The following is a 116,899-nucleotide window of genomic DNA, read 5'->3' on the forward strand; positions in this document are numbered from 1 at the left end:
GGTGTATCCTTACAATGGCCCAATCCATGTAGGCAGCATGCAGGTTTCATTGGTTTCACAAGTTTGCACAAGCACATTTCTGACACGTCACAATATAGAGCAATAGTATCTTTTTTTTTTTTTTCTTTCCCCATAGAAGCTTGACTTTTTATAATGGAAAAAAAACTGTCCTTGAACTCCAGTCCAATGACTTTGCCTAGGCTGAGATGATGTCATCAGTCTGCTGCAGAAAGAAGGAAGCATTTCCTCAGTCACCTCTTCCCCGGTGATCAAGTGACGGGCTAATCTGTGTCAGACATTTGTGGAAATGGCCAAGAACTCCACAGGCCCCAGGATTTACATGATTGTGCCATCTCCGAGCCAACATCTTGTCCGGGAAGTAAAAGGTGACCCTGGATAATACCTGAATAAAGATGGCTCTATCCTCCTGGAGGGGAAAGCAGAGGAAGATAGTGTCAGGGGGAGTCCCTGGAAGTGTTACATGCAATTAACATGAAAAAGAATATCTGATGCTCATATCTGGATCACAACAAAGTCCAAAAGATCTCCAGGTGGCCGTTCCTACAGAGTTTCCCGATAATGTATATAATTCCTCTCTGTGGTTACTAAAATGTTTTGCATCTTTTGGGGTAATACTTTAGTTTGATTTATATTATTTTCTCCCAGTGTTCTCCTGACAAGGTTTTGCTGGAGGCTGGGAGCTCACAACGTGTTAAAGCATAAAACACAGACTCCTTAGGCATGAACGATGGCGTGTCGTTGTTACCACCAGAGCAATCTGGTTATTGGATAAGACAGGGTGAGATGGGCAAATTCCCATGTGTAAAGCATGATGCAGATCCGGTGACCTCAGCGGTGACACTAGAAATGATACGTGTGAATTGGCTGACTGTAGGCTACCCAAACAATGGGCAATGTGCCTTGTCATTTCAAGGTTTCCATTATTTTTAAGCTGAAGATTAAAGTGCTAATAAAGGAAAAATTAAAAAGAAAAATAACAAACATGTTATACTGCCAACAGCTCTGTGACGGCACTATGTAAGTATGTATATCTGCTCTGTGTAATGGCTTTGCACAGAGCAGCTCTAATCCTTCTCTTCTTGGGTCCCCAACGGCTTTCCTGGCTTCTCCCTCCTGCTGAGTACAACCATAGCAAGCAACTTGGGAGCACTCGTGAGTGCTTGCTTCTAACCCCCTTGCTCTCGTGCACATTGCTGGATTGAGATTCGACTCTAGTAAGTATTAAGGGGGGCTGGAGCTGTAAACGGGAGGTTTTTTACCTTCATCCACAGCTTACCTCTGCATCCCTCAACCATAGCTCACCTCTGCACTGCTCATCCATAGCTAACCTCTATCGACAGCTTACCTCTGCAGCCTCCAGCTATAACTAACCCACAGCCACAGCTCACCTTTGCACCCCCTCCATAGCTAACCCCCATCCACCGCTCACCTGTTTACCCCCCCGCCATAGCTAAACCCCATCCATGGCTCACCTTTGCCCCCCTCGCTATAGCCAACCCCCATTTACAGCTCACCTCTGCACCCCCTCAACCATAGCTAACCCCCATCCACAGCTCACATCTGCACCCTCTGCCATAGCTAGCCCCAATCCACAGCTCACCTCTGCACCACTCATACATAGCTAACCTCTATTGACAGCTCACCTCTGCAGCCTCCAGCCATAGCTAAGCCACAGCTCACATTTGCACCCCTCTCCATAGCTAACCTCCATACACGACTCACCTGTTTACCCCCCGCCATAGCTAAACCGCATCCACGGCTCACCTTTGCACGCCTCGCTATAGCCAACCCCCATTTACAGGTCACCTCTGCACTGCTCATCCATAGCTAACCTCTGTCGACAGCTCACCTCTGCAGCCTCCAGCCATAACTGACCCACAGCTCACCTTTGCATCCCCCTCCATAGCTCGCTATAGCCAAGACCCATTCATGGCTCACCTCTGCACCCCCTGCCTTAGCCAACCCCCAATCATGACTCACCTCTGCACCCCTTAGTCATAACTAAACCCCATCCACAGCTCACCTCTGCACCCCCCACCAGCACTCCTGGCTTCTCCCCACTGTGGTGCTCCTGGCTTCTCCCCCCTGCTGAATGCACACATAGCAAGTGGCTTGGGGGCACTCGTGTGTTCTCGCTCCTGAGCCCCTGCTTACGTGCACATCTCTGGATTGAGTTTGGGCTCAGGTAAGTATTAAGGGGTGTTGGATCTGTACACAGATTTTTTACCTTCATCCGCAGCTCACCTCTGCATCCCTCAACCATAGCTAGCCCCCATCCACAGCTCACCTCGGCACCCCCTGCCATAGCTAGCCACCATCCACAGCTCACCTCTGCACTGCTCATCCATAGCTAACCTCTATCGACCGCTCACCTCTGCAGCCTCCAGCTATAACTAACCCACAGCCACAGCTCACCTTTGCACCCCCTCCATAGCTAACCCCCACCCACGGCTCACCTGTTTACCCCTGCCATAGCTAAACCCCATCCACGGCTCACCTTTGCACCCCTCGCTATAGCCAACCCCCATTTACTGATTTCTTCTTTACAGGGCTCGATAAGTTACTGTTAGATTGTGGATGTCTATAGATGCAGGGATTTTAGTTTCAGGGTGGACCTACACTTTAACATCCCTAGTCCCTAACTACAGGCTTGCGTCTGCCCCAGCATATCTGCCTAGGATTAAAGAGTGTACTTGGCAGATTCCATCAGAGGTTTCTTCAGGGAGAACTTCAAGTCCCAGCACTCTCCCCTAATAGAGTCCATTATGACACTGGTGATCCAGACTCCGGCGACAAGCAACACATCTCTCTCTAAGACCCCTTTCACATGGGCGGTGTGCCCGACGGACTCCGTTTTGCTCAGCGGGGATCGATCTGCCGATCCCCACTGAACAGGCGGATGACAGGTCCATCTCTGCTTACTTTGCACAGACAGAGCTGTTGGAGCCCCGCTCTCCTCTATGGGAGATCGGATGATAACGGACCCCCTGTCCTATCTGATCCGATCTGATCCTCCAGATGGATGGAAAATAGGGTTTCCATCTGTCCAGGTGTCACGGACAGGATCGGATCAGATAGCGGGTGTCAGCTGAGATGTCTCTGCTGACATCCGCTGCTCCCTAAGGCTGCATGGAGCAGCCGATCAGGTCTTCCTGAAAAACTGACAGGCAGACCGGATCGGAAAGCCTGTGTGAAAGGGACCCAACTCTGAGCTCCAGACCCTGGCTCTGGGATCTCTTTCTGGCAGCTGCAGTAGCTCTGTGTAGTGGCTTAAGATTACATGCTAGATCTTGTCTGTGTCTTCCCTTCCCATACACTGTGTGTCTGGGCAGAGCCCTCCCCCCTTTTATTTAGAGCACAGGCAGAGCGCGGCAGAGCTAAGCAAAAAGCGCGGGAAACAGGTTAACTGTTTCTCTCCTGGCTGGGCCATCATAATGCTCTATCTGCCTACAGGGAGTTTAAATACCCTCCTTAGGCCTGGCCACCACAGGTTGCAGAAAAGAGATTTGCACGATCGTTCCATCAACACAGTGCTGACAAGGGAATCAGCAATTGTCTTCTCCCAACGGGGGAAGCCGTCCCCGCCGGGAGAAGACAGTGATTAAGGCTAGCAGCTATAGCAGCCGCTTGTGTTATTCAGAAGCGGGCATGAAAACTTAATAGGCAGAGGTCAAAACAGGAAGGAATAGTCAGTTTCTAAGCAGCGATCGAGGCAGACAGCAGGCAAGAATAGTCAGTTTCAAGGAAGGCAGCAGGCAAGAATATTTAGTTTCCAGGGTGAGGTTAAGGCAGGCAACAGGCAAGAATAATCAATTTCCAGGGTGGGGTTGAGGCAGGCGACAAGCAAGAATAGTCAGTTTCAAGGCAGAGCTCAGGGCAGGCAGCAGGTGAGAATAATATTTTTCCAGGGTGAGGTTGAGGCAGGCGACAGGCAAAAATAATCAATTTCCAGGATGAGGTTGAGGCAGGCGACAGGCAAGAATAGTCAGTTTCAAGGCAGAGGTCAAGGCACAGCAGCAGGCAAGAATAGTCAGTTTCCAGGGTGGGGTTGAGGCAGGCGACAGGCAAGAATAGTCAATTTTGAGAATGCGTTTGAGGCGGGCGACAGACAAGAATAGTAAGTTTCAAGGCAAAGGCAGGCAGCAGGCAAGAATAGTTGGTTTCAAGGCAGAGGTCAAGGCAGGCAGCAGGCAAAAATAATCAGTTTCCAGGGTGTGGTTGAGGCAGGCGACAGGCAAGAATAGTCAGTTTCAAGGCAGAGGTCAAGGCACAGCAGCAGGCAAGAATAGTCAGTTTCCAGGGTGGGGTTGAGGCAGGCGACAGGCAAGAATAGTCAATTTTGAGAATGCGTTTGAGGCGGGCGACAGACAAGAATAGTCAGTTTCAAGGCAAAGGCAGGCAGCAGGCAAGAATAGTTGGTTTCAAGGCAGAGGTCAAGGCAGGCAGCAGGCAAAAATAATCAGTTTCCAGGGTGTGGTTGAGGCAGGCGACAGGCAAGAATAGTCAGTTTCAAGGCAGAGGTCAAGGCAGGCAGCAGGCAAGAATAATCAGTTTCCAGGGTGGGGTTGAGGCAGGCGACAGGCAAGAATAGTCAATTTTGAGAATGCGTTTGAGGCGGGTGACAGACAAGAATAGTCAGTTTCAAGGCAAAGGCAGGCAGCAGGCCAGAATAGTTGGTTTCAAGGCAGAGGTCAAGGCAGGCAGCAGGCAAAAATAATCAGTTTCCAGGGTGTGGTTGAGGCAGGTGACAGGCAAGATTAGTCAATTTTCAAAGTGTGGTTAAGGCAATCGGCAGGCAAGAATAGTCCGTTTCAAGACAGAGGTCAAGGCAGGCAGCAGGCAAGAATAATCAGTTTCCAGGGTACGGTAGAGGCAGGCGACAGGCAAGAATAATCAGTTTCCAGGGTGGCGTTGAGGCAGGCGAAGGGCAAGAATAGTCAATTTCCAGGGCGAGGTTGAGGCATGTGACAGGAAAAACTAGTCAGTTTCAAGGCAGAGGTCAAGGCAGGCGACAGGCAAGAATAGTCAGTTTCAAGGGTGAGGTTGAGGCAGGCGACAGGCAAGAGTAGTCAATTTTGAGAATGCGGTCGAGGCAGGCGGCAGGCAAGAATAGTAATTTTCCAGGGTAGGGTCGAGGAAGGCGGCAGACAATAGTAATTTTCAAGGCAGAGGTCAAGGGGGCGGGTGGGGGAAGCTGTCCCTGCCAGGAGAAGACAGTGATTATCGCTAGCGGCTATAGCAGCCACTTGTGATTATCAGAAGCAAATCCAGCAGGCTGGTTGTACCCAAGTTGATCAAACAACTTGGTACATGAAAAAAGGTGTCTGAAGATAAAACGACATACACCCGCCCGGCGCTGGTGGTCTTAAAATGTATAAATAATAAAAGTTATTTGGGATTAAAACTGTGTATAACACCTACGTGTACACTAGCAGCCACTGTAAAAAGGATAATCTGTAAACAAATGTAAAAAATGCAAAGTGCAATATTCGTAGTCGCAATAGGAGCATAAATCACATTAATCAGCGCTTAAATCAAACTATAAGATAGCATTACATTAGTCCATATATTGACGTACTGTCCATATATTATGAACCACTATTCAAAATGTCCAATGTGTAAACGGTGATAGTATGGAAACGCAGTGCCTCAGGCTAAAAGGTCACCAGTGTTCCTCAACAGATGCTCAATAGCCTTCACCACACCTTCTGTGCCTGTGTCTATCCAGAGGTTGTCTTTGGGAAATAGACGTATGAATGCTGCCAGCATTGCTGCAGAGGTTGAAGGGGTGGGGGTGGGGTCAGCCTGTCAGTGCTCAGACCATACGCCGCACACTGCATCAAATTGGTCTGCATGGCTGTCGTTCCAGAAGGAAGCCTCTTCTAAAGATGATACACAACAGAGGCGTAACTAGAACCTTCAGGGCCCCCCGGTGCAAGAAACCATGGAGGGCCCCCCGGTCCCCTGGCCAGGGCCCTTCCCTTCAAGCCTGGGGCTCTTCCCACTGATCCTGGGGCCCTTTACTCTCGTTGCGTGGCCCTTTATTACAGTCCTACAGTGGGACCCTTTCACAAGTTCTGCAGTGGGCCCCCTCCCTGCCATCTTGGGGCCTCCTCACGGTGGTGGAATGCCAGGGCCCGATTGCAAGTGTGACCTTTGTGATCCCGGAAGTTCACCCACTGGTGTCAGCAGTTTTTATCAAGGTGTACAGGGGAGCCGCACAGGCCCCCTGGAGCATGGGGCCTGGTTGCAATTGCAACCCCTGCAACCCCTGTAGTTACGCCCCTGATGCACAAGAAAGCCTGCAAACAGTTTTGCTGAAGACAAGCAGACTAAGGACATGGATTACTGGAACCATGTCCTGCGGTCTGATGAGACCAAGCTAAACCTATTTGGTTCTGATGGTGTCAAGCGTGTATGGCGGCAACCAGGTGAGGAGAGATAAGACAAGTGTGTCTTGCCTACAGTCAGCATGGTGGTGGGAGTGTCATGGTCTGGGGCCGCATGAGTGCTGCCGGCACTGGGGAGCTACAGTTCATTGAGGGAAACATGAACCAACATGTACAGTGACATACTGAAGCAGAGAATGATCCCCTCCCTTCGGAGAATGGGCCGCAGGGCAATATTCCAACATGATAACGACCCCAAACACACCTCCAAGACGACCACTGCCTTGCTAAAGAAGCTGAGGGTAAAGGTGATGGACTGGCCAAGCATGTCCCCAGACCTAAACCCTATTGAACATCCGAGGGGCATCCTCAAATGGAAGGTGGAGGAGTGCAAGGTCTCTAACATCCACCAGCTCTGTGATGTCATCATGGAGGAGTGGAAGAGGACACCAGTGGCAACCTGTGAAGCTCTGGTGAACTCCATGCCCAAGAGGGTTAAGGCAGTGCTGGAAAATAATGGTGGCCACATAAAATATTGACACGTTGGGCCCAATTTGGACATTTTCACTTAGGGGTGTACTCACTTTTGTTGCCAGCGGTTTAGACATTAATGGCTGTGTGTTGAGTTATTTTGAGGGGACAGCAAATTTACACTGTTATACAAGCTGTACACTCACTACTTTACATTGTAGCAAAGTGTCATTTCTTCAGTGTTGTCACATGAAAAGATAGAATAAAATATTTACAAAAATGTGAAGGGTGTACTCACTTTTGTGAGATACTGTATTTTTATATCTATGTAGCACACTTTAATAGTTTTCTGTATAGAACAAGCTTAGAAGGACAGACAGACAGACAGACAGAGAGAGGGGACTCTGGAGGGGTTTATCAGTGGTGGGGAGTCTGATTCTTCGATAACACAAGCGTTATGTGTGCTTGGCTGGGACGCACTCCACGTGTGATGTCTCAGGTGTTCCACCAAGCAGCCCATAATTGTAAATTAAAGCCACTTACTGAGAGCCAGTTGTGCCGTCATCAGAGATCTGATTTGTTTCCGTCTGTCACCCACAGGTAATTTTCTGTCTGTTCTGTTCCCTGCCAGCCGCCACACACAACCTGCCAGCTGGGCCGGCTGACTGGAGAACTGGAGACCAGCGCTTAGAAGTATCGGCACATGTTCCGGGCGAGCACCACGTGCGGAAGGGTAACAAAACAACAACCGCGTAAACCTGCTCGCCGTCCTTTATTAGTATGCGGCGAGTCTCTTTCTTGGCACTTTAAGGGCTTTAGTATCATTGCCACAGAAAATGTATTATTTTGGTGAATTAGAATTCGCAGAATCCTGATCATTCCTTTCATAATGAGAATTTGCATAAATCAGCTGAATACATTTAAGGTGCTAAATAAAAGGTGTTTGTTTTCCTCCCAGAAACAGCCACAGTCTGAGCAGAAAAGCCTTTCCCCTGCCAGCGTGCCACGGAGAAGGATTATGCAGTGGTGTATTTTGGTTTTGTGCTGCCCAAGGCAAGACTAAAATTGGGCGCCCCCCCCTCCTCCCTCTCCTATGTTAATTTGCCGCACTCCTTCCTTTTTAATGGATGTGACTCCCTCCAAAATTTAAGGACTACAAGTCCCAGCATGAACCCCTGAGATCTCACAAGAGGGGGGGGGGGGTGGGTGAGAGAGACGGGGGGGGGGGGGGGATGGGAGAGAGATAGAGAGAGGGGGGATGGGAGAGAGAGAGAGGGGGGAATGGGAGAGAGGGGGGATGAGAGAGAGGGGGGTGAGAGACAGAGAGGGGGTGAAAGAGAGAGGGGGATAGGAGAGAGCGAGAGAGGGGGGGATGAGAGAGAGGGGGGATGAGAGAGGGGGTGAGAGAGAGAGAGAGGGGGCTGAGAGGGAAAGAGAAAGAGAGGGATGAGAGAGAGAGAGAGGGGGGCTGAGAGAGAAAGAGAGAGAGAGAGAGAGAGGGGGGATGAGAGAGAGAGGGGGGTGAGAGAGGGGGGATGAGAGGGAGAGAGGGGGGGGGTGAGAGAGAGAGAGAGGGGGGGTTGAGAGAGAGAGGGGGAAATAGGAGAGGGAGAGGGGGGATGCGAGAGAGAGACTGGGTGAGAGAGAGAGAGGGGGGGTGAGAGAGGGGGGATGAGAGAGAGAGAGAGGGGGGGGTGAGAGAGAGAGAGAGAGGGGGGTTGAGAGAGAGAGGGGGAAATAGGAGAGGGAGAAGGGGGATGCGAGAGAGAGAGAGGGTGAGAGAGAAAGAGGGGGGATGAGAGAGAAAGGGGGAATAAATGGATGAGAGAGAGAGGGGTGAGAGAGAGGGAAGAGGGGGGGGTGAGAAAGAGAGGAGGGTGCAAGAAGCGGCTCTAGCAACTAGTGGCCAATAGAGTCTTAGGTGGAGGCGGGGCTTTTTTGCTGCCCCCCTGCAAAGTCCTGCCCTAGACCTGGGTCTTGTCGGCCTAGACCAAAATACAGCACTGGGATTATGACTCTGTGTGGAAGCAGTGGTCTCTCTGTGGAGGTCTTATGTGACCCTGCAGAGAACAGCCGTGTGCAGAGATAGGAATATTATCTGATCAGATAAGAATACAATCTGCAGATTATAATATTTTCTCTGCTTGATACTTTAGTAGAATTTTTTTTTAACCAGTTGTGCACTTTGGTTGTGGAACCTTTATTGAAGTACACAGGGTGTATGTAGTACATCCTGCCCTTCAGTACCACTGCTGCCAATCAGATTGTCAGACGGGTGCTGTTCAAATGCAGCAGATGTAGAAGCTGCACAAAAGAAGTCTATCCCTGACACTGTGCTTATAAAAGGTGATAGAGAGATACAAAGTAACATTGTTTATAAACATTGATCAGACAGGAGATAGAGAGATACAAAGTAACATTGTTTATAAACATTGATCAGACAGGAGATAGAGAGATACAAAGTAACATTGTTTATAAACATTGATCAGACAGGAGATAGAGAGATACAAAGTAACATTTTTATAAACATCGATCAGACGGGAGATAGAGAGATACAAAGTAACATTGTTTATAAACATTGATCAGACATGAGATGGAGAGATACAAAGTAACATTGTTTATAAACATTGATCAGATGGGAGATAGAGAGATACAAAGTAACATTGTGTATAAACATTGATCAGATGGGAGATAGAGAGATACAAAGTAACATTGTTTATAAACATTGATCAGACGGGAGATAGAGAGATACAAAGTAACATTGTTTATAAACATTGATCAGATGGGTGATAGAGAGATAAAAAGTAACATTGTTTATAAACATTGATCAGACTGGAGATAGAGAGACACAAAGTAACATTGTTTTAATTTTGTTACTTTTTTGTATAATCAAATTTTTTATTTTTACAAATAAAATATTACAAACGTGTCAGGGCGTAAAACATTGGTATAAAAAGAGAAGTTCTATACAAAGCAAACTCCTCTTACTGCAATTTACTTGGCAAAGACAAAAGGATTGACAAGTTGTCAGAATCGGTATAAATAGGTTGGACCACCTCAATGAGGCATCATCACTATTTCACATGAAAGAAATCTAGAAGACAATAAAACCTGCTAAGAGAGAAAATAAGGAGAGGAGCAAAGAGGAGAAGAAAAGATACCAAAAGAAATGTAAATGGAATGGAGATAAGATAATGGAATGCCAGGCGCAGTGCACATCAGTCAGACAATTGTTGGGGTTCGCAGGGAGCTGGTATGCATACCACTATCTCAGGATTATAAAAATTTCCTCTGACAATGAGAATGTCAAGGGAAACTTTATGGAAAAAGTCACATCCAATCACCCCTCGCTTTTATAGAAACAGCCAATGAGACGCCTCACACCGGAAACACTCAAGTACAGAAAGGTCCTCCCAGGTCACGCCCTTTTGATGCATTTCACCATGCCCACAGGACTTAGTCATAGATACTGTGGGCAGGGCAAAATGTGTCAGAGGGCACGGCCTGGAGGAGCTAGGCTGAAGCTTATGCCTAAACCCTGTGGGCGAGGAAGGGGTGGGGTGAAATGGGTCAAAGGGGTTATGGCCTGGGAGGAGCCAGGCTGAAGCATATGACTAAGCCCCGTGGGAAGGGTGAAAAACATTAGTAGAATGGGGCTTGGGAGGGGCCAGAATGAAGTCTATGTCCAAACCCTGTGGGTAGGTTGAAATGCATGAAAGGGGGCTTAGACTGGAAGGAGCCTGGCTGAAGGCTGTGACTAAGCCCTGTGAGCAGGGTGAAATGCATCAAAGGGGGCATAGACTGGAAGGGGCTCGGCTGAAGGCTGTGCCTAAACCCTGTGGGTGGGGTGAAATGGATCAAAGGGGGGTATGGCCTGGGAGGAGCCAGGGTAAAGCCTATGACTAATTCCCATGGGAAGGGTGAAACACGTTAGGGGAACCTGGCTTGGGAGGGGCCAGAATGAAGGCTGTGACTAAGCCTTGTGGGCAGGTTGAAACACATCAGTGGATTATGGCATGGGATGGGCCAGGCTGCAGCCTATGCCTAAACCCTGTGGGCGGGGTGAAATGGGTCAAAGGGGATATGACCTGGGAGGAGCCAGACTATAGGCAATGACTAAGCCCTGTGGGCAGGGTGAAACACATCAGTGGATTGTGGCATTGGAGGGGCCAGGCTAAAGCCTATGCCTAAACCCTGTGGGAGGGGTGAAATGCATAAAAGGGACATGTCCTGGGAGAAGATCGACGAAATGCTGTGACTAGGCCCCATGGGCAGGGTGAAACACATCAGTGGATCGTGGCCTGGGAGGTGCCAAAATGAAGCCTATGTCTAAACCCTGTGGGCAGGGTGAAATACATCAAAGTGTACGTGGCCTGAGTGGAGCCCAGCTAAAGGTTATGACAAAGCCCTGTGGGCAGCGAGAAACACATCAGTGGATCGTGACTTGGGATGAGCCAAGCTGAAGCCTATGACTAAGCCCTGTGGGTGGTGTGAAACACGTCAGTGGGACCTGGTCAGGGAGGAGCCAAGCTCAAGCCGCATCTCACCTTTCTGTCCTTGAACTGTGTTTCCAGGGTCTCATCCGGCACCAGTGGTGCATTGAGCTGCGCTCTAAGCTTTCTAGTACAGGGGGAGGTCTAAGATCGGTAAAAACAGGCTACACCTCCATAGACAGCTCTCCAGCTCATGAGGGATGCAGGCTGCTTTCCCGCATTCTGGGAGCCCCCAACAACCACACTGATGCCGGCATGACTATCCATAACTCAAGACCTACGCTACAAGAGGAGGCGGGACAGGTAAGGAAGGGACGGGGCTATGTACAACTTACCTGAACATACTTACTACCCCTTCCAGGTGCACCGGCATGGCCTCTCAGCTGTTCAGCACATTAAAAATCCATCCCTGAACTCCAGTCCAGTGACTTTACCTAGGCGGAGATGATGTATAATATAGTATATAGAATAGTTTTCGAATCAAATTCAAATTGTTTTCAAATTCAGATTGTTTTCCGATTCGAGTCGTTTTCGAATATAATTTGAATTTCTGAAGAGAATAAAATAGAATAGAAAATAAAGGAACAGAATAGAAAAGAATCTAACAGAATAGAAAGGAATATAATAGAAAATAAAATAATATAGTAGAGTAAAACAGAACCAAATACAAAATACAAAAATAGAAAAAAAATTTAATGATAAATAAAGGAATAGAATAGAAAATAAAAGAATAGAATAGAAAAGAATACAGTAAAACAGAACAAAATAGAGTAGAAAATAAAAGAACAGAATAAAATAGAATAGAAAATAAAGGAATAGAATAGAATAGAATAGAAAAAAATAGAAATAATCTAACCATCTTCTAAAATTTTAAATAGAAAAAATTTGAATCTGAATACAATAGAAAATAATAAAAAAGAAAATAAAAATAGAATAGAAAAGAATAGAATAAAATAGAAGGAATATAACCTTCTTCAGAAATGAAAATTTCGAATAGAATAAATTTGAATATAATAGAAAAGAATAGAATATAATAAACAACAGAAAAAAATAGAATAGAAAGAATATAACAATAAAAATATGTTCCAAAATTTGAATTTTGAATAGAATAAATGTGAATTCGAATAGTTTTCATTTGCTTTCGAATCAAATTCAAATTTCCAAAGAGAATGAAATCGAATACAAAATTAAGGAAAAGAATAGAAAAGAATATAATGAAATAGAAAAGAATAGAAAATAAAATAATAGATTAGAATATAATAGAGTAAAACAGAACAGAATAGAAAATAAAGAATAGAAAAAAATAGAATAACATATAAAGGGATAGAATAGAAAATAAAAGAATAGGATAGAATTGAGTAAAACAGAACAAAGTAGAGTAGAAAATAAAAGAACAGAATAAAATAGAATAGAAAATAAAGGAATATAATATAATATAATACATAATATAATATATAATATAACATAATATAAAAAAAAGAATTTAACCATCTGCTAAAATTAGAATTTCAAATAGATTAATTTTGAAATTGAATACAATAGAAAAATAATAGAATAGAAAAAAAAAGAATAGAATAGAAAGAAAAGAGTAGAATAAAATAGATGGAATATAAAATGTTTCAGAAATTTGAATTTCGAATAGAATAAATTTGAATAAAATAGAAAAGAATAGAAAATAATAGAAAATAATAGCAGAGAAAATAAAAGAATAGAATGTAATAGAAAAGAATAGCACAGAAAATAAAAGAATAGAATATAAAATAAAAGAATAAATATAATGGACTAGAAAGAATATAATAATATAAATGGTTTTACTGAAATTCAAATTTTGAATAGAATAAATTTGAATATAATAGAAAAGAATAGAAACAAATAGCACAGAAAATAAAAGAATATAATATATAAGAATAGTACAGAAAATAAAAGAAAATAATATAATATAAAAGAATATCACAGAAAATAAAAGAATAGAATATAATATAAAAGAATAGCACAGAAAATTAAAGACTAGAACAGAAAAAAACAATAGAATAGAGTGGAATAGAAAGAATATAACCGTGTTCCAAAATTCGAATGGATTTCGATAGGAATGCAATTTTGAATTAATTCAAACGTGCCGAATTCGGAAAATTCTAATCAATTTGAATAAAAGAAACGAATTTCGAACACAAATTAAACAAATTGAACAAATTTAGGTAAACAAATTGATTTAAATACGGAATGGAAACCAAACAAATGTTTTTGTTCTGTGCGTATCTAGCGCTGATTTGTAAACACATCCAGGAACAGCGCCACCACCAGGATATACATGATTGTGTCCTCTCTGAGCCGGCATTTTCAGCTCAGATGTAGATGGCGACCCTGGGTGATGCCTGAGCATAGGTGGCGCCGTCCTTCTGGATAGAAAAGCAGATGAAGACACTGCCAGGGGGGAGTATTGGGATCCGTGGAAGGTAATAAATACCTGACACATGACTTTGCTGACCGGCCTGCCTAACCAATCCTAACATGAATTGTGCAATCAGATTGTATCATGTGTGGCCGGTTTTGGTCTGGCACTTGCAATTCATGAATTTTATGTTTTTACGGAGACCTGGAAAAATCTGGATCGCTTTATTTATTGTTCTACTGCCTCCCCTGAGCTGCCAGTCCAATGGCTCATCATCATGAGGATGCAGGGGATGCCGATTATTTGATCTCAAGCTCTGTCTGGCAGGAACAATGGTTAAGCTACAGGAGCAGGGGGTGGAGCTATATAAAGGATAATAGGAGTATATGGCCGTGGTGGGGGGGCGGCCGGCTGGCGACAGCTTCTATCAGAGGCTTTTCGCACAGGTTTTCTATTGTTTCCTGGAAAACACAGCACAGTGAAAGTTCTGCAGAGTATTGCACCCAGCGGCGGCGGCGCGCTCTGTGTCTGCCTCTATCTATAGCTGGCGGTGATGTAAGCGCGGTAAGGTCGCAGGAAGGTGTCTGTCACTCACCGGCGCCCCCAGCCACCTCTATACGACCTTTAATTTGGGGAATGAATGAAAGTGCCGGGTCATGTGACCACCCATCCCAGCAGACCTTCATTACTACAAACCACCAACTGCCAGACCCAACCACATCACACGGGGCGCTAATGTCCGGAGACAGGCACACATCCATCTCCCACCACCAATTATCCCATTACAGCGGGCACCGCTCCTATCAATGCCAATTACTGCCAATTCCACGCCGTGACCGCTACCGCGCTCTGTCAATGTCACCGCCGCTACAGCGTGAAATCCTCCACAATCTACCGATATTATTATTATACATTTTTATAGCTCTGACATATACCGCAGTGCTGTACAGAGAACACTGAGTAAGTCACATCAGTCTCTGTACCAGAGGAGCTTACACTCTAATGTCCCCCCCCCCACAGTCACACACTATTATTATACATTTATATAGCTCTGACATATACCGCAGTGCTGTACAGAGAACACTGAGTAAGTCACATCAGTCTCTGTACCAGAGGAGCTTACACTCTAATGTCCCCCCACAGTCACACACTATTATTATACATTTATATAGCTCTGACATATACCACAGTGCTGTACAGAGAACACTGAGCCAGTTACATCAGTCTCTGTACCAGAGGAGCTTACACTCTAATGTTCCCCACAGTCACACACTATTATTATACATTTATATAGCTCTGACATATACCACAGTGCTGTACAGAGAACACTGAGCCAGTTACATCAGTCTCTGTACCAGAGGAGCTTACACTCTAATGTCCCCCCACAGTCACACATTAATATTATACATTTATATAGCTCTGACATATACCGCAGTGCTGTACAGAGAACACTGAGCCAGTCACATCAGTCTCTGTACCAGAGGAGCTTACACTCTAATGTCCCCCCACAGTCACATCAGTCTCTGCACCAGAGGAGCTTACACTCTAATGTCCCCCCACAGTCACACATTAATATTATACATTTATATAGCTCTGACATATACCGCAGTGCTGTACAGAGAACACTGAGCCAGTTACATCAGTCTCTGTACAAGAGGAGCTTACACTCTAATGTCCCCCCACAGTCACACACTATTATTATACATTTATATAGCTCTGACACATACCGCAGTGCTGTACAGAGATCACTGAGCCAATCACATCAGTCTCTGTACCAGAGGAGCTTACACTCTAATGTCCCCCCACAGTCACATCAGTCTCTGCACCAGAGGAGCTTACACTCTAATGTCCCCCCACAGTCACATCAGTCTCTGCACCAGAGGAGCTTACACTCTAATGTCCCCCCACAGTCACACACTATTATTATTATACATTTATATAGCTCTGACATATACCGCAGTGCTGTACAGAGAACACTGAGCCAGTCACATCAGTCTCTGTACCAGAGGAGCTTACACTCTAATGTCCCCCCACAGTCACACACTATTATTATTATACATTTATATAGCTCTGACATATACCGCAGTGCTGTACAGAGAACACTGAGCCAGTCACATCAGTCTCTGTACCAGAGGAGCTTACACTCTAATGTCCCCCCACAGTCACATCAGTCTCTGCACCAGAGGAGCTTACACTCTAATGTCCCCCCACAGTCACACATTAATATTATACATTTATATAGCTCTGATATATACCGCAGTGCTGTACAGAGAACACTGAGCCAGTTACATCAGTCTCTGTACAAGAGGAGCTTACACTCTAATGTCCCCCCACAGTCACACACTATTATTATACATTTATATAGCTCTGACACATACCGCAGTGCTGTACAGAGATCACTGAGCCAATCACATCAGTCTCTGTACCAGAGGAGCTTACACTCTAATGTCCCCCCACAGTCACATCAGTCTCTGCACCAGAGGAGCTTACACTCTAATGTCCCCCCACAGTCACATCAGTCTCTGCACCAGAGGAGCTTACACTCTAATGTCCCCCCACAGTCACACACTATTATTATTATACATTTATATAGCTCTGACATATACCGCAGTGCTGTACAGAGAACACTGAGCCAGTCACATCAGTCTCTGTACCAGGGGAGCTTACACTCTAATGTCCCCCCACAGTCACACACTATTATTATTATACATTTATATAGCTCTGACATATACCGCAGTGCTGTACAGAGATCACTGAGCCAGTCACATCAGTCTCTGTACCAGAGGAGCTTACACTCTAATGTCCCCCCACAGTCACACACTATTATTATACATTTATATAGCTCTGACATATACTGCAGTGCTGTACAGAGAACACTGAGCCAGTCACATCAGTCTCTGTACCAGAGGAGCTTACACTCTAATGTACCCCCACAGTCACACACTATTATTATACATTTATATAGCTCTGACATATACTGCAGTGCTGTACAGAGAACACTGAGCCAGTCACATCAGTCCCTGCACCAGAGGAGCTTACACTCTAATGTCCCCCTGCAGTTGTTTTTTTTATATTGGGGAAGGAACAAAATCCAGTTGTGTTACAGATGACACTTTTATGTAGTGTGGAAGAAGTTTATCCTCCTGTCTGTCCATGTTTGGGAAATGTGCATTTATTTCCTGTCCCGGTGAGCACACAGGAAGCGAGGAAGGTCCCCCTTTGCGGGGATGGAGAAATGAAGGAAATCCTGACAGAGGGTCTAACCCTCCCGACTCTACAGGTAACATAAGATGGCATAGGTTGGCATTGTGGATATGTGGCCAGCATGGCTGGGCACAGTCGCAGTGCAGTGTTAGCATTCTGGAGAGCTGGCAGTGAAGGGGTTACATGCAGAGTGACTGTCATCAGGAATTATGTAGGGGTCTGTAGAGCCCCCGGGCCCCGGGCCCCTGAGGATGCAATACACCATCACACATCAGGTGGTGGCTGTCTGCATGAGGTCACACGTTTCCCGCTGCTCATCCATGTAGGATGACATGAGAAGGGGATCCTGTCCAATCTCTGCACCCCATCACCCTACAAGATGCCATTATCCTGACTGCAGAGAGCGCACTGGCGGCATGATAGAGAGATACGTCTCTGCCCAGAGACATCGCTATGTCCGAACTCTGGGGGGGGGGGGACATCGCTATGTCTGGACTCTGTGGGGGACAGACATCGCTTTGTCTGGACTCTGGGGGGGGGGGGGGATCGCTATGTCCGAACTCTGGGGGGGGGGAGACATTGCTGTGTCTGAACTCTGGGGGGGGGGGGGAGACATTGCTGTGTCCGAAATCTGGGGTTGGGGGGAGACATCGCTATGTCCAGATACCGGGGGTGAGACATTGCTATGACCAGACATGGGGGGGATATCACTATGTCCGGACATGGGGGGGGGGAGGGATGATATCCGGACACCGGGGGGGGGGGGAGATATTGCTATGTCTGGACACTGGGGGGGGGGGGGGGAGACATCGCTATGTCCGAACACTAGGGGGAGGGGGGAGACATCGCTATGTCCGGACACTAGGGGGAGGGGGGAGACATCGCTATGTCCGGACACTAGGGGGAGGGGGGAGACATCGCTATGTCCGGAAACCGGGGGGGGGGGGGATGTCTATCTATGTGTCTACCCTTATCAATGTATACAAGGTATGAGCAGTAAATCCTGTTCTTCTGACCTTCTGATGCTCTCCACCCTCACATTTGCCAGCAATTCCTGACTGTTTATTTATAGGAGATAAAGAGATATTGCTGTGAAAAAATAGGCTGAAACATTGTTTATAAACATTGATCAGACAGGCGATAGAGAGATACAAAGTAACATTGTTTATAAACATTGATCAGACAGGCGATAGAGAGATACAAAGTAACATTGTTTATAAACATTGATCAGATGGGAGATAGAGAAATACAAAGTAACATTGTTTATAAACATTGATCCGACGGGAGATAGAGAGATACAAAGTAACATTGTTTATGAACATTGATCAGACAGGAGATAGAGATACAAAGTAACATTGTTTATAAACATTGATCAGACGGGAGATAGAGAGATACAAAGTAACATTGTTTATAAATGTAGGGGGAAAGTTTCCGCGCTTTTGGAGAATATTAAATAAATAAATGACTGCAGCCTACCTCAAAAATATAGATAACTATATTTGGTAAATGTGAGGAAAGGGGAGGTAATGTGGCGCTGTCAGGCTAATAAATAAGAAAAATTAATAAATATGTCTTAAAGTGCACTAGTGATAGGAGAATAAGAACCAAAATATATAAAGCTTCATATAGTGAATCCTTAAAAAGTGTAAATAAATTGAATAAGTTGATTATAAAATGTGTATCTATATAGTGATAAATAAATAGAAAAAATTAAGATATAGGTGATACAAAATCAATGTGTAATCTTAAAAGTATATGTATAACTATATAAAAGATTTGAAGTGATGTTATAAAAATCTTACATGTATAATTAAAGTGCTAATTAATCATTCAGATATATATTGTGCTAATGAGCCAAACAGTAAATAACTTTGTATAAATCTGTGCACATAAAAAATCATAAATAGTGTCCAACAAATTAAATAGCATAAATAAATAAATAAATATAAAACGAATATATAGGAAAATTGTCCATATAAATAGCCAAATATAGCAAATATAATCGAGTCCCAGAAAAAGGGGGATGATGAAGTAGGGATTTGACAGGATAAATGGATTACAGGTCTTCCAGAATGACGGGGGTGCTCAATACAGGAATCAGTGCTCCCCTCCTATTATTCCCGCACTCACCAGATGGTGGTACCCCCACAGGGGTAATAAGCGTTTGGGGTGACTCTTGGAGGTCCCTCCGAAGGTTGGCTAGTACTCCACTTAAACCCGACTTCGTATCCTATTCCAGGGGGATTTGATGGAAGATGGTTACGTCAGTTCCGCTTCCTGTTGACTGAGACGCACATCCGGCCGGTGGAACGCACCGCGTCCCGGAACTACCGCTACACGAGGGTGTTGCGGTCCCTAGGACATACATGCACTGTGTTTTTTATTTAATGTGAGTATTGTCATTTTATATTAATAAAGCAAAAAATTCTTTACAATACTTCACTATTGGAGCCCTTCTTTCTTTCCTCATCCGGATCTCTCAAACTTTTTTGGAGTACTCTAAGAGGAGGGATCTTCCATCAAATCCCCCTGGAATAGGATACGAAGTCGGGTTTAAGTGGAGTACTAGCCAACCTTCGGAGGGACCTCCAAGAGTCACCCCAAACGCTTATTACCCCTGTGGGGGTACCACCATCTGGTGAGTGCGGGAATAATAGGAGGGGAGCACTGATTCCTGTATTGAGCACCCCCGTCATTCTGGAAGACCTGTAATCCATTTATCCTGTCAAATCCCTACTTCATCATCCCCCTTTTTCTGGGACTCGATTATATTTGCTATATTTGGCTATTTATATGGACAATTTTCCTATATATTCGTTTTATATTTATTTATTTATTTATGCTATTTAATTTGTTGGACACTATTTATGATTTTTTATGTGCACAGATTTATACAAAGTTATTTACTGTTTGGCTCATTAGCACAATATATATCTGAATGATTAATTAGCACTTTAATTATACATGTAAGATTTTTATAACATCACTTCAAATCTTTTATATAGTTATACATATACTTTTAAGATTACACATTGATTTTGTATCACCTATATCTTAATTTTTTCTATTTATTTATCACTATATAGATACACATTTTATAATCAACTTATTCAATTTATTTACACTTTTTAAGGATTCACTATATGAAGCTTTATATATTTTGGTTCTTATTCTCCTATCACTAGTGCACTTTAAGACATATTTATTAATTTTTCTTATTTATTAGCCTGACAGCGCCACATTACCTCCCCTTTCCTAACATTGTTTATAAACATTGATCAGACGGGAGATAGAGAGATACAAAGTAACATTGTTTATGAACATTGATCAGACAGGAGATAGAGATACAAAGTAACATTGTTTATAAACATTGATCAGACGGGAGATAGAGAGATACAAAGTAACATTGTTTATAAACATTGATCAGACGGGAGATAGAGAGATACAAAGTAACATTGTTTATGAACATTGATCAGACAGGAGATAGAGATACAAAGTAACATTGTTTATAAACATTGATCAGACAGGAGATAGAGCGATGGACACATATGTGACATCATATATTTGTAAATAAGTCCAAATGGGAAAACCACTTGTGGACCCCGATACGTATATATATATATACGTTGTGGTTTGCACATGGTTTACCGGTGTTATGGCGATATCAAGCAATATTGTTTTTTTACAGCTGGCTCTCTCATGTAAGCATTCTGAGCAGCTCATGAGCCGCTGGAGTGATTTCCAAAGGGGCGGGAGGGGACTGCCCTCTCCCGCTGTTTGCCAGGGTTTCTCGCGCTTACCGTTTCCACCGGTTTGCCCGCCAAACGCCGGCTGGTTACATAGGCGATCAAAGATTAGATCCTCTATGATCACCTCTAGGACCAGAGCGACGCCATGATGTGACTTCCGATACAGGCTGGAAGTAAACAAGTTTTTTTTTTTTTTAAGCAATAGATAAAAAAAAAAAATGTTTGTTTTTTTTTTTTGATCTTTTGCTTTCAAAGGTAAAGGAGAGATCTTGGGTCTTTTTGACCCCAGATCCCGTCATAAAGAGGACCTGTCATCCTTATTTCTATTACAAGGGATGTTTACATACTTTGTAATAGGTAACAAAAGTAAAACAAAAAAAACGAAAAAAAAAAAAATGAAAAAAAAAATGGAAAATGGAAAAATTTAACAAAAAATAATTAAATGCAAAAAAAATTAAAAAATTAAAAATGAAAAAATTGAAAAGAAATGAAAAATGAAAAACGAAAAAATAAAATGAAAAATCGAAAATGGCAAAAAAAATTAAAAATGAAATTAAAAATTAAAAATGAAAAAAATGAAACAAACAAAAATATAAAATGAAACAAAAATGAAATAAAAGTTAAACAAAAATGAAAGGACAGTGTAAAAATAGTAAAACCAAGAGTAGACTAATGGAACTTTAACCACTTGCTGACCCCCCCACGCAGGTTTACTGCGGCAGGGGGGCTCGGCTGTGCATAATCACGTAGATTTACAGGAGCCGCTCTCCTGCTGTGATTAGACACAGTGGGAGCCAAACCGTGGGAGGAGCGGGCACAATTGCCGCCGGCCTCCCGCAATCTTTAGGGAAATTGACAGGAGAGCCGCCTGCCTATGTAAACAAAGCAGGCGGCTCTCCTGTCACACAGGCAGGAAGAGAGCTAAGCTCAGCTAAGCTGAATCACAGATCCCTCTGTGCCTGTCACAGAGCCCCCCCCCACACAGTTAGTAAGCACATTTTAGGCTCACACTTAACCCTTTGATCACCCCCCAGTATTAACCCCTTCCCTGCCAGTGTCATTTATACAGTGACAGTGCATATTATTTAGCACTGATCACTGTATTGGTGTCACTGGTCCCCGAAAAGTGTCACTTAGTGCCAGATTTTATCAGAGATGTCGCAGTCCCGCCACCATTACTAATAAAAAAACAACAAAAAATAAATAAAAAGTCCAAAAATCTATCCCATAGTTTGTAGACGCAATAACTTTTGCGCAAACCAATTAAAACACGCTTTTTGGGATTTTTTTTTTTTACAAAATGGCCTAAACTGATAAAAAAATTGATTTTTATTTTTTTTATTGGGAATGTTATATAGCAAAAAGTAAAAATATATATATATATTTTTTTTTTCAAAATTGTAGCTCTTTTTTTGTTTATAGCGCAAAATCTAAAAACCGCAGAGGTGATCAAATACCACCAAAAGAAAGCTCTGTTTGTGGGGGGAAAAAATCAATTGTATTTGGGTACAGCGTTGCACGGCCGCGCAATTGTCAGTTAAAGCAACGCAGTGCCGAAAAAAAAAAAATAGCCTGGTCATTAAAGGGGTAAAACCTTCCGGTCCAAAAGTGGTTAAAAGTGTTGAGCCTCCTTTCAGTATAATTATTGATACGAAACCATTAGAAAAAAAAAAGAAAAAGCTTTATTTGTACAAAAACATTCTTTGTTAAACGTTGGGGGGTTAGCAATTCCCCCCCAAAAAACAGAGAATAAGATCACATATTGTCCTTATAATGTTGGGTTACAATGATAATATGTGATGTTATTCTGGGGGGAATTGCTAAACCCCCCCCCCCCCCCCCCCGATGTGTGCAACTTTTTTTTCCAAAGAATGTCCCTTCTTAGATTGATCATATTGGGACCAGCATGCAGTATGTGGTAACAAAGGAGCATAGCAGCGAATTTTTATACTCATAGTAGGACCAATTTAGGGCAGGGGCAATTACCCCCCCCCCCCCCCCCCAGCATATCTTTGGAGAATGGGAGGAAACCCATACAAGCACAGGGAGAACATGCAGACAGTGTGCTGACTGGGATCTGAACTGAGGATCCCAGTGCTGCAAGGCATAAGTGCAAACCCCCAAGCGTCTCTTATGGAGTAATAGGCATATGTAATAAAGAATAATAAGCAATTAAAACAAAAAAAAAAACATATATATGAATTTTGTAAAAAAAATTGTAAGCTCCCCGTCATATCCTACCACAGTGTTAGAAAGTTGGAGACATGCAAAACCTGTCCTTTTCTTCCTAAAGGAGTCCATATATTGATAAAGGAGACCATATATTGATAAAGGAGACCATATATTGATAAAGGAGTCCATATGTTAATAAAGGAGACCATACATTGATAAAGGAGTCCATATATTGATAAAGGAGACCATATATTGATAAAGGAGTCCATATATTGATAAAGGAGTCCATATGTTAATAAAGGAGACCATATATTGATAAAGGAGACCATATATTGATAAAGGAGACTATATATTGATAAAGGAGTCCATATGTTAATAAAGGAGACCATATATTGATAAAGGAGTCCATATATTGATAAAGGAGTCCATATGTTAATAAAGGAGTCCATATGTTAATAAAGGAGACCCTATGTTAATAAAGGAGACCATATATTGATAAAGGAGACCATATATTGATAAAGAAGTCCATATGTTAATAAAGGAGTCCATATATTGATAAAGGAGTCCGTATGTTAATAAAGGAGTCCATATGTTAATAAAGGAGACCCTATGTTAATAAAGGAGACCATATATTGATAAAGGAGACCATATATTGATAAAGGAGACCATATATTGATAAAGGAGTCCATATATTGATAAAGGAGACCATATATTGATAAAGTAGTCCATATGTTAATAAAGGAGACCATATATTGATAAAGGAGTCCATATATTGATAAAGGAGTCCATATGTTAATAAAGGAGTCCATATGGTAATAAAGGAGTCCATATATTGATAAAGGAGTCCATATATTGATAAAGGAGTCCATATGTTAATAAAGGAGTCCATATATTGATAAAGGAGTCCATATGTTAATAAAGGAGTCCTTATGTTAATAAAGGAGACCATATATTGATAAAGGAGTCCATATATTGATAAAGGAGACCATATATTGATAAAGGAGTCCATATATTGATAAAGGAGACCATATATTGATAAAGGAGTCCATATGTTAATAAAGGAGACCATATATTGATAAAGGAGTCCATATATTGATAAAGGAGTCCATATGTTAATAAAGGAGTCCATATGGTAATAAAGGAGTCCATATATTGATAAAGGAGTCCATATATTGATAAAGGAGTCCATATGTTAATAAAGGAGTCCATATATTGATAAAGGAGTCCATATGTTAATAAAGGAGTCCATATGTTAATAAAGGAGACCATACATTGATAAAGGAGTCCATATGTTAATGAAGGAGTCCATACATTGATAAAGGAGTCAAGGAGACCATATATTGATAAAGGAGTCCATATGTTAATAAAGGAGACCATATATTGATAAAGGAGTCCATATGTTAATAAAGGAGACCATATATTGATAAAGGAGACCATATATTGATAAAGGAGACCATATATTGATAAAGGAGACCATATATTGATAAAGGAGTCCATATGTTAATAAAGGAGACCATATATTGATAAAGGAGTCCATATGTTAATAAAGGAGTCCATATGGTAATAAAGGAGTCCATATATTGATAAAGGAGTCCATATATTGATAAAGGAGTCCATATGTTAATAAAGGAGTCCATATATTGATAAAGGAGTCCATATGTTAATAAAGGAGTCCTTATGTTAATAAAGGAGACCATATATTGATAAAGGAGTCCATATATTGATAAAGGAGTCCATATATTGATAAAGGAGACCATATATTGATAAAGGAGTCCATATATTGATAAAGGAGACCATATATTGATAAAGGAGTCCATATGTTAATAAAGGAGACCATATATTGATAAAGGAGTCCATATATTGATAAAGGAGTCCATATGTTAATAAAGGAGTCCATATGGTAATAAAGGAGTCCATATATTGATAAAGGAGTCCATATATTGATAAAGGAGTCCATATGGTAATAAAGGAGTCCATATATTGATAAAGGAGTCCATATGTTAATAAAGGAGTCCATATGTTAATAAAGGAGACCATACATTGATAAAGGAGTCCATATGTTAATGAAGGAGTCCATACATTGATAAAGGAGTCCATATGTTAATAAAGGAGACCATATATTGATAAAGGAGTCCATATGTTAATAAAGGAGACCACATATTGATAAAGGAGACCATATATTGATAAAGGAGACCATATATTGATAAAGGAGTCCATATGTTAATAAAGGAGACCATATATGTATAAAGGAGACCATATATGTATAAAGGAGACCATATATGTATAAAGGAGACCATATATTGATAAAGGAGTCCATATGTTAATAAAGGAGACCATATATTGATAAAGGAGACCATATATTAATAAAGGAGTCCATATGTTAAGAAAGGAGTCCATATGTTAATAAAGGAGACCATATATTGATAAAGGAGTCCATATATTGATAAAGGAGACCATATATTGATAAAGGAGACCATATATTGATAAAGGAGTCCATATATTGATAAAGGAGTCCATATGTTAATAAAGGAGTCCATATGTTAATAAAGGAGACCATATATTGATAAAGGAGACCATATGTTAATAAAGGAGACCATATATTGATAAAGGAGACCATATATTGATAAAGGAGTCCATATATTGATAAAGGAGACCATATGTTAATAAAGGAGTCCCTATGTTAATAAAGGAGACCATATGTTAATAAAGGAGTCCATATATTGATAAAGGAGTCCATATGTTAATAAAGGAGACCACATATTGATAAAGGAGACCATATATTGATAAAGGAGACCATATATTGATAAAGGAGTCCATATGTTAATAAAGGAGACCATATATGTATAAAGGAGACCATATATGTATAAAGGAGACCATATATTGATAAAGGAGTCCATATGTTAATAAAGGAGACCATATATTGATAAAGGAGACCATATATTAATAAAGGAGTCCATATGTTAAGAAAGGAGTCCATATGTTAATAAAGGAGACCATATATTGATAAAGGAGTCCATATATTGATAAAGGAGACCATATGTTAACAAAGGAGACCATATATTGATAAAGGAGTCCATATGTTAATTAAGGAGTCCATATGTTAATAAAGGAGACCATATATTGATAAAGGAGACCATATGTTAATAAAGGAGACCATATATTGATAAAGGAGACCATATATTGATAAAGGAGTCCATATATTGATAAAGGAGACCATATGTTAATAAAGGAGTCCCTATGTTAATAAAGGAGACCATATGTTAATAAAGGAGTCCATATATTGATAAAGGAGTCCATATGTTAATAAAGGAGACCATATGTTAATAAAGGAGACCATATATTGATAAAGAAGTCCATATGTTAATAAAGGAGACCATATATTGATAAAGGAGTCCATATGTTAACAAAGGAGACCATATATTGATAAAGGAGTCCATATGTTAATAAAGGAGTCCATATGTTAATAAAGGAGACCATATTTTGATAAAGGAGACCATATGTTAATAAAGGAGTCCAATTGTTAATAAAGGAGACCATATATTGATAAAGGAGACCATATATTGATAAAGGAGTCCATATGTTAATAAAGGAGTCCATATATTGATAAAGGAGTCCATATGTTAATAAAGGAGTCCATATATTGATAAAGGAGTCCATATGTTAATAAAGGAGTCCATATGTTAATAAAGGAGACCATATATTGATAAAGGAGTCCATATGTTAATAAAGGAGACCATATATTGATAAAGGAGTCCATATGTTAATAAAGGAGTCCATATGTTAATAAAGGAGTCCATATATTGATAAAGGAGTCCATATGTTAATAAAGGAGACCATATATTGATAAAGAAGTCCATATGTTAATAAAGGAGACCATATATTTATAAAGGAGTCCATATGTTAATAAAGGAGTCCATATGTTAATAAAGGAGACCATATATTGATAAAGGAGTCCATATATTGATAAAGGAGTCCATATATTGATAAAGGAGACCATATATTGATAAAGGAGTCCATATATTGATAAAGGAGACCATATATTGATAAAGGAGTCCATATGTTAATAAAGGAGTCCATATGGTAATAAAGGAGTCCATATAGTGATAAAGGAGTCCATACATTGATAAAGGAGTCCATATGTTAATAAAGGAGTCCATATATTGATAAAGGAGTCCATATGTTAATAAAGGAGTCCTTATGTTAATAAAGGAGACCATATATTGATAAAGGAGTCCATATATTGATAAAGGAGTCCATATATTGATAAAGGAGACCATATATTGATAAAGGAGTCCATATATTGATAAAGGAGACCATATATTGATAAAGGAGTCCATATGTTAATAAAGGAGACCATATATTGATAAAGGAGTCCATATATTGATAAAGGAGTCCATATGTTAATAAAGGAGTCCATATGGTAATAAAGGAGTCCATATATTGATAAAGGAGTCCATATATTGATAAAGGAGTCCATATGTTAATAAAGGAGTCCATATATTGATAAAGGAGTCCATATGTTAATAAAGGAGTCCATATGTTAATAAAGGAGACCATACATTGATAAAGGAGTCCATATGTTAATGAAGGAGTCCATACATTGATAAAGGAGTCCATATGTTAATAAAGGAGACCACATATTGATAAAGGAGACCATATATTGATAAAGGAGACCATATATTGATAAAGGAGTCCATATGTTAATAAAGGAGACCATATATGTATAAAGGAGACCATATATGTATAAAGGAGACCATATATTGATAAAGGAGTCCATATGTTAATAAAGGAGACCATATATTGATAAAGGAGACCATATATTAATAAAGGAGTCCATATGTTAAGAAAGGAGTCCATATGTTAATAAAGGAGACCATATATTGATAAAGGAGTCCATATATTGATAAAGGAGACCATATGTTAACAAAGGAGACCATATATTGATAAAGGAGTCCATATGTTAATAAAGGAGTCCATATGTTAATAAAGGAGACCATATATTGATAAAGGAGACCATATGTTAATAAAGGAGACCATATATTGATAAAGGAGACCATATATTGATAAAGGAGTCCATATATTGATAAAGGAGACCATATGTTAATAAAGGAGTCCCTATGTTAATAAAGGAGACCATATGTTAATAAAGGAGTCCATATATTGATAAAGGAGTCCATCTGTTAATAAAGGAGACCACATATTGATAAAGGAGACCATATATTGATAAAGGAGTCCATATGTTAATAAAGGAGACCATATATGTATAAAGGAGACCATATATGTATAAAGGAGACCATATAATGATAAAGGAGTCCATATGTTAATAAAGGAGACCATATATTGATAAAGGAGACCATATATTGATAAAGGAGACCATATATTAATAAAGGAGACCATATATTAATAAAGGAGTCCATATGTTAAGAAAGGAGTCCATATGTTAATAAAGGAGACCATATATTGATAAAGGAGTCCATATATTGATAAAGGAGACCATATGTTAACAAAGGAGACCATATATTGATAAAGGAGTCCATATGTTAATAAAGGAGTCCATATGTTAATAAAGGAGACCATATATTGATAAAGGAGACCATATGTTAATAAAGGAGACCATATATTGATAAAGGAGACCATATATTGATAAAGGAGTCCATATATTGATAAAGGAGACCATATGTTAATAAAGGAGTCCCTATGTTAATAAAGGAGTCCATATATTGATAAAGGAGTCCATATGTTAATAAAGGAGACCATATGTTAATAAAGGAGACCATATATTGATAAAGGAGTCCATATGTTAATAAAGGAGACCATATATTGATAAAGGAGTCCATATGTTAACAAAGGAGACCATATATTGATAAAGGAGTCCATATGTTAATAAAGGAGTCCATATGTTAATAAAGGAGACCATATTTTGATAAAGGAGACCATATGTTAATAAAGGAGTCCAATTTTTAATAAAGGAGACCATATATTGATAAAGGAGACCATATATTGATAAAGGAGACCATATATTGATAAAGGAGTCCATATGTTAATAAAGGAGTCCATATATTGATAAAGGAGTCCATATGTTAATAAAGGAGTCCATATATTGATAAAGGAGTCCATATGTTAATAAAGGAGTCCATATCTTAATAAAGGAGACCATATATTGATAAAGGAGTCCATATGTTAATAAAGGAGACCATATATTGATAAAGGAGTCCATATGTAAATAAAGGAGTCCATATGTTAATAAAGGAGTCCATATATTGATAAAGGAGTCCATATGTTAATAAAGGAGACCATATATTGATAAAGAAGTCCATATGTTAATAAAGGAGACCATATATTTATAAAGGAGTCCATATGTTAATAAAGGAGACCATATATTGATAAAGGAGTCCATATATTGATAAAGGAGTCCATATATTGATAAAGGAGACCACATATTAATCAAGGAGGCCATGTATTATTCAATGGGGCTATAAATTGATAAAGGAGACTATATATTAATGAAGTAGGCCATATAAAAATAAATGAGCCTGTATAATCATAAGAGAGGTCATACATTAAAAAAGGAGTCCATATATTGATAAAGGAGACCATATATTGATAAAGGAGGTCATGTATTAATAAAGGAGACCCTATGTTAATAAAGGAGACCATATATTGATAAAGGAGTCCATATGTTAATAAAGGAGACCATACATTGATAAAGGAGTCCATATATTGATAAAGAAGTCCATATGTTAATAAAGGAGACCATATATTGATAAAGGAGTCCATATGTTAATAAAGGAATCCATATGTTAATAAAGGAGACCATATATTGATAAAGGAGTCCATATATTGATAAAGGAGACCATATATTAATGAAGTAGGCCATATAAAATAAATGAGCCTGTATAATCATAAGAGAGGTCATACATTAAAAAAGGAGTCCATATATTGATAACGGAGACCATATATTGATAAAGGAGAGCATATATTGATAAAGGAGGTCATGTATTAATCAAGGAGGCCATGTATTATTCAATGGGGCTATAAATTGATAAAGGAGACTATATATTAATATAGGAGGCCATATATGATTAAAAGAGAATATATAATAATACATGAGACAATATAATCATAAGAGAGTTCATACAATAAAAAAGGAGTCCATATGTTGATAAAGGAGAGGTAATATATTAATAATGGAGGCAATATATTAAAAAAGGAAACCATATACTAATAAAGGAAGCCATCTATTAATAAGAGAGGTAATATACTGTATAAATAAAGGGGACCATAAAGGAGCCCATGCATTCATCAGAGAGGTTACATACTAATAAAGGCGGTCAGATATTAGTAAAGGAAACTACATATTGATAAGGTATGTCATACATTATTAAAGGAGTCAGTATATAATATTAAGGGAGGCCATATAATAATAATAATAATAATAATAAGGTAGGTAATAAATTATTGAAGGAGGCCACATATAGGGGAAATCACATTATTATTACAGGCCATATATTAAAAAAACTAACAAAGAAGTCAAATATGTTTGTATTTATATTTATATTTTATTTTCTGCATTTATATTGTCAGTATATGTCATCGGATCTACTTTTTCATGTTAGATAAGCATGCTCAGGAATGTGTCACTGTACTTCCCCCAACAATGCCTTCATCTGCTTTTATCCCCAGACGGACGGCACCATCTTTGTTCAGAAATTATTCAGGATCACCATCTACTTCCTGGACTGAGTTGCCAGCTCACAGATGACACAGTCATGTAAATCCAGGTGTCTGTACAGTTCTTGGCTGTCTTTACAAATGTCTGACACAGATCAGCCCCTGGTACAGCCTCTCACATTGTGACTTGCCACGTCTTCTCCTGCTACATTGTTCATAATACAACATTTTTAAAACTCAGCACAGGGATGGTGGGAACCCCTCATAATGGGCACAGCAGGTGTACAGACCTAGGAACTCAGCACAGGGATGGTGAGAACCCCTCATAATGGGCACAGCAGGTGTATAGACCTAGGAAATCAGGTTAGGGATAGTGGGAACCGCTCACAATGGACACAGCGGGTGTACAGACCCAGGAGCTCAGCACAGGGATGGTGGGAACCCCACATAATGGGCATAGCAGGTGTACAGATCTGAGAACTTAGCATAGGGATGGTGGGAACCCCTCATAATGAGCACAGCAAGTGTACAGACCCAGCAATTCAAAACAGGGTTGGTAGAAAACCCCTCATAATGGGCACAGTGGGTGTACAGACCCAGGAACTCAGCACAGGGATGGTGGGACCTCCTCATAATAGACACAGCAGGGGTACAGACCCAGGAACTCAGCACAGGGATGGTGGGAACCCCTCATAATAGACACAATAGACATAATTGGCACAACGGGTGTTTAGATCTGGGAATTAAGCACAGGGATGGTGTGAACCCCTCATAATGGGAACAGAAGGTGTTCAGACCCGGGAACTCAGCACAGGGATGGTGGGAACCCTTCATAATGGGCACAGCAGGTGTACAGACCCGGGAACTCAGCACAGGGATGGTGGGAACTCCTCATAATGGGCACAGTGGGTGTACAGACCCATGAACTCAGTACAGGGATGGTGGGAAACTGCCATTCTACTCTTTGACAGTGAGGTGTGAGGTTACTGGTTCCTTAGCTTGTGTGATTCCAGAAACCAGGGGCTAGAGTTGTTTTTCTGCCCTAGGAGGGATGCTTGATGCTGGGGAGGTCCTCAGTGGAGGCCCCCTGGATAGGCCTGTGACTAGGCCTCAGTCTGGAAGATACTGGGCCTGGTCCAAGGAGAGATGAGTCCCTGTCTGCCTTTAGACAGAGGATTGTTGATAAGCTGATGCGGATTGATAAAGAGGAAAAGGAAGAGAAATGGGCAGCTTTGAAGGCTGAATTTAAAAAGAAAAAGCTGATTTGTGCCAAGGTGTACAACAAGAAGAGACCGGCTCTGAGTCCTAAGTTGAAGGTCTTGGAGGCTTTGAAGAAGCAGAAAGAACTGGTGAGCTCTCTGAAGGAGAACAGCTGAGCATTTAAGGAGAAATACAAGAACGAGGAACGTTTCAGCCGAATGAGGAGAGGAGCCGCTTCCAGCATGGAGAGTGACCCAGTCAGTGAGGTGATGCAGGTACCAACAGAGTCAGCAGAGAGTGAGAAAGTGGGCCCGCAGGATGAGCCCAGCTCTTCAACACCTCAGACATCTGCTGAGCCTCCAATGGTGGAGGCCTCTGTCTCCATCCCTCTGCAGCAGCAATATGGAACATCTGAGCAGGAGGTTGAGGGGGGGGGGGGTACTGGCATGCTGGAGTTCATCACTGAGCTGGAATCCCCTCTGGATGGAAGAAAGTTCAATTTCTCTACAGATTCCTCAGATGACGATGAGGAGATTGGTACCGTTCCTCGCCCTGTGAAAGAGAGACCTGTGGAGGGAGGAAGATTCACCATTAAGTCTGCAACAACCAGGAGGAAGCTTGATCCCACCGTCAGCCATGACATTGCAGAGGTAACAACGCAGCAAGCAGGTACAGTGTGTGTGTGCAAGGTGCTTATGTGAACTTTAATAGTGACAATGGGCTTGCTCAGTGGCGGCTGGTGAAGTTTTAAGATGGTGGGGCGCAAGACCCCACCCTTCCATTTTGACCCCTCCCATTTCTAAGAAGCCCCACCCCTTATAGACTCCACCCATTTTGTCCCCTGTATTTTGCTTGCGTGAACAAATTCTCCCAATATATCACATATTAAGGGGTCCATCAGTACTAGTATATCCCATAATAGGGAGCAGGGGCCCTATTATGGGATATACTGTGAGAGACACAGTATTATGGAATACACTGACTGAGAGTGGCACAAACCCCACAGTACAGACCCCCCCAGCACAAATCCTTCAAGCACAAACCCCCTAGCACAAACCCCACAGTACAGGCCCCCTAGCACAAACCCCACAGTACAGACCCCCTAGCACAAACCCCACAGTACAGGCCCCCTAGCACAAACCCCACAGTACAGGCCCCCTTTCAATGCAGTGACCAGCGTTCATGCCCCCTTCAATGTAGTGACCAGTATACATGCCCCCTTCAATGTAGTGACCAGCATACATGCCCTCTTCAATGTATTGACCAACATACATGCCCCCTTCAATGTAGTGACCAGTATACACGCCCCCTTCAATGTAGTGACCAGCATACATGCCCCCTTCAATGCAGTGACCAGTATACATTCCCATTTCAATGCACAGTGACCAGCATACATGCCCCCTTCAATGCACAGTAACCAGTACACATGCCCCCTTTAATGCACAGTGACCAGTATACATGCCCCCTTCAATGCACAGTGACCAGTATACATGCCCCCTTCAATGCAGTGACCAGTATATATGCCCCTTCAATGCACAGTGACCAGTATATATGCCCCCTTCAATGCACAGTGACCAGTATATAAGCCCCCTTCAATGCACAGTGACCAGTTTATATGCCCCTTCAATGCACAGTGACCAGTATATATGCCCCCTTCAATGCACAGTGACCAGTATATATGCCCCCTTCAATGCACAGTGACCGGTATACATGCCCCCTTCAATGCACAGTGACCAGTATATATGCCCCCTTCAATGTACAGTGACCAGTATACATGCCCCCTTCAATGCACAGTGACCAGTATATATGCCCCCTTCAATGCAGCAGAGACCAGTATACATGCCCCCTTTAATGCACAGTGACCAGTATATATGCCCCTTTCAATGCACAGTGACCAGTATATATGCCCCCTTCAATGCACAGTGACCAGTATACATGCCCCCTTCAATGCACAGTGACCAATATATATGCCCCCTTCAATGCAGCAGAGACCAGTATATATGCCCCCTTCAATTCACAGTGACCAGTATATATGCCCCCTTCAATGCACAGTGACCAGTATATATGCCCCTTCAATGCACAGAGACCAGTATATATGCCCCCTTCAATGCAGCAGAGACCAGTATATATGCCCACTTCAATGCAGCAGAGACCAGTATATATGCCCACTTCAATGCAGCAGAGACCAGTATATATGCCCCCTTCAATGCAGCAGAGACCAGCGTGCGTGCCCCCCCCCGAGACTTCACTTACCTCTGGTGCTGTCTTCTTCCTCCGAGTCCTCCATGCACGCCGGCCGTCACCGTCCCGACTCCCTGGCGTGCTGCCCGGGAGTCGACTTCTTCCTCCATGCGCTCCGCCAGACCGGACGTCCTCTTCGGTTCTTCCTCCGCCACCCGCTGCCCTCTTCTCTGACGTCAGAACGGTGCATGACTAACGCACGCACCGCCCCCCACGCGACGTCACCAAGGATGTCCTCTATGATTGGTCCAGGCTGGAGACTGGACCAATCGCAGGCAGGACATCCGGAAAGTGGGGAGTGTCGGGGCGCATTGCTCTGCGCCCTGATGACCCCCAGGAGGCCGCCAATCGGCGGCTCTGTTTCAAGCACATGGGGTGCAAAACCCCACCCCCCCATAGCCAATAGTTAGTCCGGCGCCCCTAGTGGGCTAAAAATTTTATTTTTTTTCTTCCTTTTTTTTTTCTTGGCCCACGGAGATTGGGGGGGCGGCGCCCCTGCGCCCCCTATAGACCGGCCGCCACTGGGCTTGCTGAGGGTTGTAGTGTTATGGGCAGTGAGCCCAGACCCATAGACAATGTACAGCATGCAGTGCAACCTGATGCACCTGCTGAAAAAACTTCACATTTACACACAATTGGCCGGAAAGCTGGAACTAACTGTGAGCTTCTGGGGGAAGAGTCTGCAGAGAGGCACACCATGGACATTGTGGAGGCTTTGCCTGGACCAGATAAAGTTGATGTTCCTAAGAATGGTGGAGGAGGTGCTGCGAGCGGTGGTACTACAACTGTCTGGGAGTCTGCAGTATACAGGACTGTGTTTGAACCCAGGAAAGCAGCTGAGTGGACAGAGCAAGGGGAAGGGTTAGGTCTTGTCTTTGCTGCTCCAATGACTGCTATGGTTGATTCAGACTCCTTGTCAGCAATTTTGGTTATGCCTAAGGACAATGTTGTAATTGCTGGTGGTGTGTCTGTGAGGAAAACATATGCTAGTGATGCTACAGGATCTGGGAGGGGGGAGCGAGCAGTGAAGTGGAAATGTTTTATCTTCCTCATTATTTAAAAGGAGGAATGTTGTGCAGCTTTGATGGGAGGGTTGTGCAGCTTCGATGGGAGGGTGGGGGTATTCCTCCACATAGGAGGGCAGTGGTGGATAGGATTCTGCAGATGGGGTTCAGGCCTACAGATATTTTAGCTCTGATCAGTTCGGCCGGTTCCTATGAGTACGATTTGTCCTTTATCCGAGTCTTTGCACATATTTTGGGAGAGATATGACCATGTGTGTAGGGGCCTGCCGGACTGGAAAGGGCTCACCCCCAAGCTTGTATTACGCCAGCCACTTATTAAAATGGTGACAATTCTTGTCCGCAATGAGTCCATACCACCAGTGGATTTATCTGTATTTCTGAAAATGTCGCTATGTTCACTCTCCTGCGCTGTGCTTGCTGCGAATGTGGTGTCAAACTCCTATCTTAACATCTTACTACATGTGGATAATATGCTCCTCGCTGTCCCCAAAAGACTGGGGACGTCCGATATGGCTGTAAGTATAGGAAACAAAGAAGGAGCGTAGGCCTAGCGCATTATCCTCAAAACATGTTTTATTAAATAGTATAAAATGGAGGTAAATGTACTCACAAATCAAGGCTTGCATCATAGCAAGGACAGTACGGGTTCTCTGACAAAGTCTAGGTCTGGGATCATGGAGGTCGTCAGGTCATACTATGCCGATCTCTTGGGAGGAAGGGACTTTGATTGGGCAAGGATGTTAAGTTTTTTATACTCTACACCAGGTCTGGAAAGTAATGTTCCTTTGATGAAATTGACAGATGAAATCACTGCAGATGAGGTGATCCAGGCTATTGATAAACTAGCCATCAGGAAAACACCAGGGCCAGATGGTTTGACAGCCAAATTTTATAAATGATTTAGGACGATCCTGGCTTCCTATCTTGCGGAGGTTTTTAATGGCTGTTTGCATGAGGGTTCTCTCCCTCCTTCCATGAGGGAATCTGCAGTGATTCTTCTGTCAAAGGGCAAAGATCCTTCGATGATTGGGAATTGGCCCCCCATTAGTCTTCTTAATGTCGATAAAAAGATAATGGCAAAGATTTTTTTCTGACGATTATTATCAGTGGCAGGGGGTTTGTTATCACATCACCAGCACTGCTCAATCCAGGGTAGAAGCACTTTCTCAGCTGTGTTGACTGTCCGGGAGGCCTTGGAGTTTTGTAGGGCTGCTGGTTGGGGTAAATTTCTGCTGATATTGGAGTATTGTAGGGCAGCTGGTTGGGGTAAATTTCTGCTGACATTGGATCAGGCTAAGGCCTTTGATAGGGTTAATTATGAGTACCTATGGCTTCTTCTTGGCAAGTATGGCCTGGAAGGGGGTTTCATTGATTGGCTCAAGATTTTGTACAAAGGGGCTGAAAGCTTTCCTCTGGTTAATGGTTGGGTTGGACAGCCCTTTGTGGTTTGCTCAGGTGTGCATCAGGGGTGTCCTTTGTGTTCTCTGCTATATGTGTTTGCAATCAACTCCTTCATTAGAAGGCTAGAGAGTGGACCATTGTGTGGGGTACCTTTTGGGCATTGCTGGTGAGCCTCCTTTGAAGGTTGTGGCCTATGCTGATGACATTTCTGCTTTTATCTCTGGGACTGGGGAGGCGCAGGAGGTGGTCAAGTGATAAGGCAGTATACAGAAGCATCAGGTTCAAAGATTAACCAGGACAAGTGTGAAGCTTTCTGGATGGGCGTGGAAGTTGAGAGCTTTGTTCTCCCGGATGACTTCCCGGAGCCCCAACAAAAAATTTGAGTTCTAGGCATTGAATTTGGCCCAGGTGACTATGGTCATGCAGATTGGGTGAACAGGCTGGAGAATGCAGATTCCAAGGTGGCAAGCTAGAAAGATTGGCGGTTTTCCTTGAGGGAAAAGGTTGATCTGATCAAGGCTTACCTGATTCCGATTTTTCTGTATGTCAGTTTTGTTTGCATTTTGCCAGTGTCTCTCTATACCAGGATCTATAGTTATTTATTCCAGCTATCATGGGGGAACAGAATAAACCTTGTCAAAAGGAGTGTGACTTATCTTCCTAGGTGGGAGGGTGGTCTAGGAATGATAAACCATGTAGTCATTTTCTCTCTGAGGTTTGTAAAGTACAACCTGGGTAACATGTTGGCAGAGAGACCGCCTGGGTGGGTACGCCTGGGTGGGTGGGTATTTTCCAGTCCTGGTTTAGGCTCTTTCTGCGAAACTGGGAAAATGGTGGGCCAGTGAAAAGCCTGAGGGTCAAGCATGATAAGCTCCTGGCTTATGTTGCCAGGAGCAACACTTCGGCAGTGACAAGTAACGGCAGGGGAAGTCAGATCTCTTCCAAGGAAACTTCTTGAGAAGCAGATCATAAGTGCTGCTTTTTGCAAAACACTGGCCTTAAGGGATTGCCCAAGCCTGGTTTTGGGGGAGAGTTTATGATTGATTAATTTGGAGAGAATCCCAATGAAGTTTAGGGATCAGGCTTGGCTCGCTTTCCATGGAAAACTATATGTGAAGGGTAACTTGAAGTTTCTTTCTCTGAGTGATCGGGGCTGCCCGAGAGTAGAGTGTGCAGGAGTGGAGGAGTCCATGGATCATTTTCTACTTTAGTGCCCTTTTAATATAGAGGTGTACAAGAGGGTAGGGAGGGCTCTGAGTGTACCCTTCCTCCCCCATATGAGTTATGCAGAGTGGGTGTATGGGGCATTCCAGACTTGCCGGGATTATGATTTGACTTTCTTTAGTTAGTCTAGTAGCCCCTATTTCACATAGTGCGCACGGTGTGGAGTGCATGGTGCCAGGTATCCTTACGGAGTTAAATCCTCCCTGTCAAGGTGGTGGTGCAGGACATTCTGGGTGATGTTGGGAAGATTCGGGGTCTTGAGAAAGACAGGTGGTAGCAGGAGGCCTGGATAAAGGCGTGGAGGAATATCAGGACTGTTGATCTTGGGGTGTGCGGCTTTTCTTTCTGTCCTTGCTTCACTCCCCTAGATTTTCAGATCAAATATATTTTTGATAAAAGGCTACATGCATGTGAAGGTGATGTTCCTTAGTCTGGCTCTCTCGTAGTGATTATGTTGTGCGCAATTCGGTTTACACCATTTATTATGTTCTTGTTTATTTATTTTTTTGTTTTTATAGTTGTATTCAATTATTTTGTAAATATGTTTTATTTATCCATTTATTTATTTATGGTTTTATTGTATATAAGTTGTTGTTTGTAAGATTTTTCAATAAACAAAATGAACCCCTCATAATGGGTACAGCAGGTGTACAATCCCAGGAACCCGGCACTGGGATGGTGGGAACCCCTAATAATGGACACAGCAGGGGTACAGACCCAGGAACTCAGCACAGGCATAGTGAACCCTTCATAATGGGCACCCCTAGTAATGAGCACAGCAGGTGTACACACCTGAAACCGTATGATCTCTTCAGCAGAGCCATAGAAAAGACCATCAGGGATTTTAACTCTACAGCATTCAACAAACACAGAAATGTCAGTTCTGGGTGGAGTGAACCTTGAAATGAGAATATATGACTCCTGCTCACATACTGCTGGCACTCACCTTGCTGGACGATCTAACAATGACAATTATGGTATTTATGGTTTATTTCTGGCGTCACTCAGCGATCCACGTGGAGGATGTGATGGATCAGTGAGAGGGATGGTAGCCAATGTCACATCTCTTCCCAGCACTCTGCTGTAATCAGTGCAGACATTCTCCCATGTTGCATGGGCAAGTCCTCCTTCATGTGGCTGCCAGCGTACAAATCCAACTTATCATTCACAATTCATAGCAAACCTCCTTCAGCTTCGTCATACACGTTCAGCAATTCTCTAAAAGTACATTCATCATCTGCCATCAAAAACCACTTGATATCTGTCTATAATGACCTACAATACTGTGCACAATGGAAACCAGAATGACAGGGAAAAGCTCTGCACTGGCTTCGGATTCTAACATGTTTCAGGCACTGGGGGCTAAAGACATTTGGGTAACTTTAAGCAGGGTAGAACTGTGTGAACAATGGTCTCCCCCTCCAGTGACACTGTCCACGGTGGGGGGTGCAGCTGAACAGAGTTAAAAGTATTTTGGCAGGTAATTCAATCCAGTAGTCTTTAATTCAACTGTGTTTGGTCAATTGCCTGGAGTTCATTGTTAAATAAAGCTTCATTTTTTTTGTTTTAGTTTTAATATGATGATTATTATAAATATTATTACACATTTTAGTATTATTATTATATTGCTAGTAGTAGTAGTCATCTTATACATTTATTAGTATTACAATTATTATTATGACTACTAATATTAATACTACTACAACTACATATTATTATTATTATTATTATTATTATTATTACACATACTGTATATTATTATTCTGTTGTTATTATTATTATTATTGTTGTCGTTTTTGCTTTTTTTTTATTAGTATTACCATTATTATTAATATAGTTATTACTACAATAGTAATAATTAATAATTGTACTATTACTACTAGCAGTATCAATATTGCATATTTATTAGTATTACCATTATTATTATTAATAATACTATAATAATAATAATACTACTATTATTATTATTATTATTATTACTATTATTACTATTATTACACATACTGTACAGTGTATTATTATTCTATTATTAATATTATAATTATTATTATGATTGTTGTTGTTTTTGTTTTTTCTTTTGTTATTTACTAGTATTAACATTATTATTATTATTATCATCATTACTATTACAATAATGATAATAATAATAATTATTATTATTGTTATTATTATCAACATTTCACTTATTATTTTTATTATTGTTATTATCAACATGTCACTTATTATTTTTATTATTGTTATTATCAACATGTCACTTATTATTTTTATTATTGTTATTATCAACATGTCACTTATTATTTTATATTAGTAGTATTATTATTATTATACATGTATTTTTATTCTCATATATATACATTTTTTCTATTATTATTATTTTATTAGTATTAGCATTAAATATTATTTTCTTTGGTCCTGTACTACTTCGGGGCGACCTTGGAGCGACTTGCATAGACATTCATTATATGAAGTCCGCGCAAGTCGTGCCGAAGTCGCGGTGCACGGGACTTCACAGGTCACCCCCGAAGTAGTGCACAAGTCGTGCCGCCTCAGTGTGAATGGGCTCTTATTATTACAATAATAATATTATTATTAATAATAATAATAATACATTTTACTATTATTAGTAGTAGTATCACTATTGCACATTTATTAGTATTAACATTATTATTATTATTATTATTATTATTATTATTAATAATAATAATAATACTACTATTAATATTATTATTACACATACTGTACAGTATATTATTAGTCTATTATTATTATTATTATTGTATTTGTTTTTGATTTTGTTATTTACTAGTATTAACATTATAATTATTATCATCATCATTACTAATACAATAATGATATTAATAATAAGAATAATAATATTAATAATAATAATAATTATTATTATTATTATTATTATTATTATTATTATTTTTAATATTCTTATTATTTTTTCTCTTATTATTTTAAATCGGTATTATTATTATACATGTATTTTTATTCTTGTATATATTATTTTTTTTTTCTATTATTATTACTACAATGTTGTATTTTTTATGAGTTTCTATAATGCAAAGTACTGTAACCCAGTGAATGAAAGGGGTGGGCAAGGTTCAGTTAGGCTGGGGAGAAAAGAGCTAGATGATGCTGAATGAAAGGCTTTGCTAGTTCACCTCATTCAGTATAACCCTCAAAGCCCCCACAAGGAAAGAGCCTAAGGTTTGGCTTGGGGCCTCTTGGCACTACCCAGGGTGGCCCATGCGTTAAGACAGCCCTGTCTCAGTCTCTGGGCCCCTGTGTCTGTCCTCTCCTCTAGGGGTCTTGGCCTCCAGGGCCCCTGTGTCCTCTCCTTTGGGGGTCCAGTCTTCTTGGCTCCCATGCCTCCTCCTCTTGGGGGTCTCATTCAGTCCCTGGGGCCCATGTATGTTCTCCTCTGAGGAGTCTCCATCTCCATGGATCCTTCTCCTCCCCCCAGGAAGTCTAGGTTTCTGGGGTCACTGTGTCCCCTCCTCTGGGAATCTGTGTCTCTGGGGCCCCAGTCTTCTCTCCTCTGTGGGGGTTTCAGTCTCTGGGGCTCCTGTCTCCTCTCCTTTGGTGGTCCCAGTCTGTGGGGTCCCTGTCTCCTCTCCTCTGGGGGGTCTCCATCTCTGGGGTCCCAGTCTAATCTCCTCTGGGGGTTCTCAGTCTCTGGGGTCTCTTTCTTTCTTCCTCTGGGAGGGGGGTCTCAGTGTCTAGGATCCCAGTCTTCTTTCCTCTAGAGGCTCCCAGTCTCTGGGGACCCTGTCTCCTCTCCTCTGTGGGGGTCTCAGTCTCTGGGGCCCCTGTCTCCTCTCCTCTCCTCTGGGGGGGTCTCGGTTTTAGGGTTCCTGTCTCCTCTCTTCTGGGGGGTCTCAGTCCCTGTCTCCCCACCTCTGGGGGGTCACACTCTCCTCTCCTCTGGGGATCTCAGTCATTGAGGTCCTTGTCTCCTCTCCTCCTTGGGGGTCTCAGTCTCTAGGGTTCCTCTCTCTTCTGCTCTGGAGGGTTTCAGACTCTGGTGCCACTGTCTCTTCTCCTCTGGGGGGGTTTCAGTCTCTGGGGTCCAGTCTCCTCTCCTCTGGGGGGTCTCAGTCTCTGGGGTCCAAGTCTCCTCTCCTCTGGGGGGTCTCAGTCTCTGGGGTCCCAGTCTCCTCTCCTCTGGGGGGTCTCAGTCCCTGGGGTCTCTGTCTCCCCTCCTCTGGGGGGGATCTCAGTCTCTGGGATCCTCTCTCTTCTGCTCTGGATGGTTTCAAACTCTGGTGCCCCTGTCTTTTCTCTTTTGGCGGTCCCAGTCTGTGGGGTCCCTGTCTCCTCTCCTCTGGGGGTCTCCATCTCTGGGGTCCCAGTCTAATCTCCTCTGGGGGTTCTCAGTCTCTGGGGTCTGTCTTTCTTCCTCTGGGAGGGGGGTCTCAGTGTCTGGGGTCCCAGTCTTATCTCCTCTAGGGGGTTCCAGTCTCGGGGGACCCTGTCTCCTCTCCTCTGGGGGTCTCAGTTTTAGGTTTCCTGTCTCCTCTCCTCTGGGGGGTCCCAGGCTCTGGGGTCCCAGCCTCCTCTCCTCTGGGGGTCTCAGTCCCTGGGGTCCCTGTCTCCCCTCCTCTGGGGGGTCTCACTCTCCTCTCCTCTCCTCTGGGGGGTCTCAGTCATTGAGGTCCTTCTCTCCTATCCTCTCCTTTGGGGGGGTCTCAGTCTCTAGGGTTCCTGTCTCTTCTGCTCTGGAGGGTTTCGGACTCTGGTGCCACTGTCTCTTCTCCTCTGGGGGGTCTCAAGTCTCTGTTGTCCCAGTCTCCTCTCCTCTGAGGGGTCTCAGTCCCTGGGGTCCCTGTCTCTCCCCCTTTGGGGGGGGGGTCTCAGTCTCTGGGATCCTGTCTCTTCTTCTCTGGAGGGTTTCAAACTCTGGTGCCCCTGTCTTTTCTCCCTTGGTGGTCCCAGTCTGTGAGGTCCCTGTCTCCTCTCCTCTGGGGGTCTCCATCTCTGGGGTCACAGTCTGCTCTCCTCTGGGGGTTCTCAGTCTCTGGGGTCTCTGTCTTTCTTCCTCTGGGAGGGGGGTCTCAGTGTCTGGGGGCCCAGTCTTCTCTCCTCTCTCCTCTGGGGGTCTCAGTTTTAGGGTTCCTATCTCCTCTCCTCTGGGGGGTCTCAGTTCCTGGGGTCCCTGTTTCTCCTCCTCTGGGGGAGTCTCACTCTCCTCTCGTCTGGGGTGTCTCAGTCGTTGAGGTCCTTGTCCCTTGTCTCCTCTCCTCCGGGGGTGGGCGTCTCAGTCTCTAGGGTCCCTGTCTCTTCTGCTCTGGAGGGTTTAAGACTCTGGGATCCTGTCTGCTCTGGAGGGTTTCAAATTCTGGTGCCCCTGTATCTTCTCCTCTGGGGGGTCTCGGTTTCTGGGGTTCCAGTCTCCTGTTCTCTGGGGGGTCTCAGTCATTAAGGTCCTTGTCTCCTGTCCTCCGGGGGGTCTCAGTCCCTGTCTCCTCTCCTCTGGGGGGGTCTCACTTTTCTCTCCCCTGGGGGGTCTCAGTTGTTGAGGTCCTTGTCTCCTCTCCTCCCTGTCCCTTCTGCTCTGGAGGGTTTCAGACTCTGGTGCCCTTGTCTCTTCTCCTCTGGGGGGGTCTCAGTCTCTGGGGTCCCAGTCTCCTCTCCTCTGGGGGGGTCTCAGCCCCTTGGGTCCCTGTCTCCCCTCCTCTGGGGGTATCTCACTTTTCTCTCCCCTGGGGGGTCAGTGTCGTTGAGGTCCTTGTCTCCTCTCCTCTTCTCCGGGGGGGTCTCAGTCTCTGGGGTCCCTGCCTCTTCTGCTCTGGAGGGTATCAGACTCTGGTGCCCCTGTCTCTTCTCCTCTGGGGGGTCTCGGACTCTGGGCCCCCTCTCCTCTGTCCCCTGGCAGACTTTGTGATGAGATATGTAGAGTTGACTCTGATTAGATGTATAGAGGGGGGGTATGATGCGGTGACTCCCCAGTGTGCAGTCAGTCGGTGAGGTGATGAAGGATGATGCTCAGAGCTGTGACGTCAGTGTTGGAGAATTCTAATATATAAGTGGGGAGGAGAGAGCAGAGCTCACTACCTGTCTATCCTGATCTTATCTTCATCTGGATCACAACTTTCTCACTGACTGGCTGCACATTGACCTCATCTCTCCTGCACCTGTCTGCCTGCCTGCACCTGTTTACCTGCCTGCACATATCTACCTGCCTGCTTCTCCTACACCTGTCTACCTCTCTGCTTCTCCTGTACCTGGGGACCATCCTGCCTTCCAGCTGTGCTCTGCACCTCCACGCCCAGGTAAGATAGGAGTGATGGGAGCCAAGAGGGAAGAGGAGTCTAGGGTGCGGTAGGAGGGGAAAGAGGGGGTGTATAGGGGTGTGGGGTTCTTAGCCAAGACTCTCGATGAAAGAAGAAGAAGAAAGGGTGGGAGGTGTATGGGGGTGTGGGGTACTTATCTATGACTCTGTGGAGCAGAAGGAGGAGGAACAGGGGGTGTATGGGTGCTTGAGGTACTTAGAACACTCAGATAGGCAGAAGGAACAGAAAGAAGAGGTATAAGGGGATTTGGGGTACTTATCTGGGGCTGTAGAAAGAGGAGGAAGAAGGGGTGTATGGGGGTGTGGGGTTCTTATCCAAGACTCTCTATGGCAGAAGAAGAAAAGGTGTGGGGGGGGGTGTATGGGGGTGTTGGGTACTTATCTATGACTCTGTGGAGCAGGAGGAGGAGGAATGGGGAGTGTATGGGTGCTTGAGGTACTTAGAACACTCAGATAGGCATAAGGAAGAGATAGAAGAGGTATAAGGGGATTTGGGGTATTTATCTGGGGCTGTAGAAAGAGGAGAAAGAAAGGACATATGAGAGTGTTGGGTTCTTATCCAAGACTCTCTATGGCAGAAGAAGAAAAGGTGGGGGGTGGGTGTATGGGGGTGTTGGGTACTTATCTATGACTTTGCGGAGCAGGAGGAGGAGGAACGGGGGGTGTATGGGTGCTTGAGGTACTTAGAACACTCAGATAGGCAGAAGGAAGAGATAGAAGAGGTATAAGGGGATTTGGGGTACTTTTCTGGGGCTGTAGAACGAGGAGAAAGAAGGGGTGTATGGGGGTATGGGGTTCTTATCCAAGACTCTCTATGGTAGAAGAAGAAACGGTGGGGGTTGGGGGGTTGGGTACTTATCTATGACTCTGTGGAGCAGAAGAAGGAGGAACGGGGGGTGTATGGATGCTTGAGGCACTTAGAACACTCAGATAGGCAGAATGTAGAGATATAAGGGGTATAAGGGGATTTGGGGTACTTATCAGGGGCTGTAGAAAGAGGAGAAAGAAAGGATGTATGAGGGTGTGGTGTTCTTATCCAAGACTCTCTATGGCAGAAGAAGAAGAAAGGGTGGGAGGTGTATGGGGGTGTGGGGTACTTTATCTATGAATCTGTGGAGCAGAAGCAGGAGGAACGGGGGTGTATGGGTGCTCGGGGTGCTTAGAACACTCAGATAGGCAGAATGAAGAGATAGAAGGGGTATAAGGGGATTTGGGGTACTTATCTGGGGCTGTAGAAAGAGGAGGATGAAAGGGTGTATGGGGGTGTGGGGTACTTATTAAGGGCTGTAAATGAAGGGTGGGAGTGGGGTACTCATCTATGGTTGTAAATGGAGGGGATGTATAGAGGTGTGGGGTATTTATCTGGGGCTGTAGAAGCAAACTAAAGAGGGTGTATATGGGGGTGTAAGGGACTCATCTTGGGCTGTAAGAGAGGAGACAGAAAGGGTAAAAAGGGGTGAGGGGTACTTATTTAGGGCTGTAGAAGAAGCCTGAAGAGGGGTTGTATAGGGTGAGGGGTACTTATTTAGCACTGTAAAAAGAGATAGAAGAGCGATTGTATGGCGGTGTGTGATACTTATCTAGGGCTGTGGAAGAAGCCTGAAGATAGGTTGTATGGGGTGTGGGGTACTTATCGAGGGCTGTACAAATAGAAGGAAGAGAGAGTGCATGGGGTACTTATCTAGGTCTGTAGAAAGAGGAGGCAGAATGGTTTTAAAGGGTACCTCTCTAGGGCTGTGCAGGGATAAGGAAAACGGGGTGCATTGGGGTGTTGGGTATTTATCAATGACTGTAGAAAGAAGGGGAAAAATGATGTACAGGAATGTGGGATACTTATCTGGGGCTGTAAAAGGAGGAGGGAGAGGAGGTATGTGAGGTACTTATCTATGGCTGTAAAAGGAGGAGGGAGAAGAGGTGTACAGGGTACTTATCTAGGGCTGTAAAAGGAGGAGGGAGAGGAGGTATATGGGGTCCTTTTCTAGGGCTGTAAAAGGAGGAGGGAGAGGAGGTATATGGGGTACTTATCTAGGGCTGTAAAATGAGGAGGGTGAGGAGGTGTATGGGGTACTTATCTATTGCTGTAAAAGGAGGAGGGAGAGGAGGTGTATGGGGTACTTATCTAGGGTTGTAAAAGGAGGAGGGAGAGGAGGTATATGGGGTCCTTTTCTAGGGCTGTAAAAGGAGGAGGGAGAGGAGGTATATGGGGTACTTATCTAGGGCTGTAAAAGGAGGAGAGAGAGCAGGTATATGGGGTACTTATCTATGGCTGTAAAAGGAGGAGGTGTATGGGGTACTTATCTATGGCTGTAAAAGGAGGAGGTGTATGGGGTACCTATCTATGGCTGTAAAAGGAGGAGGTGTATGGGGTATTTATCTAGGGCTGTAAAAGGAGGAGGGGGAGGAGGTATATGGGGTACTTATCTAGGGCTGTAAAAGGAGGTGGGAGAGGAGATATATGGGGTTCTTATCTATGGCTGTAAAAGGAGGAGGTGTATGGGGTACTTATCTATGGCTGTAAAAGGAGGAGGGAGAGGAGGTATATGGGGTACTTATCTAGGGCTGTAAAAGGAGGTGGGAGAGGAGATATATGGGGTACTTATCTATGGCTGTAAAAGGAGGAGGTGTATGGGGTATTTATCTAGGGCTGTAAAAGGAGGAGGGGGAGGAGGTATATGGGGTTCTTATCTATGGCTGTAAAAGGAGGAGGTGTATGGGGTACTTATCTAGGGCTGTAAAAGGAGGTGGGAGAGGAGATATATGGGGTACTTATCTATGGCTGTAAAAGGAGGAGGTGTATGGGGTACTTATCTAGGGCTGTAAAAGGAGGTGGGAGAGGAGATATATGGGGTACTTATCTAGGGCTGTAAAAGTAGGAGAGAGAGGAGGTACAGTGGTGATCGAAAGTTTGGGCACCCCAGGTAAACATTTGTATTAATGTGCATAAAGAAGCCAAGGAAAGATGGAAAAATCTCCAAAAGGCATCAAATTACAGATTAGACATTCTTATAATATGTCAACAAAAGTTGGATGTTATTTCCATCATTGACACTTTCAAAATAACAGAAAACAAAAAAATGGCATCTGCAAAAGTTTGGGCACCCTGCAGAGTTAATATCTTGTACTGCCCCCTTTGGCAAGTATCACAGCTTTTAAACGCTTTTTGTAGCCAGCCAAGAGTCTTTCAATTCTTGTTTGAGGTATCTTTGCCCATTCTTCCTTACAAAAGTCTTCCAATTCTTTGAGATATCATGGCTGTCTGTCACGCACTGCTCTTTTAAGGTCTATCCATAGATTTTCAATTATGTTGCGGTCAGGAGATGGTGAAGGCCATGGCAAAACCTTCAGTTTACGCCTCTTGATGTAATCCCCTGTGGATTTCGAGGTGTGTTTAGGATCATTATCCATTTGTAGAAGCCATCCTCTCTTTAACTTCAGCTTTTTCACAGATGGCATCAAGTTACCATCCAAAATGTGCTGAAATTTTATTGAATCCATTTTTCCATCTACTCGTGAGATGTTCCCTGTGCCACTAGCTGCAATACAACCCCAAAGCATGATTGATCCACCCCCATGCTTAACAGTTGGACAGAGGTTCTTTTCATTAAATTCTGTGCCCCTTCTTCTCCAAACGTACCTTTGCTCATTCCAGCCAAAAAGTTCAATTTTAACCTTATCGGTCCACAGAACTTGTTTCCAAAATGCATCAGGCTTGTCTATATGTTCATTTGCAAAGTTCAAACGCTGATTTTTGTGGTGAGGACGTAGAAGAGGTTTTCTTCTGATCACTCTTCCATGAAGACCATATTTGTACAAGTATCTATTTATAGTGGAATAGTGTACCACAACTCCAGTGTCTGCCAGATCTTTCTGGAGGGATTGTGCAGTCAAACGTGGGTTTTGAATTGTTTTTATCACAATCCTGCGAGCCGTTCTGTCTGATATTTTTCTTGGTCTTCCAGATCTTGCTTTAACTTCCACTGTTCCTGATGAGTGCCATTTCTTAATTACATTCCGAACAGAGGATATTGACATCTGAAAAAGCTTTGCTATCTTCTTATAGCCTTCTCCAGCTTTGTGAGCATCAACTATTTTCAGTTTCAGTTTTCTAGACAACTGCTTAGAAGATACCATGGTGCTGATTGTTGGGGCAAGGTCAGATGAGTCTGGGCATTTAAAACCTTTGAGATTGACATCACCTGGTCTTCCCACATGATGATTGAGAACAATCCATGACACTAACAGGTCTCAGCCTTGCAAAGGGGGCAGTGCATGCTATAAATTCTGCAGGGTGCCCAAACTTTTGCAGACGCCATTTATTTTTATTTCTGTAATTTTGAAAGTGTCAGTGATGGAAATAAAACCTAACTTTTGTTGACATATTGTAAGAATGTCTAATCTGTAATTTGATGCCTTTTGGAGATTTTTCCATCTTTCCTTGGCTTCTTTATGCACTTTAATACAAATTTTTACCTGGGGTGCCCAAACTTTCGATCACCACTGTATATGGGGTACTTATCTAGGGCTGTAAAAGGGAGGAGGGAGAGGAGGTATATGGGGTCCTTTTCTAGGGCTGTAAAAGGAGGAGGGAGAGGAGGTATATGGATACTTTTCATGACTGTATAAGGAGGAGGGAGAGGAGGTGTATGGGGTACTTATCTAGGGCTGTAAAATGAGGAGGGAGAGGAGGTATATGGGATACTTTCCATGACTGTATAAGGAGGAGGGAGAGGAGGTGTATGGGGTACTTATCTAGGGCTGTGAAAGGAGGAGGGAGAGGAGGTATATGGGGTACTTTTCTAGGGCTGTGAAAGGAGGAGGGAGAGGAGGTACCTATCTAGGGCTGTATAGTGAGTGGGAAGAGGAGGTGAATGAGGATGTGGGGTTCTAATCTTTACGATTGAAGGAATAGTAAGAGTGGTTGTATGGGGGTGTGTGGTACTTATCTTGGGCTGTAGAAGAAGGAGATAGAGGAGGTGTTTGTGGGTGTAGGGTGCTTATCTAGGGCCATATAATGAGCAAGAAGAGAAGGAATATGGAGGTGTGGGGATCTTTATGGCTGTAGAAAAATGAGGGTAGAGTAGGTATATGAGGTAATTATTTATAGGGATGTAGAAGGAGAAGATGTAGGAAGGAAGGTGTGAGGTACTTACCTATAGGGCTGTAGAAGGAGGAGGTAAAGGAGGTGTTTGGGGGTATGGAGTGCTAATCTATAGGGCTGTAGAAGAAGGTGGTAGGGGAGATGTATAGGGTACTTATATAGGGTTGTAAAAGGAGGAGGTAGAGGAGACATATAGGATACATATCCCGCATTGTAGGAGAAGGGGTAGAGGAGATATATGGGGTTCCTCTCTATAGGGCTGTTAAAGGAGAGGGTATATGGAGTACTTATCTAAGGCTGTAGAAGGAGAGGTAGAGGAGGTATATATATGTTACTTATCTAGGGCTGTAGAAGGAGAGGTAGAGGAGGTATATAGGGGACCTATCCAGGGCTGTAGAAGGAAGGGTAAAGGAGGTGTATAGGGTACTTACCTATAGGGATTTACTGTAGAAGGAGTGGTAGAGGGGGTATATAGGTACTTAGCTAGGGCTGTAGAAGGAGGGGTAGAGGAGGTATATGCGGTACTTATCTATAAGGCTGTAGAAGGAGGGGTAGAGGAGGTAAATATAGTACTTATCTAGGGCTGTAGAAGGAGAAAGAAGAGGGTAGGTAGTACAGAAGGTACCTGGGTTACTGTATTAGACATTGCTTAATGTTATAAGAAGGACCTCTACCTGTTAACTTCTGTCTGCTCTGTAAGACTATGTGTGCTGTGATCAAGGCTTTTCGCCGAAACGCGTTAGCCACTGTTTTTTATTTGCTAATATGCAAAAATAAAGAATATAGGGATTTACAGAGTTGCTGGTTGTTCCCTTCGTTTGACTAATTTGTCTATTGGCGTTGAGAGGACGGCTCAGCCTGAGCACCCGGAAGATGGCTTCAACTAACTCTTGATACCGTGTGGTTTCACTGTTCAGAGCGATGCACCTGCTTTCTTGTTCTCTGCTGGATTATATTAAGGGAATCCCTGATTGTAACACACAATAAATAGTCATTACCCGTATGTCTGTGATCCCTCCGTGTAGAAATGGGGTCCATGTACAATCTTTATAGTCCAATACTAGGTATAGCACAACATGAGTACATATGTATTGTATCAATCCCAGAGCGGAGCTTTCCCTAGTAATGATACTATTTGGAATGGAGTCCCCACCACACATCCCTCTTGGCTTTTATACCATCGTTCTTTCTCCATTTGCCCTACTGCTACATGTTCCAATGACTCAGAGTCTAGGTCAGTGGTCTCCAAACTGCGGCCTGGGGGCCAGATGCGGCCCTTTACTTCCTTGGGGCACTATTTCATCCACTGACACTAATGAAGAGGCACAATTCCTCCCAATGACACCAACGATGGGGTACAATTCCTCCCACAGAGACCGATGATGGGGTACAATTCCTCCCAATGACACCAACGATGGGGTACAATTCCTCCCACTGACACCGATGATGGGGTACAATTCCTCCCAATGACACCAACGATGGGGTACAATTCCTCCCACAGAGACCGATGATGGGGTACAATTCCTCCCAATGACACCAACGATGGGGTACAATTCCTCCCACTGACACCGATGATGGGGTACAATTCCTCCCAATGACACCAACGATGGGGTACAATTCATCCCCCTAACACCAATAATGGGGCACAATTACTCCCACTGAAACAAACGATGGAGCATTCTTTTTTCCCACTGACTTTGGGACCTTTTCTGCTTCCAGTGGCCACAGCCCTCCTCCTCCTAAAGTCTGAAGACAGTAAATTGGCCCTTTGTTTAGAAAGTTTTGTTTAGGTGGAAAGTTGTACTAGGATCACCTCTGTGCACTTTACAAACCTCATTGGAAAGAGGGGAATCTTACAATCCCATTTTAAGGTGTATGGATGCTATAAGGTCTCCACCCTTTTCCTGCTTCTCTGGAACCTCTCCTTGCCACTAATCACTGTCCCTGATTGACAGACAGGTGACCTGTCCTTACACTACCCACACGGGAAATGCACGCTGAACCAGGGCCTTAAATAGGCTTTGCCTGACCCATGATGGCTGCCAAAATCACATGAGGTGGCAGCATCCAATCAGATAGTTTCCCCAGTAAATCTGGAAACCATAGAGGAGCCAAGTTCCTCTTGACTTCCCCTCCAAATGCAATGCTGCTGTGGTCAAGTGCCACCTACTGTGGAGAAAATAGACTGCACCTGTCTACAAAGTTCTCAGGCAGTTCCATAATGGGCCGTGTAGTATGAAATTACTTTTTCAAACCATGTACTGAACAACCTGGATAGACTAAGGATAAGCAACCAATTTTGAAGAAAAAATTACCGATTATACATTTGCATACCTGCTGTGCCCACTACGAGGGGTTTCCCACCATCCTTGTGCTGATATGCACACCTTCTGTGCCCATTATGAGGGGTTTGCATCCTTCTTGTGCTGGGCTCCCAGGTCTGAATGCCAGCTGTACCTATTATGAGGGGTTCCCACCATCCCTGTGCTGGGTTCCCAGGTCTGCACACCTGCTGTGCCCATTATAGGGGTTCTCACCATCCCAACACAGAGTTCCTGGATCTGCATGCATACCTGCAAACCTGAGGCGTTTCCACCATTCCTGTGCCGATATTATGGGTCTGCAGACCTGCTATGCCCACTATGGGGGATTTCCACCATCCCTGTACTGAGTTCCTCGGTCTACACACCGGCTGTGCCCATTGTGAGGGGCTTTCACCATCCCTTTGTTGATTTCCCCAGCTCTGCACATCTGTTGTGCCTATTTTGAGGGGTTCCCGCCATCCTTGTATTGAGTTTTCAGATCTGCACCTGATGTGTCCATTATGAGGGGTTCCCACCATCCCTGCGTTGAGTCCCTAGATCTGCACACCTGCAAACCTTAGGGGTTTTGGTACCATCCCCATGCAGATTTTCTGGGTCTGCACATCTGGTGCACCAATTTTGAGGGCTTCCCACCATTTCCTTGCTGAGTTCCCCAGCTATGCACATCTCCTGTGCCCACTTTAAGAGGCTCCTATCATCCTTGCTCTGAATTTCCATTATAGGAGGGGTTCCCACAACCCTTGTGTTGAGTTACACCTGCTGTGCCTATTATAAGGGGTTTCTGCCGTCCCTGTGCTGATTTTCTGGGTCTGTACATCTGTTGTGCCCATTATGAGGGGTTCCCATTATACATTGGCTGAGTTCCCTGGCTGTGCACAACTGCTGTGCCCTTTATGAATGGCTCCCATTATGAGGGGTTCCCACAACCCCTGTGTTGAGTTACAACTGCTGTGACCATATCGAGGGCTCCCACCATCCCTGATTCTTTTTTATTCTATAAAGAATTTAAACGTTACAGTCAAGAATACCCCAAGGTGAAAAAGAACATCTAAATCTTTGGGAATGGCAACAAAATTGGGAATGGGAAGGAATAGCAAGGAAAATTGGGAATGGGTGGGAATGGCGAGGAATTTGGGAATAGGTGGGAATGGCAAGGGAAATTGGGACCACCAAGAACTAATCAGAGTCATTGGGTGACTCAACCTACCACCTTGACATCTAATTTGGTTAAACTGACCCCTCAAGACCTTACATCTCTTCTTAATGTCTTTTCTCTTTCCTTTACCTCCTAGGTTCCGGAGGCCACTCTACCATGAAGGCAGCTCCGTTCATGCTTCTTGCCTGCTACCTGATTGTGACGGCTCAGGTCAAAGCCCGGCCCATGGACAGGGGTTTGTTTGAAGGGCCGAGGTTAAGTCTGGATGGGTTAATAAACAATGAGGGTGCTCAGGCTCTTCTCTACTTTTTGAAGGAGAGAGAGTTGAATGGAGGTGATTCTCGTGTACAACTGAGGCTCAGTAAGGGTTCCCTGTCTACTGACCACCCAATGACTGTCCAGGACCTGGCACCCATCCTTGATGTTCTGCAGTCCCTCTACCAGGAGAACCGACCAGAGGAATCTGGTAGGACCTTCCTGGAAGTTTTCTCTGACCGTCTGAAGAGAGAAGACCCTCCGATCTCCATTGACTTGACGTTTCACATCCTCCGACAGATGATCGAGATTGCAAAGAACCAGAACCAGAAGCAGCAGGCCGAACAGAACCGCATCATTTTCGATTCAGTAGGGAAGTGACCATCAATGGTGCAGGGCCTCGACTCCAAAAAATAAGCCAAAAACTCACTTTTCATCCAAATCTGGGATGTGCATTACCCTACACAACAAAGACTTCAGCCCGCCTGGTGGTAGGGGTGGGCTTGTGCCAAATCCAGGAACTTGCAGGAACAGAGGGAGGGTCTGTTCCTATGTGTCCTTCACTGATGAGTCTCCAAATGTGGACATCTCCTTCCATTCATTACACCTCTTGTTTCCATCTCTGAGTCCATGTCTTACATATACTGCAGGATTAGTTTATTTATAAAATTCATCTTCGAATTAGCTTTGTGTGATTCCAGTTTTGGTTATAGATCTGATTCAAGTCCCCCCCAAAAAAAAAAACCTTTGGTCAGCCCTCATTGGTCAGAGCAGTTTTTGAAGCATGAAATAAAAACAGGGTGGGACTTTATATGAGGTGTGGCCAGCTATAAAGTAAATTATGAATACATGATCAGAGAAACCAGATAGGTAATAATGTAATCAACTGTTTATTAAAAGTCTATAGACCAAATATTGGTAAAGCCAACGTTTTCACTAAAAACATGTAACCCATGGTAATGGGGTAAACATAAATGATACACATATGGGTATAAATGATCTAAAGACACTAGTACAAAGTAAAACAGTGTTATCCTGGTACATTCTGGTATATAATAAACATGTAATAAGGTCATAAAACAAAGATACATAGTAAACACTTGTAATTGATGGATTTGCCTGTATTTAACTCAACGCGTTTCGTGAAAAACATTCACTTCATCAGGAGTAGGCACAATTCAAGGATCTAAAAGAGATATACATACATGAGTAACAGTATATGTCCAGTCGGCACATGGGCCTGAACAACCTATCAGAGGTGTAACTTACAATAAGGTATCAATTGTTTTTGGGGTAACCAGATTATCCGGGGGTACGTCTATTCCTTTGGTTCACCCATCTTCTATGAGGTTGCTACATGTATTGTTATAATTACTATTTGTTTCACTCTTTCGGGGCTCTGGCTCTCTCGGGGTATCAATTAAACCCGACTCCTATAAAAAATTTGTATCATACCTATTATACCTGCTCATAAGCTTCTACTATCCTTACAGATTTACCCCAATGGTGAGGGGAGTTTTTGAGATTCCCTATTTGAGAGCCGTCTTGTACACTTTTAACTCTACATACCTGCCTGATGCACGCGGGCTTCGCTCCCTCAGTTCCCAGGCTGGACATACCCCCGGATAATCTGGTTACCCCAAAAACAATTGATACCTTATTGTAAGTTACACCTCTGCTCTGATAGACTGTTCAGGCCCATGTGCCGACTGGACATATACTGTTACTCATGTATGTATATCTCTTTTAGATTCTTGAATTGTGCCTACTCCTGATGAAGTGAATGTTTTTCACGAAACGCGTTGAGTTAAATACAGGCAAATCCATCAATTACAAGTGTTACAGGCAAATCCATCAATTGCTCTATTATTAATAGGGGTGGTAATGGCATCCTGGCAGAGACGTTCTGTCATTCCTTTACGGGATGATACCAGCGGTCGATACGGTACATCAGGCTGTTTCTGAGCAGAAGGCCGGTGATTGAAATGTAACGGGTGTTGTTTTTTGGGTTTCCTGTCCAGGGCACGATGGGAGCCCCATAGCAAAATTATTGAGGGGCCTTTCTTGTCTATAATCTCCATCCTTAGTGATACAAAGGAAGAGAGGCTCTCAGACTCATTTTATCCAAATGTATTAGCCATATGCTGTTTCTTCCGGTATGACTCCCTTTGTATGTGAAAGAAAGTGGCTTCACACCGAAATGCTGAAAGTCCTTTCATTGCATAATCCCAATAAAATGCATGACGCAGATCACAAGAGCAACAGCCGGTACAGGGGTTGACGCGTTTCACACAGTTACATTGTGCTTACTCATAACCATGAAGTATTCCGCTAACAATCCATAAATAGCCCCCCCCCCCCCCACTTGAACACACAGGTGTGAGTGGTGTCATTGAAAGCACTCCCTATCCGCACTGTGTAAAACATTATATTTAAAAGCATAAGCGTCAGGGATAGCGCAAAAAAAGCCTTTACATATCCTATAACTTAAATGAATACCAAATATAAAGGCTGGTATATACACTGATCAAAAAAAATGAAAGGAACACTGAAAACACATCAGATCTCAATGAGGAAAAATATCATGCTGGATATCTATACTGATATGGACTGGGTAATGTGTTAGGATCTATACTGGTATGGACTGGGTAATGTGTTAGGATCTATACTGGTATGGACTGGGTAATGTGTTAGGATCTATACTGGTATGGACTGGGTAATGTGTTAGGATCTATACTGGTATGGACTGGGTAATGTGTTAGGATCTATACTGGTATGGACTGGGTAATGTGTTAGGATCTATACTGATATGGACTGGGTAATGTGTTAGGATCTATACTGGTATGGACTGGGTAATGTGTTAGGACCTATACTGATATGGACTGGGTAATGTGTTAGGATTTATACTGGTATGGACTGGGTAATGTGTTAGGATCTATACTGGTATGGACTGGGTAATGTGTTAGGATCTATACTGGTATGGACTGGGTAATGTGTTAGGATTTATACTGGTATGGACTGGGTAATGTGTTAGGATCTATACTGGTATGTACTGGGTAATGTGTTACGATCTATACTGGTATGGACTGGGTAATACGTTAGGATCCATACTGGTATGGACTGGGTGGTGTGTTAGGATCTATACTGGTATGATATGGACTGGGCAATGTGTTAGGATCTATACTGGTATGGACTGGGTAATGTGTTACGATCCATACTGGTATGGACTGGGTAATGTGTTAGGATCTATACTGGTATGATATGGACTGGGCAATGTGTTAGGAATGAAAAGATGCCACAAAGTTTGATGGAAATGAAAATTCTCACCCTACGGAGGGCTGAATTCAAAGACCCCCCGAAACTCAAAGGGAAAAAATGATGCAGCAGGCGAGTCCATTATGCTGAAATTTCATTGTAGCAACTCAGAATGGTCTTCAGTAGTTTGTATGGCCCCCACGCGCTGGTATGCATGCCTGACAACGTCGGGACATGCTCCTAATGAGAAGACGGATTGTCAATTCATAATGAAGCAGATGCTTTTGTCTCAGAACACCCCATTCTCCCTACCTTCTATAATTTTCCCAAAACACATAAGGGGTTAGACTCCCTCCATGGGAGACCTAATATATCGGGCATTGGGTCCCTAAATGAGAAATTTGGGCAATGGCTAGATACAGTTACAGTTACAGCCTTTGGTGGTACAATTACCAGGTTATCTTAAGGATACCAACCACCTGCTGCATATAGTCAATAATCTGGACTGGGAAGACAGATTCTCCTGGTTGACATGCAATGTCTGTAGTCTATAGTCTTCGATACCCCATCATTTCGTCATTGAGGTGGTCTCATTCTATCTGGAACATATGACCGATTTACCTGTTGAACATCATATGTATATCTTGGAGACTCTCTAGTTCCTTTTGACTCATAACTATTTTACTTTTAAAGGGTGGGGGTTCTACCTCCAAAAATGCGGGGCCGCGATGGGGGTGACATTTTCACCCTCTCTCGCCAACCTTTACATGGCTTGGTGGAAACGGTCCTGTATCTTCTGATTGGTGAACCCCTTTAGGCCTTTGACTTAATTATATCTTAGATACATTGACGACCTCCTGATTGTTATGGAAGATGGAGTGATACATCTTGATTCTTTTCTTGCTTTTTTTAATTTAAATAGCAAAAATCTATCCTTCACAGGCCAGGGAGACAACAGGAGCATTTGTTATCTAGATGTCGAACTGGCCGTCAAGAATTCCGGAATTGCAACCTCCAACCTCACTCTATAGAAAGCCCTTATTATGCAATACCCTTCTTCTTGTCCAATCAGGTCACCCAAGACACACAATTAATGATATCCCTGTAAGGCTAATTTTTGAGAGTGAGACGAATTTGCAGCAGTGATGCTACTTTTGAACAGGAAACCTCCTCTCTATACAGGCATTTTCTAGACCATTCTATCTCGAACTTATGACCGATTTACCTGTTGAACATCATATGTATATCTTGGAGACTCTTGAGTTTCTTTTGACTATTTTACTTTTAAAGGGGGTTCTACCTCCAATAAAGCGGGGCCGCAATGGGGGTGAAGTTTTCACCCTCTCTCGCCAACCTTTACATGGCTTGGTGGAAACGGTCCTGAATCTTCTGATTGGTGAACCCCTTTAGGCCTTTGACTTAGTTATATTAGATACATTGACGACCTCCTGATTGTTATGGAAGATGGAGTGATACATCTTGATTCTTTTCTTGCTTTTTTTAAATTAAATGGCAAAAATCTATCCTTCACAGGCCAGGGAGACAACAGGAGCATTTGTTATCTAGATGTCGAACTGGCCGTCAAGAATTCCGGAATTGCAACCTCACTCTATAGAAAGCCCTTATTATGCAATACCCTTCTTCTTGCCCAACCAGGTCACCCAAGACACACAATTAATGGTATCCCTGTAAGGCCAATTTTTGAGAGTGAGACGAACTTGCAGCAGTGATACTCCTTTTGAACAGGAAACCTCCTCTTTATACAGGCATTTTCTAGACCCTAGGTTTCCTCCTGAGCTTGTTAGGGTTTCCTTGAGCAATGGGCAATTTCTGCCTCTCAGATAAGTTTCCAATAGCACCATTGTTCATTTTAGCTATCTGTAAGGGGGTAATTCTTCCCAATGATGACAAGAGTAAGGAGCATTCTTCCCAATGACTGTTGCACTAATGTGTCATGAGTTGTAGATTTTTAATTTTTAACAGGGGTTCCCTGAGACCAGAAATTTATTTCAAGGGTTCCTCCGTGTTGAAAAGGTTGAGAAAGGCTGTACTAGATCATCGGGTTCACCCCAGGTGGATGATTGACAGGGCGTTGTCAAGTGCCGGAGGGAACAATAGAGATGATTTTCTACTAATAATCGCAAAGATAGGCACAAAAATAGGAACAGAGAGCGAGATAATAGACTTACCATCATCATCCCCTTTAGTGCAGAGTATAACTCCATAAACAATATTATCTAGAAGTATTTACCTATTTTATGTATGGAGGAAACCTGTGCCGAGATTTTAAAGGGGGACGGGGGGATTAATGTGGTATCCCGCCGCTAGACCCTGGGACGTTATCTATCCCCAAGCTTCTTCCATAGGAAACCCTTACATTGTTACGTTACAAAGGAAACTATGAGTGTGAAGTTGCAGAATGTCCCTGTTGCACACACATTCTGGGAGGTAACACATTTTGGGAACCTCTCATAATGGACACAGCAAGTCTACTGACCCAGAAAGGCAGCACAGGGATGGTGGGAACCCCTCATAATGGGCACATCAGGTGTACAGACCTAGGAACTCAGCACAGGGATGGTGGGAATCCCTCATAATGGGCACAGCAGATGTACAGAGCCAGGAACTCAGCACAGGGATGGTGGGAACCCCTCATAATGGGCACAGCAGGTATACAGACCCAGGAACTAAGCACAGGGATGGTGGGAACCCCTCATAATGGGCACAACAGGTGTAGAGACCCGGGAACTCAGCACAGGGATGGTGGGAACCCCTCATAATGGGTACAGCAGGTGTACAGACCTGGGAACTCAGAAAAAGGATGGTGGGAACCCCTCATAATGGGAACAGCAGGTGTACAGACCCAGGAACTCAGCACAGGGATGGTGGGAACCCCTCATAATGGGCACAGCAGGTGTACAGACCCAGGCACTCAGCACAGGGATGGTGGAAGCCCCTCATAATGGGCACAGCAGGTGTACAAACCTGGGAACTCAGAACAGGGATGGTGGGAACCCCTCATAAGGGGCACAGCAGATGTACAGACCCAGGACTCAGCACAGGGATGATGGGAACCCCTCATAATGGGTACAGCAGGTTTACAGACCCAGGAACTCAGCACAGGGATGGTGGGAACCCCATGTAATGAGTACAGCACATTGGATATATGAGATGATTGAGTTGGTGAGATGATTTCTATGGGAAATATGAAGAACCTCCATACCTGTGCCTAGAATTTAAGGGACCTGTAATGGTGGTGGGGGAGGGGCTCACCTGTAATCTCCTATGATCCCTCATCCTGGAGGAGGGCAGGAAGAGATTATAGGATTATTTATCGTTAGTGGGATCTCAGATATGGCGGACACAGTAGACGTGGCAATGCAGTGAAGAGTTGTTTAACGTTAAAGAAGCCCCCTTACCCCTCACTCCCGGCACCATGTTTGTCTGGGTTTCTATGATTACAATTCTCCGAGAACAGCGGGCGGGAATAACAAGACCAACAAATCTATTTTATGATGAATATTATTATAATATGTATGATGAATATTTTATATGATTGTGATTGGGGGAGACAGACAGAAAAATGGAACCCCCCCCCCCCTTCGTCAGAGAATTGAAATCTCCGCACTGTCTGAAGACGATCGCCCCCATTATTGGCTCTGCCGAGAAGAAAGCCAACCGACCGCCATGACGGGAGCAGACCACCCCCCCCCCCCCCCCACTGGGAGAATCCAATTCTATTATTAACATATAAAAATCATAATAAAAAATGTTTAAAAAAAATATATATAAATAGTTACATGAGCTACTTAGTAACATGATATATATAAAAGTGTCCGCCTAGTTTATTCTGCCTTTATATCGTCTTCCCTCCCCCCCCTCATCAGCATGCGCACGGGGTCTCTGTGCTTCTCTATGCAATGCAGGCAGATGATGGCTGGTGGGCGGGGCTGGATGTGTGGCATCTCCAGCTTAGGTTTACTGCACTGGGAGTCACACACCTGTGGGGGGTTTAGAGACGCTTTTCCATATTGCAAGACAAGGAGAATGAGATGATTATAAGCAGACTCCTCCCACTGAAAGGTTTCGGTGGGTGCACCAGATGGGTGCAGCCTCTGATGTCAGTGTAACCTCCAATGTCTGTGTAGCCTCCAATGTCAGTGCATCCACCACTATCAGTGCAACCTCTGATGTCAGTGTAACCTCCAATGTCAGTACATCCTCCACTATCAGTGCAGCCTCTGATGTCAGTGTAACCTCCAATGTCAGTGCATCCACCACTATCAGTGCAGCCTCTGATGTCAGTGCATCCTCCACTACCAGTGCAGCCTCTGATGTCAGTGGAACCTCCAATGTCAGTGCATCCTCCACCATCAGTGCAGCCTCTGATGTCAGCGTAACCTCCAATGTCAGTGCATCCACCACTATCAGTGCAGCCTATGATGTCAGTGTAACCTCCAATGTCAGTGCATCCACCACTATCAGTGCAGCCTCTGATGTCAGTTTAACCTCCAATGTCAGTGCATCCTCCACTATCAGTGCAGCCTATGATGTCAGTGTAACCTCCAATGTCAGTGCATCCACCACTATCAGTGCAGCCTCTGATGTCAGTTTAACCTCCAATGTCAGTGCATCCTCCACTATCAGTGTAGCCTCTGATGTCAGAATAACCTCCAATATCAGTGCTGCCTCTGGTGTCAGTGTAACCTCCAGTGTCAGTGCATCCTCCACTATCAGTGCAGCCTCTGATGTCAGTGTAACCTCCAGTATCAGTGCAGTCTCTAGTATCAGTGTGGCTTCCAGTGTCATTGTAGCCTCTGGTGTCAAAGTAACCTCCTCCTATCAGTGCATCACTTGGTGTCAGTGCAATCTCCAATGTCAGTGCAATCTACAATGTCAGTGAAGTTTCCAATGTCAGTGCAACCTCTAGTGTCAATGCAACCTTTGGTGTCAGTGCAGCTTTCAATATCAGTGCAGTCTCCAGTGTCAGTGCAACCTCTAGTGTCAGTGTAACCTTTGCTGTCAGTGCAGCCTCCAATGTCAGTGCAGTCTTTAGTGTCAATGCAACCTCCAATGTCAGTGCAGTCTTCAGTGTCAGTGCAACCTCTAGTGTCAGTGCAATCTTTGGTGTCAGTGCCGCCTCCAATGTCAGTGCAACCTCCAATGTCAGTGCCGCCTCCAATGTCAGTGCAGCCTCTAGTTTCAGAGTAGCCTCCAGTGTCAGTGCAGCCTCCAGTGTCAGTGCTTTAGTACCGGTTAGTCCCCCCACCCAATCAGAGATGAAGAAAACACTCAGAAAAAGTCCAGCTGAGCAGGACTAAAGTTCTTCTAGGCACTGACTAACAACACAATTCCACTAACTGTCATCAGTGGTAAAGAAAAGAAGACACAGGATGGGAGGTCACAGAATGAAATCACCCCTCCCCCTCCCAGTTCTCCTGCACAGACTGTGGTCCTTGCAATCTCTTTAGAAAGCTTATATGTGAGCGCCATCTTGTGGCTGACAATGTGAGGTACAGCTCTGCTGTACACTGTCTTTCTATACAGCATATTTATTACAAGTTTAAAAGCACAGGGAGAATATGCAAACTCCATGCAGGTAGTGATATGGTTGGGATTTGAACTGACGCCACTAGTGCTGCCAGGCAGAAGTGCTGATCACTTAGACAATGTGCAGCCCTTCCATTTATGGGCGTGGGGGCAGGGCAGGTGGGAAGCTGCCCAAGGCAGGACCGGGATAAGGGGTGAGCAGGAGGGTTGGGGGGATTTGTGCTAGTAGGTATGGTTAGGGGGTGCTTGTGCTAGGAGGGGGTATCGGGGGAAATTTGTGCTAGGAGGGGGTATGGGGGGAAGTTTGTGCTGGGAGGGGGGATTTGGAATAGGGGTGGAGAATTTATACTCGGAGGGGAAATTTGGGGGGTGGAGGAAGTGTGCTAGAAGGGGTCATTTTTTAAAAGGGGGGGGGAGCAATTGTGCTAGTAGGGATGATTGGGGGGTGTTTGCGCTAGGAGGGGAGATGGGGGGGATATTTGTGCTAAGAAGGGGATATAGAGTAGGGAAGGAGAATTTATACTCGGAGGGGAAAATTAAGGGGTGGAGGATGCGTGCAAGGAGGGGTGATTTTTTTTGGGGGGGGGGGGGGCTGGGGGGATTTGGGGGATGGAGGGGTCAGAGATTTGTGCTAGGAAGAGGATTTCAGCGTGGGGGGGATTTTTACTGGAAAGAGAGAGAATTTATGCTTAGGGGTTATCATGCAGATTAATGTCCAATTGTTTTTTGGGGAGGGGGGGGGGGGGGTTTGCTGACACATAATGCTCATTAATCTTGGGGGGGCTGGCACATTTTGACATATTCACCCTGGGTTCTAGGTGACCTTGTCCTGGCATTGGGTGGAGGTTAGTATCCTGGGTTTTTATTGCTGTCTGTGTCCCCGCTGGGGAGACCCACCCTCTATATCTGTCCTGGTGTCACCATTGTGACATTTTGGGAAATTCCACATTTTTTGGATTGTCATGGGAACAGAAGGTGAGGGGAAATCTAACCAGTTCTGAGGGAAGATGTCCAAACAGGGATGGCCCCTCACTTTGAGGAGATCTCCTCTTAGTCCTCCTAAGAAGAGGTCTTCTCAAAGTGAGGGGACATCCCTAGACATCTTCCACCAGAACTGGTTAGAATTCCCCTCAACATTAATATGTTGTTCACTTCTTGGGATTGCAGAGGCTCTCTTTAACTGATTGAGGGTTTTGAACCAGTGACCACCCTTTGCCTTCAAACCAACATCACTTCTTCTAGGTCAGGGCTTGACAAATTTGCCTGAAATCTAGGAGCCAGCTAAAAAAGTTAGGAGCCAGTTTTTTTTTTGTTTTTTTTTTAAACTAACAACCAAGCTTTATTTAATAAAACGGATACTAAATTTACACATAAATAGGACTAGAACCCCACTCTCCTCTATAGCGCAATTGGATGGAAACAGACTGTCTGTCTCTTTCCATCCGATGCCATCTGATCCGATCCACGGGATGGATAGAAAATAGAACCACCATCCGTCTGTTTTTGGCGGGCAGGGTCAGATGGCGGCAGATTACTGCTCCATAGAGGAGACAGAACGGTCCGATCAGGTCTGCCTGAAAAACTGACAGGCGGACCTGATCAGACAGTCCGTGTGAAAGGGGCCTTTGGCTGTGGCACGGCGATGAGGGAAAAAAAAAAAAAAGATATATTATTTTTTTTTAATAAGAATTGAAAAAAAAAAAAAAAAGAAAACATTTTTTTATTTTTTTTTTAATAATTAAAAAAAAAAGAAAAAATTATTATTTATTTTTTTTACATTTAAAAAATAAATTAATAATAATAACCACACTCCCTGTCCACTTACCTTTAAGCAAAGGTAACTGGACAGAGAGATGAAGCCTTAAAAAATTCCCTCTCTTCTCCTCTTTGGCATTGAGAACATGCATTACTCCCGGCCACCACAAGAGGGCGCCAGTTCCCCTAGCTTCTCATCTCACAGAAGAAGGCCGAAAAGCCGGGGACTAAATTTTTGGACGCCGCGGAAGTCCGTGAACTCGAAGAGGAGGTGGGGGGCGCAAAAGGGACAGGACACATCCTGCAGGGCACCCCAGGCGCCAGGTCGCTAATTCTAGTCGCAAATGCGACCTGGCGCCCGGGATTTGTCGAGGCCTGTTCTAGGTAGACCTACTTCTTCTTCTTCTAGGTAGACCTACTTTTTCTTCTTCTAGGGAGACCTCCTTCTTCTAGGTAGACCTACTTCTTCTTCTTCTAGGTAGACCTACTTTTTCTTCTTCTAGGTAGACCTACTTTTTCTTCTTCTAGGTAGACCTCCTTCTTCTAGGTAGACCTCCTTCTTCTAGGTAGACCTACTTCTTCTTCTTCTAGGTAGACCTCCTTCTTCTAGGTAGACCTACTTCTTCTTCTAGGTAGACCTACTTCTTCTTCTTCTAGGTAGACCTACTTTTTCTTCTTCTAGCTAGACCTCCTTCTTCTAGGTAGACCTCCTTCTTCTTCTTCTAGGTAGACCTCCTTCTTCTAGGTAGACCTCCTTCTTCTTCTTCTTCTAGGTAGACCTACTTCTTCTTCTTCTAGGTAGACCTCCTTCTTCTTCTTCTAGGTAGACCTCCTTCTTCTTCTTCTAGGTAGACCTCCTTCTTCTAGGTAGACCTACTTCTTCTTCTAGGTAGACCTACTTCTTCTTCTTCTAGGTAGACCTACTTCTTCTTCTTCTAGGTAGACCTCCTTCTTCTAGGTAGACCTTCTTCTTCTTCTAGGTAGACCTACTTCTTCTTCTTCTAGGTAGACCTACTTCTTCTTCTTCTAGGTAGACCTACTTCTTCTTCTTCTAGGTAGACCTACTTCTTCTTCTTCTAGGTAGACCTCCACACAGTTTATGAAGGAACTCGGCAGGTAGGTTGTTCCAAACATCTCGGAGAACTAAACACAGATCTTCTGTGGATGTCGATGTCAGCTGCTTATTGTTGCTGGATGGAGGGTGGGGGGTGGTGGCTGTCTATTGTTGCTGGATGAGGGGAGCAGTCTCTTGTTGATGGTTTGGGGGGGGGCCTGTTTATTGTTTCTGGATTGGGGGGGAACTGTTTATTGTTGTTGGAGATTGGGCGGGAGCTTTCTATTCTTGCTGGACGAAGGGGGGGGGGGCTGTTGATTATTGCAGAATTGGGGGATCTGTTTATTTTTCCTGAATTTGGGGGGAGCAGTCTATTTTTGCTGGATAAGGGGGCTGTTTATTGCTGCTGGATGGGGGGGAAACTCTTTTTTTTGTTGCTGAGGAGCAGTCTATTCCTACTGGATGGGGGGGGGGGGGTGTATTATTGCTGGATTGGGGGGGGGGGGGAAGGGAGCAGTCTATTGTTGCTAGATTGGGGGGGGGGGCTGTTTATTGTTGCTGGGTGAGGGGGGGAGCTGTTTATTGTTGCTGGGTGGGAAGGGGGCATTTCTATTGTTGTTCGATGGGGAGAGGGGCTGTTTATTGATGCTGGATGGGGAGAGGGGGCTGTTGATTGTTGCAGAATTAGGGAGGGGGGGTCTGTTTATTTTTCCTGGATTGGGGGGGGAGCAGTCTATTGTTGCTGGATGGGGGGGGGGGGCAGTCCATTGTTGCTGGATGGGGGGGACTGTTTATTGCTGCTGGATGGGGAGGAACTCTTTTTTGTTGTTGCTGGATTGAGGGGAAGCAGTCTATTGTTACTGGATGGGGGGGGGGGGGGCAGGGGGTTATTATTGCTGGATTGGGGGGGCAGTCTATTGTTGCTGGATTGGGAGGAACTGTTTATTGTTGCTGGATTGGGGGTGGGAGCTGTTTATTGTTGCTGGGCATTTCTGTTTTTGCTGGATGGGGAGGAGAGCTGTTTATTGTTGCTCGATGAGGAGGGGACTGTTTATTGATACTGGATTGGGGGGGGGGGCAGGGGGTTATTATTGCTGGATTGGGGGGGGGGTAGTCTATTGTTGCTGGATTGGGGGGAACTGTTTATTGTTGCTGGATTGGGGGGGGGCTATTTATTGTTACTGGATGGGAGGGGGGCATTTCTATTGTTGCTGGATGGGGAGGAGAGCTGTTTATTGTTGGTGGATGGGGAGGAGAGCTGTTTATTGTTGCTGGATGGAGAGGGGGGGTTGTCTATTATTGCTTCTGCTGCAGTGATGAACTCTAAGGGCTCATGCACATGGGCGCAAAGAGCTGTACAGTGCGGATGAGCGTATGCGTGTTCAGATTCAAGTCCAGTCCCAGGAAGCTGTAGGGACTGGCAGTCAATCAGAGGCAGCCGAGGCATTCTGCACAGCAGCATTTTTACAAGAGGTGTGAGTATACATGCAGCTTCAGGGCAGGGAATGCCTCTGCCGCCTATGATTGGCAGTCTGCAGTGACAGCTTCCATGTGGTACAGCTCAGACGGGTTCAGCATGTGTCTAAACAGGCGTGAGCTCATCTACGATGCCCATGCACTCTGCAGTGTGGTTGAGCATCATAGGAAATGTAGTTCCAAAACATCTGGGGTGGCAAGGTTCACCCTCACTGCCCTAAGGTATTTGCTGAGTGGCATGTTGAGTGCATTGAAGATTTTATTTTTTGCCACAAGTTTTTATGACAAAAACATTTTTGTTTCTTTTTTTATTCAGAGTTGTCACTTTAATCATATATTGCTCACACATGCCACTTTAATAAGATATTTCTCTTACTTGCAGTGGGTATATGTGGAATGACACCCCAAAATACATTCTGCCGCTTCTCCCGAGTATGGGGATACCACACGTGTGAGACTTTCTGGGAGCCTAGCCGCGTACAGCACCCTGAAAGTCAATAAGCACCTCCTCATTACACTTACCCACTACCTATCACAGGTTTGGAGGCCCCCAAAATGCCAGGATAGTACAAAACACCCCCAAATGACCCCTTTTTGCAAAGTGGACACTCCAAGGTATGTGCTAAGATGCATGGTGAGTATTTTGCAGATCTCATTTGTTGCTACAATGTTTAGGAATATGAAGAAAAAAAAAAAACTATTTTTTTTTCAAATCCTTGTGAGAATAAATGTGTACTTATCATGCCTCTTATTAAATTCCTTGGGTGTCTACTTTCCAAAAAAGGGTTGTTTGGGGGGGGGGGGGATTGCTATCTTGGCATTTCAGGGCCTCCAAAACTTTGATAGGTAGTGAGGAAGTTTAATGAGGAAATAACGCCCTTTGAAAGACTGAAGGTGGTCATTGGATTTTGTGTCCTGTACGTGGCTAGGCTGCCAAAAAGTTCCTGACATGGGGTATCCCTGTACTCAGGAGAAGCAGCAGAATGTATTTTGGGGTGTTATTCCACATATACCTATGGCATGTGTGAGCAATATATCATTTAGTGATACCTTTGTGTAAAAAAAAGAAAAAGAAAATGTAATTTTCTAGAAACTTGTGCCAAAACATAAAATATTCCATAGACTCAACATGCCTCTCAGCAAATAGCTTGGGATGTCTGCTTTCCAAAAAGAGGTCATTTGGGGGGGGGGGGGGTTGTCCTATCTTGGCATTTCAGGGCCTCCAAAACGGTGATAGGTAGTGATGAAGTTTGATGAGGAAATAAAGCCCTTTGAAAGATTGAAGGTGTTCATTGGATTTTGGGTCCTGTACGTGGCTAGGCTGCCAAAAAGTTCCTCACATGTGGAATCCCTGTACTCAGGAGGAATGGCAGAATGTATTTTGGGGTGTAATTCCACATTTACCCATGGCATGTGTGAGTAATATATCATTTAGTGATACCTTTGTGTAAAAAAAAGAAAAAAACATGTAATATTCTAGAAACTTGTGGCAAAACATAAAATATTCCATAGACTCAACATGCCTCTCAGCAAATAGCTTGGGGTGTCTACTTTCCAAAAAGGGGTCATATGGGGGGGAGGGGGTTGTGCTATCTTGGCATTCCAGGGCCTCCCAAACTGTGATCGGTAGTGATGAGTTTTCATGAGAAAATGACGCCCTTTGAAAGACTGGAGGTGGTCATTGGATTTGGCTAGGCTGCCAAAAAGTCTCTCACATTTGGTATCCCTGTACTCAGGAGAAGTAGTAGAATGTATTTTGTGGTATAATTCCACATATACCCATGGCATGTGAAAGCAATAAATCATTTAACTGACAACAAAAAATTATGGCAAAAAATAAAATCTTTTATAGTCTAAACATGCCTCTCAGCAAATAGCTTGGGGTGTCTACTTTAGGAAAAGGGGACATTGGGGGGTTGTGCTATCTTGGCATTTCAGGGCATCTAAAACTGTAAAAGGTAGTGAGGAAGTGAAATGAGGAAATTACACACCTTCAGACTTTCAAAAGAGGTCATTGGATTTTGGGCTCCTGCGGCTAGGTGGTGATGAGGTTTAATGAGGAAATTACGCCCTTTGAAAGACTGAAGGTGGTCATTGGATTTGGCTAGGCTCCCACAAAGTCTCTCACATGTGGTATCTCCATACTCAGGAGAAGCATCAGAATGTATTTTGGGGTGTTATTCCACATATACCCACTGCAAGTGTGAGCAATATCTTATTAAGGTGACAACTTTGTGTAAAAAAAGAAAACAGTTTTTCTGCCTTTTTTTAAAAACTTGTGCCAAAAGTAAAAAATCTTCCATGGGCTCAACATGCTTCTCAGCAAATTCCTTGGGGTGTCTACTTTCCAAAAAGGGGGGGTGAGGAACCTCAAGAAATGTGCTAGGCAGTCAGAAAGTAAAAGCTACGTAAATTCCAGTATACCGTATATCCCATATTTTGTAGGCGCTATAACGTTCACATAAAACGATTAATATACAGTAAACCCCCGCTCCATCGCGGTTCAGTTTTTGCGGTCCCGGAATATTGCGTTTTTTTTTTGTAATGTTATTTTACTATATAAATAATTAAAAATGAAATATTTTGGTGTTTTCCATAGCTCTGTCTCTGTCTCTCAGTATCTTTTATGTGTTTAAATGAGTTTCTAATGTTTTAAAAGTGTGTTTAAAGACCTTAAAATGCTTTTACACGTACAGTGACAGTAAAAAAAACACATGCCTATAATGCATTTTAATAGGGTTTTTCTATTTCGCGGATTTTCACTTTTCGCGGCTGGGTCCGGAACGTAACCCCCGCAATGGAGGGGGGTTTACTGTACACTTATTAGGATTTTTTTTTTTTTTTTTACCAAAGACATGTAGCAGAATACATTTTGGCGGAAAGTAGAAAATATGTTTTTTTTTTTTAAATTTTCGGTCTTTTTTTAAATTTATATTGCAAAAAATAAAAAACCCAGTGCTGATCAAATACCACAGAAAGAAAGCTCTATTTGTGTGAAACAAAGGATATACATTTTTTACAGCATTGCATGACAGCTCAATTACCAGGTAAAGTAGCGTAGTGCCGAATAGCAAAAAATGCCCTGGTCAGGAAGGGGGTAAAACCTTCCAGAGGTCAAGTGGTTATTATCCGTCTGATCAATGTTTATAAACAATGTTACTTTGTATCTCTCTATCTCCCGTCTGATCAATGTTTATAAACAATTTTACTTTGTATCTCTTTATCTCCCGTCTGATGAATGTTTATAAACAATGTTACTTTGTATCTCTCTATCTCCTGTCTGATCAATGTTTATAAACAATGTTACTTTGTATCTCTCTATCTCCTGTCTGATCAATGTTTATAAACAATGTTACGTTGTATCTCTCTGTATCCCGTCTGATCAATGTTTATAAACAATGTTACTTTGTATCTCTCTATCTCCCGTCTGATCAATGTTTATAAACAATGTTACGTTGTATCTCTCTATATCCCGTCTGATCAATGTTTATAAACAATGTTACTTTGTATCTCTCTATCTCCTGTCTGATCAATGTTTATAAACAATGTTACTTTGTATCTCTCTATCTCCTGTCTGATCAATGTTTATAAACAATGTTACTTTGTATCTCTCTATCTCCCATCTGATCAATGTTTATAAACAATGTCACGTTGTATCTCTCTAATTCCCGTCTGATCAATGTTTACAAACAATGTTACTTTGTATCTCTCTATCTCCTGTCTGATCAATGTTTATAAACAATGTTACTTTTTATCTCTCTATCTCCTGTCTGATGAATGTTTATAAACAATGTCACTTTGTATCTCTCTATCTCCCGTCTGATCAATGTTTATAAACAATGTTACTTTGTATCTCTCTATCTCCCGTCTGATCAATGTTTATAAACAATGTCACTTTGTATCTCTCTATCTCCCGTCTGATCGATGTTTATAAAAAATCTTGAGGTTTGTGTATTGCAGTGGTGGGTTACATTATTCTTCATACATCATCTCCTCCATGTTCACAGAGCACTACTGAACCCAACTAAGCCGGGACAGTAACAGCAGCAAAAAGCCGGTATTGCCGGGCCAGATGCAGCAGGTTTCTAGGTACAATGTACAGTGCCTTGCGAAAGTATTCAGCCCCCTTGAACTTTGCGACCTTTTGCCATATTTCAGGCTTCAAACATAAAGATATAAAACTGTAATTTTTTTGTGAAGAATCAACAACAAGTGGGACACAATCATGAAGTGGAACGAAATTTATTGGATATTTCAAACTTTTTTAACAAATAAAAAACTGAAAAATTGGGCGTGCAAAATTATTCAGCCCCCTTAAGTTAATACTTTGTAGCGCCACCTTTTGCTGCGATTACAGCTGTAAGTCGCTTGGGGTATGTCTCTATCAGTTTTGCACATCAAGAGACTGAAATTCTTGCCCATTCCTCCTTGCAAAACAGCTCGAGCTCAGTGAGGTTGGATGGAGAGCGTTTGTGAACAGCAGTTTTCAGTTCTTTCCACAGATTCTCGATTGGATTTAGGTCTGGACTTTGACTTGGCCATTCTAACACCTGGATATGTTTATTTGTGAACCATTCCATTGTAGATTTTGCTTTATGTTTTGGATCATTGTCTTGTTGGAAGACAAATCTCCGTCCCAGTCTCAGGTCTTTTGCAGACTCCATCAGGTTTTCTTCCAGAATGGTCCTGTATTTGGCTCCATCCATCTTCCTATCAATTTTAACCATCTTCCCTGTCCCTGCTGAAGAAAAGCAGGCCCAAACCATGATGCTCCCACCACCATGTTTGACAGTGGGGATGGTGTGTTCAGGGTGATGAGCTGTGTTGCTTTTACGCCAAACATAACGTTTTGCATTGTTGCCAAAAAGTTTGATTTTGGTTTCATCTGACCAGAGCACCTTCTTCCACATGTTTAGTGTGTGTCTCCCAGGTGGCTTGTGGAAAACTTTAAACAACACTCTTTATGGATATCTTTAAGAAATGGCTTTCTTCTTGCCACTCTTCCATAAAGGCCATATTTGTGCAGTATACGACTGATTGTTGTCCTATGGACAGAGTCTCCCACCTCAGCTGTAGATCTCTGCAGTTCATCCAGAGTGATCATGGGCCTCTTGGCTGCATCTCTGATCAGTCTTCTCCTTGTATGAGCTGAAAGTTTAGAGGGACGGCAAGGTCTTCGTAGATTTGCAGTGGTCTGATACTCCTTCCATTTCAATATTATCGCTTGCACAGTGCTCCTTGGGATGTTTAAAGCTTGGGAAATCTGGCTTTAAACTTCTCCACAACAGTATCTCGGACCTGCCTGGTGTGTTCCTTGTTCTTCATGATGCTCTCTGCGCCTTAAACAGACTGCTGAGACTATCACAGTGCAGGTACATTTATACAGAGACTTGATTACACACAGGTGGATTCTATTTATTATCATTAGTCATTTAGGTCAACATTGGATCATTCAGAGATCCTCACTGAACTTCTGGAGAGAGTTTGCTGCACTGAAAGTAAAGGGGCTGAATAATTTTGCACGCCCAATTTTTCAGTTATTTGTTAACAAAGTTTGAAATATCCAATAAATTTCATTCCACTTCATGATTGTGTCCCACTTGTTGTTGATTCTTCACAAAAAATTACAGTTTTATATCTTTATGTTTGAAGCCTGAAATGTGGCAAAAGGTCGCAAAGTTCAAGGGGGCCGAATACTTTCGCAAGGCACTGTATGTACATAGGATCTGTTTTCCAGACACTTATCTGATCTGCACAGGAATGTTCAATGATTGCACAATCTTTTCATTTATATTTCTATTACAAATCTATGGTTCCAGCTACGACATTTTTATCAGCTTTTTAATTACATGTATTTTCCCCCCGGCTGGATCCATTTGAGAGAACGTTCTTTTGTGTATAATCTTTCTATCCCCGTGTAAGGAGTCCTCTCTGTACACAGTGTTACAAAGGCTCACAGGCTCAGCCTCGCCCTTTGTGGGAATGTGTAGAGCCAGCAAGGCCGGTTTCTTGATTTGATAGAATTTTCACTTTCGTTTCTGTCTTTTACTGTTGGCGAAGGGGGGTGAGCTGAGGGTGGAGCTGGACTTTCCCCAAAGTCTAACCATTTCTTTAGTTCCTTTCAAGCTTAGATGTGGGTACGAGTTCTTCCAGTTACGCACCGATCGTCGGCTGGATTTATCGGAGGAGCTTATTCCTGTCCTGAATACAGAAAAAGGTTTATCCTGCACTGCAAAGAAATACAATTCTGCTCAACATAGTTCAACGTTTCCTGTCTACTCCGATCAGGAAGTAACAAAGGTCTGCTGTACATGACGTCTTCCATCTCTTTGGCTGCAGCTTCTCTGTTTGATAACCACACCAGAGCGCATAAAATCTTATCACGACCTCCATGGAGAATGGAAAAAGCTTCGTTCACCAAGAGTATTACTTCAGTGAAGACTCCGCCTGTATCTGTAAGTCTTGTAGTTGGGCCCAAGGAAACTGGAGGAAGCGGAAAGGGACGCCAGATGGAACCTCCGAAAGGGAGAAAAAAACAAGACGGATTACGATGAACATTGAGGAAGTAAGTAGATATCTACAGGAACCCAGAAGAGAGCAAGGTAAAGCAGCAAGTGAAACAGAGCGAGCCAGGGCACTGACTACATTGAGCATTGACAACGTCACTAGATGTCTACAAGAACCCAGCAAAAGAGTGCAAGGTAAAGCAGCCAGTGAAACAGAGCGAGCCAGGGCACCGATTACATTGAACATTGACAACGTCACTAGATGTCTACAAGAACCCAGCAAAAGAGTGCAAGGTAAAGCAGCCAGTGAAACAGAGCGAGCCAGGGCACTGACTAAATCGAACATTGACAATGTCACTAGATGTCTACAAGTTCCCAGCAAAAGAGTGCAAGGTAAAGCAGCCAGTGAAACAGAGCGAGCCAGGGCACCGACTACATTGAACATTGACAACATCACTAGATGTCTGCAAGAACCCAGCAAAAGAGTGCAAGGTAAAGCAGCCAGTGAAACAGAGCGAGCCAGGGCACCGACTACATTGAACATTGAGGGCATCACCAGACGTCTACAGGAACCCAGCAAAAGAGCTCAAGGTAAAGTAGCCATAAAAAGAGAGCGAGCCAGGGCACTAGCTACATGGAACGTTGGGGACGTCATCAGACGTCTTCAGGAATCCAGGAGAAGACCAAAAGATAAAGCAACTAGTGAAACAGAGCGAGCCAGGGCACCGACTACATTGAACATTGAGGGCATCACCAGACGTCTACAGGAACCCGGCAAAAGAGCTCAAGGTAAAGTAGACATAAAAAGAAAGCGATCCAGGGCACTAGCTACATGGAACGTTGGGGACGTCATCAGACGTCTTCAGGAATCCAGGAGAAGACCAAAAGATAAAGCAACCAGTGAAACAGAGCGAGCCAAGACTATAATTTCCGACTTCAGCAGATGGTTGGAAGACCTGAGAGAGACAATTCTGAATGGCATTTTCAGCTCACTTTCTGATTTTATCCATCAGCTGGAAATACAAAATGATGAACTGTCCAAAAAAAATGATCCCATTGAAGAGCTGGTTGACATGAATGATCCACTGACTGTCCTACAGGAATCAGACAAACAACCAATACCAGTATCAGACAATGATACCGAGGATGGAGATGATGAGGGCGGTGAGAGACTCGATGAACTTCTTGGTAGTGGTGTTGGTTGGGATAAAGCTGGGGTCCCACACACATTACACACAGGGTCACCTGATATACTTACAGGGGTAAATGGACAAATTGACCTACCAGAACCTGTAGACATAATACTGGATGTAAACACAGTTTTCAATTGCCTGCATCTATTGGATGACAGGAAGACTGCATTCTGGTCATTTATCAAAAATAATCTTCCAGACACCCCAGAGAGGTTTGGGTTTCGTCCTCAGGCACTGAGCAGTCAAAGTTTCTCCACGGGACGCTATTGCTGGGATGTCGAGGTCCAGAGGTCAGATAACTGGAGGGTGGGGATGTCTTACCCCAGTATAGACAGGAAAGGTGGGATTCAGTCGGTGATTGGAAATAATAAGAAATCCTGGTGTCTCTCTAGGAGTCACAATCGCTATTCCGCGATACATGACCGTAAAGAGGCCCACTTATTTGGCAGCATCTCCAGTGGCACCGTAAGGGTATCTCTGGATTATGAATCTGGGCAGATCTCCTTTTATGAGTTGGGCATCTCAGTCCGACACCTCCACACCTTCACCACCACCTTCACTGAACCCCTCCATGCTATGATAGGTGTATGGAGGGGGTGTATAAAGATGTCTGGGGGCAAATCGGGAGGGGTGGGAAATTTAAAAGAAAGGAGCAATCCAATGGGCTAAAGCGGGAGTGGAGACTTCTGTAGGGTATCCCAATGTAGATACAATTTATATCTGAGATCTTTCTATCTCTCCTGTGCTGACCACTGTGATTGGCTGTAAAAGCTTTGGGGTGAAGGGGGTTTTATATTAATTGTCCTCCTCCATTGGCCATTGGTGGTGTCAATGAGATAATACATTTATTTATTGGATTACAGCTCAAAATATGGCTCTATCCATGGAAGCCACCCAAAGCAGGCTGCCCTTGTTCTTCAGGTATCTATCTATCTATCTATCTATCTATCTATCTATCTATCTATCTATCTATCTATCTATCTGTCTGTCTATCTATCTATCTATCTATCTATCTATCTATCTATCTATCTATCTATCTATCTATCTATCTATCTATCTATCTATCTATCTATCTATCTATCTATCTATCTATCTATCTATCTATCTATCTATCTATCTATCTATCTATCTCTCTCTCTCTTGCTATGTCTCTCTCTCGCTCTCTCTCTCTCTCTAGCTATCTCTCTCTCTCTCTATCTCTTTCTCTAGCTATCTCTCTTTCTCTCTCTCTCTCTCTATCTCTCTATCTATCTCTCTCTCTCTCTATCTCTCTCTATCTCTCTCTCTCTATCTAGCTATCTCTCTCTATCTCTCTCTCTCTCTCTCTATCTCTATCTATCTATCTATCTATCTATCTATCTATCTATCTATCTATCTATCTATCTATCTATCTATCTATCTATCTATCTATCTATCTATCTATCTATCTATCTATCTATCTATCTATCTATCCAAGGAATAAGTGGTTCAATTTACTTTCTTTCCTTGCCTTCCCGGCCGGCAGAAAACAATGATTACTGCTAGAGGCTATAGCCGCCAGAAGTAATAGTATGCAGAAAATCCGACAGGCTGGTTGTACCCAAGTTGATGGATGGACTTGGGTACAACCAGCCTGCCCATAGATGGATCGAATCTCGTCCGGTCCCTGCTGAACTGGCTGAGATTTGATCCATCTATGACCGGCTTTGGTATTTGCACTTCTTCTTGGGGTCCATAGTTTAAAGTCAGGATGCCATCTGCATGCGGTTTGCTTGTTCAAAATGGGTGCAGCTCGGGTGCAACCAGCCTGCCTATAGATGGATCGAATCTCAGCCTGTCCCTGCTAAACTGGTCAAGATTCGAAACCATCTATGACCAACTTTGGTCTTTTGCGTTTCTGCTTGGGGTCCATAGTTTGAAGCCAGGGTGCCATCTGCATGCGGTTTGCATGTTCAAAATGGGTGCAGCTTGGGTGCAACCAGCCTGCCCATAGATGGATCGAATCTCGTCCGGTCCCTGCTGAACTGGCTGAGATTTGATCCATCTATGACCGGCTTTGGTATTTGCACTTCTTCTTGGGGTCCATAGTTTAAAGTCAGGATGCCATCTGCATGCGGTTTGCTTGTTCAAAATGAGTGCAGCTTGGGTGCAACCAGCCTGCCTATAGATGGATCGAATCCCAGCCAGTCCCTGCTAAACTGGTCAAGATTCGAAAACCATCTATAACCGACTTTGGTGCTTTGCGTTTCTGCTTGGGGTCTATAGTTTGAAGCCAGGATGCTATCTGCATGGGGTTTGCATGTTCTCCTTCTGCTTGTGTAGGTTTCCTTCGTGAACTCTTGTTTCCTCCCACATTCCAAAGACATGCTGGTAGGTTAATTGGCTCCTTTTTAAGTTGGCCCTACTGTGTATATGTATGAATGTGAGATAGAGACCTTAGAATGCTCCCTCCCGAAGGGCAGGGACTGGTGGGAATGTTCAGTATGTAAAATGATGTGAAAATTGTTAGTGTTATGAATACCTGTAATAAATATATAAGTAAATCTATCCATTTATCTATCATTCTTGAGCTGGAAAACAGAAGGTGGAGGTAATTATATCATTACTTATATTTACTGTGCCTCTTTAATAAAAAATCTTCTGGGAGGGAGGGCTGCAAAAACTATTCCAAACATCTTGCTCAACCTGAACTTGTAGAAGACTCTCCACAATGCGGGACATTGCAACATTCCGACTTGGCCTCAGGCAAGGGTGCAACTATAGATCATGTGTCCCAACGGCTAAATTTTAATAGAGACCAATCCTTCCCCCTCCAGTAATCTCTCTATTGATAATAACATAAGTTACACAATATTGTCAAAAGTATTGGGATGCCTGCCTTTACACGCATGTAAAAGCGTTGGTGTGAAGGGGGTTTTATGTTAATTGTCCTCCTCCATTGGCCATTGGTAGTGTCAATGAGATAATACATTTATTTTTTTTGGATTACAGCTCAAAATATGGCTCTATCCATGGAAGCCATGCCTTTACATGCATATCAACTTTAATGGCATCCCAGTCTTAGTCCGTAGGGTTCAATATTGCGTTGGCCCACCCTTTACAGCTATAACAGCTTCAACTCTTCTGGGAAGGCTGTCCACAAGGTTTAGGAATGTGTCTATGGGAATGTTTGACTATTCTTCAAGAAGCACATTTTTGAGGTCAGGCACTGATGTTGGACGGGAATGCCTGGCTCGCAGTCTCCGCTCTAATTCATCCCAAAGGTGTTCTTCCGGGTTGAGGTCAGGACTCTGTGCAGGTCAGTCAAGTTCAGTGGCCCCTTAATCTGCATGCAGGGGCGCAGGACGCATGGAGTTCAATGGGGATTTTTTTTTTTGGCATCACATGATTAGAGCCTGAGGCTCTAATAGGACGATGCAAAGGGTGGACCCGGGGCGCAGAGCAGTGCGTCCCGAGCCCGCCCATTGTGTGACAGTAGCGAATGAAAATTCGCTATTGTCACACCGATCCTCCTCCTGGCCAAACTTCATGCCATTGGCCGAGGAGGATGCGAAGTTCATGTGCGTGTAAAGGCACATGTCCCAATACTTTTGACAATATAGTGTATGTCCAAAAAAAAAAAAACAGGAATCAGGAAATAAAACAGCATAATCATTACATTTCTGGGGATCAGATCCGAGGACAGAAGATGTGAGGGAAGGGCAGCAGTGCAGGGAATTCACTTTTACGATGAAATTCTAACTCCAGATTTCAGTCACTTTTCAATTACTTTGTATGAAGCATCAGCTACATACAGTATACAACACTATGTTCAGGCTTCCTCTGATTGGTGGAGAGGCAGGCGAATGGTATCATGAGTTCCACCTCAACTAATCAGAGAAATCAGTACAAGGCTTCCTGTGAATGGCTGAGCAGTGCTTGGCCTGGCTTGATTTTGTTCCAGGAGTGAGATTGGAATTCCAGAACACAGTGCTGACAATGATTCTGGAGTCTTTGCCTCTACATCTGATGTCAGCGTTTCTTAATTGGATATATCCCAAGAGGTACAGAGTCAGTTTCAGAGGAGGTACAGAGTCAGTGTCTTTAGAGGTAGATGTCCAGTGTGACAGGGGGCACAGGCCAGGGTCAATGTCCCAGGGGGTACAGGGTCAGTGATACAGAGTCAATTTTCCAGGTGGTACAGAGCCAATTAAATGAGGAACTGGGTCAGTGTCACAGGGGGTACAGGGTCAGTGTCACAGGGGGGTACAGGGCCAGTGTCCCAGGGGGTACAGGACAGGGTCAATGTCCCAGGGAGTACAGGGTCAATGTCCCAGGGGGTACAGGGTCAGTGTCACAGGGGGTACAGGCCAGGGTCAATGTCCCAGGGAGTACAGGGTCAATGTCCCAGGGGGTAGAGGGTCAGTGTCCAAGGAGATACAGGGTCAATGTAATGGGGTACAGAGTTAGTGTCTTCAGAGGTACTGGGTCAGTGTCACAGGGAGCACAGCGTCAGTGTCCCAGGGGGCACAGGGTCAGTGTCCCAAGGGGTACAGGGTCAGTGCCACAGGGGGTACAGGGCCAATGTCCCAGGGGGTACAGGCCAGGGTCAATGTACCAGGGGGTACAGGCAAAGGGTCAATGTCCCAGGGGGTACAGGGCCAATGTCCCAGGGGGTACAGGGTCAATGTCCCAGGGGGTACAGTGTCAGTGTCCAAGGAGATACAGAGTAAATGTCCCAGGAGGTAGAGAGCCAATGAAATGGGGTACAGAGTTGGTGTCTTCAGTAGTACAGGGTTAGTGTCAATGGGGGTACAGGGTCAGTGTCACAGGGGGTACAGGTTCAGTATCACAGGAGGTACAGGGTCAGTGTCACAGGGGGTACATTGTCAGTGTCACAGGGGGTACAGGGTCAATGTCCCAGGGGGTACAGGGTCAGTGTCACAGGGGGTACAGGGTCAGTTTCACAAGGGGTACAGAGTCAGTGTCATAGGGGGTACAGGGTCAGTATCACAGGGGGTACAGTGTCACAGGGGGTACAGGGTCAGTGTCACAGGGGGTACAGGGTCAATATCACAGGGGGTACAGGGTCAGTATCAAAGGGGTACAGGGTCAGTGTCACAGGGGGTACAGGGTCAGTATCACAGGGGGTACAGGGTCAGTATCACAGGGGGTACGGAGTCAGTGTCACAGTGGGTACAGGGTCAGTATCACAGGGGGTACAGAATCAGTATCACAGGGGGTACAGAATCACTATCACAGGGGGTACAGGGTCAGTGTCACAGGGGGTACAGGGTCAGTATCACAGGGGGTACTGGGTCAGTGCCAAAGGAGGTACTGGGTCAGTATCACAGGGGGTACAGGGTCAGTGTCACAGGGGGTACAGAGTCAGTGTCACAGGGGGTACAGGGTCAGTATCACAGGGGGTACAGAATCACTATCACAGGGGGTACAGGGTCAGTATCACAGGGGGTACAGGGTCAGTGTCACAGGGGGTACAGAGTCAGTGTCACAGGGGGTACAGAGTCAGTGTCACAGGGGGTACAGAATCAGTATCACATGGGGTACAGGGTCAGTGTCACAGGGGGTACAGTGTCAGTGTCACAGGGGGTACAGAGTCAGTGTCACAGGGGGTACAGGGTCAGTGTCCCAGGGGGTACAGGGTCAGTGTCACAGGGGGTACAGTGTCAGTGTCACAGGGGGTACAGGGTCAGTATCACAGGGGGTACAGGGTCAGTGTCAAAGGAGGTACTGGGTCAGTATCACAGGGGGTACAGGGTCAGTATCACAGAAGGGGTACAGAATCAGTATCACAGGGGGTAGAGGGTCAGTGTCACATGGGGTACAGGGTCAGTATCACAGGGGGTACAGGGTCAGTGTCACAGGGGGTACAGAGTCAGCGTCACAGGGGGTACAGGGTCAGCATCACAGGGGGTACAGGGTCAGTGTCACAGGGGGTACAGTGTCAGTGTCACAGGGGGTACAGGGTCAGTATCACAGGGGGTACAGAATCAGTATCACAGGGGGTACAGAGTCAGTGTCACAGGGGGTACAGGGTCAGTATCACAGGGGGTACAGAATCAGTATCACAGGGGGTACAGAATCAGTATCACAGGGGGTGCAGGGTCAGTATCACAGGGGGTACAGGGTCAGTATCACAGGGGGTACAGGGTCAGTATCACATGGTGGTACAGGGTCAGTATCACAGGGGGTACAGGGTCAGTGTCACAGGGGGTACAGGGTCAATGTACCAGGAGGTACAGATTCAGTGTCCAAAGAGGTACAGAGTCAATCTTCCACCTAATTTCTATCTATCTATCTATCTATCTATCTATCTATCTATCTATCTATCTATCTATCTATCTATCTATCTATCTATCTATCTATCTATCTATCTATCTATCTATCTATCTATCCAAGGAATATGTGGTTCAATTTACTTTCTTTCCTTGCCTTCTCGGCCGGCGTGTCACAGGGGGTACAGGGTCAGTATCACAAGGGGTACAGAATCAGTATCACAGGGTCAGTGTCAAAGGAGGTACAGGATCAGTATCACAGGGGGTATAGTGTCAGTGTTACAGGGGGTACAGGGTCAGTATCACAGGGGGTACAGGGTCAGTGTCACAGGGGGTACAGGGTCAGTGTCACAGGGGGTACAGGGTCAGTGTCCCAGGGGGTACAGAATCAGTATCACATGGGGTACAGGGTCAGTGTCACAGGGGGTACAGTGTCAGTGTCACAGGGGGTACAGAGTCAGTGTCACAGGGGGTACAGGGTCAGTGTCCCAGGGGGTACAGGGTCAGTGTCACAGGGGGTACAGTGTCAGTGTCACAGGGGGTACAGGGTCAGTATCACAGGGGGTACAGGGTCAGTGTCAAAGGAGGTACTGGGTCAGTATCACAGGGGGTACAGGGTCAGTATCACAGAAGGGGTACAGAATCAGTATCACAGGGGGTAGAGGGTCAGTGTCACATGGGGTACAGGGTCAGTATCACAGGGGGTACAGGGTCAGTGTCACAGGGGGTACAGAGTCAGCGTCACAGGGGGTACAGGGTCAGCATCACAGGGGGTACAGGGTCAGTGTCACAGGGGGTACAGTGTCAGTGTCACAGGGGGTACAGGGTCAGTATCACAGGGGGTACAGAATCAGTATCACAGGGGGTACAGAGTCAGTGTCACAGGGGGTACAGGGTCAGCATCACAGGGGGTACAGGGTCAGTGTCACAGGGGGTACAGTGTCAGTGTCACAGGGGGTACAGGGTCAGTATCACAGGGGGTACAGAATCAGTATCACAGGGGGTACAGAGTCAGTGTCACAGGGGGTACAGGGTCAGTATCACAGGGGGTACAGAATCAGTATCACAGGGGGTACAGAATCAGTATCACAGGGGGTGCAGGGTCAGTATCACAGGGGGTACAGGGTCAGTATCACATGGTGGTACAGGGTCAGTATCACAGGGGGTACAGTGTGAGTGTCACAGGGGGTACAGGGTCAGTATCACAGGGGGTACAGGGTCAGTGTCAAAGGAGGTACTGGGTCAGTATCACAGGGGGTACAGGGTCAGTGTCAAAGGAGGTACTGGGTCAGTATCACAGGGGGTACAGAGTCAGTGTCACAGGGGGTACAGGGTCAGTGTCCCAGGGGGTACAGGGTCAGTGTTACAGGGGGTACAGTGTCAGTGTCACAGGGGGTACAGGGTCAGTATCACAGGGGGTACAGGGTCAGTGTCAAAGGAGGTACTGGGTCAGTATCACAGGGGGTACAGGGTCAGTATCACAGAAGGGGTACAGAATCAGTATCACAGGGGGTAGAGGGTCAGTGTCACATGGGGTACAGGGTCAGTGTCACAGGGGGTACAGAGTCAGCGTCACAGGGGGTACAGGGTCAGCATCACAGGGGGTACAGGGTCAGTGTCACAGGGGGTACAGTGTCAGTGTCACAGGGGGTACAGTGTCAGTGTCACAGGGGGTACAGGGTCAGTATCACAGGGGGTACAGGGTCAGTGTCAAAGGAGGTACTGGGTCAGTATCACAGGGGGTACAGGGTCAGTATCACAGAAGGGGTACAGGGTCAGTGTCAAAGGAGGTACTGGGTCAGTATCACAGGGGGTACAGGGTCAGTGTCAAAGGAGGTACTGGGTCAGTATCACAGGGGGTACAGGGTCAGTATCACAGGGGGTACAGGGTCAGTGTCAAAGGAGGTACTGGGTCAGTATCACAGGGGGTACAGGGTCAGTATCACAGAAGGGGTACAGAATCAGTATCACAGGGGGTAGAGGGTCAGTGTCACATGGGGTACAGAATCACTATCACAGGGGGTACAGGGTCAGTATCACAGGGGGTACAGGGTCAGTATCACAGGGGGTACAGGGTCAGTGTCACAGGGGGTACAGAGTCAGCGTCACAGGGGGTACAGGGTCAGCATCACAGGGGGTACAGGGTCAGTGTCACAGGGGGTACAGTGTCAGTGTCACAGGGGGTACAGTGTCAGTGTCACAGGGGGTACAGGGTCAGTATCACAGGGGGTACAGGGTCAGTGTCAAAGGAGGTACTGGGTCAGTATCACAGGGGGTACAGGGTCAGTATCACAGAAGGGGTACAGAATCAGTATCACAGGGGGTAGAGGGTCAGTGTCACATGGGGTACAGGGTCAGTATCACAGGGGGTACAGGGTCAGTGTCACAGGGGGTACAGAGTCAGCGTCACAGGGGGTACAGGGTCAGCATCACAGGGGGTACAGGGTCAGTGTCACAGGGGGTACAGTGTCAGTGTCACAGGGGGTACAGGGTCAGTATCACAGGGGGTACAGAATCAGTATCACAGGGGGTACAGAGTCAGTGTCACAGGGGGTACAGGGTCAGCATCACAGGGGGTACAGGGTCAGTGTCACAGGGGGTACAGTGTCAGTGTCACAGGGGGTACAGGGTCAGTATCACAGGGGGTACAGAATCAGTATCACAGGGGGTACAGAGTCAGTGTCACAGGGGGTACAGGGTCAGCATCACAGGGGGTACTGGGTCAGTATCACAGGGGGTACAGAGTCAGTGTCACAGGGGGTACAGGGTCAGTATCACAGGGGGTACAGAATCAGTATCACAGGGGGTACAGAATCAGTATCACAGGGGTTGCAGGGTCAGTATCACAGGGGGTACAGGGTCAGTATCACATGGTGGTACAGGGTCAGTATCACAGGGGGTACAGGGTCAGTGTCACAGGGGGTACAGGGTCAATGTACCAGGAGGTACAGATTCAGTGTCCAAAGAGGTACAGAGTCAATCTTCCACCTAATTTCTATCTATCTATCTATCTATCTATCTATCTATCTATCTATCTATCTATCTATCTATCTATCTATCTATCTATCTATCTATCTATCTATCTATCTATCTATCTATCTATCTATCTATCAAAGGAATATGTGGTTCAATTTACTTTCTTTCCTTGCCTTCTCGGCCGGCGTGTCACAGGGGGTACAGAATCAGTATCACAGGGTCAGTGTCAAAGGAGGTACAGGATCAGTATCACAGGGGGTATAGTGTCAGTGTTACAGGGGGTACAGGGTCAGTATCACAGGGGGTACAGGGTCAGTGTCACAGGGGGTACAGGGTCAGTATCACAGGGGGTACAGTGTCAGTGTTACAGGGGGTACAGGGTCAGTATCACAGGGGGTACAGAATCAGTATCACAGGGGGTACAGAATCAGTATCACAGGGGGTACAGAATCAGTATCACAGGGGGTACAGAATCAGTATCACAGGGGGTACAGGGTCAGTATCACAGAAGGGGTATAGGGTCAGTGTCAAAGGAGGTACTGGGTCAGTATCACAGGGGGTACAGGGTCAGTGTCAAAGGAGGTACTGGGTCAGTATCACAGGGGGTACAGGGTCAGTATCACAGGGGGTACAGGGTCAGTGTCAAAGGAGGTACAGGGTCAGTATCACAGAAGGGGTACAGAATCAGTATCACAGGGGGTAGAGGGTCAGTGTCACATGGGGTATAGGGTCAGTATCACAGGGGGTACAGGGTCAGTGTCACAGGGGGTACAGAGTCAGCGTCACAGGGGGTACAGGGTCAGCATCACAGGGGGTACAGGGTCAGTGTCACAGGGGGTACAGTGTCAGTGTCACAGGGGGTACAGTGTCAGTGTCACAGGGGGTACAGGGTCAGTATCACAGGGGGTACAGGGTCAGTGTCAAAGGAGGTACTGGGTCAGTATCACAGGGGGTACAGGGTCAGTATCACAGAAGGGGTACAGAATCAGTATCACAGGGGGTAGAGGGTCAGTGTCACATGGGGTACAGGGTCAGTATCACAGGGGGTACAGGGTCAGTGTCACAGGGGGTACAGAGTCAGCGTCACAGGGGGTACAGGGTCAGCATCACAGGGGGTACAGGGTCAGTGTCACAGGGGGTACAGTGTCAGTGTCACAGGGGGTACAGGGTCAGTATCACAGGGGGTACAGAATCAGTATCACAGGGGGTACAGAGTCAGTGTCACAGGGGGTACAGGGTCAGCATCACAGGGGGTACAGGGTCAGTGTCACAGGGGGTACAGTGTCAGTGTCACAGGGGGTACAGGGTCAGTATCACAGGGGGTACAGAATCAGTATCACAGGGGGTACAGAGTCAGTGTCACAGGGGGTACAGGGTCAGCATCACAGGGGGTACTGGGTCAGTATCACAGGGGGTACAGAGTCAGTGTCACAGGGGGTACAGGGTCAGTATCACAGGGGGTACAGAATCAGTATCACAGGGGGTACAGAATCAGTATCACAGGGGGTGCAGGGTCAGTATCACAGGGGGTACAGGGTCAGTATCACATGGTGGTACAGGGTCAGTATCACAGGGGGTACAGGGTCAGTGTCACAGGGGGTACAGGGTCAATGTACCAGGAGGTACAGATTCAGTGTCCAAAGAGGTACAGAGTCAATGTTCCACCTAATTTCTATCTATCTATCTATCTATCTATCTATCTATCTATCTATCTATCTATCTATCTATCTATCTATCTATCTATCTATCTATCTATCTATCAAAGGAATATGTGGTTCAATTTACTTTCTTTCCTTGCCTTCTCGGCCGGCGTGTCACAGGGGGTACAGAATCAGTATCACAGGGTCAGTGTCAAAGGAGGTACAGGATCAGTATCACAGGGGGTATAGTGTCAGTGTTACAGGGGGTACAGGGTCAGTATCACAGGGGGTACAGGGTCAGTGTCACAGGGGGTACAGGGTCAGTATCACAGGGGGTACAGTGTCAGTGTTACAGGGGGTACAGGGTCAGTATCACAGGGGGTACAGAATCAGTATCACAGGGGGTACAGAATCAGTATCACAGGGGGTACAGAATCAGTATCACAGGGGGTACAGATTCAGTGTCCAAAGAGGTACAGAGTCAATCTTCCACCTAATTTCTATCTATCTATCTATCTATCTATCTATCTATCTATCTATCTATCTATCTATCTATCTATCTATCTATCTATCTATCTATCTATCTATCTATCTATCTATCTATCTATCAAAGGAATATGTGGTTCAATTTACTTTCTTTCCTTGCCTTCTCGGCCGGCGTGTCACAGGGGGTACAGAATCAGTATCACAGGGTCAGTGTCAAAGGAGGTACAGGATCAGTATCACAGGGGGTATAGTGTCAGTGTTACAGGGGGTACAGGGTCAGTATCACAGGGGGTACAGGGTCAGTGTCACAGGGGGTACAGGGTCAGTATCACAGGGGGTACAGTGTCAGTGTTACAGGGGGTACAGGGTCAGTATCACAGGGGGTACAGAATCCGTATCACAGGGGGTACAGAATCAGTATCACAGGGGGTACAGAATCAGTATCACAGGGGGTACAGAATCAGTATCACAGGGGGTACAGGGTCAGTATCACAGAAGGGGTATAGGGTCAGTGTCAAAGGAGGTACTGGGTCAGTATCACAGGGGGTACAGGGTCAGTGTCAAAGGAGGTACTGGGTCAGTATCACAGGGGGTACAGGGTCAGTATCACAGGGGGTACAGGGTCAGTGTCAAAGGAGGTACTGGGTCAGTATCACAGGGGGTACAGGGTCAGTATCACAGAAGGGGTACAGAATCAGTATCACAGGGGGTAGAGGGTCAGTGTCACATGGGGTATAGGGTCAGTATCACAGGGGGTACAGGGTCAGTGTCACAGGGGGTACAGAGTCAGCGTCACAGGGGGTACAGGGTCAGCATCACAGGGGGTACAGGGTCAGTGTCACAGGGGGTACAGTGTCAGTGTCACAGGGGGTACAGTGTCAGTGTCACAGGGGGTACAGGGTCAGTATCACAGGGGGTACAGGGTCAGTGTCAAAGGAGGTACTGGGTCAGTATCACAGGGGGTACAGGGTCAGTATCACAGAAGGGGTACAGAATCAGTATCACAGGGGGTAGAGGGTCAGTGTCACATGGGGTACAGGGTCAGTATCACAGGGGGTACAGGGTCAGTGTCACAGGGGGTACAGAGTCAGCGTCACAGGGGGTACAGGGTCAGCATCACAGGGGGTACAGGGTCAGTGTCACAGGGGGTACAGTGTCAGTGTCACAGGGGGTACAGGGTCAGTATCACAGGGGGTACAGAATCAGTATCACAGGGGGTACAGAGTCAGTGTCACAGGGGGTACAGGGTCAGCATCACAGGGGGTACAGGGTCAGTGTCACAGGGGGTACAGTGTCAGTGTCACAGGGGGTACAGGGTCAGTATCACAGGGGGTACAGAATCAGTATCACAGGGGGTACAGAGTCAGTGTCACAGGGGGTACAGGGTCAGCATCACAGGGGGTACTGGGTCAGTATCACAGGGGGTACAGAGTCAGTGTCACAGGGGGTACAGGGTCAGTATCACAGGGGGTACAGAATCAGTATCACAGGGGGTACAGAATCAGTATCACAGGGGGTGCAGGGTCAGTATCACAGGGGGTACAGGGTCAGTATCACATGGTGGTACAGGGTCAGTATCACAGGGGGTACAGGGTCAGTGTCACAGGGGGTACAGGGTCAATGTACCAGGAGGTACAGATTCAGTGTCCAAAGAGGTACAGAGTCAATGTTCCACCTAATTTCTATCTATCTATCTATCTATCTATCTATCTATCTATCTATCTATCTATCTATCTATCTATCTATCTATCTATCTATCTATCTATCTATCTATCTATCTATCTATCTATCTATCTATCTATCTATCTATCAAAGGAATATGTGGTTCAATTTACTTTCTTTCCTTGCCTTCTCGGCCGGCGTGTCACAGGGGGTACAGAATCAGTATCACAGGGTCAGTGTCAAAGGAGGTACAGGATCAGTATCACAGGGGGTATAGTGTCAGTGTTACAGGGGGTACAGGGTCAGTATCACAGGGGGTACAGGGTCAGTGTCACAGGGGGTACAGGGTCAGTATCACAGGGGGTACAGTGTCAGTGTTACAGGGGGTACAGGGTCAGTATCACAGGGGGTACAGAATCAGTATCACAGGGGGTACAGAATCAGTATCACAGGGGGTACAGATTCAGTGTCCAAAGAGGTACAGAGTCAATCTTTCACATTATACAATTTCCTTCTATAGATTTCTTTTAGATTTACCAAAATGATAATATAATATGAGGTCAGACCTAAACACTTTTCAATTCATATGCAATCAGACCGGCCCTTTCGCTACATAGTTGAAGGTAAATTTAAAGGAAATTAAATTAGAAAATTTTGTATGGCCAGCCTTCTATCTATCTATCTATCTATCTATCTATCTATCTATCTATCTATCTATCTATCTATCTATCTATCTATCTATCTATCTATCTATCTATCTATCTATCTATCTATCTATCTATCTATCTATCTATCTATCTATCTATCTATCTATCTGTCTTTCTGTCTGTCTGTCTAATCGTTATCTCTCTTTCTTTCTTTCTTGTTTCGACAGAAAATATCCCTTATATTGTGTGACTCTGTAATAGAAATCTTCTGGAATGAAGAGATGGTAAAATGATCTCAAACATCTTGCCAAACCTGACATGCCCGTCCATACCTCCCTGCTGCAGGGCAGGCGCAGGCCTCTGGTCATAGTGAGGAACATCTTGTTACAAAGAGTAAAGCATGTTGACTGAAACTTTGTGTTTTGTCTTCTACTTCTGTAGACGTTTTCACAGACCCCCCTCCCCGCACCCACCTCTCTTCCTCAGTTTGCTCTGCTATGTAAAAAAACTTCCACCATTGAGTGTTTTCTATGGACCTTTAAGAAGCCAACTTATTGGCCATTGTAATCATTGTCAACAAGTTGTAGTGATCCAAAACGGCCACAAGATGTCAGCACACCACGGAACAATATGATGCTATGTGTCAGGGAAGAACTTTGAGCAGAACTGCCAAATATTCCAATGCCAAAGATGGCCGCGCATGCGCGTTAGCAATTGGTACGCGATGGCGCAAGCAGCGGCGCATGTTAATTAGTGCTAATTACCAGCATTCACTGCCTATATAAACTCAGCACTGGCTATCATTCATTGCTGGATTACCTTCAGCTAGTACCGGTGTTCCTTGTGCCTTGAACTTCAGCTTGATTACCCGTTACCGACCCGGCTATCCTTGACCTGCTCTGGCTTATCTCCTGGCTCTGAACCTGGCTTGCTTTATGGACTTTCTCCTGCCTGCTCCTGATTGATTCCTCCTGTTTGACCTTGGCTTGATCCCGACTACTCTACCTGCCTCTGTTCCTGATTGACCTCCCGTGTTTGACCCTCGGCCTGGCTACTGACCTTGATTGCATTGACCTGCCTGCACTTCCAGTGGTGGTGACCACCTTATCCAGTACAGATCCGATTCCTGAAGTAGCTACACCTGTAGGCAACCCGTGCACCTTTGGGCACAGCACCTTCTATCACCATCTCCAGGGGTGCTCTGCACTCAGCCGCAAGGGGAGCCCTCTCGTCACCTCAGCCTCCAGCCTGGTTCCTGACACTATGACACCACATGCTAACTCTACGCAGAGATGAACAGCACCAAAATCCTCATCCTTCATCCTGTGGAAAATAGTGAACAGAAAGTGCAGTGCTAAAATAGTGAACCACAATAATAACCATAAAAAATATGGATATTATCAGTGCCCTGATCCCCTAAAGAAGCTCCCTGTGAAACGCGTCGGGAAGCATCTTCTGCTGCCTATAATTGATTGAAAGGCAATGGAATTGCACGTGGCCCTTTTTTTAGGCACTCAACAACCAATTAGGAAAATGGGAAGAATTTTATGATTATACTCTTACAACTGGAGATTTCTTTTACATAGGCAAAACAACACCTCCTACAGCAGGGACATGTTTCCCCCCTGAAGACAGTGATTTAAGACCATAACAATTGAATGGTACTACATGGGGGGGGCTCCATAATCCGTCAGGAGGGGAAACTGCAGGCAAGACTTTTATGGTGTTGTAAGTACATAGCAAAATGTTATGGCCCCTGCATTATTGTGATAATCTTAGTTTACTGATATGTGTCTTATAGAGTGCATCCGGAAAGTATTCACAGCGCTTCACTTTTTCCACATTTTGTTATGTTACAGCCTTATTCCAAAATGGATTAAATGTATTCATTTCCTCAAAATTCTACAAACAATACCCCATAATGACAATGTGAAAGACGCTTGTTTAAATCTTTGCAAATGTAATTAAAAAAAAAAAAAAAATCCCATGTACATAAGTATTCACACCCTTTGCTCAATACTTTGGTGAAGCTCCTTTGGCACCAATTACAGCCTCAAGTATTTTTGAGTGTGATGCCACAAGCTTGGCACACCTATTTTTGGGCAGTTTCTCCCATTCTTCTTTGCAGGAGCTCTCAAGCTCCATCAGGTTGGATGGGGAGCGTCGGTGCCCAGCCATTTTCAGATCTCCCCATAGATGTTCAATCGGGTTCAGGTCTGGGCTCTGGCTGGGCCATTCAAGGACATTCATAGGGTTGTCCCGTAGCCACTCCTTTGTTATCTTGGCTGTGTACTTATGGTTGTTGTCTTGCTGGAAGATGAACCTTTGCCCCAGTCTGAGGTCCAGAGTGCTTTGGAGAAGATTTTCATCAAGGATGTCTCTTACATAATGTTTGGCGGTTCTAAGTAATTTTCTGGCTAAAAATTCAGATTTTTAACTTATAAACGACAAGTGTCAGAAATAGGCCTGGTCCTTAGGTGGTTAACGTCAAAGTAGCGACCTAAATACGCGGCGGGCGGTCCGGAAGTGGTTAAGTTAGAGGAGCCGAGAACTTGTTTGGGCCTTCTGCTGCGGCATACAGCCCAGACCTGCGGGACTCCGGGACTTGGTTGAAATTCCGGGAAGGTCCCGCAGGATTCGGGACAGTTGGGAGGTATGCCTACAGACTAAGACTGGGATGCTATTAAAGTTCATGTGCGTGTAAAGGCAGGCGTCCCAATACTTTTGGTAATATAGTGTATCTCCTATCCGGAGCTGCTCTCACAGATTTCCCCTTACATTCTGTCCCGGTGACAACGTTTCACCAGACAGGAAGTGAGGGGAAATCTCCAACAGCAACGCAGAGAGAAATAAAAATACTTTTCTTTAGGGGAGGAAGGTTAGAACCCCTGACAGGTTTTTATTTCTTTCCGTATTGCAGTTATTTCCCCTTACTTCCTGTCTGGTGAAATGTTGTCACCGGGACAGGATGTGATGGGAAATGTAACTAATGGAGCTCTGGATGGCAGTAATAACCTTACAGGGGTTCTAATCCTTCCCCACTGACTGGAGATACATGTATATTTTGTGTTATTTGCACATGAGTATAACATATTATTTTATCTCATCTATTTATACCTCTCCAATTCCAGTTCGTTTTATTTATTGCTTTAAAAGTCTAAAATCTGAATTATTTTACTTCCCAGGATTCTTGAATCTCACTTATTACAATATATATTTATATACTCCATCATAGTACAGGAAAATTAAATAGGAGGGAACTCTTCCCTCTTCTAATATGGCCGCTGCGGCTTCACGCACACGTTGCGTACGCTCCTTTTCTTACTCACCATTGGCCCTGATCCTCTCTTGTGTGCTACAGAAAAATGGCCGCCGACCTCTCTCTTACTGGGGACATAGTGATAAGATTTGCTTATCATATGTATTATTTTTTTTACATTTTTCGATGTTTCGGTAAGCTGTCATCAGAAAGTTTCATAAATCAGAATTTAGTCTGCCGGAAAGTTGTCGCCCTCATCGATCTGGCTGTAACTATGGTAACAAGGAAGTAGGTGTGTGTGTGATGTACAGGCGGCGGAAGTGTAACCCCCTAGACCGGAAGTGGGGTCTGTAGTAGTGTTGGTGGGTATTGTGTACAGCAGTGTCTATGGTGGGGGGTTTGCTGTGTTGGGGGTGTTATGGGGAGTGAGGGGTGCAGGTGAGAATTTGTGGGGAGGACATAGGAGGGTGGGGTAGGAAGGGAGGGGTGTATGGGGGGGATTATAAGGTTGGAAATTATTCGAGAGGAATGTATTAGGGTGTGAAGGACATGGAATGAGGGATACATAGAGGGGTGTCATGGGGTGGAATAGGGTGTGAGGGGTATATATGAGGATGTTATATGATGTGAGGGGTATATATGAGGATGTTATATGATGTGAGGGGTATATATGGGGGTGTGATATGATGTGAGGGGTATATATGGGGGTGTGATATGATGTGAGGGGTATATATGAGGATGTTATATGATGTGAGGGGTATATATGAGGATGTTATATGATGTGAGGGGTATATATGAGGATGTGATATGATGTGAGGGGTATATATGGGGGTGTGATATGATGTGAGGGGTATATATGGGGGTGTGATATGATGTGAGGGGTATATATGGGGATGTGATATGATGTGAGGGGTATATATGGGGATGTGATATGATGTGAGGGGTATATATGGGGGTGTGATATGATGTGAGGGGTATATATGGGGGTGTGATATGATGTGAGGGGTATATATGGGGGTGTGATATGATGTGAGGGGTATATATGGGGGTGTGATATGATGTGAGGGGTATATATGGGGGGTGTGATATGATGTGAGGGGTATATATGGGGGTGTGATATGATGTGAGGGGTATATATGGGATGTGATATGATGTGAGGGGTATATATGGGGGTGTGATATGATGTGAGGGGTATATATGGGGGTGTGATATGATGTGAGGGGTATATATGGGGGTGTGATATGATGTGAGGGGTATATATGGGGGTGTGATATGATGTGAGGGGTATATATGGGGGTGTGATATGATGTGAGGGGTATATATGGGGTGTGATATGATGTGAGGGGTATATATGGGGGTGTTGTATGATGGGAGGGGTATATATGGGGGTGTTATATGATGTGAGGGGTATATATGGGGATGTGATATGATGTGAGGGGTATATATGGGGTGTGATATGATGTGAGGGGTATATATGGGGGTGTGATATGATGTGAGGGGTATATATGGGGGTGTGATATGATGTGAGGGGTATATATGGGGGTGTGATATGATGTGAGGGGTATATATGGGGGTGTGATATGATGTGAGGGGTATATATGGGGGGTGTGATATGATGTGAGGGGTATATATGGGGGTGTGATATGATGTGAGGGGTATATATGGGATGTGATATGATGTGAGGGGTATATATGGGGGTGTGATATGATGTGAGGGGTATATATGGGGGTGTGATATGATGTGAGGGGTATATATGGGGGTGTGATATGATGTGAGGGGTATATATGGGGGTGTGATATGATGTGAGGGGTATATATGGGGGTGTGATATGATGTGAGGGGTATATATGGGGTGTGATATGATGTGAGGGGTATATATGGGGGTGTTGTATGATGGGAGGGGTATATATGGGGGTGTTATATGATGTGAGGGGTATATATGGGGATGTGATATGATGTGAGGGGTATATATGGGGTGTGATATGATGTGAGGGGTATATATGGGGGTGTGATATGATGTGAGGGGTATATATGGGGGTGTGATATGATGTGAGGGGTATATATGGGGGTGTGATATGATGTGAGGGGTATATATGGGGGTGTGATATGATGTGAGGGGTATATATGGGGGTGTGATATGATGTGAGGGGTATATATGGGGGGTGTGATATGATGTGAGGGGTATATATGGGGGTGTGATATGATGTGAGGGGTATATATGGGATGTGATATGATGTGAGGGGTATATATGGGGGTGTGATATGATGTGAGGGGTATATATGGGGGGTGTGATATGATGTGAGGGGTATATATGGGGGTGTGATATGATGTGAGGGGTATATATGGGGGTGTGATATGATGTGAGGGGTATATATGGGGTGTGATATGATGTGAGGGGTATATATGGGGGTGTTGTATGATGGGAGGGGTATATATGGGGGTGTTATATGATGTGAGGGGTATATATGGGGATGTGATATGATGTGAGGGGTATATATGGGGTGTGATATGATGTGAGGGGTATATATGGGGGTGTGATATGATGTGAGGGGTATATATGGGGGGTGTGATATGATGTGAGGGGTATATATGGGGGTGTGATATGATGTGAGGGGTATATATGGGGGTGTGATATGATGTGAGGGGTATATATGGGGGTGTGATATGATGTGAGGGGTATATATGGGGGGTGTGATATGATGTGAGGGGTATATATGGGGGTGTGATATGATGTGAGGGGTATATATGGGATGTGATATGATGTGAGGGGTATATATGGGGGTGTGATATGATGTGAGGGGTATATATGGGGGGTGTGATATGATGTGAGGGGTATATATGGGGGTGTGATATGATGTGAGGGGTATATATGGGGGTGTGATATGATGTGAGGGGTATATATGGGGGTGTGATATGATGTGAGGGGTATATATGGGGGGTGTGATATGATGTGAGGGGTATATATGGGGGTGTGATATGATGTGAGGGGTATATATGGGATGTGATATGATGTGAGGGGTATATATGGGGGTGTGATATGATGTGAGGGGTATATATGGGGGTGTGATATGATGTGAGGGGTATATATGGGGGTGTGATATGATGTGAGGGGTATATATGGGGGTGTGATATGATGTGAGGGGTATATATGGGGTGTGATATGATGTGAGGGGTATATATGGGGGTGTTGTATGATGGGAGGGGTATATATGGGGGTGTTATATGATGTGAGGGGTATATATGGGGATGTGATATGATGTGAGGGGTATATATGGGGTGTGATATGATGTGAGGGGTATATATGGGGGTGTGATATGATGTGAGGGGTATATATGGGGGGTGTGATATGATGTGAGGGGTATATATGGGGGTGTGATATGATGTGAGGGGTATATATGGGGGTGTGATATGATGTGAGGGGTATATATGGGGGTGTGATATGATGTGAGGGGTATATATGGGGGGTGTGATATGATGTGAGGGGTATATATGGGGGTGTGATATGATGTGAGGGGTATATATGGGATGTGATATGATGTGAGGGGTATATATGGGGGTGTGATATGATGTGAGGGGTATATATGGGGGTGTGATATGATGTGAGGGGTATATATGGGGGTGTGATATGATGTGAGGGGTATATATGGGGGTGTGATATGATGTGAGGGGTATATATGGGGTGTGATATGATGTGAGGGGTATATATGGGGGTGTTGTATGATGGGAGGGGTATATATGGGGGTGTTATATGATGTGAGGGGTATATATGGGGATGTGATATGATGTGAGGGGTATATATGGGGTGTGATATGATGTGAGGGGTATATATGGGGGTGTGATATGATGTGAGGGGTATATATGGGGGGTGTGATATGATGTGAGGGGTATATATGGGGGTGTGATATGATGTGAGGGGTATATATGGGATGTGATATGATGTGAGGGGTATATATGGGGGTGTGATATGATGTGAGGGGTATATATGGGGGTGTGATATGATGTGAGGGGTATATATGGGGGTGTGATATGATGTGAGGGGTATATATGGGGGTGTGATATGATGTGAGGGGTATATATGGGGTGTGATATGATGTGAGGGGTATATATGGGGGTGTTGTATGATGGGAGGGGTATATATGGGGGTGTTATATGATGTGAGGGGTATATATGGGGATGTTATATGATGTGAGGGGTATATATGGGGGTGTGATATGATGTGAGGGGTATATATGGGATGTGATATGATGTGAGGGGTATATATGGGGGTGTTATATGATGTGAGGGGTATATATGGGGGTGTGATATGATGTGAGGGGTATATATGGGATGTGATATGATGTGAGGGGTATATATGGGGGTGTTGTATGATGGGAGGGGTATATATGGGGGTGTTATATGATGTGAGGGGTATATATGGGGATGTTATATGATGTGAGGGGTATATATGGGGGTGTGATATGATGTGAGGGGTATATATGGGATGTGATATGATGTGAGGGGTATATATGGGGGTGTTATATGATGTGAGGGGTATATATGGGGGTGTTATATGATGTGAGGGGTATATATGGGGGTGTGATATGATGTGAGGGGTATATATGGGGGTGTTATATGATGTGAGGGGTATATATGGGGGTGTTATATGATGTGAGGGGTATATATGGGGGTGTGATATGATGTGAGGGGTATATATGGGGTTGTGATATGATGTGAGGGGTATATATGAGGATGTTATATGATGTGAGGGGTATATATGAGGATGTTATATGATGTGAGGGGTATATATGAGGATGTTATATGATGTGAGGGGTATATATGGGGGTGTGATATGATGTGAGGGGTATATATGGGGGTGTTATATGATGTGAGGGGTATATATGGGGTTGTTATATGATGTGAGGGGTATATATAGGGGTGTGATATGATGTGAGGGGTATATATGGGGTTGTTATATGATGTGAGGGGTATATATAGGGGTGTGATATGATGTGAGGGGTATATATGGGGGGTGTTATATGATGTGAGGGGTATATATGGGGGTGTGATATGATGTGAGGGGTATATATGGGGTTGTGATATGATGTGAGGGGTATATATTGGGGTGTGATATGATGTGAGGGGTATATATGGGGTGTGATATGATGTGAGGGGTATATATGAGGATGTTATATGATGTGAGGGGTATATATAGGGGTGTGATATGATGTGAGGGGTATATATGGGGGGTGTGATATGATGTGAGGGGTATATATGGGGGGTGTGATATGATGTGAGGGGTATATATGGGGGTGTGATATGATGTGAGGGGTATATATGGGGATGTGATATGATGTGAGGGGTATATATGGGGATGTTATATGATGTGAGGGGTATATATGGGGGTGTGATATGATGCGAGGGGTATATATGGGGATGTTATATGATGTGAGGGGAGTATATATGGGGTGTCACTTGGTGTGGGGGTATAGAGGAGGGTGTCATGGGTTAGGATATGGTGTGAGGGGTATGATTGGGGGTATCATGGTGTGTGATATAGTGTGAGAGGTACAGGTGTGTCATGGAGTATGATATGATGTGAGGGGTACATGGGGGGGGTGTCATGCGGTATATATGAGGGTGTCATGGGTTAGGGTATGGTTTGAGGGGTATAAATGGGGGTGTCCTGAGGGTTATATAAGGGAGGTGTCACGGGGTATAATATGCTCTGGGGGGCAGGACTCAGAATTTTATGTCCTGAGGCACTAGCCAGCCTTAAGTCTACCCCTAAACATGGCCTCATCAGTGCAGCCTATTAGTGCTGCCTCATCAGGGCCCATAATTGTAGCCTATTATTGCCCATCAGTGCAGGCTTATTATTGCCCATCAGTGCAGCCCATAAGTTCAGCCTATCATTGCCCATCAGTGTAGCCTTATCAGTGCCCATAGGTGTAGCATATCAGTGGCCATCGGTGCAGCCTATCATTGCCCATCAGTGCAGTCTATAATTGCCCATACGTGCAGCTAAACAAAAGCCCCCCCCCCCCCCCCTGGTGGCCACACCACTTCTCACCAGCAGGTGAACGGGGCAACCAAAAAGGAGAAGTACTGGCAGCAAAGTGATTTTGCTATCTAGAAAAACCCGAAAGATTGCCCTGAATAGGCAAAGGACAGGTTCCCTTTAACTCATCATCTTTATGAGCTCATCACTAGATAGAATCTTCAGGTTGGTGTCCAGTAAAACCCTCTCCATCAATTCCATCATCTCTTCCTCAGCCCACACTCTCCTCTTTTCCTGACAACATTCCATGAACTACAACCCCTGACATACGCACCTTCACTGACACACTTACCCCGGATTCTGGATTTCAGGGATTTTTCACTTTTATTTATTTTTTTCTTCTGCTGTCAGCGATGGCGTCTGCGGATCTGAGGAAGGAGCTGGACTGTTCCATCTGTCTAAACATCTATATGGATCCCGTGACTCTCCGGTGCGGACACAACTTCTGCCGGGTGTGTATTGATCGGGTGCTGGATTCCCAGCAAGGCACGGCGCATTACGCTTGTCCTGAGTGCAGGAAACGGTTCAGGAGTCGCCCGACGCTACAGAAAAACATAACGCTGTGCAACATTGTGGAGAGCTTCCGTTCTTCTCAGCCTCAACAGAAGGAGACCGGGATCTCCTGTACTTACTGTATTCACGCCTCTGTACCTGCTGTGAAGTCCTGCCTGCTTTGCGAGGCTTCTCTTTGCGACAGTCACCTGAAGGTGCACAGCAACTCGCCAGAACACGTCTTATCTGACCCCACCGCCTCGCTGGAAAACAGGAAATGCCCCGTCCATAAAAAGGTCCTGGTTTATTACTGCACCGAGGATGCTACCAGCATCTGCGTATCCTGCTGTCTGATTGGAGAACACAAGGGGCACCAAATCGAATCCCTCGAAGAGGCATCCGAAAAAATGAAAAAACAATTGCAAAACTCTATTCAGAACCTGGGGACAAAGCGGGAGAAGACCGAAAAAAGGGCCCAAAATCTGCAGGAGCGCAAGAGAAAAGTTCAAAGGAAAGCTTCTGAGGAAATGGAAAGAGTCGCTGCCCTGTTTAGAGACCTCAAGAGACAGTTGGAAGAGCTAGAGATGAGGGTCCAGGGTGAGATCTCCAGGCAGGCGGAACAGGTCTCGTGTTCGGTTTCTGATTTGATCCAGCAGCTGGAGGTCAAGAAGTACGAGCTGTCCAGGAAAATGTGTCAGATCGAGGAGCTGTGCAACTCAACGGACCCCCTGATTGTCCTACAGGAATCGGCCCAAGGTGGTTTGTGTGATGGTGAGGAGGGAGATAATGAAGATACAGAGAGACAGAATAAATTTCTGGTTACCGCAGGTGATCTGGACGTGGCTTTGATCTCTCACACGCTACACACGGGTTTATCAGATATAATATCTGGAATCAACGGGGCAAGCTATGTGCAGGAAATTGCGGACATACTACTGGACGTAAACACGGCCGGTTATTACCTGCACATATCGGATGACCGAAAAACTGTATCCTGGTCAGACATAAGCCAGAACCGCCCGGAAACCCCAGACAGGTTTCAGTACGCTCCTCAAGTTCTCAGCAGCCGCAGCTTCTCCTCAGGGCGCCATTACTGGGATGCCGACGTCAGCGGCTCAGACGAATGGCGAGTGGGGATGTGTTACCCCAGTATAGAAAGAAAAGGAATTAAAAGCCAGTCGGCCATTGGAAGCAACAACAAATCTTGGTGCCTGCACAGGACTGACGATCGGTATTTGATGATCCACGACGGAAATAAGATCCAGTTGGCTGACAATAACTGCATTGAGCGAGTCAGGATATACCTGGATTACGAAGCCGGGCAGATCTCTTTTTATGATCTATGTGACCCAATCCGACACCTCCACACCTTCACTGCCACCTTCACCGAGCCCCTGCTTGTTGCATTACGTGTATGGGAAGGTTGTATAAGGATATCCGGGGGGAAACAAGAGATGTGAGACAACACTGGTATCTGATTGGTGGGATGTTCAGCAGTAAGAGTGGGTGTAGAATGTTTTATTAAAAAGTGCATTTAAACCTGAGATTTCTGCACCTCTAGCTATCAAAGAAGCACAGAATGCGCAGTCCTGAAGGCTAGGATTGGGTCACCCTCCAAACTAGCCAGGTACTAAGAGCCTGGTTGGGGGCTTAATCTGTGCCTTTCCTGAAAAATGTATACAGTGGTAAAATTCATGGCTAGCAAGCCTAATTGATCCAGACAATGAGTCCCACCTCGGAACCTCGTCCTGTGATGTGTTTCACTGGTTAGACCAGGTTTAAAGTCAAGTGTAGCTATGGCAATTTTTACATAGTTATGTTGGTTCAGCTTGGGCCAATTTGTCACGTACCTGGTGGTGGGGCCTGACGTGATGAGGATGACCTCTTTTACATCTGTGGCCTGAGGCCCCCTGGTAAGGTAACAGAAAGCAAAAGGGCGCGGTGTGGTAGGAGTGCCTGTAGTTCTTCCAGTCGTCGGCGCAGGCAGGTAGATTGTGCGTCCACAAAGACAAACCAGGAAACAGGATTGGCTGGTAGTGGCTGGGGCCTGACAGGACCGGCAGGACGGCCAATAGAGGGTCAGGACCTGCTGGATATTAAATGGCAAATGTCAATAAATGCTGCACTGGTAGGCAGAAGGCGGGAAGGCAAGTGGCAGGTGACAGCATGTGGGTACCAAGCTGGCAGACAGGTACTTAGTAGGCAGGCAACTAGTCAGCAGACATTTGACTGGTCCAAGAACAGAAGGAAGCAGGTTATGTCGTTAGCAGATAGACAGAGGAGGTACAAGCAGGAGACACAGGAGTAGTCAGAGTTCAGGCCAGGGTCAGCAACGGTAAGGCAGATCAGGTATAAAGGAAGGCAGAGACGGATACCAGGGACAAGCTGTGATCCATGCAGGCAGAGTTCAGACATAGTTAGAGGTATCCCAGGTCAGCAACGAATGGACAAGCACAGGAACAAGTTGCAGCCAAAGCCAGGAGATTAGGCAGAGTTCAGGCCAGATTCAGTAATGGTGAGGCGGCTCAGGTAAAAAGGAAGGCAGAGACGGATACCGGGGACAAGCCATGGTCAGTGCAGGTGAAGTTCAGGTGTAGTCAAAGACAGGCCGGGTCAGCAACAAATGGACAAGCAGAGCAACAGGTTGCAGGTTACATGGGACACCCTGTAGATCAGACAGCAATGAACCAGTGCAGCAGCTTTGTTTAAATATTCTGTTTGGCGCCAGTGTTAGTGTAATGGATCAACTGGCACCCCGAATGGTTACCTCCGTTGACGGATGCTCCTAGTGCTTCCCGAGGGCTCCAAGCACTCCACCAGACACCATAACCACTGCAGACCCCACGAACCGCCGCAGCTTGGTTGGGGTCTCCCCGTCTCCTACCCACTCTGGACCTAATACAAGGCTCCAGGTTCCAGTGGGTGAACCTCTTTCCCCAGAGACAAAAGCAGGAACAGGAAAAAGCTCTTATAAGAGCTTAGTGATTATTCAAGGGAGTATGAAGAGCATAGCAATCCCTTGTAGCATATCCCCCAATAAGAGACAGGACTCTAGATTGAGGGTGAAGTAGAACTCTAGGTTTAATGGTACAGCTGCTTTTTTATACAGTTTTCCCCCACAAGGTTACCTCCTAGGTGGACCTTGTGGGGAACAGGACATGAAATTCACAATCCAATAAAAACTCAGTCACTCCCATACAGTGTACACAATCCCTCCATTCTGCCTGATTACATTATCATATGCAGATAAATTTGTACACAGAAACATAATTAACCTGAACTAATTATCTAGCAATCTGGACAGAACAATGTGAGGTCATTAACATTTAACAATGGGACAGGCAGACTTCACACAATACACATCCCACCTCAATAGATAGACAATAGGACAACACTGCCATTGAAATAAATGAAATACACATCTAGGTGTCGCAGACTTCATGGCAACAGGCTATAGGTTTCCCAGTGTAAAGTGGGATTAAATCTTAATATTTCTTGAGAGATATTGTTAATAAATATTACTCTCCCATTTGAAGTTATCCAAACCATATTCTCTGTGTCCCTTAAGTATCTGTCTTTCACTCCCAGTGACAGTGAGTACCATCACAATTAGTGACAAGTGTAGGCACCTGCGCACACGTGCGCAGCTGCCCGCTGGCCTGTGCACCTGTATGTATTCCAGAGCACCTTCTCTTCTATGAACAAGGCTTCCCTTACACAATGCAACTATGTGTGTGCCATACCTGTAGTAGTCGGAAATTACTGTAGTAGGCACCGCACTTATTGCCCAGACTTCTGGGTCCCATGCCAAGCAGCTGCCCTGCTGCATTGTGAATACAGGAGGTTGCTCACTCAGCACATGCACCATTCAGGGAACACTTTGCATTTTCCCAATGGATTCAAAGTATTCTCTGATTAAACGAGTTGGGGCAATGACATCATGATCCCCACCTCGTCCAATCAGAGAATACTTTGCATTCACTGAGAAAATGCAAAGTGTTTTCTGAACGGCACCCATGCTAAGTTAGCAACGTCCTGTGTTCAAGTATGCTGTATTATTCTCCTGTGTTCAGTAAGCAGTAGGGCAGCACAGGACCCGGAAGCCATCAGTGATAGACACCGCTACTACAGTGATTTCCAGCTTCCACAGAGATCTCACAGGTATGGCACATACATACATACGCTGGACCAGTGTAACTACCTAAACATTGCCATACCTGGAATTCAGCTTTAATTGTAGAGGCAGCAGTCCCCCTACGATAGTTGCAATTAAGCCTGGCTTGATGGAGCTCCTAGGTGAGGATTCTTTGTTTATCTCTCTGGATCGATAAAGCTTGCCAGTGATGAGTGCATTTTTTCCGGACTTTGTCTTCATGATGGATCGCCATGTATGGTGTATGTGACCTGATCCAATACCCCCACACCTTCACCAAACCCCATCATACTACATTATGGGTCCAGAAAAGCTGTAAAATAGTATCTGGTGGCGGCATGTAGACAATCCGCCCAGACTGATGACATCACAGGAATGGGAGGGGTCCCCTGGTTGGTGTAATTTTTATCCAATATATATATATGGTAGCGGGTAGGGGTTTCTGTTACAATTATGATTACCCTATCCCCCCCCCCCCCCCCCGTAATAAAACCCTTCCCAAAACAGTCAAATCAGTGAGCCCCAACCAAGCAAACTTCAAGTAGTAGACCAACACCACAGAAAATTTCCACCACCAAGGGGTCGTCAATGGAGTCTTACCAGAAATCTATGACTCTTTTTTACAGAGAAGTCATGGAAAGCATGTAGTATCTATGGTAATATATTCGCTGGATCGTAAACAGATTTTTCAGGGTATATTGTTGGGGCCAAAAATTATCAATGCCACTATAAATCCTCCTTCAGTCTGCACATCTCCCAGCACACTCAAAAGGAAGAAATGGAACATGCATTCCACATAGTGTGCTATCCCACTTTTAATAAAACTTTAAAATGCACTTACATCCAAAAAGTAAACATTGTGCAATAAAATGGATCACAGCCAGCAAAACGGACTCGCTTCCGGGTCACTTCTGATAGTGTGATGACATCAGCATGAGACTCCGCCCTACGTGTTTCGTCCGGGTAATCTGTATTATGGTTAAAAAAAAAATTGTGGAAGGGAGAGTTTGACTTCAAATCATCATCTCTAGGGCCCTGTAGATATAGGGGGTGTAATGAGCTATAGGTTGAATAGCACAGCTATGCACACTCAAGTGTTGGGAGATGGCATGCAAGGTTAGATGTTTCACAAAGCAGCCACTGTCAGCCTTCCAGGATTTGGAAATTATTTTTGTTTACCTTTTATGCTGACCAAAATGGTGATCGTGTCTTCTCAGGTTCTATGCCTTTACTCGGCATTGCAATCTGAAGAAAATAGAAACTATTCTGTAGTATAGAACATATTTGAATGCCGTCCCCTTGTAGCTTATAGTCAGCATGTTTGTAGCTTATATTCAGCATCTTTTTAGTTTACTTTCGCTGTTTGATATATTCATTATATTTCTGTGTGAAAAATAAAAGACAGAAATATAAAAGTATATAAGAAACCATCAGTGACACTCTAACAATGGTGACATATTGCAGTTCTTACATAGTTACATAGTCGCTGAGGTTGAATAAAGACAATAGTCCATCCAGTTCAACCTGTGTAGGCACGCGTGGCCGTTATCTCTCATACCCCTTAATGTTCTGATCCTTGAGATGTATGTCCAAGAGTCTTTTGAAAGTAGCCATACTTCCCGCATAAACTACCTCTTGTGGTAGAGAATTCCACACTCTTGTAGCCCTAACAGTAAAGAACCCCCTGCGTTGCCTGAGGTCAAAACGTTTGTCCTCTAATGGCATTGTATGTCCTCGAGTCCTCATGCAAACCTTGCGACTGAATAGCTTTTTTTTCTATGCTGAGACCACCATTGAGGTATTTATAAGTTGCTATCATGTCTCCTCTCAGGCGTCTCTTTTCCAGGGAGAATAAATTAAGCGATTGTTGACACTCTTCATAATTAAGGTCCTCCAATCCCCTAATTAGTTTAGTTGCCCTTCTCTGGACTCTCTGCAGCTCCAACACATCCCTCCTGAGGACTGACGACCAGAACTGGACAGAATACTCCAGATGCGGTCGGACCAGAGTTTTATAAAGTGGTAGGATTATAGTTTTATCTCTGGAATACTTCCCTTTCTTTATGCATGCTAATAGTCTGCCAGTTTTGGCAGCTGCCGCTTGACATTGCATGCTATTGCCTAGTCTATCCTCTACCAAGGCTCCCAGATCTTTCTCCATTTTTGATTCCCCCAAAGGTTCCCCCCCCTAAAGTGTATTGTGCTTTTATGTTTTTAGTCCCCAAGGGCAAAACCTTACACTTCTCCACATTAAACCTTAATTTGCCATGTCGTTGCCCACTCTGTTATTATGTTCAGGTCATTCTGTAGGATATCTGCCTCATGCTCTGCAGTTATTGCCCTGCTCAATTTTGTGTCATCTGCAAAAACTGATATAGAACTACTGATCCTGTCCTCAATGCTGTTTATGAATAAATTGAACAGGGTTGGTCCCAGGACTGAGCCTTGGGGGACCCCACTTACCACCCCAGACCAGTCTAAGTATGCGCTATTTATTACCACCCTTTGGACACGCCCTTTTAGCCAGTTCCGTATCCAAGAGCAAACCTTGTGGTCGATGCCTGCAGACCTTATTTTATAAATTAAGCGCTTGTGGGGAACTGTATCAAACTCCTTAGGGAAATCCAGGTACACCACATCCACTGGTCTCCCCCTATCTAGCTCACAGCTCACCTCCTCGTAGAATGTTAAGAGATTGGTTTGACAAGAACGCCCTTTAGTAAACCCGTGCTGATTACTACTGATGATGTTGCTGTCTTTAGCAAACTCTACGATATAGTCCCTTATCATCCCCTATAGAAGTTTACATACTATCTATGTCAGACTGACCGGCCTATAATTTCCCGAAACATGCCTCTGCCCTTTTTTGAATTTGGTATCGCGTTAGCTTTCCTCCAATCCCCCGGTACATTTCCTGTCATAATACTGTCAGCAAAGATCAGGAACAGTGGTCTAGATATAGTTTTACTAAGTTCTTTGAGTACTCTCTGTTTTACCTGTGGAAGAAATTAGATATAAGTCATGTATATAGCATTACTGTGCATCTCTTCTAGTCTGTGAGGTATCTTAGGCCATGGTAATGACCATTGGCAGCATTCATTCATTAAGTTATTAGAGCCGGGACAGGCAACTCTAGAGAGATGTGGATCTACCCAAACAACATGGAAGAGGTCAAAGAGCACCAGGATGTAGTGTGATTTTCTTGTTAAGGGAATAAAATAAGAAGGACCCTTTAAAAAAGAGAAAGTTTGACAAGATCAGGGGTCAGTAGTAAAAAAATAAAATACAGAGTTTAAAGGTCGTTAGTATGTAACTGAGACATCAGTAATAATTCATGCTGAGTGCAGGGTTCAGAGGTCAGTTGTATGCAACACAGATGTCAGGCGTAAGTTACCAGAGTTCAAAGGTCAGGAGTGATACAGAGTGTAGTACTATGTAACTAGAGGTCAGGAGTAACACTGAATGCAGTGGTCTGTAAAGCAGAGTGCAGGGGTCAGTAGCATATAACACACAATACAGGTCAGGAGTAAGTAATGCAGTAGTATATAACACACAGTGCAGAGGGAAGGAATAAATAATGCAGAGTGCAGAGGTCAGTAGTATGTAACACAGAATGGAGATGTCAGTAGTATTTGATGCACAGTACAGGTGTCAGGAATAAGTAATGCAGAGGTCAGTAATATGTAACATACAGTACAGAGGTCACTAGCAAGTAATCCAGAGCACAGAGATCAGTAGTATGCAAATCAGTGTTAGTAACAGGCTAACAGTAACATAGCTAGTAGTATACAACACAGTACAGGTGTCAGGTGTAAGTAATGCAGAGGGCAGTAGCACAATACAGGGGTCAGTAATAAGTACTGCAGAGGTCAGTTATATGTAACAGAGTGCAGGTGTCAGTATGTAATGAGGAGTACAGGGGTCAGGAATAAGTAATGCAGAGGTCAGTAGTATACAGTATCTCACAAAAGTGAGTACACCCCTCACATTTTTGTAAATATTTGATTCTATCTTTTTATGTGACAAAACTGAAGAAATTACACTTTCCCCTTGGACATAGAGTTCACCAGAGCTTCACAGGTTGCCACTGGAGCCCTTTTCCACTCCTGCATGATGACATCACGGATCTGGTGGATGTTAGAGATCTGAAACTCCTCCACCTTCCATTTGAGAATGTCCCACAGATGCTCAATAGGGTTTAGACATGCTTGGCCAGTCCATCACCTTTACCCTCAGCTTCTTTAGCAAGACAGTGGTAGTCTTGGAGGTGTGTTTGGGGTCGGTATCGCGTTGGAATACTGCCCTGTGGCCCAGTCTCCGAAGGGAGGGGATCATGCTCTGCTTCAGTATGTTACAGTGCATGTTGGCATTCAATGAACTGTAGCTACCCAGTGTCGGCAGCACTCATGCAGCCCCAGACCATGACACTCCCACCACCATGCTTGACTGTAGGCAAGACACACTTGTCTTTGTACTCCTCACCTGGTTGCCGCCACACACGCTTGACGCCATCTGAATTAAATAAGTTTATCTTGGACTCATCAGACCACAGGACATGGTTCCAGTAATCCATGTCCTTCGTCTGCTTGTCTTCAGCAAACTGTTTGCAGGCTTTCTTGTGCATCATCCTTAGAAGAGGCTTCCTTCTGGGACGACAGTCATGCAGACCAATTTGATGCAGTGTGCGGCGTATGGTCTGAGCACTGACAGGCTGACCCCCCACCCCTTCAACCTCTGCATCAATGCTGGCAGCACTCATACATCTATTTCCCAAAGACAATCTCTGGATATGATGACTGAGCACGTGCACTCAACCTCTTTGGTCAACTATGACAAGGCCTGTTCTGAGTGGAATCTGTCCTGTTAAACCGCTTTATGGTCTTGACCACCGTGCTGCAGCTCAATTTCAGGGTCTTGGCAATCTTCTTATAGCCTAGGCCATCTTTATGTAGAGCAACAATTCTTTTTTTCACATTCTCAGAGAGTTCTTTGCCATGAGGTGCCATGTTGAATTCCCAGTGACCAGTATGAGAGAGTGAGAGCGATAACACCAAATTTAACACACCTGCTCTCCATTCACACCTGAGACCTTGTAACACTAACGAGTCACATGACACCAGGGAGGGAAAATGGCACAATTTGCACATTTTCACTTAGGGGTGTACTCACTTTTGTTGCCGGCGGTTTAGACATTATTGGCTGTGTGTTGAGTTATTTTGAGGGGACAGCAAATTTACACTGTTATACAAGCTGTACACTCACTACTTTACATTGTAGCAAATTGTAATTTCTTCAGTGTTGTCACATGAAAAGATATAATAAAATATTTACAAAAATGTAAGGGGTGTAATTTTGTGAGATTCTGTATATTGCACAGGGGTCAGGAATAAGTAATGCACAGGTCAGTAGTATGTAACGCACAATACAGAGGTCAGTAGCAAGTAACGCAGAGTTCATGGGTCAAGAGTATGTAACACACAGTACAGGGGTCAGGAATAAGTAATGCACAGGTCAGTAGTATATAATGCACAGTACAGGGGTCAGGAATAAATAATGCACAGGTCAGTAGTATATAATGCACAGTACAGGGGTCAGGAATAAGTAATGCACAGGTCAGTAATATGTAAGGCACAGTACAGAGGTCAGTAGCAAGTAACGTAGAGTTCAAGGGTCAGGAGTATGTAAAACAGTACAGCGGTTAGGCGTAATTAATGCAGAGGTCAGTGGTATATAATGCACAATACAGGGGTCAGGAATAAGTAATGCAGAGGTCAGTAGTATGTATTGCAAAGTACAGGGGTCAGGAATAAGTAATGCAGAGGTCAGTACTATGTAATGCACAGTACAGAGGTCAGTAGCAATTAATGCAGAGTTCAAGGGTCGGGGTATGTAACGCAGAGGTTAGTAGTGTGAAACGCAGAGTGCAGGGGTCAGTAGTATAGAAACCATAGTGCAGGGGGACAGGAATAAATAATGCAGGGGTCAGTAGTATGTAACACACAGTATAAAGGTCAGTAGTAAGCAACGCAGAGTTCAGGGGTTAGGAGTATCAAACACAGAGTGCAGTCATCAGGATTAAGTAACATACCTCCCATCCAAAAGCAAAAATACCCCCCTTTCCAGTGCAAACATTTTCTGCCCCCCTCTGTAAAATTCTATCACCAGAACTCTGATTCAGCATTGTCCAGCAGAGTGAGGAAATGCCTTCCAGGTCTCCCCTCAGATGTGCCATACGAAATGTTACAACCAATTAGGAGCCTGGTACTTCCCTCCGATCTGCATTCACATTGCTCTTCTGATCTAATGTATGGAAGGCAGCACAGCAAGATTGTTCTGATCGGTGGGTTGGCTACACCTGTGCTGGACAGAGAAGGTTGGCTTTCTTTATTTTAAAATATTTTTTGTTAGGATCCATTTCTGCTGTCTGAGGAGGCAATTAAAATGAGTTATATACAAACCAGCTTTCGGCTTTTTTTTTTTTTTTCTTTATGTACTTTACATGTTTCAGAGGTCACCCTGATGTCAATGCTTCGGTCTGCAGACTTTGCAACAAAGACGCCCCATCCATCACCTCTGTTTAGAGCCCCACATGGCATGACACACTAATGCCATTCTAAGTATTGTTTGACTGCTCCTTCTTCCTCCGCAGCCACCTTATTATACCAGGGGTTGGAGCTTACAGGGAGGGATGACGTCAACCCCTTGTCATATGATATTGTTTAGGTCCAGCAATTGCCTGCGAGGCCCAAGCACCAGGGTTGCCAATCATCTGTAAATTCACATAGTCACACATAGTGATGCCAGGGGTGGCACCACGAGATTTAGACGAGTCAATCTTGCAAGTCCAGATGATAATGATTCTTTTCCTGCCTCGTGCTGCTGCAGTCACCTCCCGCCCACCACTGCAAGCTCTGGTGGTTGGTTGTTTGGACTGCCCGGTGTCCTAGCAACCAACTACATGCTTGCTCTGCCTCCAACATTTAGAGGAGGAAGATGGAACATCCTCCTCTGTCATCCAGACCTGCTTCTCCCTCTCTACTGGCACCTTCCCCTCCCCTCTAAAGCATGCACAGATCACTTCTATACTTAAAAGGCCCTCACTGGACCCCACCAACCTGAACAACTTAAGACTCCTCTCCTCAGATTCACCTCTGAACTTTTAGAACGCTAAAGCCCCGTACACACGTACCGATCGTCGGCGAACGATCGGCCGTCTTTTGTCCCCGAGCTGTCGGTGTCTGTTGAAAAGTGCAAAGACAGCACAAGAATTTTGTCCGCCGACTACAGCCGACTGCAGAAGTGATGTCATGTAATGGTTAACTTTCCCTGTGTTTTTTCTTTTCTGAGCATGCCCAGTCTTGCAAATCTGCGGTCTGTCGGCCAAATTCTGTACTGACTGGCGAACAATCGGCCGCTCTGGTGTCGGCATACAAAAATTTTAATGCTTGCATGACAGATTCTTGTCGGCAGAATGTGCGCTGACGGCTGTCGGAGGCATCATACTAACAAGCGTACAATCGGCAGATCATTCGTCGGCCGACGATCGGTACGTATGTACGGGTCTTTAGTCTACAACTATCTGAGCTGAAAACAACTGTCTTGACCCCCCTACAGTCTGGCTTTTGCTCACATCACTCCACAACAACTAGCCTATTAAAACTCGCTAATAACTTACTAACTGCTAAAACCAATGGCCACTACTCCATACTCTTACTACTAGACCTCTCTGCTAACCACTCGCTTCTCCCTTGTCCTCCAAAATTCTGCTCTATCCTGGTTCTCCTCCAACCTATCACAGTTTTCCTTCAGTGTTACCTACAACTCTCTCCCTCTCCATTTTCTCTTTCTGTAGGGGACCCCCAAGGCTCTATTCTTGGACCCTTTCACTTCTCTATCTACACCTCCTCTCTTGGTCATTTGATAACCTCCCACGGCTTCCAAAACCACTTCTTTGCCATTGACATCCAAATCTATGTCTCTACTCCTCGCCTCACTCCTTTATTCTCCTCTCGCATTACTAACTTACTAACTGACATATCAACATGGATGTTTCACCACTTCCTCAAACTAAATCATTCTAAAACCGAGTTCATAATATTTCCTCCTGCCCGCCCCCCCCCCCCGACTTTTTCATAAAGATCAATAATACAACTTTCAGTCCTTCCCCTCACACCAGGTTACTAGTTGCAAAACTAGACTCTGAACTGTCCTTTCAGCCTCAAATCTAATCACTGTCAAAAGCTTGTAGACTTCACCTCCGTAACATCTCTAAAATTGGCCCCTTTTTAACTAATGATACCACCAAGCTACTCATTCACTCCCTTGTTAGCTCTTGCCTTGACTATTGTAACTGCTTTCTTATAGGCTATCCCCCCATTAGTCATAAATGCTGCTGCCAGACTCATCTACCTTACCAATCGCTTAGTGTCTGCTACTCCACTGTAGTAGGTTAGAGGATCTGCAACTGGCTAGATGCCCAGGAGAAGCCAATCTTGTCTCCATATTCTACCCGAACCATCCACTCTGCTCCTCCCAAGACTTCCCGCTCTCAAGCCACCTTGTCTTCTCCTCCCGTGCTGGTCTCCAGGACTTCTCCAGAGCTTCTCACATCTTCTGAAACTCTCTACTTCAATCTACTGGCTATCTCCTACTCTGGTCATCCTTAGGCGATCTCTGAAAAACGAATCTCTTCAGGGAAGCCTATCCCACCTCCACCTAACAACTGAATTTTTACTTCTTCCATTAGCATATACCTCACAGTTATTACCTTTTTGTACCACTTGCCCCACCCTATTAAATTGTAAGCTCTTAGCAGGGCTCTCTTATCCCTTTTGTGTTTTATTGTATTGCGACTATACTGTCTCTCTTTATATTGTAAAGCGCTGCGCAAACTGTTGGCACTACATAAATCCTGTATAATAATAATAATATCTGAGCCTAGAGTTCAGCTTTGAGAGACTTGTCCATTCAGGGCCATTGGGCCATGGCCTGCCTCCTCCAGGTCATCTAGCCAGTTGCATATTATCTAACCTACTACAGTGCTTACCAGCTCCCAAAATTACCTGTAGGCCCCCCGAGCACCCACAGCCCTCACATTGTACCTAAACCTACCACAGTGCCCCCTAGCCCGCTACATTGCCTTCAGCCCCCCATAGTGCTCCCAACCTCCAACAGTGTCCCCCACAGTGCCTCCTAGCTCCACACTGCCCCTACAAAGCCCTCAGCCCCTTGGAGCCACCCCAGTCCCACCCAGGACCCTCATCCAGTACAAGGCCACCAGGTCTGCTGCAGATCCTCCAGTGCTGGCACAACCCCACCGCCAGGAAGGTCTTTCGATTTTTCGGGGTTCAGCTTTAAATGATAGCCTGCAGGCTATTGGACACCATATAGAAAGCAGAGTGGCAGCAGTGGGGTGCCGGGTGAAGGAGATCAGTGCAGGAGCATGTGATAGATAATCAATCACCAATGAAGGGGGGGTTTAACTTTCCTGCCATGGCTACCAATGCATGGGGGGGGGGGGGTTCAATTTCACTGCCACTGAACATCAATGTGTGTGTGTGTGTGTGTGTGTGTGTGTAGTACTTTTTACTGCCAGTGACTACCAGTGTGTGTGTGTGTGTGTTGGGGGGTGTGTTAATAGTTCTGACACCTGCTAGGGGCTACTATTGCATCCAATGACACCAATGTTGGATGTAATATTGCATTCATTGACACCAGTGCTGAGGGTTCTAATTCTGACCACTGACAGCAATGAAGCTGGGAGCTATTATTTCATCCACTGACACCAATGCAGAGGGTTATTTTTGCATCCATTGACACCAATGCTGGGGGGCTCTTATTGCGTTCACTGACACCAATGCTAAGGGTTTTTTTTATTGTGTCCACTGGTACCAATGCAGAGGGTTATTATTGCACCCACTGACACCAATGCTGGGGGCTATTGCATCCATGACACCAGTGCTGGGGGCTATTATTGCATCTACTGACACCAATACTTGGGCTATTATTGAGTTCACTGACACCAATGCTGGGGGCAATTATTGCCTCCACTGACAGCAATGCTGGGGGCAATTATTAACTCCACTGACAGCAATGCTGCGGGATATTATTGCATCCACTGACACCAATGCTGGGGGCTATTACTGCCTCCACTGATACCAATGCTGGGGGCTATTATTGCCTCCACTGACACCAATGTTGGGGGCTATTATTGTGTTAACTGACACCAATGCTGGGGGCTAAAATTGTGTCCACTGACACTAATGCTAAGGGCTATTATTGCATCCACTGACCCCAATGTTGGGGGCTATTATTGTCTCCACTGACACCAATGCTGGGGCTATTATTACCTCCACTGACCCCAATGCTGGGGCTATTATTGAGTCCACTGACACCAATGTTAGGGGTTATTTTTGCACTCATTGATTATATTGGGATTATTGTACTTTTTCAGTGCACATTGCATAACACTGAAAAAGATGCAAAAGGACAAAAATTTTGCAAAAATTTGCTACTATTTGGTGGCCCTCTGGATGTGATTGCGGCTGCACTGGAGGCCCCCAATCATTTTTAGGTTGGCCACCACTTGCTTAAAGACTCCCTATTGCAGGAAAGCGTACTGTAGTCTACAAGGATAGCAGGAATTTATGTAATTGATGGGACAGAATCACAGGATGACATTGGCTCACTGGATTTCTGGCAGGATCATCAGAGATATTTTTGCACTTGGCCGATAACACTTTGTTAACCCATCCAAACCCTGATTACTAACATCTCATACAAGATTTAACCCATTACTGCCAGTTTAAAAAGTAATTTCAACTTTTTTTTTTTTTTTTAATCATTTCAATACCAGGAACTTTCACCCCCTTCCTGCCAAGGCCAATTTTTAGTTTTCAGCGCTGTCGCAGTTTGAATGACAATTGCGTGGTCATGCAACACTGTACCCATACAAAATTTTTAAAATTTCTCCTTTGCTGATGGGCACTGATGAGGCGGCAATGACGGGCACCGATAGGCCGCACTGATGGGCAATGAGAGGCTTCACTGACAGGCTCTGATGAGGCTTCACTGACGGGCGCTGATGAGGCTGCACTGATGAGGCAGCACTTATAAGGCGGCATTATTGAGGTGGCACTGATGGGCACTAATGGGCACTGATTAGGAGGCACTAATATGCAACATTGATGGGCACTGATAGGTAGCACTGACAGGCAAAGAGGATGAAAGAAGGGCAGGCAAGAGACTGAAGGACCCTGTGAACAGAGGCTGAAAGATGGGGCAGACCAGGGGCTGAAGGAAGGGGCAGGCTGAAGGACCCTGTGGCCAGAGGCTGAAGGAACGGGCGGGCGGGCGGGCAGGCAGGCTAGAGGCTGAAGGAAGGGGCAGGCAAGATGCTGATAGATCCTGTGGCCAGAGGCTGAAGGGATGGGCAGGCCAGAGGCTGAAGGACCCTGTGGACAGAGGCTGAAGGGACGGACAGGCCAGAGGCTGAAGGAAGGGGCAGGCAAGAGGCTGAAGGACCCTGTGGCCAGAGGCTGAAGGGACGGACAAGCCAGAGGCTGAAGGAAGGGGCAGGCAAGAGGCTGAAGAACCCTGTGGACAGAGGCTGAAGGGACGGACAGGCCAGAGGCTGAAGGACCCTGTGGACAGAGGCTGAAGGGACAGACAGGCCAGAGGCTGAAGGAAGGGGCAGGCAAGAGGCTGAAGGACCCTGTGGCCAGAGGCTGAAGGGACGGACAGGCCAGAGGCTGAAGGAAGGGGCAGGCAAGAGGCTGAAGGACCCTGTGGACAGAGGCTGAAGGGACGGACAGGCCAGAGGCTGAAGGAAGGGGCAGGCAAGAGGCTGAAGGACCCTGTGGCCAGAGGCTGAAGGGACGGACAGGCCAGAGGCTGAAGGAAGGGGCAGGCAAGAGGCTGAAGGACCCTGTGGACAGAGGCTGAAGGGATGGACAGGCCAGAGGCTGAAGGAAGGGGCAGGCAAGAGGCTGAAGGACCCTGTGGACAGAGGCTGAAGGGACAGACAGGCCAGAGGCTGAAGGAAGGGGCAGGCAAGAGGCTGAAGGAGATTGGTAACACTGAGATGTAACAAAAGATGGAAAATAAAGTCTAATGTACATGGTGCCTTAGTAAACTAAAAGTCATCCAGTTAGGATTTACATTTTCTTTAACCTCTTGGTGCCCATGTAATGCATATGTGTGGTGGCAAAGAGAGTGGGCTGGTACGTCACTGGTCTTCAAGTTGTTGTACCAGGAGCTTTGGCTTTCTTGTAATAGCAATAGGAGCAGCTAACTAGCCTCTATGACAAGTAGCAGGAGGGAACCCCCCCAACCCCTTGCTTGCCACCTTTTCTAGCTTGCTTGATCGCTCCCATCCCACCGGGAGTCTCCAGTGACCAGCCGGTGTGTTCGTCGGGTTGGCCAGACAGCCAAGCAAAGCTGGGATCGGCTTTGATCGGCTGTTCGCTATATTAACCCAGAAGCGATGACATGACATCATGACATTACCCGGATGTCAACGTCGCCATTTAAAAAAAAAATCAAAAGCATTCAAAAACACTGATCTTGGTGTTCTGAATGCTTTTAAGGGCGGAAGAGGGATTTGGGGGTACATAGATACCCGATCTCTCCATAAAGAGTACCTGTCACATGCCTTTTGCTGTCACAAGGATGTTTACATTCCTTGTGACAGCATTAAAAGTGATAAAAAACAAAAAACTGGTAGTCCCCGTCCCCCCCGGCAGTAATTCTAATGCTAGACCTGCCCATGAATATGAAAATTTACGTAGTTTGTTGCACGGACATGCGCAATTTTAAAGCGTGACATGTTTGGTATCTATTTACATGGCGTAACATCATCTTATTTATTTTACAAAAAAAAAAAATTGGGTTATGTATTGTGCTTTTTTTGCATTTAAATTAAAAAAAGTGTAATTTCTCCCAAAAAATTATGTTTGAAGATTCATTGCGCAAATACCATGTGACATAATAAATTTCACAACCCACCTATTTATTCTCCAGGGCCTATGCTTTAAAAAAAAATTATGTTTGGAGGTTCTAAGACATTTTCTAGCCAAAAAATACTGATTGTTATATGTAACCAAACAGTGCCAGAAAAAGCCTGGTCCTTAAAGGGGATGTAAACCCACTCTGCAGGCTTGTACCATAGGTAAGCCTATAATCAGGGCTTACCTATAGGTACTATGAATATCTCCTAAACCTTCACGGTTTAGGAGATATTTGCATTTCATGCAGCCGGTGATATCACCAGCGCATGCGCTCTGAAGGGACAGTATACCCATGCGTCCCTTCAGAGGTCTGTGACTCCTGTGCGCATGCGCGAGAGTGACTACATCCTGACGTGGCCAATCAGACGACCAGAGGACACAAACCCGGAAGGTAGACCGGATGAAGATGGAAGTGTCTGTCAGAGCTGACAGCGCGGCAGTGCAGGGCTTTGTTCTAAGGTAAGTATTTCATAATGTGCTAGTATGCTATGTATACTAGCACATTATGCCTCTACTTTGCAGGGTTTAAAAAAAAAAAAAAAAAGAAAATTGGGCACGGTTTACTTTTTCTTGTGGTTATTGCCCAAACGCTGTACATACTGTATGTGTCTGTTGGCAGCAAAGCTCTCTGTGCTAAGCAGAGCTGGGACAAGAGGAGGGCAGAAGGGGTGGGTGCCCTGGGTGGCAGTGTGTATTGTAGTGATGGGGCACCGCAAGTTCCTTCTACTATAAGGCTGACAGCAGTAGTGACAGCGGCATACGTATTTCTGTCAGCCCAGTGCTGGAAGCATGAAGGAGAGGGGGAGAGAGCTTGGGAGGAGGTGTAGGCTGTGCTCCCTCCTCTTCATAGGCCTGCACGTAATGAAGGGGGGCGTAATTTGGCATCTTTGCCTTGGACACTGGGTGATATTATCCCGGCTTTGGTCCCAGCAAAGTCAGCTCTTGGTCTCTGCTAATGATCGGTAGCTAGCAGGATAGTGGTCACGTGATCGGGTGATCCTTCCCCTGTTAAAGGGATAACAGAGCTGGGTGGGAAGGGGTTATAGGAATATATAGTCAGTTTTTCTGCAGCACCAAAATAGTTGTACATCACTGCTCCTTCTCACAATGCAAACCTAGGAGTTGGCCCTAAACAATGCATGCTGTGTGGCTGACTCACCAAAAACAATGCACCCCCCGTGCGGCTGACTCACCAAAAACAATTCAAATCTGTAAAGAAAAGCGCACGCAACCTCGGGCAATAACGCTTTAATAAAGGACAACAACACAGTACATTGGACTTGCACTCACACTTTTCCTATAAGACAATCGCTTTACAGCATTCCAACAGGAGCTACTCGCTCCTCCCGTCCCTCCAGATGGTGACTCTGCGGTCTCCTCATTCGCGGCTGCCGCCGCTGTTTCCCCGCTCTCCTTCACTTCCTGTGTTGCCTGGTCACCGGATGCCGGTTCTAGTGCGCCTGCGCACTATACCAACGTAATCTACGGCGCCTCAGGAGAGCCTCAGCCAAAGCCGGAGCCACAAGTTGTACGGAGCTGCGAGGTGGGAGATTCAAGACACGGGTGCACTGCCTCTGCTGTTACTACGGACAACGCGTTTCGGAGGCGGAGCCTCCTTCCTCAGGTCCCACCTTGCTTCCTGCTAACGCCCCTCCCTATATACCCGGGATACCATCGGCCCTAATTATTTAATTGTGTATTCTTAAAGGGGCCAGTAACCAATAATCCTTATCCACCTTGGCTGGGACGGGAGAAGCAAGGGGCTATCCACTTTTGAAAAACATATATTAAAAAACATATATTAAAAATACAGTTTAAGATACAATTTAAAATACAATTTAAAATTTAAAATACAATTTAATACCAGCGCAGATATTAACCAGAGCTATTATAGATACATGTTTGGATATCACATTCCCTACATAGCAATGGTTGTCTCCTGCTAAAAATACATAAACGTATCCTAAAAGTATATATGTATATAAGACTCTAAGCTACATCAGCATTTCCTAATACCAATAGTCGACGGATCATATTAATTCCACATTATCTCTCATCCATCTACCAGGATAATTTCATAAGTCAGGATAATACACATAATAAATATATAAAAATACTAGTCTCATTAGAATTCAGTAAGATAAGATTCAATTCCATATGGCACATATGCAAATATCAATTAGTATATGCGGATACTACTCCATATAGGCCAACCAAATATACTACACGGCAGTTGTTTATATTTCTCATATATATATATATATATACACACACATATGTATATATATATATACACACACATGAGAAATACATATACACATACCTACACATACCCATCGGTGGTGACACCCTGAGTATCCCCAAATATATATCTATACATATACACCTATTCTCATACCCAGCTGCTCAGATATTGTTGTGTGGACACGAATGTGCGTATGCCTCCGTGCACACTTCACAGACACATGGCCGGGCAGGGACTATGTTCCCTACCCTTGGTAACCATGTGTATGTGCATGTGCTGGAACCCACTCTACCATGCCCACACCCCCGTGCTGATATGTCAAATGATCGTGTTGACTTCCAGCTCCTCATTGAGCCCACCCGGCGACATGGACCCAAGCGTAAAGATCCAGAATATTTCTTGCCTGCACAGGATTGAAAACCTTTCACCTTCTGGGAGAGTCATAGATATGGCTTCAATCCCAAATAGTTCC

The 116,899-nt window shown here is 44.6% G+C and overlaps 3 protein-coding genes across 3 annotated transcripts; all 3 read left to right on the forward strand.

The window, feature by feature from the left end:
* The first annotated feature begins 7,642 nt into the window (after positions 1-7,642).
* On the forward strand, positions 7,643-53,465 carry UCN (urocortin). The gene is made up of 2 exons (XM_082251402.1): positions 7,643-7,659; positions 52,663-53,465. The coding sequence occupies exon 2, from the start codon at positions 52,683-52,685 to the stop codon at positions 53,160-53,162; it is 480 nt and encodes a 159-aa protein (XP_082107528.1). The 5' UTR covers positions 7,643-7,659; positions 52,663-52,682; the 3' UTR covers positions 53,163-53,465.
* Positions 53,466-71,979: 18,514 nt separating this feature from the next.
* On the forward strand, positions 71,980-74,491 carry LOC309551389 (uncharacterized protein). The gene has a single exon (XM_082251962.1). The coding sequence runs from the start codon at positions 72,263-72,265 to the stop codon at positions 74,237-74,239; it is 1,977 nt and encodes a 658-aa protein (XP_082108088.1). The 5' UTR covers positions 71,980-72,262; the 3' UTR covers positions 74,240-74,491.
* Positions 74,492-90,716: 16,225 nt separating this feature from the next.
* Positions 90,717-98,795, forward strand: LOC309551543 (E3 ubiquitin-protein ligase TRIM7-like). Its single transcript, XM_082252168.1, has 2 exons — positions 90,717-90,856; positions 96,882-98,795. Exon 2 carries the CDS (start codon positions 96,884-96,886, stop codon positions 98,480-98,482), a length of 1,599 nt encoding a protein of 532 aa, XP_082108294.1. The 5' UTR covers positions 90,717-90,856; positions 96,882-96,883; the 3' UTR covers positions 98,483-98,795.
* Positions 98,796-116,899: the final 18,104 nt, after the last annotated feature.

The sequence above is a fragment of the Pelophylax lessonae genome, assembly GCF_965119305.1.
Source record: "Pelophylax lessonae genome assembly, chromosome: 3".
In the NCBI taxonomy this organism is placed as follows: domain Eukaryota; kingdom Metazoa; phylum Chordata; class Amphibia; order Anura; family Ranidae; genus Pelophylax; species Pelophylax lessonae.

Coding starts and splice junctions, on each gene's coding strand:
- UCN (XM_082251402.1), top strand. CDS start 52,683: ATGAAGGCAGCTCCGTTCATGCTTCTTGCCTGCTACCTGATTGTGACG.
- LOC309551389 (XM_082251962.1), top strand. CDS start 72,263: ATGGAGAATGGAAAAAGCTTCGTTCACCAAGAGTATTACTTCAGTGAA.
- LOC309551543 (XM_082252168.1), top strand. CDS start 96,884: ATGGCGTCTGCGGATCTGAGGAAGGAGCTGGACTGTTCCATCTGTCTA.